General features: G+C 40.4%; 2 protein-coding genes across 2 annotated transcripts; one reads left to right on the top strand and one right to left on the bottom strand.

Annotated features, from left to right (window-relative positions):
• Window positions 1-8535: 8535 nt before the first annotated feature.
• On the bottom strand, window positions 8536-10305 carry LOC124720183 (10 kDa heat shock protein, mitochondrial). Its single transcript, XM_047245508.1, has 3 exons — window positions 10153-10305; window positions 9823-9990; window positions 8536-8954 (listed from the first exon to the last, which is right to left on the bottom strand). Exons 1-3 carry the CDS (start codon window positions 10153-10155, stop codon window positions 8811-8813), a joined length of 315 nt encoding a protein of 104 aa, XP_047101464.1. The 5' UTR covers window positions 10156-10305; the 3' UTR covers window positions 8536-8810.
• Window positions 10306-10787: 482 nt separating this feature from the next.
• Window positions 10788-82065, top strand: LOC124720490 (heat shock protein 60A). Its single transcript, XM_047245851.1, has 11 exons — window positions 10788-10986; window positions 11215-11376; window positions 25315-25567; window positions 33987-34135; window positions 44727-44850; window positions 56891-57059; window positions 60490-60697; window positions 66451-66606; window positions 69358-69514; window positions 77295-77473; window positions 80755-82065. Exons 2-11 carry the CDS (start codon window positions 11215-11217, stop codon window positions 80911-80913), a joined length of 1716 nt encoding a protein of 571 aa, XP_047101807.1. The 5' UTR covers window positions 10788-10986; the 3' UTR covers window positions 80914-82065.
• The last annotated feature ends 43320 nt before the right edge of the window (window positions 82066-125385 follow it).

Raw genomic sequence — 125385 nt, 5'->3', positions numbered from 1 at the left:
CTGGGTTGCCATCTGAGCTCTTAATATTCATACAAGTGGTTCTCTTCTCTCCAAAGGTCTCTTTAATTTTCCTGTAGACAGTATCTATCTTACCCCTAGTGAGACAAGCCTCTACATCCTTACATTTGTCCTCTAGCCATCCCTGCTTAGCCATTTTGCACTTCCTGTCAATCTCATTTTTGCGACGTTTGTATTCCCTTTTCCCTGCTTCATTTACTGCATTTTTATATTTTCTCCTTTCATCAATTAAATTCAATATTTCTTCTGTTACCCAAGGATTTCTACTAGCCCTTGTCTTTTTACTTACTTGATTCTCTGCTGCCTTCACTACCTCATCCCTCAGAGCTACCCATTCTTCTTCTACTGTATTTCTTTCCCCCATTTGTGACAACTGTTCGATTACGCTCTCCCTGAAACTCTGTACAACCACTGGTTTAATCAGTTTGTGCAGGTCCCATCTCCTTAAATTCCCACCTTTTTGCAGTTTCTTCAGTTTTAATCTACAGGTCATAACCATTAGATTGTGGTCAGAGTCCACATCTGCTCCTAGAAATGTCTTACAATTTAAAACCTGGTTCCTAAATCTCTGCGTTACCATTATACAATCTATCTGATACCTTTTAGTATCTCCAGGATTCTTCCATGTATACAACCTTCTTTTATGATTCATGAACCAAGTGTTAGCTAAGATTAACTTATGCTCTGTGCAAAATTCTACCAGGTGATTATAATAATATAACCCTGATACGCGTGGGAGGGATAGTTACATACTATAATGTAAAATGAAGCTGGAAGCTTAAGATAAGTGCTTGAAAATGACCAAAGGTTGAAACTGTCCAATCGCATAGATAATAAAAAGAATACAGTCTACCTGGAGGTTGTTCTAATTCTCAAAAGACATTGAGGCTGAGGACCCCCACAAAAATAAAATTTTCAAATATTAACAATGGGTCTCGATATGCCAGACAGACTGAACTTGGTTTTTTGGCAGTTTTTCACATGCACTTAGATAAACACCGGGCTGCTTCCAAGATTCCATAACAGTTACACGATGTGCAAACAATTTAAAAAATGATGTCACATCTGGCTATGTGATATGCACTAGATACAGGCTGAAAGCACAGGTATCTTCCCTAGGGCAACTTGTGACCCCACTGAAACCTCCTGGCAGATTAAAACTGTGTGCCAGACCAAGACTCGAACTCGGGACCTTTGCCTTTCGCGGGCAAGTGCTCTACCATCTGAGCGGCAACTTTCCTTCTCATAATATAATTTAAATATTACTAAATATTTTCTGAAGGCATTTGTCTGTAAAGCTGCTATGTTGTCCGAACAACACACAGGCAGGGCTAAAGCACCACAGGTGCAAAGATGTGAGGTGGTGTCAGTGTTACAGGAACTTGTGCGAGTTTCACCTGCGCCATAGATGGCGCTGAGGATGAAAATATTGACCTCGCCTCAGCAAATTGCTGGCCGAGTACAATCCGCCAATGACCGGACGACAACAGACAGAAGCCTGCTCGGAAGATAGAAGAGCAGCTCTTGCCCACTTGGTCACAAATCATCATCAGGGCTGACTTAAGACAGGGAATGTCATTTAGCGAACTCTTAGAAGTGAACAAACAGTTGTAAATTGCATTTGCTATGTACTGTGAAGTTTACCTACAATTACTTAGCCATTGAAGGACTTTATTTTGTGTTATATTACAAGTTATGTTGCAAACTTCATTATTCAATACACTACAAAGATCAGTAAACCTTTTTAACTCATTTGTGTGACTTTGTCACTCATTTGCTGGAGTGTTGTACATCCTTCATTCTCCTATCCTTTTACCTGACTCTGGAGCATAGCTGTGTAATAGTGGCAGGAACACATTGTCTTAGCAGTGTACTGCACCAGAAGCCGTTTCATGTACTCACAGACTCGCCTACCATAACAACGGTGGCAACTCGGCCTCCACAGCAGTAGTGACGAAGCCTTTACTAAGCTGGTGACAGGGGTTAACAAAAGTAGCCTTCTACGTGGGTGAAACACGAATGATAAGCACGCAAGACTGGAAGAGATTGGAACCTTTCGAAATGTGGTGCTACAGATGAATGCTGAAGATTAGATTGGTAGATCGGATAACACATGAGGTGGTACTGAATCAAACTGGAGAAAATGTGGTCACAACTTGAATAAAAGAAGAGATACTGAGGCATCAAGGAATTGTCCATTTGTTAATGAAGGGAAATTTGAAAGGGGGAGGGAGGGAGGGAGGGAGGGAGGGAGGGAGGGAAGGAGGGGGCTAAAAATTGTAGAGGAAGCAAGGCATGAAAACAGTACGCAGATTCAAGTAGACATAGGCTGGAGCAGTTATGCAGTCATGATGGGACTTGCAATGAGTACATTGAGATGGAGAGCTGCATCAAACCTGTCTTCAGAGTGAAGACAACAGCAACAACATCAGCCTGTCAGTAGATGGCTGCTACACTTTTTGGCTCCTGAAATTATGTAGTGGTCAGGAATTCCATCTCAATTGATAGTTTTCTGAACTGTATTTTCCGTTGATATAATATAACTCTTTGTGAGACTGAACTGCTTGTTGTGAGATGCACTTGCATCCTGTTTGAACTATTACCTGTGCTGTGTCTGGTAAGGTTGAGTTTGGTCCCCTGATTACATCTACATCTATACTCTGCAAATTGCCGTGAAGTGGTATGTCCCCCACTGTACCAGTTATTGGGGTTTCTTCCCAATCCATTCATGTATGGAGTGTGGGAAGAATGATTGATTGAATGAATGCCTCTGTGCATGTCGTAATTACTCTAACCTTATCCTCACAGTCCCTATATGAGCGATATGCAGGGAACTGTAGGACATTCTCAAGAGTCCTCATAGTTAGTTAGTTGGTTGCGTGTTCCATTCAGAGCCAGTTCTTGAAACTTTGTTAACAGACTTTCTCAGGATAGTTTATGTCTATCTTCAAGTCTTCCAGTTCAATTCCTCTCCCATATATTAAACAAACTTGTGACCATCTGTGCTGCCCGCACACTCGAGCAATATTCTATAACCAATAGCATGAGCGATTTGTAAGCAATCTCCTTTGTAGACTGATTGCACTTCCCCAGCATTCTGCCAATAAACTGAAGTCTGCTGCCTGCTTTACCCATTACTTGAGCCTATGTGATCAGTCCATTTCATATCCTTTCAAAGTGTTACACACAGGTATTTGTGAGTTGGCCAATTCCAACAATGACACATTGATCCAATCTTCCCACCACTTCAAAATCTTCAGATAGTACTTCATTACAGATAACTGCATCGTCTGCAAAAAAGTCTGAGGTTACTATTAATATTGCTTGCAAAGTCATTAATATACAACATGAACAGTAAAGACCCCAAAACACTTCCCTCGAGCACACCTGAAGTTACTTCCACATCTGATGACGAATCCCCATCCAAGATAACATACTGCGTCCTCCCTACCAAAAAGTCCTCAGTCCAGTCATAAATATCTCTTGATACCCATATGTTCATACTTTTGACAGTATGTGTAGGTGTGGTACCGAGTCAAACGTTTTTTTGAAATCAAGATACACTGCATCTACTTGACTGCATTGATCCGAAGCTTTCATCATGTCATCTGAGAGAAGTGCAAGTTGGGTTTTACATGATTGATAATTTTGGAATCAATGGTGGTCGGCATTGAGGAGCTCATTCTGTTCAAGATACCTCATTATGTCTGAACAAATTGATGTTAACGATATTGGATGGTAGTTTTGTGAATCACTTCTTTTAGAAAGGTGTTACCTGCGATTTTTTCACAGAAATGGGCATGGTTTTCTTGATAATAGGGATCTACTACAGATTACAGTTAGAAGAGAGGGACTAGCTCAGCTGCAAATTCAGTACAGAATCTAACAGGGATCCCATCTGACCCTGGAGCTTTGTTCAGTTTTAACGATTTCAGCTAATATTATTTCATCCATTTTTCAGTTGCGCGAGGATTTAATTGGGGCAATTCTTCTGGGTTTTCCTTTGTAAAGGAACATCTGAAAATGGACTTGTGCATTTCAGCTTTCACTTTGCTACTCTCAATTTCAATTCCTGACTCATCTGCTAGGGACTGGACACTAACAAATATCATTTGAAAATATTCTGCTACAGTAGTCATTGAAGGCATCACGTATTGCTCTCCTGGCAGCCAAACACGTGTCATTCAGCATCTCTATCTATAGTCCCATGCTTTGCTTTACACCTGTTATGCAGTAGCCAATGTTTCTTTATAAGTTTCCTTACAGCGACTGTATACCATGGAGGTTCCCTCACATTAAGAACTGTGCCATGGGCAAACATTGTAATTTCTGTAAGAAATTTTAAAATTACTGGATTATTTGTGTGTGATCGAGAAGGTCATTAACATATGAAAATGCAACTGTCCACAGAAGAATGGAGGTAGAGAGGTAAAAATTGACACACATGCCTGAAATGACATTATGTTTTATTGAAACTGAAAGCAAGTGCAGAAACTGGCCAACAGATGCTGCACGAGAATCGTTTATAAAATGAGCTGTAGTGAGGGAAGCATTCAGATCACCTTTGGCCTGACTGTTAAACAACTGCTGGAAGGTAAGACTTTTCTGTGGCACAGTGCTCCTCTCCATAGTTCTAGACATGTGGACGATCTCTTGCGTTTGGTGAGATCACGTGTTGAGCCACCACACCCACCATGCTTGGCCTCCGATGTCACCAGAGCTGAAAAAGTGTGATTATTGGTTGTGGGGTTACCCGAAGTTGCAAGTCTTCTGCGATCACCCGGCCTCATTAGGGATGCTAAAAGACATCTGATGGCAATTTCTCACCATACCTACTGAAATACGGTGCTGCACAACACTGTCCCTACAATATGTGTACTGTTGAATAACGGCCAACATGTTGAGCATTTGTTATAAAGATCATCATCTTTGCTAAAAATCAACCCATTTGTTGGTCATTTTGTACAGTTTTCTTTTCTTTCAATAAAGTCATTTCAAGTAAGTTTGTCAGTTTTTACCTCAGTGCTTAGATTATTCTGTGAAGTATTGAATTCACAGGTGTTAACAGATTTTTTGGTCACTTTGTGCATTAAGAATAACAGCAGTCACAGTACAGATCCTTCTGAGGGCCCTGGAGTTTTGTTCCCCCATACTGAGGTTAGTTTCATTCTTGGGACAGTCTGTCAATAACCCCCTTTTTTTCCTCTTATGAAGGCCCTCCACACAAGAGGGAAGTTGTTAAAGTCATAACGTTTTAGTCTGCCTTGTAGAATTCCATGTGCCCCTCCATAGCTGAGTGGTCTTAGTAGATGGCTGCCACACAATGGACTCGTTACTGCCAAGGATTTTTCCTCAGTGAGATGACTGGTCGGGGTGCACTCAGCCTCGTGACGTCAACTGAGGAGCCATTTGACTGAGGAGTAGCAGCTCTACAGTCTGCACAGTAAGCAAAATGATGGGAAAATGGTGGGCTAATCACATGCACAACCATAATGCATCTGTATGATGCCTCATGACAGAGGATGTCACAGCAGACACCCCTTGCACCTACTTGGTCTGGATGAGGAGTTCGTTTTACGTAGCATTATGTGGTCTGCACAAAGGATTTGGAAAGCTCACAGAATACGTTGTAGCTGCAGTCACCAGCCCAAAGACTAGTCTGATTCAGCTCTCCACACTAGTTACGCTGTGGAAATCCCATCATCTCTGCATGTCTACTGCAATCCACTTATTTATTGAAGCCTCGTCTGTCTACAATTTTTACGCCAACCCGCATGTCCCTCCATTACCAAATTTGTGATTTCCTGGATAACTCAGGATGTGTCCTCTCCACCAACCCCTTCTTTTAGTAAAGTTGTGCCACAAATTACTTTTTCTCCTCCATGACTTAACATTCCCTCTTACAAGGGAACCTCCCCATCGCACCCCACTCAGATTTAGTTATAAGCTGGCACAGTGGATAGGCCTTGAAAAACTAAACACAGATCAATCGAGAAAACAGGAAGAAGTTGTGTGGAACTATGAAAAAAATAAACAAATTATACAAACTCAGTAGTCCATGCGAAGATAGGCAACATCATGGATAGTGTGAGCTCAGCAGCGCCGTGGTCCCGTGAGTAGCTGCGGAACGGGGGGTCCTTGGTTCAAGTCTTCCCTCGACTGAAAATTTTACTTTCTTTATTTTCGCAAAGTTATGATCTCTCCCTTCGTTCATTGACGTCTCTGTTCACTGTAATAAGTTTATTGTCTGTGTTTTGTGACCGCAACGCAAAACCGTGCGATTAGTAGACGAAAGGACGTCTCTCTCCAATGTGAACCGAAAACATCTGATCGCAAGGTCATAGGTCAACCGATTCCTCCACAGGAAAACACATCTGACATATTCTATACGACACTGGTGACGTCATGTGCGTCACATGACAGAAATATGTTGTCGAACCACCTAACTTGCACACTTGGCGAATGGGTAAAAAGATTCTTCTACCTTGCCCGATTTAGGTTTTCTTGTGGATGTGATAATCACTCCCAAGAAAGTGATGAAAACATAAGAGTTTGTCACATAAACTGAAAATACAAAATTAAAGTTTTCACTCGAGGGCAGACTTGAACCTAGGACATCTCGTTCCGTAGCTGCTCCCGCTAACCACATGACCACGGCGCTCCTTGACTCCCATTTTCCTTGATGTTGCCTATGTTCGCATGGACTACTCAGTTTGTATATTTTACTAATTTTTTTTCATAGTTCCACACAACTTCTTCCTGTTTTCTCGATTGATCTGTGTTCAGTTTTTCAAGGCCTATCGACTGTGCCAACTTATAACTGAATCTGAGGGAGGTGCGATGGAGAGGTTCCCTTGTTAGTCTTCAGCCTTATTCTGTAGCACTACATTGCAAAAGTTTCTATTCCTATCTCATCTGCTTATCAACCATGTTTCACTTCAGTATAAGGCTATCCACAAGACAACCACCTTGAAATAAAACTTTCCTAACAATTTTATATTACATTATAACAACTTTCTCTTTTTCAGTGTTGCTTTTTTACAGCTGTCAGTGTTGTGTTCATATTGTGTCTAATTCAGCCACAATCAGTTATTTTGCTCCCCAAATAGTGAAACTCATTTACTACTTTGTCATTTTCTCCATCTAATTCTGTCAGCATCACCTAACTGAATTCAATTTCATTTCATTAACCTTATCTGACTTTAGTTGATGTTTAACTTTTAACCTTTCAAGACGCTGTTTCACTCAGCTGCTCTTCCAAATATTTTGCCATCTCAGATAACTACAATGTTAAAAATACCATTCAAAGATCAGAAAATCACAGTATTCATGAAGACACTACAAACTTTTCTCTGTGATACCCAATGCAAAATACAACCTTAAAATGAGACAACAGTTCGTTTTTATTTAAAGCGCAGTACTAAATCTACAATTTTAGTAGAATATAGTTTCATGTTTGATGACATGCATCATACTCTTCCACCACCCCTGACATTTACGAATTTCACAGCTGCATATATATATATATATATCTATATATATATTATTAAGGCAGGCATACCTAACGAAGTACAAATTAAAGAGCGAATAACTTGTGCTCGCACTCTATGCAAATCTTTCCTTAATGTAACACTAGCAACTTCTAACTCATTAGGTGCATCATTGAATATCACGCGCGGCAAAGGCAATCGTAGTCAACATCTCTTGCACATTACTTGAATTTACTTACGTATGTATTACAACTTGCAAAAACCACTAACCTAATGATTTGATAATCTGATCTTATGAGTCAATTTGCCGCTGCTGGTAGCGCATTACAAGGGTCGTTATTCAGCGCTCCTATACCCCGGTACGTCTAGTCCGCGCGTCTATTATATGCACGCGAAGCGCACCACGATGAAGACGAATTTGTAGGCGAACGATTACAGATAGTGCATAAGAATGACGCCCAGAACTTCACATTCTCACGTCAGCCATCTCATCCGTAAAATGCTGGCCCGACAGTCTATCGATTAGCATCAGCGATGTATGTACGTCGGTACATTCGCTACCTTCAAAGATTACACAGACTCCCGCTGCGAATAGGTGTCACTGAAGCAGTTAACCTGTACACATAGCTAGCAATTTCGGACAAATTTATGTCACAAAGAGTCAGTATTACACTTGTGAGCTGCGTTTCCCAGTTTTAAAGTGTTACTGTAATGGTGGTCCTAGTAGAAACATGTTCTAAGGAAACCCCAAACAAGCTTTTACGGTAATTAGCTCGCAGATGCATCATTCTCCAATACACAGAATCTTATCGACACTCTGCAGTTTGCTTCACGTTCCACGAAATTAAAAAGAGGGTAATCAATCATCAGGAAAATTAGTTGGGGGCAGGTGATGCGTACTTTAAATGCATTCTGAACAAGCTTGATGCCACAGTCCACAGATTATCATGTTTATCGTAAGAATTCGTTGAATTTAACTCCCTAAAAATGGCCATTTGGAGGGTATTATAAGATTAAATCCGTCATCTTTCCAGAAGGCTTTTATTGAAAACTTACTGTAAAACAGATGAACACAGCTTATACTTTATATAACAATTATAGTTATCTAACATTTGGCAAAATCAACTCAATAACAAAGTTAGCTCAGTTTCAGGGCTGTCAGATTTAACATGTGCACACTGCACCAACACAGTTCCTGTAGTCCAACATTCACTTCCAACACAAATCCATGGTTCAGATCGCACAGTTCTAAGATTTACTACATTTGCACATCTGATTTTAGCTTCACAAACTTTTAATACATCAGCCGTCTAGTTTAGCCAAAATGTCTGACTCCTTGAAGAGATGGTACTCTCTATTTTCATCCAAAATTACTTTTGTTCCCCCATATTCTGGTAGCAAGACTTGGTCGCCAACTTTTATTGTTGGGGGAATGTGTTCTCCTTTCTGGAAAAAAAAAAAAAAAAAGAGGCCAGCATTAAGTACAATGAAAACAATTCAACTACTTTTAACAACATTGTAATTTTAACAAGCAACTAAAATGCACAACTGACATTTGGCTCAAACTGGCCAAATACAGAGCGAACATAGCTGGCTAAACTACAGATCAGTCTGCTAGGACAACATATAAGTCATTCACAATCATTGGTTATCACCTCAAACTATCCTAGACCTTAAGCTACACCACATATCGGTCTGTTATCACCAAATCTACCAATTTCGGCTAAACGCCTGTTTTACCATTCTCATTTTCGCGATTAACGTAATTTTTCGTGTCAAATTATCACATGATTACAGATAAACATTGACAGTTCTAGATAGTTTTGCCTTGTACAACCACACAGAAGCTGAGTTTAAGACTGATGCCATTTAGTCTTTCAGGGCGTATATCTGCTGAATTGCCACTTTCCACTGTTATATTATTAATCAACTGGCACAATATTTTTCATTATCTATAATGCATCGAAATGTTTACAGTATTAAAGTTGTGATACAATATCCACCAAATACGACTTCTGCTGAACTACTGGAAAGTGACAGGCCGGTACGAAAGTTTGATCTACCTTTCTCCAACAAGTTCGTGTGGATGCACGAATCGTACACAATCTACCGGTTATGTTTAACTAATTATTTAGGCACACCATAGGCCAATTACCAACACGAAATAAATACTATTTCCCTAGCAACTTCATTAACAGTGAAATTTACGAACATTTCACACGTAACTCCCCGTACACATACGTACTTTTGCGTGTGTTTCGTAATTCTAGCATAAGAAGAAGTAAACAAATTTTTCTTACACGTTACTACCTACATTGTTTCTTACGCCAGGTCCTACAGCTACTACAGTCGCCTTCTGCACTTTCTCCTGCGCCTTTTCAGGGATTACAATTCCTCCTTTCGTCTTCGTTATTGCCTCTGCCCTCTGAACCAACACTCTATCAAACATAGGAAGCAATTTCTTCGCAGCAGCTGCAGCAGCCTGTAAATTAGAATGTAATGCGTAAACACCTTCCTGCTACGCAAATTAAACCATTCAAAAACAAATTCAGCGTAAGTAACATTTCCAATTTTAATCTTTTTGCGCAGCCCAAAAAAGCTGTACACCTCGCATTAACTCCAACCAGTAGAGATTAGTTCTTACCATTTTCTACAATGTGCACCTCTGAGTTAGAACAACACCGGCTTTTCCAGCAGCTTCGTTTCCACCACGCGATAACCCAAAGTTCAAGACCGCTACAGATCCCAGTTGTTTCTCTTTCCAATAGACCGGTAACCTCTAATGACACATCTAGGCCCAACTTGCTAGCGACATCTCTTAAGCAAAGTTTTTAACTATATCGGTTTTCTACCTGATAAAACGATTTATCTTGATTCGTTATACATTTTCAACACTAGATGGCAGGACAAATAGTGAGTAGGACATTTCTGTCTACATGCTACTCTTCAATTTATTCATCAATGATAAGATAAGAATGGTCATTTAACTGTGTAAACAAATATTACCTATCGATATATCAAAATCTGAAAAGTTTTTAGCATTGTAAAATGCTCAAATTGAATAAAAATTTATGAAAGAAGATTAATATCAAAGAGACCGATACTTTACACTGTTACATCATCTTCTGCAGTAGCTTCTAGAATGAGGCCCTGAATCAAGCATTTAACATTTTTTTAACTCATAAATATCTTTCCTTCGAAGAACTACAACTTGTAAATGGCCGTAGCGCTTTCTGTAACCACATTATAACTTTCTGGGACGGATATAAGTTCTCACAGGAAATATTTTTCGTCACATATATGCACACTTTATTAGGTATATCAACAGACATGCTCGATTTGGGTCCTCGCGTGATTTTACACTTCCCATGTGCCACCACTTTCATCTGAAGCTGCGTGCGGCGTGGGAGAAGCATCGAGCCGGCGTTTGGGATACAATAAACGTATAATTCTATTAAGTTTAACAATATTAAGCAAGGTACGTATGAAGTAAACACCCCCATAGCTTAAGCAACGTATACAGTGAAAATATGTTTATTATTTTCACGTATCTCTCGAAAAAGAACGAAAGGATGGTGGCTCGGTTTAGGAGCGGCGATGTTTCATAACTATGTATGAAAACACTTAATATTGGACTTGTATATTTCTTATAGTGTTAAATTACTTGAGGAAGGCATAATACAACATTATTTGTTATTTATTTCAGATGTACCGCCTACCTAGAGTACTTCGATCAAATGCTTTGCAGCAAATTTATCAAGTGCGATCTTTCGCAAAAGATGTTCGGTTTGGTCCAGAAGTAAGAGCATTAATGTTGCAAGGTGTAGATATTCTAGCAGATGCTGTTGCTGTTACCATGGGACCAAAGGTAAGTCTACGGCCAAGTTGCTTAAATTTTAGCCAAATGTTTATGGAGCTCTGGTTAGGCTACTGAATACAAGTAAACGTTTACCAGAATTAAGTCTAGCATAAAAAATAAACAATAATATATATACGTATCAATGCGTAACATACCGTCCTCTTTAAAGGGGAGTTTTTACGTGTTCGTACAGCAAATAACTCGTATTTCTCTATGTATGAAGCTGACAAATTGTACACAGTTATAAAATGATCATTGAATGAATAAATAGCAACGATCTAAGCCAACGCGAAATCTCGTAGTGTACACAGAAGCTAGAGCTTAACTGGTCACTTTCTACAAACAGTGATCATGTGTAAAGGTGTAGAAAATGGTGCTTAGTTGTTCTATAATGCAACAGAGAAACAAATGGATTATGGAATCAATGTTCTTCGTTCATCAGAGTTTTATGTTCCAGAAAATATTACAGATAAGCTCACAATTATTCACAAATTGAAGACATCGTGTGCTGGAATTTTGGAGTAACATGATCATGTAAATCAACTAGAAGCGGTGAGGAATTGAATGCTAATCAATGTGTCCTGTATCAGAGGATGAATACAGAATGATAAAGGAAGCCACTAGTCAGTTTCCAAAACACACAGTTGATCTTGAAGGACATACAGTTTGCTTGGTTGAGCAATTCAGTTGTTTTATTTTATATGTGGCCTTTCCTTACACCTATTGACAAATTTCCTTCATTTGTTTTCAGTTTTATTTTCAGCAGCATTTTAGTAGTAGCCTATTGTTAAGTATGGTGAGTAGAGTGAATCATCGCATGTATGTATCATAACAAGGTCCGGTCTCGGGAAAGAAAGTAAACTTTTAGGGCTTATCTCATACAGAAATGTTGCAATACACAGTAAAATAGCTGCATTGCTAAGTTATCATGAGCTCTGTTTTTGCACAGCTGTAATGATACCTAACATGATTTCACTCAGTCCATGGCAGGAGCAGATAGACATTCATTCACTGTCTAGTATATCTTTAGTGTCGTTCCTGTGTCATTGTATGTTCTCTACACCCTACACATACTTGTTGCGCATCATGGTCTGTGATGTACTAGTTCTTGTTCCTTGCATACTCAAAATGCTAAATTTGTCAATTTTAGGTACGTTTTTAGTGTGAACTGCCCATGATAATGTTATTACATTGTAATGGCTGGTAGAGGAAGGGTTTCTCTCTCTCTCTTGCACTATTTTTATAGATAAGTAGCTTGTATAATTTGTTTTTAAAGAACTTTCTGCAAGGTGTAATAAAAATGTTCAATTATTTCAGTTTTTTAACTTTCTAAAATCTTTAATTTACCATCATTTAAAAAAAATGAAGTTTGTCCAGTTTCTGTAAGATGTTGAAGTTTTACTTTTCTATGATGGTGAGTTCCTGAGGAAAATATACCTTAATGTTAAAATAACAAAATCTCAGGAAACAGGTTTTAAAGTTGAACATAGTTTGTAACTCGCCTCAGAAGATCCCTGCACCATATCCCGAGTCATCTGCATTTTCCTCATCCACCCTGGTCCTCCCAGCATTCTTCGAGTGCATTCTTGCCTTCCTAGCTAGTATAGTAATTTCATAATTTGCTTTCTTCACACAGACAGCATCCAACTCGTAACATATCATCACCATATTTTTCCCAGGTTGTATGTCGTATCTTTTGAAGCATCCTAATACTCCCACGTTGCCATCATTAAATGAAAGAACTGCATCATAAACACCCAGATTCAATGTATCCTTAGGCCTATCTAAAAGTACCGTTTTAGGTATTGTAGATCATATGGCGCTCTTAAATGATTTGTTTGATTTTCGTCTTTTTTTTCCATACAAATACTTACGCAACAGGTTTTGATCAGTCAGACTTCTTAAAACAGCCTTAATTATATTGCACACTCCAGCAGGTAATGAGTCCCTATGACAGTATACTGTTCACCAGCTGCTAGAGCCCTGTTGTAGTTGTAAAACACAGTTGGCACTTTTGGGTAAAAGGATAGACAATGCTCCTCATCAATTGATAGTTTGATAGTAAATTGCCCAGATATCCTCCTTCATTTTCATCATACTGTCACAGTTCCATCTAATTTCCATACCATAATTACTATGCTAACTGTCTCTCCTTAGCTGTGAGATTACCTTTCACAGATAGTGGTTTTCAGTCCAGTAATTTTATACCTTTCATATCTTTCTTCAACTTGCGGATGGGGGTTACCATTCTTTTCTGGACGTGTCCAATACAGTCCAGCGTTTCTGCACTGACAACTCCATACGGCTTTGTTTCTACCACAATCTTGAAGCTCTTGGTGTCTCCGTACCCTAAATATGTTGCAAACCTTAGCTCCAACATATCAGCTGACCTGGAAAAAATATTTACTGCACCTGCGGCTCTAATGTTCCCCCTAAACTCTTCTAAATTTACACCACATTCAGATCTTCCTTGAGAATCAAGTTTTTCTTAACCCTTTATAAATGCATACTTATGACAGTACTTACGCAGTACCTCTACATGTAGCACTTCTGCCAGTACCCATGTGCTTCTTATACACTGAAGAGCCAGAGAAACTGGTATACTTGCCTGATATTGTGTAGGGCCCCCACCAGCACGCAGAAGTGAGCACAACATGATGTGGCATGGACTGAACTAATGTCTGAAGTAGGGAAGGGGGGGGGGGGGGGGGGGAACTGTGCAATGCTGTCCATAAAAACATAAGGGTGCGAAGAGGTGGCGATCTCCTTTGAACAGCACATTGCAAGGCATTCCAGATATGCTCAATAATGTTCATGTCTTGGTAGCAATTCTGGGCATTCAGGGTGTCGCATTGTCCTGCTGGGATTGCCAAGTCCATCAGAATGCACAGTGGATATGAATAGATGCAGGTGATCAGACAGGATGCTTACGTACATGTCACCTGTCAGTCGTATCTAGACATATCAGGGGTCCTGTATCACTCCAACTGCACACGCGGCACACCATTACAGAGCCTCCAACAGCTTGAACAGTCCCCTGATGACATGCAGCGTCCATGGAGTCATAAGGTTCTCTCTCTACCTGTACATGTCCATCTGCTCGATACAATTTAAAATGAGACCTGTCTGACCAGGCAACGTATTTCCAGTCAGTAGTTGTCCAATGACAGTGTTGACGGGCCCAGGCTCTGTGTCAAGCAGACATCAAGGGTACACAAATGGACCTACAGAACTGAAAGCCTGCATCAATGATGTTTTGTTGAATGGTTCACATGCTGACTCTTGTTGATGGCTCAGCATTGAAATCTGCAGCAATTTGTGGAAGGGTTGCACTTCTGTCACGTTGAATGATTCTCTTCAATCGTCGCCAGTCACTTTCTTGCAGGATCTTTTTTCGGCTGAAGCAGTGTTGGAGATTTGATGATTTACCGGGTTCCTTATATCTACAGTACAGTCCTGAAATGGTCATACGGGAAAATCCCCACTTCGTTGCCTCGGAGATGCTTTGTCCCATAGCTCTTGCAGCAGCTATAACACCCTGTTCAAACTAGCTTAAATCTTGATACCCTGCTATTGTAGCAGCAGTAACCGATCTAACAACTGCGCCAGACATTGGTTGTCTTATATAGGCGTTGCTGACTGCAGTGCTGTATTCTGCCTGTTTACATGTCTCTCTATTTGAATATGCATGCCTGTAAGAGTTTCTTTGGTGCTTCAGTGTAGTTACTACACTATTTGGACATGTATGCCCTTTACATTGCCATGCTCCATCAATAGCCACAGCAATATCTGTAGAATTATCGTTAATTTTAGTTGCCTCATTGACAGCCATCTTCATAGAGGCAATTGCAAAATGCTTAGCAGCTTCATATAATGTACCTGTATACTTCTGGAATCTTGTTCGGCCACTTGGGAAATTCATGACTGCACATAGGGTCGTACCAGCTAATTCACCTTTACAAATAGTACCCAATCCATGCACAAACCAAACATTATTTCCATACACACTGTCAATCTTCCTACTGGTAATAGATGGATACTGAGCTTCACAGTTCTTGCCTTTCAGAAATAGTTAGATAGAAAATCCATATCTTGCAGTGGTATCTTTATTTTGTTATGAACTGTCACTAACATGACATACTTTACAAACTGCAAATGAAGATATTGCAACTGACTATACTTTAGTATCAGTGACTACATTGCCACTTGTCTGTTCATTATTATATTTAGTACTTAAAGATTCCACACTTGAATCAATGTTCATATATCTTCTGGAAGCACTGGTACTGTTAATTTTATTGCTAGAAAAATACTAGTAATCACTGAGGAAGTTTCAGGACATGTTGAATTTAACCTAGAACAGCCCACATTTCTTATATACTTTTGCTTTCAATTTGAGCCATCTTGTCCGAAAACATACTTTCCGATTTAAACATGTACAGAAAAAACACCATAAATGCAAGCAATGAGTGAAAGTTGCACGTGAACAGGGGAGCCAGTCATGAGCATGGAATACTATCCTAAATCAACAAACAACGTAAAATAAAGTTAGTTTCAAATTGATAGAAGGCAAAAGGGAGGCATGGCAACTTGTACTGCCCTTCAAGTAAATGAAAATTAAAAGTTTTTAATTATTAGAATGCTATTAAAGAAACATACTTATCTAGTAAAGTACGTTTCAAGGAATGTTTATGAGGAAAAAAAAATTGTTTTACATCCTCTACAAAGGTACAAACTCTCCTTAAACTACCTTGGCAGATTCTCTGTCATCATTCCTGTGACTGGTTTGTTGGCAGCCACCATTTCTTACTTGCTTCAGCAAAGTTTGTGGCTCTACACATCTGAAGTATATTGCCCTACTTAGATATTCTAATTTTTAAGTGTTCACTTAACATTTCCCTGTCTGTTTCTCTTTCCAGTGTCAGGTTACTTATTGCTGGGTGTCCCTCAGTCTCTCTTAAGACTTTTTTGGTAAAAGTGCACTTAACAGTGTATCCAGCTCTTCAGTTGCAAGCTGCAGTTGACAACTGTTGTTGCAATGAATTGCAGTTTTGTACAAAAATGGAAATAAGGCATAGAAGTAGGTTACTGCAGTGACAAATATATATCTTTGGACCTACTACACATCATATTAAAGGAACTGCATTTTTGTGTTGAGATTTGTTTTTCCCCCTGTAATTCTTAAGCAAAATCTCATGCTATGCTACAGGTCAGCGTGTCAGTACATGTAGTTTTTTTACCATCATCAAAGAGATATGAAAATTGATAATCAACCTTAAAATTCATAATAACCATTTCAGCAAAAGTTATTCTGACACCATTTTGAAAACAAATGTAATCATATTTAATTATGAAAGAATTCATTAGATTCAAAGGTTCACATTTACCACTGTGTACTATCGCCCAGTTGGCTACTACTGACAGCTCCGAATTGCCTAAATCTGTGCACAGTACAACACCCTGTGACATTAGTCAATATTCTAGTATCCTCTTCACTTTAGGAATTCTAATGTTCCTTCCTTGATAGTTTCCACTGTCTATGCAGTTGTGTTACTCCTGGACTCGCAGGTAAACAAAGTCGTTATTGTAGAGGAGAAAATGTCATCGCCTCCCTGTTCTTTTGATTTGTTCTTAAGCCATTTGTGCAGTCAGGTGTAAGTAGAGCGTGTGTTTGAAATCTAACAGTACTTTTCAAACAGTGCTGTTCCCATTGCATTTAGAGATTATAAGACTGATTGTAGTTTTTGCAGTTCTTAAACAGAGCTTTAGAGTTGTGAAATTACAAATATGAAGTTGAGCAGATAGAAAAAGTATCGAGTACTTTACCAGCTACAGCAAAATCAGAAAAAGAGGAGTAGCTGACTTTGCTAATTCTAGTACAGACATTATTTCAATCTTCAATTCATCCAAAGGCAGCAAAACACATGCTGCAAGTTATCAAGACAGTATTGGCTGTGAGACGTGAAAATTGCTAATGTCTGCTGTTGAGAGATAATGAAATTGCGCTTCTCCCAACTACTTCTACTCAGAGGTGCCTTCACAGAGAACTCTTCCCTATGGGAACCAAATACATGTGGACTGAAAGTGCTAAGTAGCCCAACGATTTTCAGAGTATCTTACTGTGTCATAACGTAGGAAAACTACACTGGAAACCAGCGTTTTGGCTGTGGTTACAGTGGTCTCCTTCTGGGTCTACTGATATGCTCTGATATGTGCAGTCACCTACATTTCATCATTGGTGTTCACTGAGCATGACATTACGTCATAATTTTAAAAGGTTGTTATGCTTGGTCACTCGAAGCATAAGGAGTGGGAACTTTATAATAATGAAAATAATGCTGTTGGACGAACATCTGCAACTGAGCATTATACCAGAGGTTGAAATACCGCTTCAGTTGTAAAGTTTTTTTATATTATTATTATTATTATTATTATTATTATTATTATCATCACACGTCTGGTTTTGGGCTCTTAGAAGCCCATCTTCCATGCGTCGTAACTTGCTGGCCCCCCTCCCCCAGGTGCTGCGATGGACGTGTACTAGGTGTGGTTTGCAACTTAGGAGTGCAGAACAAGGTACTATGTAAATCTTGCCCATTCCTCTTCAGCGTGCTCTATGGAATTTTTCAGAGGTTCGTAATAGCCTTATCAGTCTTCCGTAGTATACAATAAAATACTAGCACAGATATAACGGACAGAAAGAAAATAAAATCTTAGTTGTTACCAGCCACCATACACACACACATCCACACATGCCCACACGTCTGTGCAGCTAGATTGCTCGCCATACACACATTCATACACAGTTTATTATATATGAGTCTTGGTTGACTACTTGAGACAAGTGAGTCTCTGTAGTGTCCCAGGTGTTTATTTTACTGAGTCGTATGTGTTGAGTGGTCATTTTTGCATGTGTTGTGAGAGTGTTTGCTGTGCAGTTTGGCATCAGAACTGTGAAAGTTAGTTTATACTTTCCTTTTAAAGTATGTGATAAACAAATATGTATTTAATATGAAAAGAGGAAATATTACCAAAAATCTCAGAAAAGTACTTTACTGATTTACTTCAAATTTTGACACATTATTCGAATAAACATTCAGATGGATATAAACTTCCTTCATTGATGTATAAGACACACTTCATTACCAAAAATTTCAAATTTCTTGATATTTTTTCAAATTTTCACACAAAACTCTAATGAATGTCTGAGTGGACGTAGGCTATGTATTTTTTTACTATACAAATACATACACAATATGTAAAGAGGAAACATTGTTACAAAAAAAATCTGTTTGTCAGTCATTTACTTCAGATTGTTACAGAATACGCTAAATACATTCAGACTGATGTAGGCTCTATATTTTTGTAAATTAGCAATGCATACATTTTCTGTTAAACCTCACTGCAAGAGACAAAATGCTGTGGTGCACTTGTTGTCAAAATGTAGGTTTGTTTTCTTTCTCACAGTCAGTTTTAACTACAGTAGCCGAGCATTAAACCATTTGACAAATATTCTCCCATATATATACCTACTTATATAATTTTTTTAAAAAATTGTATACACCGCTATGTGGTATTTTTGTTTTCTTTCTCTGTTGGTTGTAATAGAAAACAGAAAAGTTACAGGCTCATGTACACCCCTACAAAATCTTAAAATTCGAATGACAATAAACAAGGTGCAGGATGAGAGAGAGAAGGAAGGTGGCAGCAAGAGGAGCATGGTGATGGACATAGAGGGAAGGAGGGTTTGGGGTGGGGAGAGGGGGGGTCGAGGAGGAGATTAGGACATGGATATTTAGCAGTTGCAAAGCATTCCTGGGTTTGCTACTAGTTTATTAATTACCAAAGCAGAATTCAGTGGATTTTCTTGTTAAAGTCAGTCTGGCAAATTCTTTACGTCCCTGAGAACTGAAGGAATAGGAAAAGTGTCAGCCAAGCACCCCTCCCCCCCCCCCTCACACACACACACACACACACACACACACACACACCAAAAAAGTCCAATTTTTCAGGGATCCACCCTCAAACTTCACGTCGTGCAGGCAACTAAGAATTCACGGGGTTGATTGAGAATTGAAAATTGGGCATGTTTTCATCTGCATATATGGGAGGCTGACATTTTCCAAGAAATTGAGGAAAGAAGCTTTTACGACTGTCGCTTATGTATCAATAGGAAAATGTAGTTAATTGAAAGCATTGCCGCCGTCAAGCTTTGCAACACATTAAGAGGCATCCATCCACTGTCAGTCTTATTACCTTTAAACACCTTCGTGCCAAAGCCCGTTACGTAATGAAACAGAGCAAACGGGTATGTTGTGAACGCTCTGTTTCTTCCGTCGGTTCTACTGTCCCTATGTCGCGAGTATGGGCTACACTTCGCTCTCTCCAAGGTTGTCATTGGCCGTCAACCCTCCCGGGCCTTGCCCTCCCGGATGACCTTTGCACGGACCCGTTGATTCTCACAGAATATCTTGTGACCCCATTTTGCAACAGCATCAGCATCAACATCAACCTCCTGTCCGGCTGCTTTCCTTCACCAGTAACAGTGGGCTGAAGCTTCTGCCTTATATTTTACCCCATGTCAGCCAGAATCTTACAATGAACCTTTTACTGAAAGGGAACTTCTTTCCGCACTTTCTTCTTATGCTATGGCCATGGCCCAGACTCCATTCGTAACCAATTGCTTCAACATCTCAGTGCTTCACGACATCTTTTCCAGGTATTTGGCTCCAGGGTGACTTCGCTTCTCAGTGGAGGGTTAGCATCGTGTTCCCGTCCTTAAGCCTGTTAAGAACCCCCTGTTCGTCGAAAGCTATCGGACAATTAGTCTGACAAACTTTGTTTGCAAGTTACTTGAACAGATGGTAGCCTGTCAGTTAAATTGGGTCCTCGAATCTCGGGGAACTGTTGTCCCCTTACCAGTGCGGCTTCCGAGAGGGACGGTCTCCAATCATTTACTTCACTTGAAATCTGTGGCACCGCCATTTGGTTGCAGTATTTTTCGGCCTTCGCAAGGCCTATGACACGGCTTGGTGCCATCATATCTTACTTACATTTCCCAATCCCGATTTTTATCTGCCAGTTCCTGTTCCATCAGTCGTTCAGGGTTCAGGTTGGTACTGTTTTTAGTCCTCCATGGACCCAGGAGAATGGCATCCCACAGGGTTCCGTATTGAATGTACTATTTTTCCTCATTGCTATAGATGGACTTGTGGCCTTTGGTCACCCCTGCTCTGTATGTGGAAGATTTCTGCATTTGGGTTAGTTCCTCTTCGATAGCCTCTGCAGAGCGACAGCTCCATGGTGCTATACGGTGTGCCTCTGTATGGACCCTCTCACACGGTTTTCATTTTCTCCTTTAAAATGACGTGTGGTCCACTTCTGTCGCCTTACTACAGTCCACTCCAATCCAGAGATTTACCTCGATGCACGATTACCTGTGGTCCCACAGTTTAGTTTCCTGGGTTTTGTTTTCGACAACAAGCTCACTTGGCTGCCTCATATCAGACTTCTGAAGATAGGATGTTTCTGTAAACTCAATGTCCTTCGCTTCCTTGCCCACACCCCTTGGGGTGCTGATCGTTCCACTCTTCTCTGCCTTTATCGGGCTTTAGTGCTGTCTCGCTTTTACTATGGTTGTCAAGTTTATGGTTTGTCTGCTGCTTCCAAACTGCACCTCTTGGATCTGGTCCACCATTGTGGTATCCCGTTTGGCCACCGGTGTCTTCCCTACTAGCCCTGTAGATAGTCTCCTGGTTGGAGCTGGAATTCCCTCTCTCCCTCCCTCCTTTCTGTTCTGCTGTCTCAGCTTCTGGTTTCTTATGCAATCACTGTCCATTCCTCTCCCACTCGTCCTTCCTATTCTATCCTGTTCCCAGACCAAGGACGTCTCCCACCTGATTCCCGCCCTCGGACGGGTCTTCTGTCTTTGTCCTGACACCCACGTTCCCTCCTCTCCCCCCCCCCCCCCCCCCCCTCGCCCCTTTGGTTAGTTCCTAGGCCTCGGATACGGATCGGATGGATCTCTGCCGAGGTCCGAAAGATTCCGTTCCCCCGATGGTGTTCCGTTTCTCTCTCTCTCTCTCTCTCTCTCTCTCTCTCTCTCTCTCTCTCTCTCTGCTGAATTTTATGGGAGTTTTGGGATGCTGTAGTTTTTTTTTTTTTACTCCGATGGCTCTAAATCTGCTGATTGTATGGGATATGCCTTCATGTCCCCTGTTGGCATGGAAAATCATCTCCTGCCAACTGCATGTGGGGTGTTCACTGTGGAATTGATGACCATTTCACAGGCCCTTACCTTTATTAAACAGTTGTAACTTAACTGCGTTTTGTTATGTACGGGCTCAATTGATGGGTATTTTCCCGCCACCCCTTGGTCTTGGCTGCCCATGACCATCTCACTGATCTTCACCATGCTGCTTGTTCCGTTGACTTCCTTTGGGTCCCTGGTCATGTGGGTATCTCAAGTAATGAGCTTGCTGGTCGATTGGCTGGGTAGCAGTCTCTTACCCCTCCCTCCTTTCTCTGTAATTCCTTCTGCGGAGGATTTATGGCTTCATGTCAAATCCCACTTTGCACAGTCATGGGCCAACTCTTGGGAGGCTACCTCCCTGTCTAAGGAACTTCGTGCGATTAAGGTGACACCTGTCCTGTGGCGTTCTTCCTTACGCCTCTCCCTAAAGGACTTGACCACCCTGTGTCATCTCCGCATCGGCCATACCAGGCTGACCCATGGTTTTCTTTTGCATAATGAGCCACCCCCACTTTGTGGTTGTGGAGCCTTCCAGTCGGTAGCCCGCATTTTTGTGAAATGAAATGCTCCTTCTTTTGGCTCTGCGTACTAACAAGGGGAGGCCGCCAATTGTGAAATTGATTCAATTTATACTGCGCATAATAAAAGCTCATGGCCAGAGGTGTAATGTGCAAAGCACCAAGATGCACTTCTCAGCCGTTGTCGAGAAAATCGACAGTTAAAATAAACCGTTGCGGTGAAATACTCTAAACGATTAACAATTATTGACAGCGTCGTGACGCAGCGGTAAGCGCTCGGGTTCGTAATCCGAAGGTCACCGGGTCGAATCTCGCGCCATGCAATATTTTTTTTTTTTAATTCAAATGTGTCTACACACATATATATTAAAAAAATTCCTGGCAATCAGTTGCAACAGTTATGCATAAAACTGGCGACTTCGAACATCATTATGTTTTCCGCAAACAAAGTTGTATTTCACAAATGTTATTTTCTTCATAATGTTAACCACGTATAGTTAACGGAAGACGTAGAAACGATATTCCGAAACGAATACGTATAGCGTAAGTCAAACGTTCGAATTAGAATAGATACCCCATGAACACAAATTTGCTGTGACAAGTATGAAATATAATCTCCATTACTCGCTCGTTACACTTGAAGGACAGATGTTGAATGGACCGAAACGAGCCGCTGCATAAAAGCGTAGTTGCCTGCTAACTTCGAAAGAAGGTAGATGCGGTCCCTAGTGCAACTTCTAACATCGTCGAAAATCAGTGCGGACGTGAGAACTTTGGTACACCCTGTTAAACAAACGGAAAAATGGAGTCGGTACAATTGGAGAGCGATCCGCCTTCACCAAAATGCATAAGCAATTCATTTGAATTACGAAAAACTAATAATAAAAAGAAATGTTGCATGGTGTGAGATTCGATCCGGCGACCTTTCGATTACAAACCCGAGCGCTTACCGCTGCGCCACGACGCTGTATAAAATAATTAACCGTAGAGTGCATTTCACCGCAACGGTTTATTTTAACTCTCGATTTTCTCGACAACGGCTGAGAAGTGCATCTTGGTGCTTTGCCACATTACACCTCTGGCCATGAGCTTTTATTATGCGCAGTATGAATCGAATATGAATTTCACAATTGGCGGCCTCCCCTTGTAAGTACCGACTTCCCTACACTTTACCTTTAATATTGGCAGATGATTCCCAAATGGTTGAACTGGTTGTCAGTTTCCTCTGTGACAGTGGTTTTTATTTTCAGTTCTAAGGTTTTTAATTTCCCTCTGAAGTAGGGGCAGGACGGTGAGGGTTGGGGTGTCTCCCACTGTAAGCTGTGTTTGGAGATTCCTGATTCCCCACCCTGGCAAAGATCTTCTTTTATTTCTGTTTTACCTTGTTTATATTGCTTTTTGGATTTGGTTAGTCTCCTACAATACGCACTTTTACATTCTAGCAGGTGAACGCTTTTGAATAGCAGGTGGTCTTGCCTGTACTGCATCAGTGGTGGGATATTTCCTGCCTCTAGCATAGCCTTGGGTTTGCCCACCGGCTGACTTCCCTCCTTTTGTTTTCACCATTGGCAACACAGCTGCACTCCCTCCCCCCCCCCCCGCCCCCCCCCCCCCCCCCCCCCGCCCCCTCCCGTTATGACTCTTCTGAGATGTAAATGTCTGAATAGACCACCTTTGAAACAAGGGACTGATGACCTTGCTGTTTGGTCCCTTCAGCCGCCGACCAACCAACCCAGTTATGTCATTCCATACACCATTGCCGCCTAGCATGTTTCTGCTCATTCATCGAAGGTAGTCTGAGAAGTGGGCAACTGTTACATAACCCATGCTGCAATAAATGGTGACAGTCTGTCATCCCTGACAATGTACAATGTATTACATTGTTTCACCATTGTGCCAGAGGCGAGGACGACACAGATCTGTTCTGCCGTAGCATTCGGATCAGGTGTCAAACTCAGGAGGTGGTCTGGGTGGCGCGACTTGACCCGTCTCTTAGTGTTCTGTGGCTGTCTGTGAACCATTTTGCACACACCTGTTGCACTGCCAAAACACTTCTTCCAACACGAGCAGGAATTTCCCTGCATCACATTCTCTCATGGCAAAAGTGCACCCTTCTTCAAACAAGCTGATTTGACGTTACCGTTCGTGCATTCGTCTGTGAGGCATCCTGCGCATTTGTGCATCCATTACCTTCGGGTCATAGCAACAACACGAGCCGCAGGCACATTTTACCAGTAGGTTGTGTTGCACCATGATACCGATGTTGACCTTGAACCCGCAGGCTGACATGACTCAAATGCTAATTATTTCTGCAGAACGTATTAATGTACATATCGTGTGAATATGAACGTCCTATCTCTGGTAAGTCAAGGTGTTCTGTTTTTCCTGAGCAGAAACATATTTTGAAGAATCTTTAAACTCCAATAACATGAGAAGAGAAAATGTTTCCGATTTAATTCCATATAACTCCTATTAGTTACAAGCAAAATTACAGAGTAATTCGCTAATGTCAGTGTTTCAGTTTTTTAATGTTGATTCCTGCTATTGTGGCCTCCACCCATACCCCTCTCGGAGATACTTCAGAATAATTTGACTTGTTCACTTTCCGAAGATAGAAAATTCTACTTTTTATCCCGATGCACCGTAAAAGGATTTTTTTGGATGAAGTAAATGTCCCTCACAGTTTAAATTCCAGTAATTCTTCACTACGGAGAACAATTTTATTGCAGAGTGTTACAGTAACTGCAATGTACAATATCAGATCACATTCGTGAACAGTAGACTCAGCAAGAACATATTGCTACAGAATTCAACATGTTAAAACATCTTTCGTAACCTATTTTGGTAGTTGATATTATAATAATATTCAGTGAAGCTCTTTACAATGCAGGCAGTATCTTCTTCTAGTCACAGGCAATTGGCAGTCATATTGGCCTGTGCTGTGGCATCTGCTGAAAAGCACCAGGCCTCAATGTCACAAGGTCATGTGCTCAAACGAAACAGAAAATCCACAAATTCTTTTTATGTTGACATGTTTAATAAAATTCTTTAGACGAAACTTATAAAGATTCATCTGTCGTCACTCAGCAGGAAAAGCATTAGTGTTACAGGGAATAGTCTGTAACTCTACAATCTTTACTTTTTTGAGTAGTATTTTGACTCAAATCATCGTTATAGGGCCGCAACGTAATATTGGAGCAGTCCTGGGGCAGTCCGAAGATAACCAAAGACGGCGTGACTGTCGCGAAAGGTGTGGAGCTGAAGGACAAGTTCCAGAACATCGGTGCCAAGCTGGTGCAAGATGTCGCCAACAACACTAACGAGGAGGCTGGAGACGGCACGACGACTGCCACCGTGTTGGCACGAGCCATCGCCAAAGAAGGCTTCGAAAAGATCAGCAAGGGTGCCAACCCTATAGAAATTCGCAGAGGTGTGTAGCGTCTCACTTAATTTCCTGTTGGTAAATGTTTGTGTATAAGAAGCCATCTTTCTGATGTAGGTGGTGAATCTGGGTACTGTGTAGGTTTACAGGCTAGGTTTTGTGTTATTGGTAAATAGTTACTGAAACTAGTTTGCCTTCTTATTTAAAGGTGTTATGACCCGTGTTGGGCCTAATCTGTACCTGCAAAAGTTACTGATTGAGGAATTCATCCGAAATATTGAGGTATTTGTATGTGCAACTTTACAGTGGTGGGGCGGGGTTACATGTGAATACAAAATCGTTTGTGTGAGAAACAATTTTACTACAAACTATCAACAAAATATATTAGGGTGCCACTCATCAGAGATCTTTCCAAAACTCATTGCTTTTTGCTTGGTTCAGTTTCCTAAATTGCTGGGAAGTTCTACACCAGTGTATAAAATCTTCATGATTCGAAGGATTGATAAGTTTTGCAGCTCCGAGGGAAAGTACATCGTCACTTAACTTTAAAAAAAGTACTTTTGCCAGCAGTGTAGTGTCTTTTCACCTGGGTAAAAGTGTATTTTTATCTGGGAAATCAGAGAAAAATCCAGGACTTTTTTCCCTGTGTGCGTATATACCTGATATTGTGCGGAGGTTGTCAGAAGTTTGTGTGTTTCTGAAAACATCGTTTCCAGGCCAATTATATAACTGGCTGCATTGTAAGGTGGGGAAAGTAAGGAAGGTATCCCTTGAACTTCATAGCATACAGACTCCACTGTCGCAGCTCGTGTTAGTCCCCAGCCCGGCAGACATCTGAAGTCTTCTGGCTAATAGTATGTTTACATTGTGGTAGTTGGAGCTGCATGTAAGAAGCAGTATTGTTGTACAACCAGTTTCATTGACTGCTATCTGTTGACAGTGACAGTGGGAGGCATTAGGGCTTAGAACAATTGATGTACCATCACCACCACCACCCTCCCCCTTCCCAGTTTCCGGTTTGGCTGTCCTGTATTATACTTAGTGGGTCACTTCATCTGCTTTAACTAGAGACCATCTGTACTTCAAAGTGTAGAAGGCTTAATGGAGTTATTGAATGTGTATAATATGGGGGGTTTTTAACGGAAAACCGACACTTTCTTCTAGCTGCTTAACTAGCAACACTTACTGTGTTTTGCCGTGTGTGTTGGCACCTTTGTTTCTGCAGCAAGTTGACAAATTGGCTTGTATGCTTTTCAAAGAGGTGCGATATGAAAACTGCATTGCATAACTACCACACAGTTCCTTCCCCTGGATGTGTGGATTTAATCATTGCAGACATTTTATGTGAGTGGTTTTAGAAACACACTGTAGGTTACTAAAGTGACAGAACTTCTAAAATCATCAACAAAATGAAGAAAGCAACTGTTCACCTTCAGCTGCTTGATGATGTGCATTACTCATGTAAGAGCACGGAGGTGGTGCTACAGGGTGGAGCAGATAGCTGTAGCCATGTAATTATAAAGGAAATGCAATGAAATTACAGAAATTAAGAGTTGAAATGGACTTATCATTCATTTACAGTGAAAAAAACATTTATAGAAGATGTTGAAAGTGACTCCCTGCCACAGCTGTGCACGTCTAAGCATATTCAGATACATTGGGCGTTAAGTTCAGATATCAGTGGCGACAGCTTCACGGCTGCTGCTGTCTTTCGGTTCCTGTATTGTGTGTGTATTTGTATCATTGGCCGTGCTCTTAGTGTCTCCACTTGAGAAAATAGCATGTTGTTGGATCTGGCAAATGTGGTTGCCATTAATATTTGCTGACACTTCCTTCCTCAGTGAAGACATTGTGGACTAGCTCCAGGGATACTCTGAACCTGGGGCATATTGCCCCATCTTGCTAGTAGAGGCATTATTGTCTTTCATTTTCAGTGAGTTGAGTGCAAAATGTGTTAAATTTCCGTATATGCAACAGTTTTGAGTGTAATGTCAAAATATATCGGTTCAGTGCTGTATGTTCCTGTTACACTGCGACAAATGTTGACTTGTTTTCATTATATAATAGTTACTGACGCACAATGTTAGAATTCTCCATTGCCCAGTACCTTGTGTTCTGTGAATTCACATACCGTATTTACTCGAATCTAAGCCGCACTTTTTTTCCGGTTTTTGTAATCCAAAAAACCGCCTGCGGCTTAGAATCGAGTGCAAAGCAAGCGGAAGTTCTGAAAAACGTTGGTGGGTGCCGCCACAACTAACTTCTGCCGTCCAATATATGTAGCGCTACACAGGCAAGCTCTGTAGGCAGTAGGCACAAAGATAAATACTTGGACCAAATCCTCTGCATCAGTAAATAAATTTAAAAAAAGGTGGAAGACTAGCTTTTTCTTTTTTCTCCGCCCCGAGTTTCGACCACTGCATTTTCATACATTATCCAACGAAGTAAATACAAATTCCATATTGTTCATCTTCGAATGTAGCAGCATTTCAGTGTACTACGAAAATCCGACTGACAAGACTGTTTGGGATGTTTGTCAATATGGCCAACTCTACGTTCTGAGTTTTATCCTACCTGTGAGAAGAGATGGTTGCTAATAGGAACTTCTATGAATTGTGAATCGCATGCAGTATTCTCTTCACCATAAGGATAATACGAATATAAACATTTTGCCATGTATTGTTTCGTGTTTGCTGCTATCTCATTTAAATCCTGTCTGCCTAATAAACTACGAAACTAGAGTGAGACAACACCAATCGCGGAAGAATATACATATGTCATGTATATATTCGTATTATTCTTATGCCTAATAGTGATACAGTCGGAAATGAAGCACAGCAATTGACTAGATTTTTAAATATAAGATGACGCTAATTTCTGTGCAGAATGTAATGTACTAAAGAGGCGTCTGCAAAGATTTTCAAACGGAGAAAAATTGTCGCTAAAATCTCGTTCAGAACATCTTCTATCATACGCAGTGTAAGTAACAACAAATAGCAGTATCTTGCCATTGTTTCGCTATGAGACGCGCACTAAAGCAATCCATGCCGCGAGCGGCGACAGGCCGTAAACACGCACTATCAGAATGCGACAAACAATGCATGACACAGTACAGTAATGCATTTTCAGCTTACAGTGATGTAAACACTTATAACAAAGAAAACGATGCTTTCCAGATCAAAGAAAAATAAGCAATCAATTCAAAATGAAGCACATGAAAAAGGAAGGGTACCTGTATAAATACGGACGGACTGCCTGACGCATAGCAATGGCTACCTGGTAAAGCTTAACTGCTAAGGTTACGACTCGATCCAATACACTGTAGCTGTATCGTCATTCATTCGACCTGAATTGTGTCTCATATTACAATGGACCAACTTTGTTTCAATTTGGAGATGCGGCCTAAAACTTTTCTCTCCCCTTGAATTTCGAATCTCAAATTTCAGATGCGGCTTAGATTCGGGAAAAATTTTTTTCCTTGATTTTTGAGTCTCATTTTTGAGGTGCGGCTTAGATTAGAGTGCGGCTTAGATTCAAGTAAATACGGTAACCAGAAAGATGAAACCATCTTCTTCACTCAAGATGTAATGGAAAGTATCTAACAGACCATCATTAATGTTATTCAAGAGCCACATGAAGTAATCTTTAAAAGTTTTTGTGAGCCTCCCACAAATGCTGTACAACTGTCACATGATATGGCTTCAAATTAAGACTTTTCGATAGCCACTGGCAACTCCTCCCACTTACGTGCACCTGTTGGGCCAATTTACCCGTAGACTTCTTTGTACTCTGAATAATTATTCAGTGAATGTCTGCAATAACTTGCGGTGTGCGAACTAAAGGAAGTCTGTCATTTTACGTTTTGTGCAGATCCGTAGGTGTGCCAATTTTTATAAAGACTCTGAGTTGCTCTCTGTGCTGGTAGTCCTCTATCTGGATAGTTGACCTGAAAATTTTGAGAGTTTCCTTAATCAGACCTGTTTTCACATTTGCTTCCTGAATTTCAATTCTTTCATCTATTGAGGAAGTCGTTTTGCACACGACAAAGAGAAATGTCTAAATTGATTGTTGAAATAAACAGAAATGCCAACAGAAGAATGCTAAAAATGGATAATTGCACAAAACTGTCCATTGCCGTAGCTGTACTCAATTTCAGTGGCTGAAATATTGCATTCGCATTCAAAGGGTATGGGGGACTACTTTTAACTGTGCTACCATATAGCTTCTGAGTTGTCACTGTGTGTGTGTGTGTGTGTGTGTGTGTGTGTGTGTGTGTGTGTGTGTGTGTGTGTGTAGTTGCAGCCGCATTTTTAGGTTTCTAGGGCTAAAAAATGCACGCACGCGCACTTGTTCCTTTGTTTGCCATAGTTACAAAATTGTCTGTATTGCTAATGAAGAACCACATAGAGGACATCGTATAATTGACAATGCAGTTAAAAATGACAAATTGTGCAATTGGGCAGTGAAAACTGCGCAGAATAGTTGACGCTGTAGGCATGTTGAAAGTAAGGGTAAAGTCTGTGTCACATGGAATTAGATTTGCTGTAAGTTTGCTTTGTGACTGGTGTAACTGGTCTCAGGTGGGTGCCACAAACTGCTATGTTGTTTATCCGTTCGCAGCTTTGCATGTTTCCAAATTATTGCATGTGGAGACTCTTTGACAGCAGCAGCAGCCAATCAGGATTCCTGTTGGTGTCTGATGCAACCTGAGGTGTGGCTGCACAAGAAAGGTGTGAAATTGAAATGTAACATCAGAGTTAGTTTTAATTACTGCAAGTGACACCACAGTGCTGTAAAGAAAGTGCTAGTGATTTGATTTGATAAAGGCATCAGTTGTGCTCATATTCAGAGAAAACTGTGTTCCAGCAGCATACGGTGTATGAGCTGAAACTTCGGCTAGAGTTTAAAGTACTAAGTGTCTTGATACCAGCTATAATTTTCACCCGTGACATGGGGTGGTGAAACATGGTAGGGGTGCGCTAAACCCCACTGTCTGCACAACTAGCTGGTTATTTGCGGTGGATTTTTTGTTTGATGGACAAAGTCATTACACACTGAAAGCATATTACCAAAATGTTGAAGATATGGTGAAAATGGGACATGCCTTCCTGCATCGTTTTAAGATAACTGTGTAACTGGATTGTTCCATCAGGTGATACTAATAAAATTTTGAAGTGACACATGGTGATTCTCCATGGAGCCTTCAGTTATCATTCTTACAAACTTCATATACTGTACTCTCTTGATCCAGGCCACTATCCATGACAAACTTGTGAGGCAAAGTGCTACAGATTATTTGGAGACGAGGCACTTAATATTAATATTGGACCTAGGAAACTGGCCATTTGTGCTTTAATTTAAAGTGTTACTTACACATACATAATTGATGTCTCTTCAGGAGTAATAATACTAAAAAGGGCCAAGCTTCAAAATTTATTTTTCATATTTACTGTGGTTCTTTGAGAGAATACAAATTTTAAAAAAAGTACAACAATGCATAATTATGCCCCCAAGAAAAAAAGCACGAGGTGAGTTATTGAGCAGTTTCATCCACTTGAGCTTCTGAAATTTCTTGCTCACACAGCAAATGTGACATATTTGTAGCAGAATTAAAGCAAACTGCAAACACTAACAAATAAACACACAATATTACATTAATGCAATTTCATTGGCTCACCCATTCGCGATGGCCGCTGTCAAATTCGGTAACGTTTCTTTCAATATAATTACAGAAATTTGCAACAGAACGCTGCACCAGTTACGTGGTAGGTAGCGAGATGTCCCTACATTGTTCTCTTATGAAATGAGCCCAGTTGTTGAGCGATACACGGCTCGCGCATCTAAGAAATGTGGCCCAAGCTATACTCAGGTGTGGGCTTTTGAACACAGTTGTGCCCCGAGCTATGCTCAGGCTTGGTCTCCAAAGTGATAAATTGATGCAAAAGTGAACAACGTAGGGTGTGTGTGTGTGTGTGTGTGTGTGTGTGTGTGTGTGTGTGTGTGTGTGCGCGCGCGCGCGTGCGTGTGCGCGCACACACTTCTATAGTTTACTTATAAGAAGCCTCTTTATGTTCGGGAAGTTAGTTTATGTGCAATTTTGGCAAATGGCTTTGTGGATTTCTGTCCTTTCCGTCGGTGTAAGAACAGTAAGGATAGTGATGCAGTAACTGTTAAATCTGTGCCGTATGTTAAAATGATTGTCTAATTTCTCACTCAACAACTTGCCCTTTATCCAGTGAATGACACATCTTTGGCAATAAGATGGAGCTACAAGCAACACCACAGGAATGTTAATGAATGGAAACCTATGACAGATTAAAATTGAGTGTCTAGCTGGGACTCGAACCTGGGACTTTTTGTAGTAGAGTGCTCTACTGATAAAGCTATCTGGGGAACTCAAGAGTATAGACAACAATTTTTGTGATAATTTGATGGTAGGAATGGAAGTGACTCCGTATGGGCAAGTCATGAGTCACGCCTGATGTAACGAGAAATGGTCTATTCAACTGGGCAGCTTATTCACAGTCCATTCTCACTGACCTACATCTACGTGACTACTCTGCAATCCCATGCCCACTGGAGCCATAATTAACAAGGTTGCTGGGTTAATGTGGGAACATGTAAGTGTTATCTGCTGCTGAAACCCCATGTTTGACATGTGCTCAACAGTGTGCAGTGATACACTTCTGCCTGCAGCAGCATTTTACCCTGTCATCGGATCTTCCAAAACTTGTTGCCTAGCCTGCTTAACGGAGAAGATAAGCCTCCAACATCAGTGTTGTATGATGAAGTGTGGACATTTAATACCTCGTCACCTACTCATGGTTTCACCATCCTTCAACTACTTTGCGTAGTTGCTCGCAACAGTAGAACACAAACAGCTGACTAGGTTTGCCGTTTCAGAAATGCTCATTCCCACGTGCCAAACCATTACACTCTGACAAAGAACAGAGTTGCTTATCCCATTACTTGATGCAGAAATACATCCATGGTAGAAGTAGCTGACCATTCAGATTCAACACAACTTAGAAATATGGAATGGTGTTGATTGCACTTGTTTAATACAAACATTACACATTTCAGAAGTTCATTATTAGACTGAAGCAGTGGAAAAAGTGTAGAAGAAAATTAGCTGTAGCATATACGTACATAACACGAGTATATATCTTAGTATTCCGTATACAGAATTTTCAATTACTGTTGTACTTACATTTAAATCCAGCTTTAGTACAAACCTCATGAAAGTGAGCATGTAGACTGAATGTAATACATATATCATCTAATGTAGGCACATTTGACAGTGCCACTGTCTATTCGAAGAGAACCAGTGCTAAACTGTGTTGCGATTAAGCTATCAAAGAACTAAATGAAGGCGACATTAGCATAGAAAGGAATTCAGAGAGTACCTTTACAAACACTTAGCATTGCAATTAATTAAATGTCAGGACCTCAAGAACAACTTGACAATATGAGGCCAATCAAACAATTAAAAATCCAGGATGGAATAAAGACAGTCTTATGAAAAAGGATAGGTTGCTACTCACCATATAGAGGAAGCATTGAGTCACACAGTCCAGCCTCGGAGTCCAGACACATTGGTCATGTGCCTGTGTGTCGTGGGTGTGTCCGTGTGTGGGGTGGGGTCTCTACTTGACTAGAAGGTATTTGTTTTGGCCAAAAACCCAAATGTATAGCAGGTGTCCCCCTCCCCCTCCGTGTGCGACTCAATGTTTCCTTTACCAAACGGGAAAGTGCTGGTAGACAGACACAATAAAACACACACACACACACACACACACACACACACACACACACACACACACACACACACACACACACAGGCAGACATGTGTAAAACTATGATTTATATATGTCTGGATGTGTGCGGATGGCTGTGTGCGTGCGAGTGTATACCTGTTGTGGAATTTTTCCTCTATTATATTCAATGTTTCCTTTATATGACAAGTAGCGGTCTGACCTTATCATAATATTATTATTAAATAATTGAGGCAGCCTTCTGCAAGTGCTACTCAGAGATTAAGAGGTTGATACAGAAGAAAAAGTTGTGAAGGGTGCAGCAAACCTGTCAGAAGACTGAACACCCAACAAAAAACGAAATGCACTGTGACAGTTAAAACCGTTTTTGTTCGTAGTGACTTTTATGCGTTTATCCAGTCTGGAGCTCAAAGGTTTGCTATTTTGGCAGACTCATTTTGTTCTACATATGTGACTGTCATGGAAATGGAGTTTATCTATTTTGTGATACTTATACGTATGTCTGTTCTGTGATACAGTTATTCACTATAATTGCAGATATTTATAGTGAACTTCTGTTGGTGTGACAAAATTGAGAAATGGTGTTCATATGGTTTATGTTAATCTCAAAATGTTGCTTTTATTCAGTGCAGGTGTTAAATGTGTGTATTGTTAAAGTATCTCATTCTTATCGTGTCGCATTTGCCGGCAGGTGTGATGATGGCCGTTGATGCCATTATTGATCATCTGAAGACACTCTCTAAGCCGGTGACCACACCTGAGGAGATTGCGCAGGTGGCAACCATCTCTGCCAATGGAGATGAGAAAGTTGGTCAACTTATCTCGGAGGCCATGAAGAAGGTGAGCGTTTCAGAATTTGACAAATTCATTTCAGGGTAGTGATTTTCTGGAAAATATGGGAATTGAATTTATTGGAAAAATTGGAACCATGTCTATGCATGTTCCCCACAGGCAGCAGTTTACCTTCCTCCGCTCCTACTGTGCTATTTCTCCCCATCCCCACCCCAGCCTCCTCTTTACCCTATCACCGAGATCACTTCTCCCATCAGGCACAGTAGCTCGCAGTCAAGCCTCAAAGGCCAGAGGTGTGTGTGTGGGGGGGGGGGGGGGGGGTCTATTTAAGTAATTTCAATAAGTTTGGCAGTATTTTTGTTGTCTTGTCTGCAATTCAACATTTCCTCTAAATAGTGAGTAGCAGTCTTCCCTTTTCATAATATTGTTGTTATTGCATCATGGATTTTCCATTGTTTGATTTTGCAGCAGTGTGCAAAGAATATGTGAATGCTTTAATGGGCAATATAAATTGAAACTTTGTGTTTCTGACATCTGAAGTAAATGTTGTCACAATAGGATCAATGATACAGCATCAAACAAAATTCACTATATTGTCACTTGGAAGAAGCTGTAATTAGATGAATGACGAACACTTACTTCACGTAACAAAGGTTTATTCAGCACTTGCACATACAAGAGTGCGGAGCAAACTGCATCCGGCCAGAACACATACAGTATATATACAGCTACGAAACATTCCAGTACAATGATTCTTGACATTTGTGGATACTTCTAGAATGTACCCGAACTGAATATAGAAATTAAAATTGTAGAGTCCAGGTGAGTTTTGGACTCGCGACCCTCCATGCAACAGCTCAGTATCATAACCACTACACCACAATGCTACTCAGCTTCTTCTGCAACATTGCTCCCTCCTTAAGAGAACAGCATCTCAGTGGTATGTCATCCTAGTCCAGGAATGAGTCATCAGTCCTGTTTACTCAGACTCCTGATGACTGATTCTCACCCTGGCAGTGATCTTAGAACTTCTTTTCTCGCTAAGCTCTTCGTCACCTTTCCTCTTGTTGCCTGTCGCTGGAGCTTCGTATTTACCCTGGGTTGCAGGATCCTTACAGGGCTTCGTTCGAAGGACGTGGACAGTATCTCTGATCTTTTGTTGTTTTGTGTCTGGGTCAAAGTCAACTTTATAAGTAACATCAGGCAACTGTCTTACAGCCTTATAAGGTCCAAAGTAGCGGCTGAGGAGCTTCTCAGAGAGACCAACCTTCCGAATGGGAGTGAAGATCCAGACGAGGTCACCAGGCTGGTGACAACAGGGTGGTGGCTCGCGTCATACCTCGGGCGATCATTTTCTTGAGCCTGCAGCATGCAGAATCGAGCTAACTGCCGAGCTTCCTCAGCTCTGGTTAACACCTGGACGATGTAGTCGTCGCCCACGTCATCAGGATGTAACGGAAACAGTGTCCATCGTCGTCGTCACCTCACGCACATGCACCAGGAAAAATGGCGTAAATCCTGTGATGTCTTGTTTGGCGGCGTTGTAGGGAAACATCACGAAAGGTAGCACCTCATCCCAGTTGCTCTGCTCAAAATTTACGAACATTGATAGCATGTCGGCCTAGGTCTTATTAAGGCGTTCAGTAAGTCTGTTAGTTTGCGGATAGTAGGCAGTCGTCATGTGATGAGTAATGTTGCACCGACAGTTTATCTCTGTCACAAGATTCGATTGAAAAACTTTCCCTCTATCCGTAATTAACAACCTTGGGGCACTGTGTTTTAATACAATGTCTTCTATGATGAATTTGGCTACCCCACATGCTTCGGCTCTCTTCATGGCTTGTGTAACAGTACAGAATGTCAGAAAATCAGTGCAAACAATAATCCATCTATTGCCACTAGCAGGCATTGGAAATCGTCCGAGGAGGTCAATCCCAACACGCTGGAAAGGCGGTTCGGCTGGTGGAATTGGTATGAGTCGGCCAGGTGGTTTCTGAGGAACTGCCTTTCTCCTGTGGCACTCTCGACAGTGCAACACATAGTGACAGACACTCGTAAATAAATCTGGCCAGAAAAATCTCTTGCAGATCATATCGTATGTCTTAATAAATCCTAAATGTCCGGCCTCAGGCGTGTCATGGAATTTCTGTAGAACACCTAAGTGCATGTGTTTAGGAATAACTGGTAGCCACCTCTTGCCAAACAGATCAAATTTTTTCTTGCAGAGTAATCCATTAACTACCTTAAATTGTCCTTTCACACCCTCTGACCGATTTAAGGTAAACATAATTTGAGATATCTTGGCATCCTTCTGCTTAACAGAGAGATCCTGGAGTGCAGCGAGACAGTCACTATCTTCATCAAAGCCTTGATGGTCTTGCACAGGGTTTCTTGAGAGACAGTCAGCATCTGGGTGTTTTCTTCCACTTTTGTGCACTATGGTAATGTCATACTCTTGACGACGTAGTGCCCACCTGGCGAGTTGTGCTGTTGGATCCTTAAGACCTGTCACCCAACAAAGTGAATGATGGTCTGTAACAACTGTGAATGGCCTTCCATAGACTGTCGAAATTTTCACATGGCTCATTTCACAGCAAGACATTAACTTTCTGTAGTTGAGTAGTTTCTCTTGGCTTTTGTAAGTATCCTGGAAGCATAGGCTATAACCTTCTCTTTTCCATCCAAAATTTGCACCTGAACAGCACCGATCCGATACCTGGTGGCATCTGTGTGTAGTTCTGTAGGTGCTCTCTCATCATGCAGACCAAGTACAGGGTCGGTCAGTCTGAGCTTTTCGCAGAACATCGAAAGAATTTTGTTGAGCACCACCCCAGATAAATTTAGCAGCAGCTTTTAACAACTCTGAGTGGCCTGGCTTTGATACGAAAGTCTTTGACGAAACGATGGTAATAAGATCATCATCCAGGGAAGCGTCTCAAATCTCTAATACTGTTAGGAATAGGAAATTCCATTATAGATCTCACCTTTTCTGGATATGGCCGCACATCTTCATTTGACACGAGACGTCAAAGTATTTTGATTTCTTTGTCTCCAAAGAGACACCCTTCAGACAATCTAGTGTATCGTCAATTCGTGGAAGAGGGTAAACGTCTTTTTAGTTATCTTATTAAGCTTCCTATGCTCTCTGGCTTATTGGTTGATGGTCTCCCGTGCTAATCCGGTGCTTCACCATCGATTTGTGTAATTTGCTCTTCACCTGTTGATTGAAGCATTCAGAGAACTCTTGAAGAACAGCAAGGAGCTGCTTCTGTTGTTCCTTAGGCCGGTATTACACTATCAAATTTCTTTGTCAAAGATTTGATCAAAGATGTGATCCAATATTCCGTCCAATATATTTGACAAAGATCTTTGACGTAGCGCTACAAGGGGCATTACACTGTCATCAAATTTTTCGTCAAAGTTCAACATGGCTGACAACAACTTGCCGCAGCAGTTCTACGTACTCCAATTGCATTGTGTGCACATGCGGAAAAGAAGTTGTTGTTGTTGTTGTGGTCTTCAGTCCTGAGACTGGTTTGATGCAGCTCTCCATGCTACTCTATCCTGTGCAAGCTTTTTCATCTCCCAGTACCTACTGCAACCCACATCCTTCTGAATCTGCTTAGTGTATTCATCTCTTGGTCTCCCTCTACGATTTTTACCCTCCACGCTGCCCTCCAATACTAAATTGGTGATCCCTTGATGCCTCAGAACATGTCCTACCAACCGATCCCTTCTTCTGGTCAAGTTGTGCCACAAACTTCTCTTCTCCCCAATCCTATTCAATACTTCCTCATTAATTATGTGATCTACCCATCTAATCTTCAGCATTCTTCTGTAGCACCACATTTCGAAAGCTTCTATTCTCTTCTTGTCCAAACTATTTATCGTCCATGTTTCACTTCCATACATGGCTACACTCCATATGAATACTTTCAGAAATGACTTCCTGACACTTAAATCAATACAGGATGTTAACAAATTTCTCTTCTTCAGAAACGCTTTCCTTGCCATTGCCAGTCTACATTTTATATCCCCTCTACTTCGACCATCATCAGTTATTTTGCTCCCCAAATAGCAAAACTCCTTTACTACTTTAAGTGCCTCATTTCCTAATCTAATTCCCTCAGCATCACCTGACTTAATTAGACTACATTCCATTATCCTTGTTTTGCTGTTGTTGATGTTCATCTTATATCCTCCTTTCAAGACACTGTCCATTCCATTCAACTGCTCTTCCAAGTCCTTTGCTGTCTCTGACAGAATTACAATGTCATCGGCGAACCTCAAAGTTTTTATTTCTTCTCCATGAATTTTAATACCTACTCCGAATTTTTCTTTTGTTTCCTTTACTGCTTGCTCAATATACAGATTGAACAACATCGGGGAGAGGCTACAACCCTGTCTTACTCCCTTCCCAACCACTGCTTCCCTTTCATGCCCCTCAACTCTTATAACTGCCATCTGGTTTCTGTACAAATTGTAAATAGCCTTTCGCTCCCTGTATTTTACCCCTGCCACCTTTAGAATTTGAAAGAGAGTATTCCAGTCAACATTGTCAAAAGCTTTCTCTAAGTCTACAAATGCTAGAAACGTAGGTTTGCCTTTCCTTAATCTTTCTTCTAAGATAAGTCGTAAGGTCAGTATTGCCTCACGTGTTCCAGTGTTTCTACGGAATCCAAACTGATCTTCCCCGAGGTTGGCTTCTACTAGTTTTTCCATTCGTCTGTAAAGAATTCGCGTTAGTATTTTGCAGCTGTGACTTATTAAACTGATAGTTCGGTAATTTTCACATCTGTCAACACCTGCTTTCTTTGGGATTGGAATTATTATATTCTTCTTGAAGTCTGAGGGTATTTCGCCTGTTTCAGACATCTTGCTCACCAGATGGTAGAGTTTTGTCAGGACTGGCTCTCCCACGGCCGTCAGTAGTTCCAATGGAATATTGTCTACTCCAGGGGCCTTGTTTCGACTCAGGTCTTTCAGTGCTCTGTCAAACTCTTCACGCAGTATCATATCTCCCATTTCATCTTCAAATGGAACCATACATACGAGGTTGACAGTCTTAAAAGTCCTGGGATTACAACTTGATAATAAATTCAGTTGGGAGGAGCACACCACAGAACTGCAGAAACGCCTTAACAAATCTGTATTTTCAATTCGAGTGTTAGCAGACATAGGCAACATAAAAATGAAAAAGCTTGCATACTTTCATTCCATAATGTCATATGGGATAATATTTTGGGGTAAATCTTGAAGTCACACAAGTTTTCAAAGTCCAAAAGCGTGTAATACGTATTATTTGCGGAGTAAATTCACGGACCTCCTGCAGAAACCTCTTCAAAGAACTGGGTATACTAACTACTGCCTCTCAGTATATTTACTTCTTAATAAAATTTGTTGTAAATAATATATCTCTTTTTCCAACAAACAACTCAGTTCATACATACAATACCAGGAACAAAAATGATCTGCACAAGGGACTTAAAAGCACTTACTTTAGTTCAAAAAGGAGTCCACTACTCAGGAACACTCATCTTCAATAATTTGCCAGGAAACATAAAAAATTAGTTAGAAATAAAGATCAGTTTATCAGTTTAAAAGGAGCCTGAAAGACTTACTGCTGGCCAACTCCTTCTACTCCATTGGCGAAATTTTTAATAGAAACAAATGATGTATTGTATTTATTCATACTATTAGTATTTTTATTTCAGCTTAAAAAAAATTGACATGTTCCACATCCACGAGGATCTCCTCAGCACGGATCTATGGAACGAAAAACTTATCTAATCTGGGGGGAGCCATGGGTTTTAAGACGACGCGATAAAAGCATTCAACAAAACTTGTTACGTGAGCTTGCAGTGGACGACGTCAAGTCTTTACATCAATTACTTAAGAATGGATGAACATACATTTCTGTATGTGCTCAATGAAGTGTATCCTCATATCACAAAGCACAATTTTCGCTTAAGAACTGCTACATCTTCAGAAGACAGGCTCACTATAACACTCCGATTCCTTGCTACAGGAGAGGGTTATGTTAGGTTAGGTCAGGTCAGGTTAGGTCTCCAATCTTCTTAATCTATTTTTGTATTCAGGGTGCCTCACGTTGTAAAGCGCCTCATCAGCTTCAGACATCTCTATTAATTCTGTAGTTGTTGGCACACACCAATTGTATGTACCGGCAATGATTATAAAAACACTACAGACGACAGAACGCTGCAGCAATGCTAGCGCTCCGCGTGGTAACATATCGCATTGCAGTGAACAGAAGACAAGCGATTTCTTTGATCAAATATACGGCCTCGGCCTAGATTTGATCAAATATTGGACGACATTTGTCAAAGATCCCTATTACACTATCAAATATCTTTGACAAAGATTTTGGACAAAGATATTGGACAAAGAAATTTGATAGTGTAATACCGGCCTTAGTGAGACCTGGTGATAGTAGAGCTAGAAGATCTTGTCTCATAGTGGTAGTGCTAATTTCGCCACAGATGCGGCATGGAAGGTTTCTATGATACTTAGCTGTTCTGCAATTAACGGCTCATCGTTTGCTATGCACTTGCGTGTTGGAAGGATCTGCGGTTCTCAGTGACAGTTAACTATCCACAATTCACCTAATCTGTTCTTAAATGAGGCAGCAGAGTCTGGAACGACCAAATTATTCTTCAGTGGTATGATTATCTTACATTCCACTACAAGACCCATGGGTTGTTGCATGGCTTGACATGTGACAGTTGCCTTTCTAGTGCTGACTGCAGGTATGATCACTTCTTCCAGCACACAGTCTCCATACATTCAGATGCACATCTTCCTGTCAACAGTATCTCATCTCGTCTAGCATTATCTTCAAGCGAGCACAATCTATAGTTACCTGAGAATCTTTGAGTCCCATCCAAGAATGACATCATGACTACACTCTTGTAAGACAATGAATTCTAAGGGCTGTGTATGACCACTTATACCGACACGAATGCTGTAGGTTTTACATATTTCCCATTACACCTTCAGCAGAGATGTTTTGTTATCGACAAATACGGTTTACTGCTACTGGCGGCGGTACTTCTCTGAAGTGACTGAATATGATGCTCCAGAGTCCACAAGAGCTTGGGCCGGTCAGCCATCCATGAGGATATCAACATAGTTTCCTATCATTTTTGTAATGATGGACAGCGGAGGATTTTTCTCATCGGCGGCCTCACCTTCAAGGAAGGTTGCACCCTTTAGTTTCCCAGGTTGCAGCGGCTCGGTGATCGGCTGGAGCTCCTAATCGGTGATGGAAACAGTGACCAGGATGTTGGGGAGTGTCCTCTCCAGCGGCTAGCTTGCAGTGATGGTGACCTACATCATCCTGCACCCACATGTTCTGTCTTCTGGCGCGGGAGTCATCAAATATCTGCCGCCTTTCTAGACAATAGCACACCACCTGACCCGGTCGTTGGCAGTGGAAACATAATGGTTGGTTATCCTGAGTCCTCCAGACGTCGGTCTTCCTTGGTGCCCAAACAGGTTCCTCGTGCGGCATTGTAGGAACGTGACTTTGCCTGGGTCTCAACTTTTTCACCGTTTTAAAGGAAAATGAAGGACAAGACATTGGGTTCAATGTCTGTTCCACTTCCTCCCTTATGACCTCTTGAAGTGTCTCAGTTGTTTGTTCGCCATGCAATCAGAGTGCCTTCTGAGTTTCCTCTCCCACTTTCTGACGAACACTTGCGAAATCAGTTTCTTCTTCCATCACAGACATCGATATGACGTTTGGAAGCCGTTCAAACTTCTTGTATGTAATTCTCCTTAATGCATTGTCTCAATATACCTGCACCATTTTATGAATTTGTCTTCTGTCGAAACCTTCTTCAGGAGTAGGGCTTGATACATGTCCTCAGCAACACCTTTCATGAGATGTGCAACCTTATCTTCCTCCTTCATTCTGGGATCCACTATTATTACACAGCTCCAAGACTCTTGAGTGTAGGATGCTGTAGTTTCTCCTGGATGCTGTGCCTTGCACTTCTGTCGTGTGTCGCCGAAATACTTGCGCAGTTCTGCCTGGAATACTTCCCAGCTTGTGAACTTCTCATTTTTGTTCTCGTACCATTGCTTGGAAGTGCTCTCCAAGTAGAAAAATACTTTGGCCTAACACATGGTGTCATCCCATTTGTTAAATTTGGCTATACGATCTTATACCTTCAGCCACTTGTTTGGATCTTGGCGATCATCAACAGAGAACCCAGAAGGATGTGTTATGTCGTGGCACACAGTTTCTGTCATCGTAACGTCATCTTCTTCAGCTGTCTCCGATAGATTGCGATCTGTTGAATATGGCTCGAACTCAGGTTTCTCGCCATCTGTCGTGGCCTGATGGGAGCCACTGTGTCGTCGATATGTGCGCTGTCAGAAGTTCCAATACCCAGCATCTCCACCAAAATAATGTCATGTAGAACAAGGTGTAGTTAGATGAATCACGAACACTAACTTTACTTAACGAAGGTTTATTCAGCTCTTAGACATACAAGAGCGTGGAGTAAACTGCCTCCAGCCAGAACACATACAGTATATATACAGCTACAGAACATTCCAGTACAATGATTCTTGGCATTTGTGGATACTTCTAGAATGTACTCGAACCGAATATAGAAATTGTACAGTCCAGGTGAGTTTTGAACTCACGACCCTCGATGCAGCAGTTTAGTATCATAACCACTACACCATGGTGGTACTCAGCTTCTTCTGCGACGATATGTTGAGCATAGGCTGCAGAGAACAGTGTAGGGGAGCTACATTAATTTCTGTTGTGTATCATCTACAATGGAAATTGATAATTGTTTGTGCTCATCGTCAGTTAATTTCTAAATGAGCATTTGCCCACTAAAACAAGTAGAGAGAGTGTGTGTGTGTGTGTGTGTTTTTCTTTTTTCCATAATGCTTCCTTTTCATGTCATTCACTGCCACGGTACATGATACAGTGGCTCCAGTGAAAGCAAGGACTGCTGATTTCCTTTTAGCACTTGACACCAGGGTGCAGGAGTGGTGGGCGATATGTGGCTCATCCGACCACACACAGCTCGCAAGCCTCTACCCCCATTCACTTCTTGCCATGTTGAGTGCTTTAAGGAACATATAAAGTACACTAAAGAATGATGAAGTAGTTCATTGAGTTGTAGCAATGTTTCTTGCTCAATTGTGTCTGCTTCCTGCGTGCTCTGTTGTTGGGATTCTTCATATTTGTCCGTGAGTTCTCAGGCTGAGAGGCCATTTTCAAATACATGATTGTAAGTACAAAAATGTACGTAGCCATGAATTAATCATTCACACAGAAGCAAAACTGGCTTTTTTGATTATGTAAATGTACTCGTTTCATAGATCCGCAGTTAATATTAAAGTTCCAGTTTTTTTCCACTAAATTTCAATCCAAAGTAGTACTTCCCCAGTCATTTCACAGTATCATGCTTAGTCAACATTGGTCATATGGTTAAGTGTGTCCGGTATGACATGTAATGTCATTATGAAAGTATACAGAATTGTTGAGAAAACTGAACTTCTAATAATTGTTAATTCATTTGTGTCTACTGTACTGGTTGTTATGTTACTAGTTTCTTAAATGACTGAAGAATTGTTTATAGAACACTTAAACACCATGTGTTATTGGTTTCCATTCAATGAGCTATTTGAATGGGAATAATATGTCCAGTCCTAGCACAATTTCAGCACGAATTTGTTAGTATTTGCTGAAAGATTACATACCCAATAACGGCAGATCTCGTTTGTCTAGAGGGTTTCATAGTTTCCTTTGTATGCAAAATGATAATTCCAACATGTAGCATGGCCTGCGTTTTCTTCTGTTTAAATAAACTCCACTGGATTGGAAATACTTGTCGCTAAACATTATATTTATTCAAACTTTTTGTTCCACACTACACTTTTTGCAATGTAAGTTTGCACTTCTTAGCATTTTTACTATCAGCATTGATTATTTAACTCCGTTATACGTCACTGATTACAAAAGCACAGCTGTCTTCATCCAAGACTGAAAAAGAAGTGCCGGGCAAGCCAACATGTGTCTGGAAGTTGCAGATATTCTCACTTCTTAGCTTCTTTGGTCTACTGACCTTATACACTCCAAAGATTATTTATATAATCATTTAACATCTTAAACAAGTTCATTATTCATTACAAAAAACATATTCATAATTAAATTAATAAATTAAGCACGTTTTATGGCAGCATAATACGCTCGTGAAATTATTCAACTCTTTACTATGGGTATCACACTCTTCACTTTAGATAAACCTTTTTTCCAGCAGTCGATATTACACTACCAAAACAAGTAACATAAAACTTGCTCTCAGTTACAATAAAAATTGATTCAGGAAAATCTGGAGTTTAAACCTGGGAAATGCCACCCTGCTTCTGCAAGGAATGGGAGGGGGTGGGGGGGAGATAGAGAAATGGTTACTGTTACACACAGTGACAGTGCGGTGTCATCTGTTGTAGGGAAACTTAATTCATATCCTGTGAATGAGTATCAGGGCGCATAGTCTGTAGTGTTCTCCTATTGTAAACCAAATTTTAAAATTGTGAGCAGTAAACATACTTATAACTTAACACTTGGACATAATGTACTCATTTCTTCCAGGTTGGCAAGGAAGGTGTCATCACGGTTAAAGATGGAAAGACTCTTCAAGATGAACTTGAAGTCATTGAAGGAATGAAGTTTGATAGGGGCTACATTTCACCATACTTCATCAACACTGCTAAAGGTAAATAAACTTTGTTGTAAAGAGCTGCAAGTACTGCACATGGTTACACCAAGTGGTGCTGTTGTAATGTAGTAGGAGTTTGTTTTTACTCTTCTCAGCCAAGCCTTATTTAGATTGTAACTTCTCCTTCACTGCTTTTGTAGTTCAGTCATGTCATCCTAAGACTTGCTTTTCCATTACTCAATCCAGCAAACTGTGTCTGGAATAATAATTGTTCTTTCTGGAACTACTCTAGGTCAAACTGCAGTGAGACAAACTAGATGATTGTGTAAACATATCCTGGCCACTCTTCAGATTTTGAATAAAAATAATTAGCAATGACAGCTGAAGACTTTGTTAGAAAGAGACACCTTTTGCTTGCAGCAGCATTACCAAAGTTGGTGAAGGAAGAGATAAGGATTCAGGGCAACATACTGGTCTTGAGGTGAGAAACTTCCACCTAAAGGTGGGAGAACTGGTAATTATCAATGACATGAGGAAGCAGAAGGCAATGGAAACAACTGTGCTGGTGATTGTCTTCAGCCTGAGGACTGGTTTTGATGCAGTTCTTCATGCAAGCTCCATAACTACTTCAACCTTTATCCACTTGAACATGCTTACTGTATTTTAATCTTGGTCTCCCTTTAAAATTTTTGAACCTCCACACTGTCCTCCATTATCAAACTGATGATCCTTCATGCCTCTCAACCAGTCCCTTCTTTTAGTCATGTTTTTTCCATGAATTTCTCTTTGGCTCAGTTTGATGCAGTACCTCTTCATTTGTTCGCTCTACCCACCTAACCTTCAGCATTCTTTCATAGCACCACATTTCAAAAGATTCTATGTTCTTGTCTTAATTGCCTACTGGCCATTTTTTATTTCCATACCATGCTACTTTCAAGATATCTTCAGAAAATGCTTTACAGCAATTAATTTTATTATAGATATTAAAGCAAATTCCACTTTATTAAGAATGCTTTTCTTGCCATTACCAGTCTGAATTTCAAATCTTCTGTACTTTGTTAGTCGTCAGTTATTTTGCTGCCCAAATAACAAAACCCATCTACTACTATTAATGTCTCATTTCCTAATCTAATTCATGTAGCATTGCCAGTTTGCTTTGACTACATTTCATTGGCCATGTTTTACTTTTACTTATGGTCACCTTATAATATCTTTTCGCGAAACGACCCATTCTGTTCAACTGATCTTCAGAGTCATTAGCTGTCTGGCAGAATAGTCATCATCAAACCCCCAAAGTTGTTATTTCTTCTCCCTGAATTTTATTTCCCTTTGCAGATTTCTCCTTGGTTTCATAGACACTTTTCTCGATGTTAATTGTGGCACTGGAGTCACATTACTCTTACCATTTCAGGCTGAAAAAAGTCATAGTGTCAGCATTGCCTTGTGTTTTCCTACATTTCTCTGGAACTCAAACTGATCTTCCCCATTGTTGGACTGCTACCAGTTTTCCATTTCCTGTAGTAAATACTGTGTCAATATTTTGTAGCAGTGATTTATTAAATTGATTGTTCAGTAGTATTCACACCTGTCTTCTTTGGAACTGAAATTACAGCATTCTTACCAGTGCATTAAAGACACACAATTTTTATCCACAACTTTAGGTCTTTAACGTTGCGGTTGTCATTGTTTTCTGCGTTCTCATGCTGTTGTTAAGAAGTATATCTGCAAAAAATAATTCAGGTGGCCCAGGGTATTTCTGCCTTTTCTTACAAAAGCAGAATAATATGTGAAATTATGCTGGATGGCAGGTACTTCGTAGAGCAGCTAAAGTAGTCTGCCAGGAAAAACTGCCGTTCGTATTCTCATACAGGTTCTATAGTGTCTTGTGTAACAAATGGGTGTTGGCTGAGTGGGAAACAGTAGCAGGAAGGGAGAAGCATGATGATGCAGAACGACAACCCGACTGTGGCACATTTCTTTAAAGTCACAAAGGAGGGATGAAGTGGCCAGTCTGCCCACTGGCTTGTTGTACAAAGACCGTTTGGAATACAGTATTTGTAAGCTAACATGAAAGTGAATCATGTTTTATAGTCAGTTTTATATGCTGAGAAGAGAGATGTTTTGCCTTTAGAGAGACTTACCCTAAAACTTTCTCAGTGGCAGGAAAATTGCTGCAGTTATGTGTGGTGTTAGAACTGATGCCCAATATGATCGGACAGAGTTCGTGATGTTCGTCAATGGCTGGTCCATCGTATTAATAGTGCAGTCAACTGTTTGTGTTGTGCAGTGAACTGTTCATCATTACTTTAAATGTGTGGCAGCAATACACCTGGAGATACTGAAGATGTGCAAGATTTTAGTGATTGTGTTTGTAGATACAGTCTTTATTTTTAATTTTAAGTGAGTACTTGGGCTGCTGTATTAAGAACAGGCACTGACAACCATACTGTTTAGCGCTCAAAATTAAATCCACCCGAATGGCCAGGAGTGAAGGGCTGCACGAAACTTGTCGGAACACTTAACCAGTACGACCAGTGAAGTATTTGGCTGATTTTACAAATTCAAAAGGAATGAAATTTTACCTGTAAATAAAGTGAGCTGCAGTAAGACTAAAATCCATTGTTTTCCACTTTTTTTTAAAGTGGTGAGCCTAGGTAGTAGTGTTTTGTTTGGGCGGAAACTATTGCGGCGCTGGAGGCACCATTACTCTTACGATTTAACACTGAAAAAAGTATCATGAAGTGGGGGCTGTTCCAGCTTGAATGCCTATGTATTTACAGGGGTAGTTAGACACTTCACATGTAGACAGCTGAGATGCAGCCTTCAGTCATACGCTGCGAATGAATGCCCATAAATGGGGGTGGGCAAAGGCTCAGTCAAATGGCAGAAGGAAGCAAGAATGTGGTGCAAAAGGGCCACCAGATGGGTATCCTGTCTAGCAAGTGAGTCGCAGGTACCTTTGTGCCGAGGGCTGGGGCGAGGGTAGGGGAGGGGGACGACATTGTTGAACCAGCCTCTTGTAGTATGATGAAAATTACTTAAAGCTATTGACAAGGTGGGTGTGAGATGAGGTGTAGTATATTTGCTGTTATGTATATAGTTCTTCTATTATTTTAGAGCAAAATAGGGACATTTTCAAAATATCACACAAAAGAAAACTGATGATTGGAATGTGATAGTTTTCACATGTGTAGATGTACTATTTATTTGTGGGAAATATAACTTTATTTGGCATACAACTTTGATAAGACAAAAATGAGTAGTAGTCGTAAAGTTTTAATTATCCCCTTGAAAACATAGGTAATTTTGTTGATTTAAAGGTTTGTGTCTGTTGCTATAGTACATATTGAAATACCTGAACTACATTATTGTAGCATGCTGCTCATCACTAGAGGAGCCAAAAGATGCAGGTATTCTCCACTTTGTCAGTGGGCTGTGCCATAATGTTTTGACTCTTTTTCGCGCCGCGTTACGGCACTGTGGTATGGGGACCGGTATTGATGAGAAATGCCTGACAAACAAAAATCTGCACTGTTATTTTTCAAAGTGATAATTAGGAAAGAAACATTCTACATACTGGAAATTTTTCTTTAAATATAAAAGTAATAAGTACGAGACTAAACTGTAATTTATTCTGTTAGTTATTAATGGTTACCGGTTTCTGTAATAGTAACCATTACTAGACTACACAAAGAAATGGTGCTTGGAGCTGTTGTGTACTACTGTGAAGTAGCGTCACTAGCTGCTGATCAAAACTTCAAATTTTTGACTACCCCCTAGTAATAAGTCTACCGAAGGCAAAGCAATAAGTTTGTGATACGAATCATTTATCAAAAATGGAACCACTGAATCATTAGTAATTACTTAAATAAATTGTGCCCTTTTACATTGATAATTATACGTAGCAAACTGGTATCTTCTGATCGAATAGTGGTTTGTGTCAGTTGTGCAATCGGTCAACCTAAAACCGTAGTGGTACGTCCATCAGATATGCAAATGTACCTACTTGTCTATTTGCTCCCTCTGTTTTACCTGTACTGCCTTCAGAATTTCAAAGTGAGTATTCCAGTCAGCATTGTCAAAAGCATTCTCTAAGTCTAGCAATGCTATAAATGTAGGTTTGCACTTCCTTAACCTATCTTCTAAGATAAGTGGTAGTCAGTATTGCCCAGCGTTTTCATATATTTCTCTGAATTCCAAAGTAATCCTCCCCAAAGTTGGTATCTGCCAGTTTTTCCATTCTTCATGTCAGTATTTTACAACAAGAACTTACAAAACTAACAGTTGGGTAATATTCACAACCAGTCAGCAGCTGCTTTCTTTGGAATTGTACTACTACTTTCTTCTTGAAGTCTAATGATATTTCACCTGTCTAGTACATCTTGCTCACCAAGTGGGATAATTTTGTCATGCCCCCCCCCTCTCTCTCTCTCTCTCTCTCTCTCTCTCTCTCTCTCTCTCTCTCTCTCTCTCTCTCTCTCTGCCAAATATCAGTAGTTCTGGCAGAATTTTGCCTACTCTAGAGACATTGTTTTGACTTAGGTCTTTTAGTGCTCAGTTAAATTTGTCTTGCAGTGTCATATTTTCTGCCTCATCTTCACATAAACCCTCACCCCTTTAAGGCAATGTTGTAAAAGTTCATCTTTCTTGTACATCCCCTCCGTATATTCCTTCCGCCTTTTGACTTTCCCTTGTTTGCTCAGTACTTGTTTTCCATTTGAGCTCTTGACATTCATACAGCTTCTACTTTCTCCTCTCCTCAGTCAAATTTAATATCTCCTTTGATATTCAAGTATTTCTACTGGGCTTTCATCATTTTACCTATTTCATACTCTGCTGCCTTCACTATTTAATCTCTCAAAGCTCTCTTGTTATATTCCTTTTCCTTGTTTGTCAATCACTGCATAATGCCCCTGTGGGCCTCTCAACCACCTCTCATTCTTTCAGTTTATGCAGGCTCCATCTCCTTAATTTGCAACCTTTTTGCAATTTTTTCAGTTTTAATCTACAGTTCGTAACCAGTAAATTGTGGTCGGTTTACATCTGCCCCCTGGAAAGGTCTGAACACTTAAAAATCTGGATTCTAAATATGTATTACCAATATGTAATCAATCTGAAACCTTCTGGCATCTCGAGGTCTGTTCCAAGCATACAAACAACTTTCATGATACGTAATCAAAATGTTATTGATTATTAAATTGTCCTGTATTAAATTGTTCTCTGTGCAAAGTTCTACCAGGTGGCTTTCTCTTTCATTCCTTTCCCACAATCCATATCCTTGTATTACTTTTCCTTGCCTTTGTTTTCTACTATTGAATGCCAGAACCCCATCAAAATGTAACTTTTCTCTCCCTCAACTATGTGAATAATTTCTTTTAGGTTATCAAGTATATTCAATCAATCTCTCAATATGTGGAGCTCTAGCATATGAAATTGTACTACCATGGTGGATGTTGGCTTTATGCCTGTTAGTCTGTCGAAATGCAAATTAAAACTGGTCATTAAGGTAGAATGAATTTTTAAAAAATATGCAAGCACTGTTCTAGTTTGATTGACTGAAAAACATTAGGTAGAAGATTTTAGGAAGGCTACCAATGGGAGTCAACATTTCTAGAGCTCTGAAGAATTAGAAACTGTAGACTTAAATATGAGAAATGATGCTGTAACAAATTTACTGGACAGAGTCAGACATATTACAAGAGTGAAAAAGAGGAAAGTTGATTTTTCTGGCTCTCACGCACAGACAGACGGACAGACAGAGAATATAATTATGTTTAATGAGGATAGGACATGTTGTTGGCCATTGTCTTGCTTAAAGGGACCGTCAAGGCATTTCCAGAAATTATTTAGGAAATTGAAATAAATCTGAATGGCCAGAATGAGCAAACTTCATCCACCCGAATTTGAAATCAACGTTTTCCCTGTGTCATTCAGCTTATCCTTATTGTACAGTGTTCTTCTGATCATACACAAATTGCACGAACTATTTTACAAGTTAGGCATTGTGCATCATTGGACATCCCCTCGTGACTTCAGGACACAAACATGCTACTATGCCCCATGCACATCTCTGGATCATCTGTTCAGTCCACCTGATAAACTGAGTCAGCATCCCCCCAAGGTGAGAGAGATGTTGCTCTCGGGAGAAAGAAGAGATATTACTAGCTTGCATTGTAGATCTTGGCAAATGATTTTCTTTTTTAAAAGTTACATTGTGAGCATATATTGTAATGTGGCAGGGTGTTGTAGTTGCCCCTTCTGTCATTAACCTCTACTGTTGAGTTTTGTAAGTAATCTTTGTGTAGAATGCTTTACTTATGCAGTGTGTTCTAGCTGCTCGTTTTAAATAGATTTGTTTTAGTAATCTTACTCACTCCCTTGGGCACTTCTTTCTTCTTTCCTGATAGAAAATGCTGGTTTTGAGGTTGTGGTTGTTTGTTTTTTTGACAAATGCAAGTCTAAAATGGCTTTCCCACCATGATTCTATATAAAAGTATTAGTGAAACACTAACTAATATTTCTCCTGGAAGAGAAGAGGGAAGAATTAAAAGTACTGTCCTCTGCTAAGAAGAGTGAACAGCATGCAGTAGCAAGCCTGTGCTTTGTGAGACTCATTAAAGGTGCTGTTCTGTTGACATTTTTGAAAGTGCAATTATGAGACTAACTGGATGAATTTTGAGTGACATAATATATTAAATCTTCTAACCTCTTCAGAACACTAATATTTTTTGGAGCAATATTTGTCAAATTCACTCTTCTTCAGTAGTGGTGTTGTGACTGTACGGATTAAATTACATTTTGTGAATGTACGTTCTCTTTTTTGCACCTTGTCTCAGCATCAAGTTGTCGAGTGACTTGGCTGCTTTGCGTATGGGTGCAAGAGGAAAAGTGCAGTGCATAACTACCACAAAACTCCTTCACATGGATTGTGGATTTAATCATTGCAAACACTTGATTACATGGCTCTTTTGTGTTTTTTAAATCATTACTGTTCTTGTAATGTGAAGCATGAAGAACCCCCCTCTTTTTATATTTGACTCACTTCATCTCTTCTTTTACAACTTGATGGATGCATGGTGGTTGACTGTTAGTGCCATTTGGGCAGTGAAAACTTGCTGATTTTGTGTCTAACCTGTTGTTGTTTACAGAAATATAATGGCTTTAAGTCCAATAAAGGCGCCTATAGAAAAGGTTCTTTGGGAGATTCCTCTACTGTGGTTCTTTTATATGTAATCCTATTCTAGGGCAGTTTTGGATGTGGTAAATAGCTTTGAGAAATTTTACTGAAACATAAAGATGAACAAATGGATATGACGAAAAGCTCCCAGATTATTAGCCAGGTGGCAGTGTGGAGAAACTGTGGCATTTCGGAAAGTGCTGTGTTAGTCACCTTTTGGCAAAGTTTTGCGATATCACAGGTGTCCTTACATTAATATTTGAAAGCTGCTGTCCCCTCCATCCGACTGTGGGCGACAAGATCACGCTTGGGTGGGACAGAAGGAAGGGGTTGGGCATTCTCAATCCTTCATGGCTACCCATGTCAAACAGATCATAAGAGATACGTAAGAGTTCAAGTTGAGTGTTAAATACATCAGGAATCAAGAGGTCACTGTTAAGTCAGTGCTATACTCACATCCATCCTATCCATTGTAGTTCCAATGAGTATAACAAGTTTGAGAATGGTGGCACTGCGATCAGTTCCTGCTCTTTGACTAACTCCCGCATACTGAATGTACAATCTTGCTGGTGAAGTGCAGCAATAACAAGGTCAAAATGACAAACTTGGACTCACATAGCTCTAACAAAGCTATGTTTTAAGAGACGGTGTAGGGTGTAAGACAGAAATTAAGTGATGTAGTGCAAATATCTGGCAGCTGACCCCATAAGAGGAAGAGTGATGTCTAGAAAATGTTCAGTGCTATAGTAAACACTTCAGATACATAGTTCATCCAGTGTAAAGAAAATGATTCTATTCTTGTTTAATAAATTTACACTGGCCTTCAAAACACATTTTTGCACACGCGTGGGAGGGGGATATTCACTGCTAACAATTAGTCAGTGTACCGATAATTGCCATGCACTGAGCAGTTGTGTATGTAGTGGCAACAGTGAGTGTCCTCGATTGTATCTAAAAGTTCATGTACAGTCATCTTTCTACCTAGTATGGTCCACCTGTACCTGACAACTGGCTAGAGCAATAAGTTTTGAGTTAGTAGCAGAGACAGGTGAATTGTCTTGGTGCATATGGAGGCAGAGTTCAGAGGCAGTGAGGACCTGCTGGTGAGTTAAAGTATTTATACAGACATCATTTCTTATCTCTGTGGCCTCATTTAGTATACTGTGGGCACATTATTGGTTAGCAAGCAATAAAATTGAGAATGGCCGTACAGAGATTTGAGACCACGCATACGAGACTCTGATGCCCACAGCAAAGACGAGAGGATAGTCCTCCCTTGCATAGAAGTATTGGGCCGTCTGCAGAATTTCGACACTTTACCAGAAGATAGCATGTGTGGTGCTTGTCAAAATGTTCTGTACCTCTGTTCTGCCACCTGGCCAGGAGAGACTATAGAGATGATTGCTGTAGAAAAGATTCTCAGCATACTTGCCATGTCAAATTTGAATAAAAACTAAAATATTTGGTGATGACCACCAGCTTCATCCCGACTACTGTTGTCATGCTGCTAGAGATCGTATTGTCTACAGTGCTACTGGTGCCTGCTGGAACATAAAAAGTGCAGCCAATTTCTTTAGTCTCTTTGACGTGGAGATGTGTACGGTACCAGTTTCATCCTGCTCAGTACGTGTCACCTACTGGCCCGTATGGGTCAACCCACAGGCCTAGCCATGTATAATACTGTGCTCTCCGCTTATGTCTTTGCCTGTGCTGAGGCGCGTTTTGCATCTGTCGGCAGTGTCAACTTGCCATGAGGAAACGAGTGTTTGACATCGTATACTACTTGGCATCTATTATGAGTCACAATTTTCAGAGTGCACCCTAAAGGAATGGAAAGCTTTCATTTCCATCAGCATATGCTTAATGTGAACTATATAGGAATTAAGGAGTATAACTAAAACGATCTACAGAACTCAAAATATTTTGTAATATTTATTTCTGACACACACACACACACACACACACACACACACACCTGTAATTATAAAATAAAAAAAGCTAACATGGATACTGTAACTGGGTGGAGGTGGACAGAATAGATACTGGCATTAAAGGGAAACAGGCAAACTTCACCATCTGTTCAGCTGTCGACGTCCCATCGAAAGAAAAGTGAAGGATGATACGGGGATCTTCAGATGGAGGTACTGCGTAATGCAGCGGAGTTGATAGACCAGCTGAGATTACTTGACTTGGCTGGGGGCAGCGAAAGGCAGGTGAGGCACGTGAACTTGGCAGATTGCGCTTTGCTGCTTAGTCTGTCAAAACAGTGTCCCAAGCAGGCCAGTGCACTTAACGTGGATTGGGCGTGCTGAAATGCACTGTGTACCGCTCCAGTTCAGGACCCACTTCTACCCACCACTAGCATTATGCCCCCTGCTAAACATTCTGGTGTGTACTGTAAAGTCCTTTTTTGTTCCGCCAAGCATACTTTTCTGTGGATACAAAACCACAGTTACTAATGTGCCATTGGTGCCTGGGAAATCATAGTGATCAATCGAGCTATTTTAGTTGCTTCTGCTTTGTCAAGGGGTGTTGGAAATTCTTGGTACACTGAGGCAAAGACTGTTCTCAACTTTTTTTATATGTAAAAGGTGTACAACTTTGCTTCAGCCTCCCCCCCTCCCCCCTCCCCAACATATGAGGCTTTAATGAAAAAAATTGGTTACACATGTATCATTCAAAGGCAACGGCCTTGCCACAGTGGGTACACCGGTTCCCGTCAGATCACTGAAGTTAAGTGCTGTCGGGCTTGGCTGGCACTTGGATGGGTGACCATCCAGGCTGCCATGCATTGTTGCCATTTTTCGGGGTGCACTCAGCCTCGTGATGCCAATTGAGGAGCTACTTGACCGATTAGTAGTGGCTTCGGTCAAGAATACCCTTGTAAAGACCGGGAGACAGGTGTGCTGACCACATGCCCCTCCTATCCGCGTCCTCATCTGAGGATGACACAGCGATCGGATGGTCCCGATGGGCCACTTGTGGCCTGCAAAGTGCTGCTTCTTCTCCTTCTTCTTCTTCTTCTCCTCCTCCTCCTCCTCCTCCTCCTCCTCCTCCCCCTCCCCTCACTGGCCACTACTTTCCCCCATCTTTTGGGCAGTGTACGAACCCCGTGTCGAAAAAATTGTTCATCTTTTGAAGCAATCCACGAATTGATCCAATTTGTGACTTCTTCCTGAGATCAGAAATGTTGGTCAGCCAGGCCAAGTGCCATTGATCTAAACAGGTGATAGTCGTCTGGAGAATACGGCAGGTGGGGTAGGATTTCCCATTTTAACGTTTCCAAGTAAGTTTTGACCTTTTTTGCAGTGTGGAGTCGAGCATTGTTGTGCTGCAAAATCACTTTATCGTGCCTCTCGCTGTATTTTTAATGCTCTGTTCAAACACATTAATTGCATTTGACAACTAGCACCTGTGATTGTTTCACTTGGTTTTAACTCCTGATAGTACACGGCTCCGAGCTTGTCCCACCAAATGCAGAGCATGATCTTGGAGCCGTGAATATTTGGTTCGGCTGTCAACGTGGAAGCGTGGCCGGGATATCCCCACAATTTTTTGCGTGTAGGGTTATCGTAATGAACCCATTTTTCGTCCCCGGTCACAATGCGATGCAGAAATCCTTTCCGTTTTTGCCTTTGAAGCAACTGTTCACAAACACAAAAGCGCCGTTCAATGTCTCTCGGTTTCAGCTCACATGGGACCCAAGTTCCTTCTTTCTGAATCATGCCCATAGCCTTGAGACGTTTTCAAATGGCTTGCTGTGTCACTCCCTCTAACCGTGCCAATTCTTCTCGAGTTTGACACGAGTCTTCACTCAGCAATGTCTCCAATTCTACATCTTCGAAAACATTCTCTCTTCCACCACTGTGCCAGTCTGATGTTAAAATCGCCGTTCTTGAAGTGTTGAAACCACTCACAACATGTTCTTCCACTAATAGTGTCCTTACCATATGTACTAGAGAGCATTTGGTGAGACTCAGCCGCTGTTTTCTTCATATTGAAGCAAAGCAGTAACACCTACCGCAAATGACAAGAATTATGCTGACATTTTCAATCAAGAACAACTTTATGGTGCAGACACAAATCGACTAATGTTTGAATGAGGTTATGTTGACAGAGGTCCAAGCTAATTGTCTGACGTGTGTGATCTGCTGTGATCTGTTTCTTTCGACCGCTACTTACTGTTGTTGCCACCTACCGGCAAACGGCAGAAGGAAAGTTGTACACCTTTTATGTTTTGACAGTTGCCACTAGTATTGCAGGTGCAGGTACAGTCTTGTGTTGTGTGAGAGGGGGAGAAAAAAAAACCAGAGGTCAAATTTTGTAAAAACAGTAGCTATTAAAACATTGCATGAGAGTCAGTGATGGGCCACAGATTACAAGAGACACATTCAGTCTTTGGTAATAAGTTTCTTAGAATGATGAAAGGGTGTAATGCACTGAGAACTGATGAGACAGAAGGGCCATACATACCTTGCTGCTTGAATGAAATGGAAGGTGGTAGAAGAAACTGGAATAAATGCACGGTAAGGATGAATAGTGATAGACTACAGTTCAGAGTGTGAGACAGGAGAGAAAATTTTTACTATCAATGAAATTGTTAGGCTCAAAATAGGCTGATGAGCAAAATTGTTCTGCTGTTTGAATTGTGTTCCTATTCTTTTCAGTTTGTCCTTTTGCAGTAATATACTTGAATTATGTAACCCAAATGTATATTCTAGAAGTCTTCATTCAGCGTAATTCTGCATGTGAAGATGGTGGCAGAATGTATTGGAGTTACGTGAATAGTGTTAAAATTTTGGGTGCTAAATGCTTTACTCACTGTTAGCTTTTTGTACTGTATTCTTGTCATATAGGTTGTAACTCTCCCCATTTACCAGTTCAAGATTCATTTTTAATGGCTCTGGTTTTGTTTTCTAGGTGCTAAAGTAGAATTTCAGGATGCGTTGTTGCTACTTAGTGAAAAGAAGATATCCAGTGTTCAGTCAATAATTCCAGCATTAGAACTGGCTAATTCTCAGCGCAAGCCCCTTGTGATAATTGCTGAAGATGTCGACGGAGAGGCACTGAGTACGCTCGTTGTTAACAGGTAAGAATTGTTATCGAGCTCTTGAGTAATAGCTACATGTACTTCTTTTCTTTCTAATGGGGGGGGGGGGGGGGGGGATGATATGCAAGAGAAAATGCTTTACAAAAATGAAATTACTGCAGAATGTTGGTATAGTTATGGAGTGGTCCTTATTGTTAACTTCCTGTTTGCTATAGCAGTAGTTTCACTTTCATAACTTTACTATAAGTTAATGTAAAGTTATTGGTGACGTCCATACTATAATTAATGCTCTCCTCCTCTGCAATTTTTACCACCCACACTTCCCTCCATCATGAAATTAACAGTTTCTTGACGCCTTAGGGGGTGGCCCTATCAACCAATATCTTCTGTTAACGAAGCCATCGTTGTTCCTGCCCCTCTCCCTCCCAATTAAGTACTTCTTTAATTAATGATCTGATATATCCCATCTAATTGTCACCATTCTGTAGAACCACATTTTGAAAGAGTTTTTTAATCAGTACTGTTCATTGACCACATATCACTTCCTGTAAAAGCTACACTTCAAGCAAATAACCTCCAGAAAACACTTCCTAACACTTCAATTTTTATTAAGTTAAAATAATTCCATGTTCAGAAAGAAAAATTAATAAATTTTTCTTTTTCTAAAGCATCTTGCTATTGACAGTCTGCATTTTATTGCCCATTGTTATTTTGCTGCCCATTTACGCTTGTCATCCTTGCATTACTGTTGTTGTTGTTGTTGTTGTTGTTGTACCTTCCTTCAAAACTGTCCATTCTGTTCTACTCCTCTTTAAAGTCCCTTGCAATTTGACAAACTGGAATGATTTGCAAATGTTTCCATTAAGAAGGCTATTATGTCCAATTCAGCATAACTGAAATATTTTGCATTTCAATGGGAAAGTATGGCCTAACATGTCAAACAGGCATTGTAAAGACTTCACTGATAAAATTGCATTGTAAAGGTGAAACATTGGCTCAGAAGTGTAGTATTTTAGTAGCATAAGTGATCAGAATGCAAGAATCCAAGGCTACTGCACAAATATGAGTCATTCACAGAACTACTGAGCTTAACAAACTGGAATTTGTGTTAAGGCACTTGTTCATCAATAGTGACCCGTGTCAAAAGTGAAATCCCACTCTGTGACTAATCGTTCAATGGGGGTGGAATAATACTGAAACATCGCCAACATCTGTTGGTAGAGTCCATGCTTTCAATAACAGAGCAGAGAAATATAGAAAATGAGCATTTTATGAAGACAGATATCATGAAAACAATACGGTACATAGATTACAAAATAAGTAGTAACAAAGATTTTAACTTCTCGCTCTACATCTTATAATGACATTGATTCAATAAATAATGGATATTTGTAGCTTTTTCCCTCACCATTCCATCCACCACCTCGGCGCTGTAGTCTGAATCAGTGCCATAGCAGTCTTCATGGTTGTCTCACAAAGACAAATCAAATAAATGTCTTAGCCCACAATTTTGTACGAGAATACATTTAGAGCCTGGACTTGCATTCGTCTAGTGCTTTGTAATGGAAATCTGTGCTTTTCAGCTCTGTTTTTTAGTGACTTTTCCCACCCTTGAAAAGTTAATTTTCTTTTAATGACACTAGTAACTTTGTTACTGTAGCATACTCTTTCATATTGTAGTAAGCATAACTACGCCTGTGACGTGCACCAGTCTTGAAAGAACCTAAGTCGATGACATGGTGAGGCTGCTTTTTCTTCTTTCCAAGAGTCACTAAAAATATGTTACCTGATCCAGACCGTTTGGAATCATTACGGCCCATGTCTACAGCTTCAACTTTTGCAATAATACATCTGCTTACTACTATTTTGCACTGATTCCAAGAGTGTTTGATGTCTGTTCCATTATTTCATTGGCAGGAACTGATGGCTCTCCGTGAATGCTTGCATATTCTTTCTCCTGCACGTAAAAGTCAAGATTTCTCTGTAGTAACTTAAGTGCCTCGCTGTCTAGCTGCACACGTTGACACAAAGGATTGCAAACAATGTTTTTTTGAGTATCAGAATTTTCTAAACCGCAGTACAGCACAAGCACATGGTAGAAATGATACACAGTGCACATTGTTAATGTACACACAAAACAAAGCCGGCAACACAGGAGCTTTGAAATCACGACCAGCAGCGATTACCACACTGGGATTAGTTCATGCCATCCATACACCTAGTGCCTCGTATTCTTGTTCTTCACTTGTTAACCCTTTAGAAATGAATATGTCAAGTGCAAAGTTTCAGCAGCTTGGGTGTAAAAGGCCAACAGTATAGTAGTCGACAGATTTAGGTGGCTATTATTGACTGTTAGTAAGGGTGTTGATAATGGTATCCCTACAACACCCCGGAAGAGTTACTTGCACATATCTTTTGCGAAATTGGTGCAGTTGGAAAATTTATTTGGAAATTCAAGTGAAAAGAGGGGAAGCAATATGGTACTACCTTCCAGAGTACACTTCAAAGTGGTTTGTGGGGCATATATGTAGATCATGTGAACCAATGCAAAATAAACAAAAAAATCTAGTATAGTGGTCAACATGTAGAAGGCATGTTTGTGGGAAATAAGATTCTTATCTTTTAAACCATCAAGATATATGTTTCCATGCTTTTCTTAGAAGCCAGGAGGTTCTTTTCACCAACCATGCCATGGGCTGTCTCTCTCTCTCTCTCTCTCTCTCTCTCTCTCTCTCTCTTTCCCAAAATTCAGCTACAATATTGGTTTCAAAATTTGACAAATAATTACAAAAAATACCCCAAAGGACTTTGAGGATAAGATCCCGCCCCCAAGTGGAACATTCAACAACAACACATGCATGAACTCAAAGTATGTAAAAACGTGTTAAACATATTGTTAAGGATACTTTGCATACTGTCTACATACCTGAACAGATTAACTGAGAAACCATAATGCCACTGGTAGAATTTAAGTGCATTTTGTCTGGGTTTGGAAATTATCTGTTGGCGTAACTTAGGACCTCTCTTTTCTTGGAAACTGCATTAGTACCACAGCTCTGTAAGGAAACATTTCTGTGTTGGTTGAGGGCAGCATTTGGTTACATGTGTGAGTATTAATGGAATGTTGCCAAAACAGATTTGTTTTGTTAATTTCCATTTGAGAGTTGGAAACATTGTGTGTTCCAGTTTCAAACATTGGAAGTTCTTGTTGCACCATTGTTATAATATTGTAAACATTGGTAAAAGTCAGTGTGAGTCATGTCCTCTCACTGTTCTTTCTTTCCTTCCTTCATTCTTTAATTTGCTTCATTCCTCTCCTTGCCTGACCTTTCTTCATCCCTTTCCTTTTTCTTCCTTTTTTCTTTTCTCTTTTGATAGTAAGACTATCCTCTGCATTCATAGGTTATGATGCTACAATTTGTTGTTGAGTTTCTCCTGGTTTTGTTGAGTAACATAATTACTGTTGTAGGTTGAAGATTGGTCTTCAGGTGGCAGCAGTGAAAGCACCAGGGTTTGGTGACAACCGTAAGGCTACACTGCAGGACATCGCAATCGCGACGGGTGGCATCGTATTCGGCGACGAGGGGAACCCAGTGAAGTTGGAGGACTTGCAGCCGTCCGATCTCGGCCAGGTCGGAGAAATTGTCATCACAAAAGATGATACACTTATGCTCAAGGTATGAGATGGTAACAGAACCTCATTTTGAAATTGCTGAAGTGTGTTATATGCAGTACTGCCATAGTAACAACAGGATAGATTGCTGCGTGACACACGGACCCGGTGTTGACAGACAGGTACCCGTTCCAGGTTTCAGTGTGTCCTAGCGATGTATTTAGGGGAGCAGAATTTTTCGATCATGCAGCTATCAAATGTGTTTTACTGTGCATACCAACACAATTCTTAAGTTGTACAACCAAGGTACAAATGCTCTATCAGAATATTGTCAAGGGAACTACACAGATCCTTTAAGGGTTGAGCACTAGTTTCACAGTCAGCCGATTGTCGAGTTGGTGCCAGTGGTAAAAGCAGTCTTCTACCATCAGATAGAAATGATATTTCGATCTCAACCTCTGTGTGGCCATTCTTTCAAATAGCAACAGAACATGACTACCTTCGTTTGAAACTTGGGCATCTGCAGTGTATAGTTGGAACACTGACAGCAATGTTCCATCTATAACATAACACACAATCATTGGAAATGTAGTTAATGGAATTATACAGTCATCTCTGACAAAGATATTAGAACTGTTAATAACTTCAACACTTGTTAATAGAGCAATGAAGAATACTATCATGTCTGGACAATGATTGTCTAGTGCTTCATACTTTCATTAGAAGTTTGAACATCTTTGTTGACAGTATTGTGATGTGACAAATAAACACGCAGTTCCCCTTAGTTTATATTTCACACTTATGAGCTTTTGTTGTATATATTTAAAAATTGTAGGCTTTTCTTAATAATAATAATAATAATTATTATTATTATTATTTTAAGTTTCTTTGTTTTGGTACCTACTGTATTAGCCCTTTCTTAACCCCGTGGCCTCTCTGCCATGAGTGAGACTCATTGTAAAGTTGGGCTGTAAACAGTAAGCATGAGCCTGCCACACACTTGGTGTGGACCACATGTACACAAGCCAAGCCTGGTCCCTTAGTTCAGTTTCGGGTACTCCTTCATTGTATGAACATGTCAGTTATAAATCCCTAAAGTAACTAAAGAACCCATATTCCCATGTCATGTCAATAAAAAAACATCTAAAATTGATTATAGTAGTGATAAGTGAGTTGTTATATGGACAGTAATTCAGTAGATTCTCCCAATAGTGATATTGGTGGTCGTGGTATTGTATTTCCTGCCCAAAAGTCCAAGGAGATTAATCATTGAAAATGATTCCCAATGAAGACAGTAGCAGTCATGGAAGCAATTGGTTTGGAAAGAAATAACAAGACAAAAATCTGGGAGTGTATGCCAACTCTTGGGGAAAGAACACTAGTTTTAGAGCAGACTTCTTTATATATAATGTCCGACAATGTGTTTTTGGATAATATTGTTGCTGAAATGAACCAGTACACAGAACAAACATTGATCAGTGAAAATATAAGAAAGAAAATTGATAAGAAATGGATCTTTGCCAATTGTAATGAAATTAAAATGTAAGTTGCATTACGTGTAATAATAGCTAGTGTTAAAAAACAGGTGTACTGGTCTAAAAGAGCCATCATAGAAGCATGCCACTTAAAATATTTTTAAATTTTGTAACTAATGATTTGACTAACAAGATGATAAATTATGTAAAGTCATACCTGTGATAAACTATTTTAATAAAAAATTCATAGTAGTACATACAATGAAGAGAACATCACGACTGACGAATTGTTAATGAAATTGAAGACGTGTGTAGTATAAATAATTTCATCTCTTGAACAGTCAGATTTGCAATAAAATTCTGTAAATTGCTGTAATTTTAAAATATATTAAGAAATGATAGAGATCTTGATTACACTGCATCTGAAACTTAATGATGAAGTTACCGAAGTCAATACTAAATAAATGACACACTTTGCATATGGATAAGAGGTAGTCTTTGCAGAAACTGTTTACCGTATTTACTCGAATCTAAGCCGCACTTTTTTTCCGCTTTTTGTAATCCAAAAAACCGCCTGCGGCTTAGAATCGAGTGCAAAGCAAGCGGAAGTTCTGAAAAATGTTGGTAGGCGCCGCTACAACCAACTTCTCCCGTCGAATATATGTAACGCTACACAGGCATGCTTTGTAGGCACAAAGATAAATACTGGCGCCAAAACCTCTGCGTTGGTAAATAAACTAAAAAAAAGGTGGAAGACTAGATTTTTTTCTCCGCCCCGAGTTTCGACCACTGCATATTCATACATTATCCAACGAAGTAAATACAAATTCCGTGTTGTTCATCTTCGAATGTAGCAGAATTTCAGTGTAGTACGAAAATCCGACTGGCAAGACTGGGATATTTGTCAATGTGGCAAACTCTATGTTCTGAATTTTTTCCTACCTGTGAGAAGAGATGGTTGCTAATAGGAACCTGATGAAATGTGAATCACATGAAGTATTCTCTTCACCATAAGAATAATACGAATATAAACATTTTGCCATGTATTCTTTCGTGTTTGCTGCTATCTCATTTAAATCCTGTATACCTAATAAACTACGAAACTAGAGTGAGACACCAGCAAACGCGGAAGAATATACATATCGTGTCATGTTTATATTCGTATTATTCTTATGCCTAATAGCGATACAGTCAGAAATGAAGCACGGCAACTGACTAGATTTTTAAATCTAGGATGACCCTAATTTCTGTGCAGAATTTGATGTACTAAAGAAGCGGCCGCAAAGATTTTCAAACGGAGAAAAATTTTCGCCTAACTCTCGTTCAGATCATGTTCTATCGTACGCAGTCTATTATTTGGTTCTTGTTGATCATTATCAAAGAAAGCAGCTGTGTAAGTAACAACAAATAGCAGTCTATTGCCATTGTTTCGCTAATGAGACGATTCCTCTCTCTCTCTCTCTCTCTCTCTCTCTCTCTCTCTCGCTTTTTTTTTTAAAAAGCGGTGGTAGCGCGCACAAAAGCAAGCCATGCCGCGAGCGGCGACAGGCCGTAAACACGAACTATCAGAATGCGACGAACAATGCATGATGCAGTACAGTAATGCATTTTCAGCTTAGTGACGTAAACACCTACAACAAAGAAAACGGTACTCATCAGATCAAAGCAAAATAAGCAATCGATTCAAACCAGGCGAAGCACGTGAAAAAGGAAGAGTACCTGTATAAATACGGACGGAGCGCCTGGCGCATAGCAATGGCTACCTGGTAAAGCTTAACTGCTAAGCTTAAGACTCCAACCAAACTACTGTAGCAGTATCGTCATTCATTCGACCTAAATTGTGTCTCATATTACAATGGACCAACTTTGTTTCGATTTGGAGGTGCGGCCTAAAACTTTTCTCTCCCCTTGAATTTCGAGTCTCAAATTTCAGGTGCGGCTTAGATTCGGGAATTTTTTTTTTTTTTCCGTGTCTCATTTTTCAGGTGTGGCTTAGATTCGAGTAAATACGGTACTTTAGTTGAAAATGAAACAGATGTTGTTGGGACAGTACATTTTAATAGAAAAAATTGGCAGGAGATATTGTTAAAACAAAATTTAGGCTAGGGGAGTGCATAATGAGAAGCTTCACTGCCATATTAGTGTTGAAGTGGAAGAATAAACGCAACATCCATATTATTTATAAAAAGCATGAAAGTGTAGAAATGACTGAACAAAGTGAGTCAATGAAACTCTACATTCAAACCAAAATGTATTGTTGTACAATGGGTATTGACTGCCAACCTGAGATATTAGAGGGGTTTCCTTGTCATAAGGAAATACTTGAAAGGGTACAGAAATTCTTTTTATTTGTACATCAAACCATGAAAAGTTAAAGATGGAATGTAGCAATATTATGAGAAGGAAAGTTGCTACTCACCATATAGCGGAGATGCTGAGTCGCAGATAGGCACAACAAAAAGACTCTCACAGTTACAGCTTTCGGCCATCAAGGCCATCGTCAACAATCACACACACAGAGGAATTTCATTCTGAAAAGCTAGCAAAGCATAGCTCTGTACCTTCTGTTGTGTATCTGTTGACGCAGTGCTGCTGCCTTGGTGAGTCGTCTCAACTGTAGTTATTGTTTTCCAGTTTAAATGCCATAGATTGTATCCTATAGATAGCTGTATGGATTAATAATTAATTATATTTATCAAATTATATATGTTGTAGCCATATGAGGGTGAATCAAATATAAGTGGGACATTTAAAAAAAAAAAAAAAAAAAAAAAAAAAAGGCATTTATCGAAATACTAAAGGCAGTATGTTTATTTTACCAGTTTCCCATTTTAGAAATACATTCCTCCCCTGTGAGAAGGAAGGTAGTTTTATCGCAGAATCACAGAAATAAGCTGGTTGTGCCAGGAGGCAAGTATGCACAAATTCCTCTGTGCCCTCGTCATCTTCAAATCGGTGTCCTCCCAGGTCTTTAAGTGGTTCAGACAAAAGGAAATCGCACAGCGACAGGTCAGGGCTGTAATGAGGATGATAAAGTTGAGTCCAGTGCATTTTCTCTATATTTTATCGCAGCATTTGTGATGACCATTACAGCCACGGCATGGGACCTGGCATTTTGTGGAGGGGGATGACCTATTGAATGGTTGGTGGCATCTTTTGCGGCCACTTGCATCTCTTCACCTTTTTTGATAGCTTGTGGTAGCACAGCGTTGATTATGTGTGACTCCCTAAAAAAATCAGTGAGCAAGACGTCTCACTGATGATTAAATAAAAAAGAGTGAGAGAGTTAAAAGCATCTAGCCAACGCAGTTGAGTCTTGGGTTTCATTGGGGCTTCATCACCGTTCCTCTGCCACCCCTTACTGGTGTGTTTGTATTCGGGAGTGTAGTGGTGGATCCAGTCACAGGTGACATTCTGTCTCATAAATGCATCTCCTTCTTTAGCAAACCTTGCTGTAAGACAGACTACTGACAGACTGACAAACGTCTCAACTTCTGATTTTCAGTGAACAGAAGGATCAATCTGGAACACCGTATGGAACTGTAAGTCATTTGTGATGATAGCTTAACAGCTCCCATAAATCATTCCAATCTGTTCTGCTGTTTCTGATAAACTTGCCCGTCAGTTGCCTTGAAGAATGTCTCAAACCGCACAGATGTTTTCGTCTGTAACGCTGGTCCAAGGGTGATGATCGTATTGCTTATTTTAAACTTTCTCATCCACCCTTGAACTCTTTATGCCAGGCACATACACGTCCTTGACAGTGTTGGATAACTGAATGCTGCATTCAATCTCTGGAAAATATCCGACGATTGAACTCGTTCATGAGCAAGAAATTTTATAATTATGCGTTGTGCAGTGGAGGGGTGCATCTGTTTCCCAGACATAGTGTTACTGGCAAAGCCATTGAAAATATGTAATAGCTGGCTCTCCCCCCACCCAACAATACTGGAAGTGTAGGTCCGGTGCTACCAACCGCTCAGGAACAAAAATCCCATTAATATTTGATTCGCCCTTGTACATAGGTTCCAGCATCCTTGTGCCTGTAGATGAAGCCACATTGTTTTTAAATTGATAGCATGTTAACTAGAAACCAATAAATACAGCTGAGTGGATAGTGGAATTAAAAATATTTTGTTGCCTCTGTGGAGTTCTTAACAATATATCCCCATTCTGTTCCAGCCCTCTGTAAGTAGTTACGTAGGTGAGCAGTGCGTCACCTTTCCCCATTTAAATTGCTTCCTAGTGTGAATTGGGAGTTATATTTCAATTTGAGCACATGTTAAATGGATAAACATTGCACCTAACAATTGACTGTCAATATTCTTTGCCACATTAACAGGGCAAGGGCAAGAAGTCGGACATCGACAGGCGTGCTGACCAGCTCCGCGACCAGATAGATTCGACAACGTCGGAGTATGAGAAGGAGAAACTGCAGGAGCGGCTGGCCAGACTCGCTTCTGGAGTCGCAGTCCTGAAGGTCGGCGGATCCAGCGAGGTCAGTAATTGCAGTGTGTGGTCCCGAGCAAAAGTTTTAATGTCCTGTGATGGAGTAATCAGTGTTATTCTGCAGTGCATAATGCAGATATTCAGACAAAAAGCAGTTGCTCGGCTTTAAAACATAAAATACTAATTTTAAACAGAGTAGGAAGTCAGTAGCTCAATGAGACAAGAATGCAGAAAGGTTAGATCTCAAAATAAGCAAGAGGCCCAGGAGAAATCTTCAGATAAGACTGAAGCATTCGGGGAGGGGTTCTGTTTGAGAGAAGAATGCTAGCAGCTTTTTGTATTTGGAGGGGGTGGGGGACTTGTCCTCATATCAGGAAATGTGAACACCATATTTCCAGTTCTACAAGATTTATTGAGCAGTTGAATTCTGTGACTTGGTCCCTTGGATTTGTTTGTGAGCTTTGATGTATTGTCTCTTTCTACTGTGGTTGTTCCTCGTAAAGAATCCTTGATTCTAATTTGTGAAAATCAGAATATGGAACTGACAAAGCTTGGCCATCATGTGATGTCTACATAACTTCTATTTAATGACAAATACACTCATGATCAGAAAAATGGACACCTCGAACAATTAGAGATAGGAAATTTCTGTAGAAATGATTAGCATTTGAACCATGAAAGCCTCTTCGTCGCTATAAACCAAAGGTAATGAATCGGAATGACTTGAGCAGATGTGCAGTATGTCACACAGATGTTACACGAACCATACTGTCAAATCAGTGGGTTTGAAAGAGAGCACATTATTGGCATGAGAGAATGTGATACATCCATCTGGGAAATTTCTGCTCAAGTTGGACGAAGTGTTCCGGCAGTGCAAATGGTGTGTGCAAAATGTTCATAGAACGTGACGAGGTAGGTCACGTCACGCCGCCCAGACCACTGCCGCCCCTGCTGCTGCCACCACCACCATCACCCCACACACACACACCCAAGAAGATCGACACCTCATCCAAAAGGCATTGCTGGATAGATCTGCATCTTCCTTGGCTCTGGTGGCTACAGTGGAACACCATAACACATTGTACACTATCAGGGGTGACAGTCTGTCGCCGTTTATTACAGCTCAGGTTATGTGCACATCGTCCATTTCTCTGCCTACTTTTGACGAATGTGCAGTGCCATGCTAGATGGCAGTGGCATGTGGAACAATGTCACTGGGGACAGGAATGGCATCAGATAGTGTTTTCGGACTAATCCAGGTTCTGTTTGTTCGAAAATTACAGTATCATTTTGGTTTGCCACAGACTGGAAGCGGCATCGCAGTGACTGTAGTCACACAAGACATACAGTGCCAGCTCTAGGCCTTATAGTGTGGGGTGTTATTGAGTACAACCACAAATCAGTCGGTGTGTGTTCAGGGCACTGTGAGCAGTGTAACCTACGTGAATGACATCGTGTGACTTGTAGCTATATCCTTCATACGCAACACCCCAGACACCATTTTTTGGCAAGACAATACATGGCAACATGTTGCTGCTCGAACATGTCTTTTTTGTGTCACGGGATGTCAGCCTTTTGCCCTGGCCCACCAGATGCCAGACTTGCCTCCAGTCAAAAATGTGTGGGATGTGGTGAAATGATGGGTGCAGCACTGTGAGCCAGTGCCGACTACCACAGATGAACTTTGAAATCAGGTGAATGCAGCATGGATGGCTATACCACAGGACACCAATTAGTGCCTTAACGTGTGTTGATGCCATCACACATGGAACAATTTAATCTTGGCTCATGGTGGACCCTGTGCCTACTAGGCAACTGGACATAATGTGTGTTTTTCTGAACATGAGTGTGTATGGATAAACTGATGGAGTGGCTAGAGAGACTCCATTACCCCACTGTCACAAACTTATTTATGGAAGATTTTGAAGACAGTATACTTTGAATCGTGGCTTTAAAACATACCTGTTTTTGGAAGAATATTGATGTTTTTGATGTGGCCTTATGGAATTCACAAAGGGCAGAACACTGTGTAATTGTGCTCCAGTTTTATGTTTTTCTAGTAAGCTTGCTTTTCCTCTCTGCATACTGTCAACCCCCTCCCCACAACCATTACCATGGGAGAAATGTTACCAGTCTGTCTAGTGACCTCTACAGCTTGGCAGTTGTGTTGCCCCTTCTCACCCTACCCAACCAGACGGCATGAAATGTCATCGGGATCTGGACTGTGACTAATTAGCCAGAAGTTATAACTAAGAGAAGTCAGTGGCATTCCTCTCTGTCACCACCTTCATGTGCCATGGGGTGCTAAGGCATGTCTTACTCCCCACTTCCCCTGTTGCCCCATACAGTGATACGTGGATCACACTGTATCGCTTAACTGAGTTTATTTTGTATTATGATAGGAAAGAAGCAGCCTGTTCATTAATAGATCCGTCCCTAAATTTTGTGATGAGGAAAGATTATTTGTTTTGTGTGGCATTGACCAACATAAACTGTTAAGTACATTTAAGTGTGTGCAAAGGATGGCCAGCATACCCAGTTACTGGCCAACCCCAATGTCCAGGCTCACTCTTCTTTCACCATTCCTGTATTTTCATTTTAATAGTGCATCATAAAAACCTTAATGTAGTTTGTTTTACTGATGTGTTCTGTCACGAGCATGGGAAAGAGCAAGTGTGATTTTACATACCTTTTGACATGTCGGCATTTTATAAATTTCATCTACATTAATCTGGTAAAGTATTTATAAAGGAACTGGAACTCTTCAAGAGTTAAATTAACTGCATTGACTTGGTTGCAGGTGGAGGTGAACGAGAAGAAGGACCGCGTGAATGACGCGTTGAACGCAACACGAGCGGCGGTGGAGGAGGGTATAGTGCCCGGGGGTGGCACAGCACTGCTCCGCTGCAGCCCGGTACTCGAAAAACTAAAACCAACCAATGCTGACCAGGCAACAGGTGAGTGTGTACATTTCTAATCTGGCCTTTATCTGCCACCACTTCCCCACCCCTGGAGTTTGGTCTCGTGGAAAGAGACCTCCGGTCAGCCCTACATCGCAAGGTCCGCGATGTCTGGAGCTCTGAATGGTCTGTCTTGAACACGCCAAATAAGCTCCGCGTGGTAAAGTCGTCCACGGCCGTATGGAACTCATCCTTGAGGAGCACGCGTAGGGACTCAATTGTTCTCTGCCGTCTCTGAATTAGACATAGGCGGTTGATCCACAGCTATCTCCTTCGCTGTGAGAACCCGCCCAAGTGTCACTGTGCTGCAGGGCTGACAGTGGTCAATCTTCTGATGGACTGCCCCCTTGCGGCAGTCCTTTAATTTACCAGCTGCACTTCCTTTAATTCTCACTGACGATGCCTCTATAGCTGACTGAGTTTTACGTTTAATCTGTGCAGCTGGGTTTTATCACTTGCTCTAGTGTGGGTGCTCTCGCATGTTTTCTCAGGCTACATCCACTCCAGTGACGTTTGTGACATGGATACCAAAATAGTGTCCTTCATGGTAACAAGTTGTGTTGGTACCTGTATCAACACTTTCCAGTTGGAGGTTCTTCATTTGTAGTCAAGTGGTTGACCTTTTACCTGATCCATCAACCATTGTAGTCTGTTTTACTCTAGTCAACTATTTGCTCTGCTCCTTTTAAGTGTCCTCTATTTTGTGTTACTGCGGTGTTCATTTTAGCTCTGTACCCCTTGGTGTTCCCTCCCTCTGGGTGCAGAGGTTACGCTTTTACTGTATAGGCCTTTTACTAGTATGTCTGTTTGGAACTGGGGACTGATGACCACGATGTTTAGCCCCCATCAAAACCAACCAACCAACCCGGTCCATTTTGACCTTCCGCCCGAGGTCGGCATTCCATCTCGTGGGGGAGTCGTGCTGCTCATAAAGAATGATGTTCATAGCAAACCCATCTCCCTGACTACCCATCAAGCTGTTGCAGTTTGCCTTTTCCTTCATCACTTGACCTTTTCCCTTTGTACCATTTACATCCCTCCGTCATTCGTTGTCTCCATGGCCGACTTCCTCCAGCTTATTGGGCAGCTACCTCACGTGTTTCTGCTGCCCACTGTCCCATTTGAGCTTCTCCCAGAACTTGTCAGAGAGGTGCCCTCTTGGCTGACCTCCTTTAATCAACTAAATTTTTTCTGCCTTAACACAGGAGTACCCACATTCCTTTCAGACTCCTCGCACACCTATTCCCATGTGGACCTAACCTTCTGCACTGCCCCCTCATCTTGAGTGGTCTGTTCTGTCACCTACTCGAATGACTATTTCCCGTGTCATGTAAATTTGCTGACTCCTACCCCACCTCTGCCCACCCAAATCGAAGCTTACTAAGGCTGACTGGAGGCTTTACTCCTATCTGGCGACCTTCTACAAACACGGCTACCCCAGTTCTGATGACCAGGCGGAATATCTTACAAACATTATCTTTACCACCGCACAATGTTCCATTCCTAGCACTTCCTCTTTACCACACCATGTCGCAGTCCCGTGGTGGACTGAGGCGTCCCGCAACGCAATTAGTGCACGGAGACGTGCTCTCCACATTTTTAACAGTCATCCTATGGTGGCAAACTGCATTCATTATAAACAAAAGTGTGCAGTGTCCATCACTTTCTCCGGAATAACAGAAAAAGCTAGCTGGATTTCATTCACTAGTTCCTTTAACGGTTCCATTCCCTTTTCTGTCATGTGGGCTAACCTCCAATGGCTCTCTGGGATCAGAGATCCATTCCCTGGTTTCCGGCCTGACTGTAGCAGATGATATCATAATGGACCTTAGTGTTATCTCCAACACCTTAGGTTGCCATTTTGCGGAAATTTCGAGTTCCTCCCACTATCACGCTGCCTTCCTCCATTGGAAGCTAGTGGAGGAGGCTCGGGCGATACCATTCTCTTCCCAGAATTGTGAGTGTTACAGTGCCACATTTACTGTGAGGGAGCTAGATCGTGCTCTCACTTCATCCAGATCCTTTGCCCCAGGGACAGATGCCATTACCATTCAAATGTTGTAGTACCTTTCTCTTGTGGGCAAGCACTTTCTGCTTAATACGTACAACCGCATCTGGGCAGAGGGCAAGTTTCCCAGACGCTGGTGTGAAGCCAACCAAGCCCGGTAAGGACAAACAGTTTCTTCTAGCTACTACTCCATCTCTCTCACCAGCGGTTTTAGCAAGGCGATGGAACATACGAGTCATACCCAGCTGGTACGGTGGCTCGAGTCTCGCAATTTACTAATCACTGCACGGTGTGGATTTTGAGCTCACCGTTCAGCAGTTGACCATCTTGTCACTTTGTCCACCCATGTCACGAATGGTTTTCTGCGGAAATCCCAGACTGGACATGTTTTTAAATTTGGAGAAAGCGTGTGACACCTGCTAGAGGACTTGTATCCTCGATACTCTCTACACGTGGGGCTTTCGTGGGCACTTTCCCATTTCCTTGCCGAGTTTTTAAAAGACCGAGGTTTGAAAGTACGTGTGGTTCTGCCTTGTCAGACACCTTTATCCAGGAAAACGGTGTGCCTCAGGGTTCATTCCTGAGTGTCTTCTTCTTTGCTACCGCCATTAACTCTATAATGGCTTGTCTCCCGCCGGACGTCTCCGGCTCCCTTTTTGTTGACGATTTTGCCCACTATTGCAGTTATTCATACACCTGTCTGATTGAGTGGAGTCTTCAGCAATGTCTCGAATGTCTTTACTCGTGGACATTAACAGTGGCTTTTGTTTTTCCACTGGCAAAACTGTTTGTATGAACTTCTGGCAGCACAATTGATTTCTCCCACCATCTCTCTATCTTGGGCCTGTTGCTCTTCCATTCGTTGAAACTACAAAATTCCTGGGGCTCCTGCTCGATAGGAAACACTCTTGGTCCTCCCACATGCCTTACCTGGCAGCCCACTGTATGCCCTGTGTGTCCACAACAGTACTTCCTGGATTGTACATCGAACCACCGTCCACATCTTGTACCGGTCCCTTGTCCTTTGGAAACTAGACTATGGGTGCTTTGTTTATGCATCTGCACGTCCGTCCCTCTTATGTCTTCTCAATATTATCCATCGTCATGGCATTCGTTTGGCCACTGGCACCTTTTACACTAACCCAGTTGAGAGTCTGTGTGCAGAAACTGCCAAACTAAACTACTGCTGTCCTACAGCCATGACTTCCGGTTCAGCAGGTATGCCGTTTGTCTGCCATGCATGGCCACCTATCCTACACCACCTCCTTCAGTGACTCCTTTGATCGCCAGTATGGGGTGTGTCCCTCTTCTCTGTTACTTCCTGGAGTTTGCTTTCAGCTCTTGCTTCTGCAACTTCCTGGTGGGTGTGGAACCTTCACCACCTTGGCTTTGTGCTACAGCCTGTGTTCACTTTGGCCTTTGTTCGCTTCCTATCACCTTCAGTTTCACAGCCTTCACATGGAATTTCGCAATAGTGCCTTTTAATACACTGATGGCTCTGATTGTGGTGTCTGATGTGCTATTGTCGTTGGTGCCGACGTTTTTTGGTATCGGCTTCCCGCACACTGCTCAGTATTTATGGCAGAGCTCTTTGCTCTGTGTCAAGCCACGGAGTACATCCGGTGACACAAGTTACTCAGTTGTCATCTGCTCAGACACTCAGCACCCTTCAAAGTCACTGTGCACTTTACACCATCTGTTAGTGCAATGGGTCCAGCAAGCTTCTTGATGGAGCCACTGTGATGTTTGTGGGTTCCTGGTCATGCCGCTCTGACAGGAAACATGGCTGCTCGCGCTGCTGCCAAGGCTGCAGTCCTCGTACTTCAGCCCACTAGTTCTTACACTCCCTTTGATGATCTCTGTGTTGCAATTTGTCAAAAGGTGGTCCTCCCTTCATGGGAATAAGGCCCGGGTTATTAAGCTTCTCCCAGCAGCTGTGATGACCGCCTCTCGCCCCCTCCCTCAATGTGAGGTCATCTTAACTAGGTTGCGTATGGGGCTCTGCCTTTTTAGCCGTCGCCATTTAAGTGGTGCTCCCCAGGCACTTTGTGCGCTTTGCTCCCCAGGCACTTTGTGCGCTTTGCTCCCAAATTTTAACTTTCCACCATTTCCTGGTAGAATGCTCTTTTTTTCACCAGTTACGTTCACGTTTGAGAGTGCTGTCTGAGTTATCGGCCGTTTTAGCGAACGCATAAGCTGTTGACCGCATTTCTCTTTACCCATTGTAGCAATAGGGTGAAGGCCATTTAATTTTTAGTCTGGACTTCCATTTCTCTATGGTCTATTTTATAGACCTTTCTCTCTGTTGTCCTTGTTTCTAGCTGTCTTCACTTCGACAAACTGCCTATTGGCTTCTGTCTCGGGTTCTTCGGCCGACGTTCATGTAATGATTTTTCTGACGTTTCGCCAGCATGAGTGGCAGCCACTCGTGCTGGTGAAACGTCAAAAAAATCATTAGATGAACGTCGGCCGAAGAACCCGAGACAGAAGCCAATAGGCAGTTTGTCAATAAGTGGCCATGAAAGCCTTAACAATTTTGTGTCTTCTCTTCCATTATTGGGGTTTGACATGTAGTAGTTTTGAACTCCTCTCTTTTTCTTCATGTTTCAGTTTTGGCATGGGTGTGTATGACCCTAGTTGTTTTTGTACCACAAAAGAAAATAGGAGATTAATATGGAAGTCCTTACCTTACCCATTTACTTTTTTTTTCCCTTGATCTCAAAATTTTTCAGGGGAAAAATACTAAAAGTTGTCTGGAAATCGGGGAAATATCTGGGAATTTCACTTGGGGAAACTTGTGGCAACTCTGCTAATATGCCTTGTTTAGTTTATTCATGTTTCTGGATCACAGTTTTCAGATATGATCGTGAATGCAGGTGGTGTTTCAGTTCTTTGTCTAAAAAAATCTTACAGTGCACATGTGGTTCATTGCTTTACTTTTGTGTTCATTGTTTCTGTCCTGAAATATTTAGGAACCCATTAAACACTGGCCTCCATCACCATGGATGGGGCAGCTGGACCACTGTTTTTAAGATTTTCAAAATCCATTGCTTCATAATTGTGAACACAATAAATTTGTGTGGTGTTTTGTGAGTCTTATTACAAGAGATAAAAATTCGCAGATATACAAAAAGTTTTAGTGAATTGCGTTTTTATTCCAAATTTAAAAAAGGCACACATTTCATACACATAATTTGTAAGTGTGTTATTTTTGGGAGCACTCAAGCATACAGAGAGCTAAATCACAATTTGGATACCATCAAGACATATTTTCAGTTTGTTTTTCCCCCTCTGATATTGAATCCGTTTGCAAATGTGTATTGGGTGCAGTAATATGTATTAGAGTAGGTGGTATATTTTCAGTAAAGTGTCAACCCCTTGGTATGTTCATTCCAAGAAACTGAGAAGAATGCATGTTGCCTTGTGCCACAAGAGAATTCTCTAATTAATGAAAGAACAGTTTTGTTCAGCATTCTCCCAGAGCGTTAAAAACATCACTCTCATCAAAATTTGCCATCTCATAACTACGTAGAGCATGAGCAATGGGCCAACAAAGATACAGGTAGCAGACAGAAGAGGTACAGGACTAGCCTCGTGGCAACATACGGAGTGCTGTGGAGTACACATATTTCAGAATTGAAATGCTATGTGGTATTACACTGTGGAGACCCTTCCTTGTGTAGTCCTCTTAGTTACCAGCAGAGGGCAGGAAGTGTAACTGCCACCCGTAGTCCTTTTTGGGCTACACCTACAATGTGTTCGTAATGAAGGATAGTTCAGACCAATGAAATTAAAAAATCTGAAGCTTTGTGCTTCTATAATTTGTGCATATCAGAACACTCGAGACAATTCATGAACTTCCTTAGAAATATTTATTCCAGGAGACACTGTGCAGTTGTGTAATTTTTTACATAATTATATTTTATTTTCATTCAGGGTTTTAAAAAAAGTTTGTGATTTTAGTATAGCTTCCATTACTGTTAAAGAAAAATTGGTTTGTAATTTCAGTTAGTGTTTAGAAACCAAATTAAATCTTCTGTTAATTTTTGCCACAGGGAATAGAAGTTTAATAAGTTACTTTACACTTACTCTTCCAACTTGTGCTGCGGTAAAATAGCCTGGTTAGGGGACCATTGTGTAAGACTCTGCTCATTACCGATTCATGGAGTTGTCAGGTGTAAGATACTGTGAATGCATGTTTCATGGGTGAAACATAGGATTAAAGGTTAAATTATTCATTGCTTCAATACCAGCATTTCTTAGCTGCTTGTATTTAACTGAAAAAAGATTATACAGTATACTTCCTCGGGCACTATCATCCCTGAGAAATTTTGTCGAGCTTCAGTTTACAGTGAAACCTCGCTAATGGGGGCAAGTCCCAGTGCAGATTATGGAAATAATTTCTATAAGAATTATCTTGGACTATAAATAAGAATATATAACAGGATATGTATTGGTTAAATGAAATATATATATAAACTAGAGGTCAGCAGAATATAGTACTAAACTGCCTGAAAAGAATTTAGAGTTGTATCATATTATATGTTGACTAAAGTCTTCCTTGAACCAGTCAGAATGTACAGTCTGAGTCTGCCACAGTGATGATAGGTGGTGCCAGGTAGAGCAGCCTCTGTTCTTCCATTTTCTCTCACCAGTTCCTTTCCTTTTCTGCACTGCATCCTATAGGTCGCTGCTCATCTACCTGTTTCCTACAAAGAGAAATGTACCACAGTGGACTAGGGACCTCAAAGTTGAACAGTCGAGGGCTGAGGGCTTCTGGTTACTGAATAACTGTTCGGTAACCTGAGCTTTTCTGGTAGATTTGTAGATGACTGGGAGATGCTTCATAATATTTTAGGTTGTCCCAGAGTTACAGATTTCCCAATTAAGTGATTTTAAACTGTGTGTGTCATCAGTACTAGTGCACAAGACAAGATTCATTGCTTACTTTACATCTAGGTGCTGAATTGTCTTTCCTGTCACCCTATGAGTTGCAGAGGTGAAAACGAGCCAGTTTTATGTGTTGTAAATCTGTGCCAAAGAAAAATCTCTCTCTTCTTAAATAGGTTTCACTTATTTACTGTGTGTCCTTACTCACTTTTATCTCGGACACTGAACCGATTACAGCATTTGAACAGGTGTCCAATAGTAGCCTTGAAAACTGTTTGGCCTAATTTATCTGCAAATCTTTTTGCCACAGCCTACAGTTAGACTCCTCTTACAGAACGTTGTTTGTACCAACTATACACGGCATCATGTATGGTGTCAGTTTGTCCATCTTCATTTTCTAGCTAGTTTGTCTTATTTCAGCTCAAACTCCAAAGTTTAGTGAGATTTTGTTAATGTTGTAAAAAGTCAACATGGCAATTGAAACAACTTTCATATCAGGAGAACTGGCTCAGATATTATCAAGCATTCCTATTGTATCATATAAATGAAATGGTTTATATTTGTTCTTGACATTCATCGTGGTTACTGTATTGTACTGTAAAAAACTTTAATCCCATTTTAAGCAGCCACAGAGACAAAATTTGGTACAACATGTCCTGAGAGCTTCAGCAAGCAAACAAAATGGACTTCGACCTTGTTGCATGCTTGTGACCAACAAGATTTGTATGCTATTTATCAGTCACAGGTAATGTGCATGGGAAGGGAAAGGGTGCTTTCAGCATTTTGCAATGGAAAATCTGCCCAAATTATTGAGGTTTTACTGTAATCATGGAAAGTGACATAACCAGGCATCTTAATGAGTGTTATTGTTTTCAACAGGAATTGAAATAGTGAAGAAAGCCCTGCGTATGCCGTGCATGCAAATTGCAAAGAATGCTGGAGTGGATGCTTCGGTCGTCGTCTCGAAAGTGGAAGATGCCACGGGAGACATGGGTTATGATGCTTTGAACAATGAGTACGTTAACTTGATTGACAGAGGCATTATTGATCCCACAAAGGTGAGTGATACATTCTCTCTTTCATTTGTCTGTGCAATTTCCTTCTTTGTGTACTAACAGATTGTAGTGTTGTGCTGCACATGGTAGTTTTGTATTTACTATGGTAAATTTACATAACATTTTTCATGTCAGTCGTGGAATGTTTCACTCTAATGGAATCCAGTGCAGTTTGCAGTTACCTATTGTTACTAATCTGTCTGTCTGTGAATAGAGGGAAATATTCGATAATGAATTTGTCATTAGCGCACCGTGGGTACAGCTGTCAGTTTGAGCTGCTGGACAGTTACCCTCAGTTTTCATTCCAGGTGCGAGATGAAGTGAACAGCACTGTAGGATAGACTACTGCAGTCTCGGCAAGTGAAGGAGTGCAGCTTTAAGTCCTACACACAAATTTATTGTACGAGTGAATGTGTCTCAACTAATTGATGGTGCAGGAGGAGAGTGGGGCACAGACGAGCTCCCATCTGCAGCTACAGTACTACTATTAACCCTTTCGCTGCTGTGGGCGTGTATACACGTCTTGCTCCGCCATTCCCCACCATATATGCTCTTTATGACCATGTAATTTCAGATTTGCAGATATGGAAATGGGTGTATCGGGTGTGACCATTGGTCAGATATAAAAATCAATTACTTGAGAATGAAAGGAGATACTGTTCTGCTCTGTTTTAAATAAAATTTGGATATCTTTCTACATCTCACATGTTTCAGTGTGAGAGCTACAATCAACCATATGCAAAGTTTACACAATGCCTTTTTACCTCTGAAAACTCTTTAAAATAATGTGCAGTGTTTTACGTAATTTAAAGCAGCATAGTAACTTTGACAAATAGTAAAAAGAAATTGCCCTTTTCTTAGGCGAAGATACTAGACTGTAAAATGTGCAAAAGTGGAGCGCCAAAACTAAAACTTATTTGGGTGGTATAACATTTTGGAGATACCGAATTCCCTTGCCAAACTCCAAAGACACTGTAAATGATAAAACTAGTTTGTCAAACTTAGTGTTTCCTGTCAACAGGTTTGTCAAACAAGTGTACAGGTGTACCAACAAAGTTTGTCAGATTTAACCTCTCTTTTGAAGCAGCTGTGGATATTGTATCGTTAAATACTCGTATTTTGAAACTTGTGGTAATGACTACCAATGCAGACAAGCATATCTAGCATTGACTCTTAGCACTGTGTATGAAGAAGAAAAAGGAAAAAAAATGCCGGTGCAATGATACATCAACTTTTATTTTTTAGTTTATTGCACTCCCACTTATATGTTGTGTATCAAATTGGGGTTTCTTCTTATAGTATTCCGTTGTAATTTATGGCCATAAAAAACACCACCACTACTATTTTAGTAATTGCCAGTGTTTTTTGTTTATTAATATAACCTTTTGAATGTAGTTACAATTTTCACAATTCTGGAAATTCGCGATACAGTGAAATAAATTCAATAAAAACTCTTTCTCGCCAAAAGTGCATTGTGGAAATTTGACAAACATCAGACATTTTGTTAACATGGGGCAGTCAATCAGAATTTATATTTCACCCTCCAAAGCTGCCCACTCCCAAATCACAGCTCTGAATTTCTCTGTCCTGAAAAAGAACAGTGGAAACTGTAACATTAATGTTTAAAGTCTACAGTATACCAACACAAGTTGAATCAATGGCCTATTTCTCAAGTACTGTTAATAAAGATATTGATACATTCAAAGGTTTTCTTAAAAATGTGAATCACAGCCAGTGTGGTAATTTTTATTCATTCCTCCAGTATATTTCATTCACGATTTATATTCAGCGTTGTTTATATGCAGTTCATGATAATTTGTTAGTGTATGAAGATTGATCCAAAAGTAAGGTTCGCAAAGTGGAATTTATTGGTGTAAGAGAGTTGGTTTAAAAGGGTCTGCAAGGGAGTTGCAAAGCAGAATTTGGCAACATTCCCATGCACAGCAGCTGCCCCATTCTAAATCCTAACCTTCCCCACTTCTCTCAGATGTTGCAATGTTCACATATCAGCTATCTGCATAGGAAGTTGTGATTGCCGCTACCATCAGGTTTGAAACCTGTGCAGTTATTTGGTTTTTAAACACGGTTGATGGTCCACATAGCCAATCGTCATCAATTGTGCGAAATTTGACTAAAGTGTGTAGCTCTTAAACATGTCTGCAAATGGTGTAGGGAGTTATCTGCTGCTTGCATTCATAATGAAGGCTGGAGCTGAAGACCTTCCACTTCAGACAAGACTGTCAAAAAGGTTGAGAGACTAATGATCAAAGGATCACCATCCGAGAAATAGCTCTTCGGGTTACCGAGATTTCAAATAGCTCAGTTGAGCCAATTTTATGTGAAAAATTGACGATATCACAAGATGTGTGCGTGGTGAGTCCCACAAATGCTTCCAGAAGACCACAAGCAGCAGTGGGTTGATTGTGCCCACCAATTTTTTTCCACAGTGTCTGAAAGATTACTCTGCAGTTGTGCTTAAGTGTTTGGCAGGGTGTACATACAACCACTTTTATTTCTCTACTGCTTCAGTATGTGGAGAAAAAATGAACCTCTAAATCTTTCCATGAAAGCTCTGATTTGTCGTATTGTATCACAAAGGTCACGTCTCCCTGCAGAGGAGGTGGAGAAAGTTGGCAAATGTAACTTTATGCACAACAATAGAACGCTTTTATATTAATGATTGCCATCCCCATTCACTTACCAAATCTGACGATGTCCCCAGTTTTCCTATAATACAGAACAAACTGCCTTTCTTTGAACTTCTTGATGTCCTCTATTAATCCTATCTGGTAAGGATATCATACCATGCCATGCAGCAGTAATCCAGAAGAGGATGGACCAAGCAGTGTAGCAGCATCTTTAGTAGGATAGTTGCGTTTTCTGCCAATAAAGTGCAGTCATTTAGTCAACATTCCCCCTAAAATTGTGAGTGATGGTTCCAGTTTAAGTTGTTCATAATTCAAATTACCGAGTGTTTGCTTGAATCGAGAACCTTTAATTTTGTGTGCTTTAGTGTCTCATCAAAATGTGACAAAAAAATTTTAGCCCCTTTTTTTGTCAAGGGTACTTTTTAACTATGCAGATGTCTTGCCTAAATAGTTTTGTATTGAGTTTTTATGTTTTGATTTTATTTGGCAGTAAAACATGGCATCATTTGCAAACAAGTGTTTTAAGATTAATGAATATCTTGTTCATTACAGAGAAATAAAGGCTATTATGTCTGTAGTCATTTATGTATTTGTAGGGATATAATTTTAGTGAGGGCTCAATTTCCGTACGTGCAGGTGGTGCGAACGGCCTTGACAGACGCTGCAGGGGTCGCGTCGCTGTTAACGACAGCGGAGGCCGTAGTGACGGAGATCCCCAAGGAGGAGACGGCGCCAGCTGGCATGGGCGGTATGGGAGGAATGGGTGGCATGGGCGGTATGGGTGGCATGATGTAAAAGGGCAGTGACCCTGGTGCTCCACGACACCGCCTTTGGATCTGTGCCAATCGTCTCATCCATTCCAGTGTAACGCCTGTTTCTGTCATCGCAGGAGGTGCAAATGTTCTACTGTGACAGTTTTACAGAGCTGCAAAATTACTTGTGTTTGTGTGACTTGTGTTATATTTAGTGTTTCTAATGTGCATGTCTCGCCATTTGTGTGAAGAAAATTGTACCACCCTGTAATTAGTGATATATTCAGATAAGTCAGAATCTCCTTGGCGGACTTCGGAAATCGGAGCATCTAAGGTTTGGACATTTGGTTTCCAAGAAAAGTTGTGGGTACAGTGGAATCTTGTGAACATTGTTTTACATAGATCTCTGTTGGGCATAAATGTGCTGAAGCATGTAGAGATCTTGCCCAGATCGTTATGAGAAACTGAGCATCTCTGTGTCTTACCTGCACAGTGGCGAGACTGCTAACATTTAGAAACTGATGATAAGTGGGCTGATCTTACCGTAGCCTGTGAACTGTTGGGAGAACTACTTGGTGCCTTCTGTGGTGACAATAGTTAAGCAGCTCGTTTCCAAGTTTCTGTGACAATTGCAGCCCCTGCACTAAGTTTTTCTCGAGGAGTGAGCTTATGGGAACTGCATCGGTGACAGAAATGGGGAACAGTGCGTTGTTTCTGGAAGTTCTCCTACTGTAGTAATACCAGACTAGCTTTCTGTAGTGTCCACCGCGCGCAGATTCGGGCAGAGTTGTGGCTGCCGTGCAAAGACTGTATGTGTGTGATTGTTGAGCTGTTCGTAGGCATTTGTTTGCTGTCATTCCAGAGTTTTATAGTGCATTGTTTCCCACGGGGCACGTGCACTGGATCAGCAATGAAGAGGAGGGTGCATCTTCATTCAGTCCCAGCTGACTGGTTCATCTCATTTCCATAATCATAAACTGCAGCTTTAAATAAAATCTGAGGAAGATCGTTTCCGTACTGTTTTTCTTATCGACTGTCCCAACTTGTTTATAAAGACGGTTGCTAAGAAGGTGTCTCTTCCCTGTTTGTGTTCAACACTAGTTTTTGTCTTTCTCGTTTGTTACTTTTCATCACAGCACAAAATTTGTAGTTAACATGTTTTTGTTATAAAAATAAAGTTTATATGTGTATTACAGTCATTGTTTTATTTTTCCCATCTGCACCTGCAATTTGATCCTGTACACCATTCTCGACTGGATATCCTTAATGCTCCCTTAGTCTACCATGTTAGGCTCTCAGCTGCCAGGTAGTAAATAATTTCTTCATGTACTCACCACTTACATTATTATTATTATTGTTATTATTGTGTTGTTGGGCTCTGGCTGGTAGTTGGAGTGTGAAAAGTGTTTACTTACACTATTTACTGCAGTGTATAACAGTACAATCTTTCAGCAACTCATTGGTTAGATTTATGCCAAACTAAAAAAAGTTTTTTCACAGTTCCATCAAAAGCATCCACACTGAACCGACTACAAGAACATTTATTTATACTGAAACACTATCAGACAAGTTTAGAACAAACTGTGTACTGAAAGTCTACCAGTACTTCAACACCACAGTTGGTATTGTATTTCACCATAACTAAATGTACATCTCGGAATTTTTACAGAAATTGGCTGCACTATGGACAGGTCAGCACGAAACTCCATTTGTTGCTAATTCACAGTTTAACAAAATGACAGGATTTTGGCTCCAGTTTGGGTCCTCACTTAAGGTGCTAGTAAACGCAGAATTACTGTTATGGGGATGATTACATACATATACAATTTTCTTGTCTTGACAGGTAATCTAACTCCCAGGCTAACTTTCCCCTCAAGTCAGTTCATCTCAATACCACTTACTAGATCAGTTGCCAGTCTCTGAGAAGGAAAAGAAATGAATGTATCCATAATACCACAGTGCAATGAACCACATTGGGACCATTCACACAACAGGTTTACCCTTGTCCATTTATAGAAATCGCCATAGTGTCCCAAAATATTCATTGCCATTTTAGTCTTATTCTATGTCTGCATATGTGTGACATCCTGTTTTCTGTAATGCTCCGAATAAAACATGTACACAGTAGGATTATAATAGTGGAAGACCCCATTAATTCTGTTTATTACTGTTATTGGCTTGCAAAAGCATCTTTAAGCCCTTTTTTTCCCCCTCCAATGTTGATGGCTTATTGCTAGTTGAAATTGTAATACCACCAATACTAAAATTTACTTTACAACTTTAGACTTAAATAACTTTTAAAAGAGCTGATGGAAAGATATTGGCCTTGGTGCACTTCGTCACATTAGCATAGTAGTACCAGGGCTGAACGGCAGCTATTAGTGGTTGGTGGGCCGAAATCTACACATTCTCACATAGTTGCCATTTCTGCTGCACTAAATTTAAGTAGCTGTTTCTGGACCTTTTTATATATCAGCGACTTGCTTGAAAATACACATATTCAGTTATTCAAGGGTACATGCGAAAATTTAAAATGAGTATGTCCCAAAATCTTATCACTCACTCTCTCACAAATTAAAAGTGGAATCTTCTCTTTCGAGCAAGAGCAGCATTTTCAATGGGAACTGTCATTTTTCCATGGTTGTATACAAAGTCATTGGGAATGCATATTTAAAGTTCCTTGTCAGATTGCACTGAAGAGATGCAAACCTTACAATTTTTTAAAAAAAGTTCCTTCTTTACAGCATAACTATATACATGCACCAGTTCAAGTTTATACTTCCCAGTGTCTGATGTTTCAAAATTATTCCTTAACACCACAGTGTATTTATAAACATCCACCTATTTATCAAATGTACCTAACAAGTACACTTGAGTCCTCAGGGGCACTATTTTAATTCAAAGAATTAAGTTGCACCATATCTTCGAATTGTAATACCTTTTCTTTTCCACTTATATTTACACATAGTTGGTGGTAGCAACTAATCTACTTTCCATATTTGTCATTCTAAAACTTAACTCAGAAATATGTAATCTGTAATGTTAAAATACATATTGAATCAAAACTAAGAATGCATCAAGGGTGTTGAAAGGTCTGAGAGTGTTAAGACTGGAGGCTGTTGCTTGATATCAATATTGCAATTGTTTGTTACACCGTGGGAAAGTTTATTCTGAAATGCTCTTTTTTTCTGATGAAACATGGCTCCATTAATCGGGGTATGTAAAGTCGCAGAACAGTTGGCATTGAAATTTGAAAATTCTCATAAGTTACATCTAGTCTCTGGATGATGAGAAAACAGGAGTGTGGTGTGCAATTAGTGAAAGATGAATTATTGGATCAGTCTTTTTTCATGAAACAATAACTTTTGATTGGTATGTGAACCGTATACTGTGTCTTCTTCTTCTTCTTCTTCTTCACACCACCTACGGTTATTTCATGCAGGACAATACAAGACCACACACTGACACTTCTGACAGTAATATACAGTGTTTTTGATGATGAGATAGTTGGCTGATCTCCTCATTCTCCAGATTTAAATCTGTGTATCTTCAGGAATGTTAAAAGAAAAGGTGTATGCGAACAATCTCCATACAAGTGAAGGGTAAGTAAAGGTAAGCTTAATTTAGTCAGACTGCATAATTGTTTACGCTCTACTTGGGAAGCACGCACAGCCATCTTGGCAGGAGGCAACAGCCATTTAATCTGCTGTGCCAGCTGTGGGCTTTTCCCCAGGGTTTGTACACGAAGCACCCCTATTTACTTTAATAGGTTGCCTGTATTGTTATTTAATCTTTCAGTCATAAGCACCTCTTACATTCACAGGGTGCCAGCAGTTATAAATGATTTGCATAAAGAAGCGAAGATGTTGAATGCAGCTGCAGTTCTTTCACTAAAAACCTTTTGTGCTAGGTTGACATTTTTGCTTGCCAATATTTGAAGAAACAAGGGCCTTAGATACAGCAAATAAAAATTTTGCTGAGAGCTCCTTTTCTTTCTTGTACACGAGTTCTCAATGCTCAAAAGCTGCAGTAACTGTAAGATCAAAATTGAGAAACATTCTGTTTCAGCAACCCAGTTGTTATGAGCACATTTAAGTACATGTTCAGTGTCAAAACTCAGGAATGACTTTCTAGTACCGTCGACAGGGATACACAATATGTATAAGGCTGCAATACACCACTGTATGTAAGTAGCTTGTAAGCTTTTAAATTTACTGTACTATTATCCAATACTGAAGCTAACACAGTAAATCTGACTTCCTCTGCCTCATTAATTACAACCAATCTGCAGCACAGAGTCCCAATTCAAGTTTTGGTCTGCCACAAAGTTTCAATCTGCCAGGAAATTTCAGATCGGCACGCACTCTGCTGCAGAGTGAAAATTTCATTCTGGAAACAAACCCCAGTCTGAGACTAAGCCATGTCTTTACGTACCCTTTCTTCCAGGAATGCTAGTCCCCCCCCCCCCCCCTTTCCGAAAAAAAAAAGTATTTAGTAGGTAGGAGATTAGGTGCTGACGCAAGTAAAATGGTGAGGGCAGTAAGCGTATCGGGCTTGGAGAGCATAGTTCATAGAGCAGTTGTCTGCATAAGGCGAAAGTCCCAGGTTCGGGTCGTGGTCAGGCACACAGCTTTAATCTGCCAAAAAGTTTCAAATTGGTGCACATTTTGCAGTGCTGTGAAAATTTGTGCTGGGAATAATGTTTTGAAAAGAATTCCTACGGTGAAAATTGCGAAAAGTAAAACCAGGATAATGGAATGCCGTCGATGCTGAAAAAATTAGTTTAGGAAATGTAGATCACTTTCGCTAAAAGTACAGCAAAATAACTGATGACGGCAGAACTAGTGATGACACAAAATGCAGATGCAATGGTGCGAAAAGCATTTCTGAAAAAAGAGTAATTTGTTCATCATTGTTCTGCCAAAAGGCAGGTTTTCACATGGTAGTTCTCCAGGCTGTCTGGTCTTCTGCCATCCTCTTCAGGTCTGCATAATTTCCTCTTCCCTTTATGTCGTCTATCATCTTGTATCTCCTTATTCCTCTCTGTCTTTGCCCACAAACCAATCCTTCCAAAGCATCTTCTAGCAAGCACTCCCTTCTCAATGAATGTCCCAACCAGTTTTTCTCTTACAACCTTCAGCAGACATCATCTCCCACCAACCTTTTCCAATAATCTTTCTTTACTCTCTTTCCATCCAGCTTATTCTCTCCATTTTCCTCCTCATCACAAATGCTTCTAACTTTTTTTCATCTTATCTCAGCATCCATGTTCCTGCCTCATGTAGTGCCACACTCCAGACAAAACATCTGCCAAGTCTTTTCCTTAGACCCTTATCTAATTTTCCACATAAGAGCCTCCTCTTTCTGTTGAACGCCTCCTTCGCTATGGCAATTCGAGTTTTCACCTCCTGATGACATCTCAAGTCTTCAGTTATTGTGCTTCCAAGATATTTAAATGCACTTACTTGGCTAATGGTAGATTGTCCTATTTTAATATTGGACAGTTTGCGTCTTGTACTGATGACTATACTCTTTGTTTTTGCTGTGTTTATTTGCATCCCATATTCCACACAAGCTCCATTCAGATCTTTCAGCATGTTATTCACTGTCCGCTCACTTTCTGCCACTAATACCACGTCATCAGCAAATCTTATACACTATTCTCTATACACCAATACATTTTCCTCTTTTTCCCATCTAAGCCTTTTGCAATAATCTCTTCAAGGTATGCGTTAAACAGTGGGGACGGGCAACGACCTTCTCTAACACCTCATCCAACGCTGCTTCCTTGGGACATTTCATCTCCAATCCTTATCCTTACTTTCTGGTGTAAATATGATTCTGTGTCAGTCGTCTCTCTTTCCAATCTACTCCTTCCCTCTTCAAAATATCCGTCAGCTTGTTCCACTGAACTCTGACAAAAGCCTTTTCTAAATTTTTAAAAACAGCAAAGATTTCTCTACGGTTTTCCATATATCTTTCCCCTACAGTTCTTAACATGCCAATAGCATCTTTTGTTCCTTTTCCTCTTCTAAATCCGAACTGCTCCTCTGCAATCCCCCTATCCAGCTTGCCATATAGCCTTCTATTCAATACTCTCAGCAAGACTTTAGCTGCATGAGAAATTAGACTGATGGTCCTATTGCTCTTCCCATTTTTTAGTGTTCCTCTTTTACTCTATCAGTATCATAACTGTTGCAAGGAAGTCCTCAGGCCATTCCCTTTCGTTATATATCTCGTTACTGAGGTAGACTATTTCATTTCTTGCCTTGTTTCCCAGACTCTTCAACACTTTTGCTGGAAAATAATCAGTTCCACATGTCTTCCTATTCTTCATCTCCTTCAGCACCCTTTCTACTTCTGCTTCCAAGATGGTGAATTCCTTTCCATCTTATGCCGCATATTGCTTCTCTTCAACCTTAATTTTGCTCTGTATTTCATCCTCGATATACAGACATTCAATATATTCTTGCTTTCTGTTCAAAACCACCTGTGGTTCTTCTGCTTGAGTACCATCCGCTCTTTCTATTTCCATGTTATTCCTCTTTCTTTCTCGCATTCGGGAGGACGACGGTTCAATCCCGCGTCCGGCCATCCTGATTTAGGTTTTCCGTGATTTCCCTAAATCGCTCCAGGCAAATGCCGGGATGGTCCCTTTCAAAGGGCATGGCAGACTTCCTTCCCCGTCCTTCCCTAATCCGATGAGACCGATGACCTCGCTGTCTGGTCTCCTTCCCCCAAAAAACCAACCAACCAACCTCTTTCTTTTACATTCAAAAACTCTCTCACTAGCCAGTCCATACATCATTTCATACTTTCCCTCTTTCTCTATTTTATCGCATTTCTGTTTCATCCATTTTTCCCTTGTTTCTTCAGTTTCTCTCCTTAATTCATTATTCAGTTTCCTGTATCTCTTTTTGCCTTCTTCATTTTCTATATTTTCCACTTTCTCCGCTCTTCCATCTTTTCCAACATGTTTTCTGTTATCCATTATTTCCTGGTACTTTGGGATATTCTAATTCCTAGTACTTCTTTGGCAGAGTCCATGAATCCTTCCCTCATTTTTATCCATTTGTCATTAACACTTTCATCAACACTGCCTCTTTCCCATTTTTCCATAAATCTGTTTTCCAAATCTGAAGCCTTTCCTACCTCTTTGTGTCTTTGTATGTTTAGTCTTTCTTTTGCTTTACCTTTCCAGACTTTTTTCAACTTCACTTGTATTACTCCCACTGCTAACTTGTGGTCTGAATTTATATCTGCTCATCGATAAGCTTTGGCATTCTTCAAACTGCTCCTAAACCTTTGTTGTATCAGGATGTAGTCCAACTGATATCTTTCCCCTATTCAAATTTGATATCCATATGTAATGTCTCCTTTTGTGGTGTTCAAATAATGTGTTAACCAATGTTAATGAATTTTCTTTACAGAAACTAATAACACTACTGGCCATTAAAATTGCTACACCACGAAGGTGACGTGCTACAGACGTCAAATTTAACCGACAGGAAGAAGATGCTGTGATATGCAAATGATTAGCTGTTCAGAGCATTCACGCAAGGTTGGCGCCAGTGGAGACACTTAGAATGTGCTGACATGAGGAAAGTTTCCAAGCGATTTCTTGTACACAAGCAGCAGTTGACGGGCATTGCCTGGTGAAACGTTGTTGTGATGCCTCCTGTAAGGAGGAGAAATGCGTACCATCACGTTTCCGACTTTGATAAAGGTCGGATCGTAGCCTGCTGCTCGCACTGATCAAGATTCAATGACTGTTAGCAGAATATGGAATCGGAGGGTTCAGGAGGCTAATACGGAACGCCGTGCTGGATCTCAATGGCCTCGTATCACTAGCACTCGAGATGACAGGCATCTTATCTGCATGGCTGTAACGGATCGTGCAGCCACGTCTTGATCCCTGAGTCAACAGATGAGGACATTTGCAAGACGACAACCATCCGCACGAACAGTTAGACGACGTTTGCAGCAGCACGGACTATCAGCTCGGAGACCATGGCTGCGGTTACCCTTGACGCTGCATCACAGACAGGAACGCCTGCGATGGTGTACTCGACGACGAACCTGGGTGCACGAATGGCAAAATGTCATTTTTTCGGATGAATCCACGTTCTGTTTACAGCATCATGATGGTCACGTCCTTGTTTGGCGACATCACGGTGAACGCAAATTTGACGCGTGTGTTCGTCATTGCCATACTGGCGTATCACTCGGCGTGATGGTATTGGGTGCCATTGGTTACATGTCTCGGTCACCTCTTGTTCGCATTGACGGCACTTTGAACAGTGGACGTTAACATTTCAGATGTGTTACGACCCGTGGCTCTACCCTTCATTCGATCCCTGTGAAACCCTACATTTCAGCAGGATAATGCACAACCGCATGTTGCAGGTCCTGTACGGGCCTTTCTGCATACAGAAAATGTTAGACTGCTGCCCTGGCCAGCACATTCTCCAGCTCTCTCAGCAACTGAAAACATCTGGTCAATGGTGGCTGAGCTACTGGCTTGTCACAATACGCCAGTCACTACTCTTGATGAACTGTGGCATCGTGTTGTAGCTGCATGGGCAGCTGTACCTGTACACGCCATCCATTCTCTGTTTGACTCAATGCCCAGGCATATCAAGGCCGTTATTATGGTCAGTGGTGGTTGTTTATCATCTGCATTTCTTCTTGGTGTAACAATTTTAATGGCCAGTAGTTTAGTTGTTCACCTCTCTCATTTCTTATTCCTATTCCAAATTTTCCTACTGTATCTTCACCTCTTCCTTCACCCACCATTGCTTTCCAGTCCCCCATGATGACAAGACAGGCATTTCTATTTTCTTTCTCGATGAGATCTTGTATTTTCTCATAATATTCTTTAACTGCATCATCTCTATGCTGGCTGGGTGGCATATATACCTGTTTTAACACCAGATCTTTTGAACTACCCTTCAGTCATATCATAGTCAGTTTTCCATCAATATATTGTATCTTCATTACCTTATTTTTGTTACCTTATATTTGTTAACATCAGATATAAATTTAAATGTTCGGAAGTCTTTCATGAAGGCACTGGTGTAGAGTATAGCCTTGTATGGAAGGGAAAATGGACGAAACAGCTGAGACAAAAAGAAAATAGCTTCTGAGATCTGGTGCTACAAAAGAATGCTGAAGATTAGACGGGTAGAGTAAATAACTGGTGATAAGGTACTTAACCGAACTGGGGAAAATGAATTTTATGGTGCAACTGTACAAAACGAATGGATAGAGTGGTGGGACACAATGTGAGGCACCAAGAAATCATCAGTTTGCTAATGGAGGGACCGGTCACAAAAACCCAATGGCAGGGAAAGTGGTGTGCTGACCACATGCACCTTCGAATCCACACCTAGTAACACCTAAGGGCTGACATTGAACCAGTGGCCTGTTGGGCCCTCAAGGCCTGTTCAGATGGTGTGGTTTTTTTTTTTTTTTTTTTTTTTGTTTTTGTTTTCTCCTTGAGGGGAGAGAGGTGGTTGGGGCAAAATATTGTAGAGGATGACCAAGGCTTGACTATAGTAAGCAGCTTCAAATGAATGTAGCTTGGGATAGTTAGGCACAGATGAAGGAGCTTGCACAGAATAGATTAGTGTGAAGAGTTGCATCAAACCAATGTTAACTGCCATTTCCCTTCTGCACCGGTGGCTGTCAACGTGTTACGCCTGAAGATCACATCCTTCACATACTAGATGCCTATTGTACAGGGTGTCTGAGCTAGAGATACATAAAAACATTTGTTTATATTTCAGTACCTATTAAGCTTTGTAAGTCTAACATTGTACACAGAAACTCAAACATTTTTATTCACGGTGGTACAATGGGCACCATTTGTAGCTCGACATTATCGAAACTGTACTCAACTTCTCCCCATATGTTCATGTGCACGACAGGTGTTATGGCCTGTATTGTGGTGTAGATCCGTTGTCTCAGATCTGAGAGATCTCAAATCCTTGTCCTGTAAACAGTGTCCTGGATAAACCCCCAAGCACTGAAATCAACCGGAGTCAGATCGATGTCGAATGGCAACTGTGGAACATCGTGGTAGGTGTGACCTGTCACTGGCGTGCGCGTGCCACATGTCTCAGTGCTGTTTGTGAAACGGTGAGGATCACAACTTGGAGAGTGTGTCTATTGATTGCATATTTTCATTTTGAGTACTTTTGTTATAAGGATTTGGTGGGTATACCTCTAGCCCAGACACCACGTATGAGAAGTGTCTGTAATGAATGGTTTCAGTCATATCTATCAAAGGGCAGCTAGGAAAAATAACACCACATGATGGAAGAACAAGCTATTCAGATATGTTAGGAGTCCCGCAGGGCTCAAGCTTAGGTCCCTTCATCTTTCTTCTCTTTATTAATGACCTCTCAAGAATACCTACCCACAACAATACCTGTGTTAGTTGCCAGTGATACAAACCACCTCTCTTACATTCCTCCACGGCAAATGTGAGCCAACTTAGTTGACAGCAGCAAAAGGCTTGGTTCTGTGTTAACAAACTAAACTCCATCCGAACAGGCCTTAGAAGGCCCGACAGTACCGACACCACTGTCTCGTACTCTGCTCTCCCGTCCGTTGTCAGTTTTTGTGACCGGAGCCGCTATTTCTCGGTCAAGTAGCTCCTCGACTGGCCTCACAGGGGTTGCGTTCACCCCACCTGCTAACAGCGCTCGGCAGACCCGAACAGTCACCATCTAAGTCCGTCTATGTTAACAACCGCTTACTTAATACGCTAAAAGTAGCACATGTAATATTCTGCCCATCAAAGATCCATACAAGGCATACAAAACTGTTAGTCATAGATAAGAAAGTTATCAAACGGGTCAGTGAGACTAAATTCTTGTGACTCTGGATAGACAACACACTCCAGTGGAATATCCACAGAGACAGACTACTGTGTAAAATGAGTAGCCTCTTCTAAGCCTTTAGAGTTCTCAGTCAAAGGTGTGATGTGACTACCACTAAAACTGTGCACTTGCACTAGTTGAACTCAGTCCTCTCATATGGCATTCCTTTATGTGGGTCAATAAATTAGAAAATATTTGCTAAACAAAAACAAATTGTCAAGATCATGATTAAAGCATCACTACACACACCTACCAAGCCGATCTCTAAAGAACTGCGAATATTACCTGTCCCACACATACATCCTAGAGACTGTTCCATTTGTAAATAAGAATGGCCATCTCTTTAAAAAAAATAATGGTGTACATGTTCTTCACACCTGTGGTGATAGTAACATTAATCTGGAAAATCAGACTGAGTAAATGCCATGAAAGTGTGAGGCACACAGGGAGCATACTGTGTAATAAGTTATCTGACTGTCAAAAATGATAACTCCTTCAGGAAGAATGTTACCAATATAATGCTCCAGCATTCCTTTTGTTCTGTTACTGAATTTACAGAGGTCAACTTATGTCCCATGTAACTAACTTTGTCCAAAATGTATTAACCATGAATGCGAAGGTTTACGCTTCTTCAACTATGTACTGCTCGAACATGATTTCGTGGACAAATAAACAGATAAAAATCAACAAATATGTGAGGAAAATATTAAGGATGAGATTCCATAAAAGTGATTGTTTGGATAGGGTTTTCAGACATCTCATCTCTAACTACTGCTATGACATACTGATTACTGACTGCTTGGGCCATATTGTATATTGTTACTGTATAACTTTTTTCTCGAATCTTAACAAGAAATGGCTGTATCATTACCATTCACATCAAATATTAATGTATGGAATCGTGCAGTAATTTTGTGTGCTCATATGTTTATATCCATTATACACTGTATATGCTGTGGCATTTTTTGTAATGTTACTAATTTAAATGTATGGCTTTTCTGCATAGTGTCATACAGTGTTTACTTACAGGTTGTACCAAAAGTCCCTTTATCCCACACCTAACTGTGAACTAATTCCTGTTTCTTGTTGTGAATGACTGATGAATCCAATTACACCCTGGAACAGTGAATCATCATGAGTACCTGGGTTCATTAATAATCTCACACTATAGAAATTCTTCCAATCCATACGTGGCATACAGCAAAACAGTGCCTTATTTAGGCATCTACAGGTTGATCTTTATTTGGTATTTCTTAGAACAGTCTTTTATACAGTGTAGCCAAAGGGCATCATCGTATACATCAGGTCAACATCGCCTTCGTTAAATTCAGTAAAAACTTTTCTAGATGGACGCGAGTGACTCCAAGACCTGCATAACACGTTCCCGTTCACAGGAGCGAGTAACAGAATAAGATGGAGCTCAGGTAGTGAGTTTAACGAAGGCGATGTTGGCCTGATGTATTCAACGATGCCCTTTGGCTACACTGTATAAAGGATCATTCTAAGAAATAGCAAATTAAGATGCCTAAATAAAGTGAAATACGTAGTTGAAAAATAAAAAAAACTAAAATTGCAACCAAGACTGTTTTTAATCAATTTCACACTGGTAAAACACCAAGAGAGATTCAAAATGATTTCACGATTAGATTAAATATGGCTGCACCACTGAAACAAACAATATTACGTTGGGAGAAGAAGTTCCGTAAAAGACAGACCATGTTCTGGAAGACCGAGAAAAAGAGCAGACAGATGTGCAGAAGTTGCAGGAATGGTGGAACATCCTCTACAAAAGTTACTTAGCAAATGATCAAGGGAAATGAACATCCCATTAACGAATCTACAGCAGCATTTGCGAGCAGACTTAAACCTAAAACCGTTCGGACCCTCCTCAGGGAATGAATTGAGTGACAAAGACTTGGAGAATCAACGTAACACCTGCGCGTGGTTGCTGGAGGCATTGGCACAATTCCCAAACATGGAAAAGTTATGTTCTCAGACAGATGTGCTGTGTGCCATAGAGCAAAAGATACACATGTTTATTGCTGGAATCAGGAGAACCTGCACTTCTTTGAGGTATTGGAAATGAACCTGCCCCATGTCACGATACGGGCTGCAATTTGTGCCACGCATATGATTGGTTCATATTTCTTTGAAAATTCCGAAACACATACTGCCATGCCAGTGAATCAGGGAATGTATCTCTCCATGCTAGATGACTGGTTTGTACCAGAATTGGAACATTTGGAATTTCTTTGTCATATCTGGTTCCAACAAGGTGGAGCACCGGTGCATTTTGTAATATATGTAAGGAATACCTAACCAATGTATCCAGAGACAGATGGATTGGAAGAGGATCACCAATGTTGCTGACACCTCTGAAATTCCCCCCCTCCCCCTCCCCCAAGATCCCAACCTGACATGTGCTAATGCATTTTGGAAACACATCAAACAGAAAGTCATCCACAAGTATTGTCAGACAATGAGGATCTCAAAGACACTGTTTGGACTGGATTTTCTTGGTTGATTTATTTAGGAGAGGAAACCAAACAGCGAGGGTATCGGTCATACCAGATTAGGGAAGGAAGTTGGCTGTGCCCTTTCAGAGGAACTGTCCTGGCAGTTGCCTGAAGCGATTTAGGGAAGTCACAGAAAACCTAAATCAGGATGGCCGGACATGGGTTTGAACTGTCGTCCTCCCGAATGGGGGTCCAGTGTGCTAACCAGTGTGCCACCTCACTCGGTGCATTTCCTTGTACCACACCAACAATACTGCAGCGAATTTCACATCGCACCTGGAGGCGAATAATTTTGTGCCATGAAAATGACAGACTGTGCACAAAAAATGGTGGTGATCCGATGGTACACCCTCCTCTCCTCAGATCCATGCTGTTGGAAGAACATTTCACACCAATGTATGCCTTGTAGAGGGGGTGATAAGACTTTTGGAACAGCCTGTCCTGTACACACTGATATATGCCTAAATTTTCATTGCATTCTGCATTCTTTATTGTATCTAACTGTGTGTTGTAAAAACATCCATATGACATTGCATTATATCTGGACAAATAAACGATACTCATTTTTGACACAGAAGTATAGTCACAGAGCATCAATTGTTTTAAGGCTCAACAAGCTCATAACAGAAGCCAAAACTGACAGAAAAAACTTTGTAAAAAATTTTAAATTAATCTTGTAAACCCACTAAGCCACAATAATCATGTTAATGCTCAATATGAACCTTTCACAAACAAAAGAAGGTACAGTGAAAAATATTTTAATTTTGGAAAAAGCTGTCATTAGGTGAAGATGGTGGCAGGGGTATTGAGGTCTTTAATAACACTTGTTTTCCATTATGTATTTTGCTCCTTAATCCTGTAAGCACAAAGGTCAATTGAAGCATGTCTTCACTGTGAGAACTGTCTTATGACAGGTAATAAGTTGAAAGGTTTCTTTGTGGCACAATCCTATTCTGTACAGGAGTTCCTCATAGTAGTCCAGAACTTTTTTCTCATAATTTTATTTATTCATACACACTCAGACAATTTGTTTAGTGTTTTATTAATTATTTTGTTTTGTTTATAAATTTTCCAATCAGTATTCTGTAAACTATACACCGACTTATTTCATGACCAAGTAGTTTGCGTATGGTCCCACAGAAAGTGATATATAATGGAAAAGCAACAGCAATTCTTTGTACATGGGTGGGTCAACCTTTCTCACCTAAATGATCCCATATGTCAAAGACGAAGTTGTTTGATGTACTTATGTAAAATAAGAGTCACTATCTGCTGGGGGCTTGTCCTGTCAATTGGACATCCTTGCAGTGACGGAATATTGGTGAATTGTCTTCAGAGACTTGCAGTTAAAAATTTTCTTTATTGGTGATCTTTAATCAAAAGATGCTTTCTTTTTGCTTCAATTCAGTGTCCCCTCATTAATTACTCAATTTACCCATCTATTCAAATAATAATAATAATCAGCTGCAGTATACTGTAGCACCACACTTCGAAAGCTTCTATTTCCCTCTTGTCTGTATGATCGACTGTCCATGTTCCACTTGTATGTATGGCTGCATTCCAGACAAGTCTTCCTAACACCTAAATTTATATTAGACTAGCTGACTACCTAGTGTTGCCCAGGTATGTATTTACTCCAATTCTATTAGTCCATCTCCTCCCCCTCTCCTCTTCCTGTCCATTTCCTCATTCTCCTTCTCTGTCTGTCCCTCTCTTCCTCTTCTCTGTTCATGTTAATTAGCAGGAGGTTGTTGGCTCCTATCCCCACAATGTGTCTTTCCAGAGAAAGTAATATACCAAGAGATTATAATTAAAGGTAGACACCCACAGAGGTCCAGTGTGGGCTGTAAATATCATGTGTCAGCAAAACTTGACAAACATGCTAATGCATTAATGCAGAACTGATTTACTCTGGGGAAAAAAATCCAATTTTGGCCACCAGGTGCAAATCTTGTGCAGTACAGCATCTTGTTGATGTCTGTGGTGCCCACACTGAACAAATTGTGTAAGTGGCAATTAATAATAAAATCCACATCATGCCTTTCTTGTTTGTTTGACCTTTTCCACCCACCATCCTAATCCTAGTCCATTAATATGGAAACATTTCTGTAGGGCTTTCTTCCATTCACAGCACTAAATTTGCACCTGGTGGCCAAAATTTGAACTAATTTTGTTACAGGATAAATCGGTTCCATATTAACGCATTGGAATGTCTACGTTGTTTCGCTGCCATGTGGTAATTACAGCCCACATTGGACCACTGTAACTGCACTTTAATTATAACCACCCAATATTACCAAGTTAGATTTAAATCGATCCAGGGAGTTAGAGGGTGCTTTTACCCATGGCTTTGCCCAAATACGCACAACATATATATTTAACAAAATTTACATACAGAGTGTACCTAAAGTCTGGGAACACTTTCAATTATTTATTGCACAAGAACTAAACATTGTGCAGGTGTCATTCATACTGAATTTTGAAGAGAAACTCTGAAAGTTTTTTTTATAAAAATTCGATATGTGAACCACGAGTGACCCGGCAGACGTCAATACTATAATAGAATTCTTACCATACCCGTCCCAGTACGGCATCGTCGACTGTGGCAGTCGCTTCCCGTATTCTCTCCCGGAGCTCTGCTACATCACGTGGTAGAGGCAGTACATACACCAGATCTTTAATGTGTCCCCAACGAAAAAAGTCACACGTAGTGAAATCTGGTGATGAAGGAGGTCATTTCATGAAACAGCTGTCCCCTTCTGTAGCATGGCCGGTCCATCGATGCGGCAGCTCCATGTTCAGGTACCCATAAACTTCACGATGAAAATAGGGTGGAGCCCCATTGTGCTGCAAGATGAACAGAGAGTCAGATTGCATTTGAGGCATCAGCCATTGCTGCAACATGTCTAAGTAGGAATATTCAGTGACACTGCTCTCGGCAAAAAAGAATGGTACCAAAAAAACATTTATCCTTGGGGAATCGCACTCAAATTCAATGCATTCGTGTGGATGTTTTGTGCCCCAGATTCGACAATTATGCCTGTTTACTTTCACATTAGTGTGAAAAGTGGCTCTGTCTCTGAAAATTAAGCTAACAACAATGCCATCCCCACCCTCATCCAATTGTTGCAACTGCGAACAAAACTCAAAATGCTTGTCTTTGTCGTCATCATTGAGCTTCTGCACTAGCTCCAATTTGAATGGTTTCATTGACGGCTTCTGCCGCAGGACTTTCCACATTGTTATTGGAGTCATTTCGAGTTCAAAGGATGCACGATGCACCGAATGTCTGTTGTACGCGCTCCATATTCACTTCACTCACACTGGGATGTCCGCTTCTCTTTGCCGGGCACAAGCAACCCATCGTAACGAATTTGTTGTGCCAGTGGTAAATGGCCTTCCTTTTTGGTGGCTTATTACCATACTTGGTTCTAAGCATCCATTGAGCAGCTGTAGCACACTTGTTTTTGTTGAACTCCAACACACAGAAAGCTCTCTCCACACCTGAACTCGCCATGTTTGCGACTAGTGCTGACTATCGGCAAATTACCAAACTATGCTGTGGTGGTACACATGAAGAAAAACTTTCAGTGTTTCTTTTCAAAATGACATATGTATGATATCTGTACAATGTTTGGTTCTTGTGCAATAAATAATTGAAAGTGTTCCTGGACTTTATGTACACCCTGTATCTTTCACCTGCCTCTCTAACGAATTTTGCCCCTGCAGTTTCATTTTTTTTCACACAGCTCATTGTTTATGATGTCATATCTCTTGAAATGTGTATTGTACAATAATACATTTTTGCAGATACATTCAGCAGTACATGCATTTACTGTCTGCAAAATGGGTCATGAATGGAGGTATTAGTAAAGGAATAAGAAATTAAAAGATCATGTCTCATGTGGCAGTTTTATTGCATGAACAGTGAAAATGCAGTAAGCAATAAACTTTTTCTTTCCTTTCATCGTGGCATTGTAGCTGCAAAACAGTCAAATTACTGTCGTAACAAATTAATTACTACCTTAATTCAGCAAATATAAAATGACCAACAAAATACTATTGCCAATGATGTTATATGTGTGTTGACACACCTAGACAATATGTATCACTCAATAATGGCAATTTAGCAAAGCCAAAACTGTTATGAAAGGGAAAGAAATAAAAATTAATATCACTCAGCAGTACGTCTGGACACTACATATGTCACTTGCTAATACTACGCTGCAGGCCCTGTGGAACATAAAAACTCACTCACTTCTTTTAGTGTCTCATTTCATAATCTAATTCCCTCAGCATTACCTGATTTAATTCCACTACACTCCATCACCCTTGCTCTACATTTGTTGAGGTTTATTTTATAACCTCTTCTCCAGACACTACTTGTTCCATTCAACAGCTCTTCCAAGTCTCTGACAGGAATTCTGTGACTGGCAAACCTCAAAGTTTTAATTTATTCTCACTGAACTTGAATTTGCTTCCCAAATCTCTCCTTGGTTTACTTTGCTACTGGTCATTGTACCTACATCTATACTCTGCAAACCACTGAAGTGCACGTAAGAGGGTATTTGCCACTGTGCCAGTAACTAGAGCTCCTCCCTGTTCCATTCACATACAGAGTGTGAAAAGTATGATTGCTTAAGTGCCTCAGTATGTGCCATAAGTAGTTCAATCTTGTCTTTGTGCTTTATAGATTAAATAACACCAGTTATAAGCTACAACTCTGTTTCATTCCCTTCTCAAATGCTGCTTCACCTTCATGTCCTTCAACTCATAACTGCAATCTGATTTTTGTACAAATTATAAATAATCTAACAATATTTGTATTTTATCCCTCCTAACCATTTTGTTTGTTTGTATCATAACTATTTATGTAGTCATACATACTTAAAACAGGCACTGGTGATTTATTATTTATATATTTCATAGCCACTGTCATATTGTTCTAATATGTGTGTGTCGTATACATTTACTAGCTGCTTAATACTTTCCTGCCAGTGCTAAGAATCGGGTTTCTTGTTGTGGGTCAACAGTTATAGTCAAACGCACTAGAATATTGTTTTAATATATTGACCTTTTATTTTGAAAGAGGCATCAGAACATTCATTTACAACAACAAGAGTGACATAAAATAATTTTCCACTAAATTAATCACAAATTATGTGATCTCTCATTTGTTCAAAAAGCTGTCTTGTTGACAGGTCAAACAAAATTGTAATCACAGCCATTCATTGCACCCAGCCGATACGTAATACATCATACATCATACATTACTGCAGTGCTGGTAGCATAATTGGTAGAGTCAAACATGAGTCCCTGGTGGTACATACCGTGCAATGGGAGGGCTCTAGCGTCAGCCACCAGTGTGGGTGTGTTAAGCCAGATGGTACTTTTCTTGTTTTGCAAAATACCTGTACTGTATACTACATATTTTAGTTGTTGCAAGTGCCACATCTATATTTAGTTTTACAGCCCCCTTTTTTGAAAACACAAAATATGATTGCTACCCGCTCTCTATGTCCTGCAACAATGTAACAGGTGTTTCATACACAAGTCCCTTCACATACCCCCACTGCAAGAAACTGATTGTGTGATCACAGTGGCTATGCGACTAGTCCACTGTGACCAATCTGGTGGTTCGGAAGGATTGCCTGCAGATGTGCCCTCACCTTGCTGAAATAAGCAGGGACTCCGTCGTGCTGAAATCGAATGCAGCAACGAACAGGCATGGGAACATCATTTGGCAGAACCTCTTGCAATAATATGAGATACGTGCTACCATCAAGTCAGTCCGGGGGAATGTACAGCCAATTTGAACAGAGTCTGACGATGCCAGCCCACACGTTAAGGGCAAGTTTGCGTTGTGAGGCATGCGTATGTGTAGGACACGGGTTCACATCTGCCCACATGGGCAGGTTGTGAGCATTCACCACACCCTCGAGTGAGTATGCAGTGTCAACAGTGAAGATGACACTCACAGCAAAGCTTCGGTGGCATTTGCGACCCCCAATTCCTTTGTGATTACTGATCCTTGTTGTATGCCTGATGTGCCATGTCAGTTAGTAAACATATTCCTGATCACCCCATATATACACATCTAAGCCAGGTTCTTCAGGATACTTAAAACGAATATGAGGCAGTACTTTCCCTATGACTTAACGTAGAACATAGGTTAAAGAACAGCAAACCTACATTTGCAACATTGGTAGATCTAGAGAAAGCTTTTAGCAATGTTGACTGGCATACATTCTTTAAAAATCTGAAGCTAGCAGGAACAAAATACAGCAAGTGAAAGATTATCTACAACTTATATAGAAACCAGATTGGAATCAAAGGAGTCAGAGGACATGAAAGGGAAGTGGTGGTTGAGAAGAGAGTGAGACAGGGTTGTAACCTATCACCTACATTATTCAGTCTGCATACTGAGCAAGCAAGCTATGAGAGAAACCAAGGAGAAATTTGGAAAGAAAATTAAAGCTCATGGAGAAAACTTTCAGGCTCTTTCAGGCTTTGCTGATAACTTTGTAATTCTATTTGGGACTGCAAAGGGTTTGGAAGTTTAATGGAATGGAATGGTTAGTGCCTTGGAAGGATGTTATAAGACGTGACAAAAGTAAAAATGGTAGTACAGTTAATTTCTGTGCAGCAAAATAATTGATGGTCAGAGTAGAACAGGATATAAAATGCAGACTGGCTATAGGAAGAAAAGATTATCTGTTAAGGAATAAAAGGTTAATAGTGTGTATGAACTGAAGTGTTAGGAAGTCTTTTGTCAAAGTATTTGTCTGGAGTGTAGCATTACATGTTTGTCACAGAGTTGTTTTTCCACATGCAGAACCTAATCCCATTTCAATTAGTTGAAATTGCTCTGCAGTTGTTTTGTTGCTACCAGTTATGACTAGTGCTAATCTACTCACATTGAAAAGTATGGGATTTTATTTATGCACACATATATAAAGAGAAAACCAGTCATGTTGCTAAAAGCTGCAGTACCTCGTCCTATACTATTCAGCAGCCGTTTTCTTATAATAAAGCACATATGTAACTTTCCGTAGAACACTATCAGCCTGACAAAATCAGGATTTGTTTAATGTTAACTAAAGATTTATGCAGAATTTACATCATTGATTCAAAATCAGTATAAGTATATCAAAATTTAGTGTTTGTGGGTGGTGCTGACGAAACCTCTAACCACTGAGTGCCGATCACTGGTTTTCAAGTATGGCAATACTCTAGAGTTCACTGTTGTGCACTCTGGTGGCTGCTTTTGTGGCTGTGGAGAACTGAGTGTTTGAAGTGGTCACCATCACATTGTGGTGATCGCTTGGACATCTTCTGTCTCTTTCGCATCAATACACTTTAAATGGAAAAAATTGAGATTGTTTCACAATGTTCTAGAGCTTTTACAAATATTCTCAAACTTTGACAAATGTTTTCTAATGCTGTAGCATGTATCTAGGAAATGACACGTACTGTACTTCTCTGCACTCTGACAAAATAACCATTACTGCTTAGTCACGAGATGTAGTAAAGAGAGAAGCAACCAATCAAGAAAGTGTTGCTGGTTATGGAGGGAAATTATGTTAACAAAGACTGGTGGAGTAAGTGAATAACTTTAGCAGCAAAAAATGATGTTGTTCAATAAACAAATCAGTAAATGCAGCATATGACACTGGGGGAAGAAAAACTATTTTAATCCATTGATAAAATGGTAAACTACGACAAAAGCAAAAACTTCCCTTCAGAATTCCTAAATTTGCTCAATGTTTCTGGCATGCCTTGGAAAAAAGCTTCTAAACAACATCATAGAAGTAAAAGTATAACTGGAAAAGAAAAAAGGCAAGTCACTTTTCAGACCATGAGTTCCACTTATTTCAACTAACTAACTGTTTATCTTTAAGAAGCTCCAATTTTACATAAAATTAACATTTACTGTCTATAAGGCAAAAGGGACAAACATTCCAATGTTGCAAAGCAAATTTAAAAGAGTCATGTTTTTTGCACACTAATACCAAATGTAGTTTACACTAATGTACTAAGAATAAATGAAATGCTATAGAAATGAGATGACTAATTGCAAAAATTTTTCCAGCTCAGAATGAAAATTTATCAGTCAAATAATGGATTATGTTTTATATCTGCATCTACATCTATATTCTACAAACCACCTTGAGGTACAAGGCAGAGGGTGCATCCATTGTACCAGTTCTTAGGGTTTCTTCTCATGTAAGGGGCATGGGAAGAATGAATGTTTGAATGCCTCTGTGTATGCAGCAATTATTCTAATCTTATCCTCACGATCCCTATGTGAGCGATTTGTAGGTGATTGTAATATATTCCTAGAGTCATCATTTAAAGCCAATTCTTGAAACTCGATTAATAGACCTTGTCGGGATAGTTTACTTCTATCTTCAAGAGTCTCCCACTTCAGTTCCCTCAGTAGTATGTCTGTGGCACTCGACCATGAAACAAACAATCCTGTGGCCATTTTTGCTGCCCTTCTCTGCATACATTTAATATCTGCTTTTAATACTATTTGCTACAGGTCCCACACACTTGTGAAATATTCAACAATGGACCATAGGAGTGATCTGTAAGCAATCTTCTTTGTAGACTGATTGCATTTCCCTAGTAGTCCACCAATAAGCTGAAGTCTAGCACCTGCTCTATCCATGACTGACCCTATGTTGTAATTCCATTTCATGTCTCTACAAATGTATGAGATGACAAATTCCAGCATTTACTCACTAATATGACAGTCATAGGATACTATGTTTTTTTTGTTTTGTGAAGTGAACAATTTTATGTTTCTGAACATTTAAAGCACTTGCCAATCGTATCATTTTGAAATCTTGTCAAGATCTAACCTAATATTTATGTGGCTTCTTTCAGACAGTACTTCATCATAGATAACTACATCATCTGCAAAAAGTCTGAGGTTACTATTAATACTGTCTGCAGGGCCATTAACATACAACACGAACAGTGAGGGCCCCAACACACTGGCCGGGCACACCTGAAGTTATTTCTACATCTGACGACAACTCTCCATGCAAGATAACATGCTCCTCTCTATCAAAAAGTCCATAATCTAGTCACAAATTTCACTTGATACTCCATATGATCATACTTTTGACAATAAGCTTAGGTTTGGCATTGGATCAAATGCTTTTCGGAAGTCAAGAAATACTGCATCTACCCGATTACCTCGATCCGAAGCCTGCAGTATGTCGTGAGAAAAGTGCGAGTTGGGTATCACACGCTCTATGTTTTCAGAATTCGTGCTGGCTGCCATTCAGGAGGTCATTCTGTTCAAGATACCTCATTATGTTTGAGCTCAGGACATGTTCTAAGATTCTGCAACAAATCGATATTAAGGATATTGGACAGTAGTTTTGGGGATAACTTCTACTACCATTCTTGTAAATGGGTGTGACCTGAGGTTTTTTTTCCAAGAACTGGGCACAGTTTTTTGTTTGAGGGATCTATGTTAGATCATAGTTAGAAGCAGGGCTAACTCAGACGCAAATTCGATATAGAATCTGACAGAGATTCCACTGGGCCCTGGAGCTACGTTCACTTTTAACGAATTCAGCTGTTTCTCAACACAACTGACACTAATACTTATTTCATTCATCTTTTGAGTGATATGAGGATTAAATTGGGGCAATTTTCCTGTGTTTTCCTTTATAAAGGAACTTTTGTATATGGAATTATGCATTTCAGCTTTTCTTTGCTACCTTCTGATATATCGGTAGCTAGATACCGGTGCACAGGTCAGAAAAACAGGAGACCAAATGATGATGGTGCAAGGCAGGAAGACTGCCTGCGGATGGGACTCCAACCACGCCGGTGTCGAGCAACAGGATGACTGATCAGCGGGCCTGACACAGCAAGAGCAAGTCAACGGCAACCTATGCAACAATAAAGAGCAATGAACAACACTGTCAACAGGTCAAGTATGAGCCACGATCCAAATTGAGATCTGGAGGAACACCCATACCAAAGCAAAGTCATCAACGACTGGTCAGTAGTACGCTGGAGACTGTAACAAATGCCAGATGGGGTTGCACTCACCCGCACTGCCCTCTGTTGTCTATCAAGGTCCATTTGCTCTGGATGGGCATTCAACTTCTGCACAGCCTGATACCGGGCCATCAATTTCAGTTCCTGTCTCATTAACTAGGGACAGGACACTAGCTTTGGTGCCACTAATATCCTTTACATACAACCAGAATTTCTTTGCGTTTTGTGAAAGACCATTTGACAATATTCTGCTATGACAGTCATTGAAGGTATCACGCATGACTCTCTTGACAGATAAACGCATTTCATTCAGCATCTATCTGAGCCCTACACCTTATTCTCCACCCACTACAGAGTAACTCTGTTTCTTTAGAAGTTTCTTTATAGTGACTGTATACCATGGAGGTTCCCTCCGCTTATGAACTGTTCTACTGGATACATATCTATCCAGTACATGGTCAACTATTCTTTTGAACTTGAGCCATAGTTCCTCTACATGCTCCTTCCCTGTTCGGGAAGTTTCAGGTTCCTCATTGAGGTATGACACACTGATTTTTTATGTAGTTTACTGAAAATATGTATCTTTATGCTTGTTTTAGTTGTCCTTTGTACTTTGGTAATCATTGTTGGCAACCACGTCAAGGTCACTGATACCAGTTCCAACGTGCACATTCTCAAAGAGGCCAGGTTGATTTGTTGCTGTTAGATCCACTATATTTTCATCATGACTGGGGTTCCTAACTATCTGTTCTACACAGGTTTCATATAAGGCATTTAGTAATGTATCACAGAATGTCTTACCACACCCACCACTAACAAAACTGTAATTTTCTCAGCTGACTGTTGGATAATTATAGTCTCCACCGATGATTACAGTATGATTGAACATGCAACCAAGTGAACTGAGGTTTCCTCTAAAATTTTTGATTCCATCAGGAGATGAGTCTGGTGGGCAATAGGAAAATCCAATTATCATTTTATGCCCACATTTGATACTGCGTCTTGCCCAAATAACCTCACATGCAGCTCGAATTTCTATCTCCGTGAATTTGAGTTTCTTGTCTACTGCGACAAGTACACCACCTCCATTTCCTCTTTGCCTGTCCTTTCGGTATACATTTAAATTTTCCCCAAAAATATCACTGGTAACAACATCAGGTTTCAACCATCTTTCTGTACCTGGTACCATGTTTTGAGCTTCACTGCTTTTCAGGAGCGCTTGAAACTCTTAACACTTTGTTGTGAATGCTTCGGTAGTTAACTACTAGAATTTTAATACTCTCACCTGTGGGAGGCATTTCTTTCGGTCCCACACTGATACTTCTAGGTGTCCTACAGTTATCATACAATCCTATACGATCATAATTTTGCTGATAAGTGTTGGCGTGATACTGATTCAAATTCTTTTTGGAAGTAAAGAAATACTGCTTCCATCTGACTGCTTTGATCCAGGGCTTACCTGATGTCACATGAGAAAAGTGCAAGTTGGGTTTGGTACGAGCAGTGTTTATGGAATCCATTCTGTTTGAGATACACCATTACATCTGAACTCGTATAATGTTCTGTGATCCTGCAACAGATGGATTTCGATTATATTGGACAGCAGTTTTATGTACCACTGGTATGACCTGTGCTTTCTTCGTACTTCTCAATACTGGTTTTTGTCTGATAAATCTGTTGTATATTAACGTTTATAAGAGGGACTAATTCAGGCACAAATTCTGTATAGAATTTGACAGTGACTTCTTTGGACCCTGGGTCCTTGTTCAATTTTAGTACTTCAGCTGTTTCTTACCACCACTGACACTAATATCTAATGACTAATGTTTTCACTGCATGCTGTCATCTAAGAATCTAACTGGATAACGCTATTTACAAAGTACAGTAAATGGCCGGATGTTCCTGAACATGTTATACGCCTCTGTCAACAATACCTGAGTATTTAGACTTAAGAATTGGAAAGTTTTTTTAACTACTCAGCAAGTGGCAGTGTTTGTTGTAATTCTGCATGACAACAAGCAATGTATATTTACTGGAGCATTGCTGTTAGGAAACAGTGATCTACATCTACATAGATGCTCTGGAAGCTAACATACGGTACGTAGTGGAGGGTACACAGTACCGGTACTAGGCATTTCCTTTCCTGTTCCACTCGCAATTAGAGAGAGGGAAAAAGATTGCCCATTTGCCTCCGTATGAGCCCTAATTTCCTGTATCTTATCTTCATGGTCTTTACGCGCAATGTATATTGGCGGCAGCAGAATCGTTCAGCGTCAGCTTCAGATGCTGTTTCTCTCAATTTTCTTAATAGTGTTTCTTTAAAACAATGTTGCCCTCCCTCCAGGGATACTGGATTGTCAATTGAGTTCCCAAAGCATCTCCATAACACATATGCATTGTTCAAACCTATCGGTATCAAATCTAGCAGCCCACCTCTGAACTGCCTCAGTGTCTTCCCTCAAGTTGACCTGGTACAGATACCAAACACTCAAGCAGTACCCAAGAACAGATCACACCAGCATAATAATAATAATAATAATAATAATGTTTGTTTGTCCATGTTAACTTTACAGTCTTAGACATCGTCATTTTTTGTACAATTATATCAATATTATGTCATTCCAAGAATGAATATATGCATCAAGTAGCACATTGTATAATAATAATAAAGATTTTATTGTCTTTAGGCCATTACAGCAATTGACAACGTCAAATGAAGCTACAATTTACAATACAGTGTGATAAGGTATTGACTACTGAAATATTTTAGCTTATATTACAATAAATGTACAGTGGGTCATCTGTTGGATTACTGCATTTTACAGTTGAAGAATTCATTGATATCATAGAATGGGTGGGCAATAAACCATTCATGCAGTCTTTCTTTGAATGTATGCTCAGGAAGATCCTGTATGGCATGTGGCAGCTTATTAAATAGTTTGTGCCCTGTGACTTCATAGCTATTTATTGAATTTGATAGTCTGTGGTAAGGCGTGTATATGTGTTTGATGCTTCTTGTGTTGTAACAATGTACATTTTCTCTACGTTTCACATCTTGTAGGTTCTTCTTTGTAAAGATTAAGACATTGTATATATAGAGGTTTATTACAGTCATAATTTTTTGTCTAGTAAATAAGGGTTTGCAGTGAGCCTTATGTGAAGAATTTGTAATTATCCTAATGGCTTTCTTCTGCAATAATTGGATGTCATGTATATGACTACAGTTACCCCACAAGATAATGCCATAGGATATTATACTTTGAAAAATGCAAAATATGATGATCTGATGTATGTTTCAGGTACACAATTTCTGAATTGTCTTAATAAATAAATTACTCTAGATAGCTTACTACTAATATAGTTCACATGTTGGCCCCAGGATAACTTTTCGTCTAAATAAACTCCCAGGAATTTAACAGAACTAGGGTCATCAGATAGTGGCTTGTCTCTTAGAGTGAAGATTATCTGCTGAGTTTTATTTTCATTTAGCAGGAAACCATCAATATGCTGCATGAGTGAGTGTATTTTCAGCACAGGTTTTAAGATCATTAAGATTGTTACTGCTATGAAGAAAAGTCGTATCGTCTGCATACAATACAGTGGTGGATCTAATAAACGAGGGGAGGTCATTGATCATTATCAGAAACAGGAAGGGCCCCAGTACAGATCCCTGAGGCACACCTGCTTTAACATTATCTATGTTTGACATTTCCTTACCAACAGAAACTACCTGTTTACGGTTGTTGAGATAAGCTTCTAATAGTCTGAGACTGTTTCCTTTGATGCCGTAGAATTCTAGTTTCTCTAGTAGTGGCGTGTGCTCAACACAGTCGAAGGCCTTGCTTAGGTCACAGAATGAGACCTGAGCAAAGCCTTTGTTCTCAAAAACTTTCAGGATGTAACTGACTACCGTGTCGATTGCATCAATGGTCGACAGATTCTTCCTAAACCCGTATTGTGTAGCATTAATTATTCCTAGATTCTCAAAGTGAGATGATAATTGTTGGTACATGATGCATTCTATTACCTTTGAGAATGCGGGTACTATTGAAATAGGCCTGTAACTACTAGATGGAGAGTCTTTATCCCCCTTTTTGTATACTGGGACGATCCTGACAGTTTTAACTCATCAGGAAAATATCCCTCAAGTAAGCACTTGTTTATGCAATGGGTTAAAGGGTAGAGAATGCAATCACACACTTTTTTTAGCAGGTTGCATGATATGCCATATATATCTAAGCTATCAGATGATTTCAGTTGTTTGTATATCATTCCATGCAATACTGTTATAAACACATTAGCATATTATATATCACTCCATACATATAATGATTATATACATCAATTAGCCAATTATAACAATACCACCACTAATATACTGCAGTATATAAAAGATAAACTAACAGTACTGCAGCTCAGAATTTTTTTAATGAGTATAAATATCTTTCTATTAACAAATTTTTCAACTTGCCCTTGAAAAGATTGCCTTGGAGTGGCTTTATATTTTTTGGCAACTTATTATAGAATTGTCTCCCAGTTACATATGGACTGTGGTCGGTAGCTTTCTTTTTAGTCCTTACCCTATGATAGTCACTTTTCGCTCAAATATTGTAATTATGGGTGTTTTATTATTATTGTAATTATGTGGGTTCTTTACACTATTTTCCTCGTTCTCTTTTACAAACATTATGGCCTTAAATACATACAATGAGTAAACAGTCAGTAATTTATAATTTTTGAAATAGTCCCTACAGGACTGGTGTTTGCTTATATTAGCAATTATCCTAACTGCTCTCTTTTGAAGCCTGAAAATGCGATCCATATTGACAGTGGGTGCCACAACCCAGACCTCGATCCCATGTTGCAGATGTGAGTGTATTAACCCATAGTACACTTTTTTAAGGATGATAAGCTCTTTCCAAGTGAAATATTCATCAATCAACATGCCTAAAAATTTATGTTTGTCAGATGTTTCAACTGAAGAAAGTGATTATGAGTATTATTAAAATGTAGCAAGAACCTTATCACTACAGTCTTGTCCTTATTCAGTGAGAGCTTATTCACTGTTAGATATTCTGTGATCATTTCAAAGTTCTCTTTGTTGCTTTGGAATGCTGCCCGCTCTGTACAGGCCCAGCTAATAAAAGATGTATCATCAGCATAGTTCACTATTTTGGAGTTTTGTGGCTGTGTTATATCCTTAATATATACTATAAACAAGAATGGCCCAAGTATACTTCCTTGGGGAACTCCACAATTGAGAGTTCTGTATGCTGACTTTACTGTTTGGATCTTATTTTCATTCTTATAATTTAGTTTTGTGCACTGTCTTCTATCACGGAGATAAGAACTTGGTAATTTTAGAGCTACTCCTCTTATCCCATAATTTTCTAACTTGGACAGCAGTACTGCACGATTCACAGAATCGAATGCTTTAGACAGATCTAGGAAAGTCCCTATAACTCCTACATACAGGTGAACCACTCTTTCCTAAAATTCTCTCAGTAAACTGAAGTCAACCATTCGCCTTCCCTACCACAGTTATCACACGCTTGTTCCAGCTCGTACTGCTTTACAGCATTACGCCCAGATATTTAAACAACTTGCCTGTGTCAAGCATGACACTAGTAATACTGTATCTGAACATCACAGGTTTGATCTTCCTACTCATCCCCACTAACTTAAATTTTTCCACACTTAGGGCTAGCTGGCATTCATCATGCCAACTGGAAATTTTGTCCAAATCATCTTGTATCTTGCTACACTCAACTTCAACACCTTACTGTACACCATGGCATCATCAGCAAACAACTGCAGATTGCTGGCCACCCTGTCTGCCAAATCATTTATGTATGTAGAGAACAACAGTGATCCTATCACACTCTCCTTGGGTACTCCAGATGACACCCTTGTCTCTGATGAAAACTCGCCGTCGAGAACAACATACTGGATTCTATTATTTAAGAAGTCTTCGAGCCACTCGCATACCTGTGAACTTATTCCACAGCCTCGAACCTTCATTAACAGCCTGCAATGGGACACCGTGTCAAATGCTTTCCGGAAATCTAGAAATATGGAATCTGCCTGTTGCCCTTCATCCATAGTTCACAGTGTATCACATGAGAACAGGGGAAGCTGAGTTTTGCAAGAGTGAAGCTTTCTAATAACATGCTGATTCGTGGACACAAGCTTCTCAGTCTCAAGGAAGTTTGTAATATTTGAACTGAGAATATGTTCAAGGATTCTGCAGCAAAAAGAAGTTAGAGATCTTGGTCTGCAATTTTGTGGCTCCATTCTTTTACCCTTCTTATATACTGGAGTCGCTTGAGACTTTGTGTTGGCAAGAGATTCACAATAAATTCAAGCTAAGTAAGGAGCCAATGCCGTAGAGTATTCTTCGTAAAATGGAACTGGCATTCTATCTGGACCTGGTGATTTATTTGCTTTCAACTCTTTCAGTTGTTTCTTTACGTCGGGGATGCTTTTAGTATGTCATCTACACAGGAGTCTGTCCGATGGTAGAATGGCGGTACATTTGTATGACTCTCCTATGTGAATGATTTCTTGAACGTGAAATTTAAAACTTCAGCTTTCATTTTGCTGTCTTCTACTGCCACACCAGACTATCGAGAAGGGACTGAATGGAAGCCTTAGCGATTTTACCTAAGACCAGAATTTTCTCGGATTCTCTGCCAGATCTTTTGCTCAGGTGTAATGGTGGTAGTTGTATGTTTCATACCTAGAACTTTTCACAAATGCACAAATCTCTAATAACCTTCGGTCTTCAACATTTGTGCGTTCCCTTTTGAACCGAGAGTGCAACAGCCACTGCATCCTCAGCATTCTCTGAATTTTGCTATTAAACCAATGTAGATCTTTTCCACCCTTTATCCACTTACTAGGCACACAACTCTCTAGACCACAATTTACAATCTGCTTAAATTTTGCCCATAATTGATCTACATCCATCTTACTGGAACTAAGTGACACCAATTCACTGCCCGAGTGAGATACTAGTAACTTTTTACCTCCTCTATCTAACAGAAACACTCTCCTAGCCTTCTTGACTTCCGTATTCATAGTCGCTATAATGATATGATCACTAATCCCCATTTCTGTACTGATACTGTCTATAAGGTCTGGCCTATTTGAAGCTACAAGATCTAAGATGTTTTCATTGTGTGTTGGCAATCTCAGGCGTATCAATAAAATTTGCTAAAATCAGTCTCAATTGTACAAATATTTTATTTAAACTGGTGACCAGTTTTGATCTACTGCACTTAGATCATCTACAGACCTAGTACTCCATGATAGTGACAGCAGCTGGGCTGGCTGACCCGGCTGCTCTAGAGAGCAGTCGATCACATCTCTCTAGAGCAGCCTGCTCAGCCAGCCCAGCTGCCATCACTGTTATGGAGTACCAGGTCTGAAGATGATCCAAGTACTGTAGATCAAAACCGGTCACCTGTTTGAATAAAATATTTATGCGATCAAGACTGTTTCTACCAAATTTTATTGAGTAACAGTGTACTGTAGGCCCTAAATATGGCCCATATTTGCAGATGCAGATAACTATTCTCTCTAAAAAAAAAAAAATACTGTTGCAAGGAAGCAAGTTTCATGTACCAATAGCAGATAAAGGGCTCTACCTAATCAAATTTTTTCAGAGCAGCAGCTTGCTTTCTAATTTATTTGGTTAAATTAACTGGCATATACATGAACAGCACTAAGCAGTATTCATTAATGCAGTAAGCAGATTACATTTTTTACAATTTTGTTGGTTTCTCTCATTGTATACCTAGACCCATTTCGCATCCCTGATACTTCTCCTCCTCGATAGGCCTGCGGAACACGATGATTGAATCAACAGTTGAATCTGTCTTGCTAGCTACTCATACACTTTACAGGAATGTGGAATTTTTATCCAGCAACACTGCATCACCTCCATTCTCCAGATATGACACTTACGGTTGTACAACTTTGGGGCCTGTAACGGATGTCATATATCATAGAAAACCTGCCTGCCATACTTGCTACAGGTATGGGAGTTAATCAAGACAGCATTTCGCTCCTTAACCTGTGCTACTTCGTAATACAAAAATCCAGCTTTTCACAACAGAGGAAATTATTGTAAACATCTTTTGTTAATGACCTAGATTAAACATTTGTGATATTTGTTACAAACTGATAGAGTAGTAAAATTAATACAATAATGTGTTCGGACCCTTACTGTTCATGTTGTATATTAATGACCTCTCATACAACACTGATAGTAAAATCAGGCTTTTTGCAGATGATGCAGTTATCTATAAACAGTACTATCTGAGAGAAGCTGCATAAATATTCGGTCCGATCTTGATAAGATTTCAAAATGGTGCAGAGATTGGCAACTTGCTCTAAATGTTCAGAAATGTAAAATTTTGCACTTCACAAAATGAGAAAACCTAGTACCCTATGACTGCAATATCAATGAGTCACTGCTGGAATCGGCCAACTCATACATGTATCTGGTATATGAAATGGAATGATCACATAGGTTCAGTCATGGGTAAAGCAGGTGGTAGACTTCGGTTTATTGTAGAATTCTAGAGAAGTGCAATCAGTCTGCAAAAGAGACTGCTTACAAAACACTTGTGCAACCCATCCTAGAATACTGCACAATTGTGTGGGACCCATACCAGATAGGACCAACAGGGGATATCAAACGTATACAGAGAGGGCCATCACGAATGGTCACAGGTTTGTCTAATCTGTTGGAGTGTGTCAGAGAGATACTGAAGGAACTCAAATGAGAGACTCTTGAAAACAGATGTAAACTATCCCAAGAAAGTCTATTAGGAAAGTTTTAAAAATTGGCTTTAAATGATTATCTTAAGGATATAGTACAACCTGCACGTATCACCCACACAGGGATTGTGAGGATAAGATTAGAATAATTACAGCACACACAAAGGAATTCCAACAATCATACTTCCTGCACTCCAAGCGTGACTGGAACAGAAACAAACCCTAATAACTGGTACAATGAGACATACCCTCCGCCATGCACCCCACGGCGATTTGCAGAGTATAGATATAGATGACTGATAGTGTTTATTCATAATACTTCTCCTTTGAATAAGGATCTGTATAATATACAGATTTACACAGTACCACATTGAAACAGATTTTCCCTCAGAATTTTTCATTCGTGCTTTATGAGGTATCACTAGGATGATGCAGATCACTTCTCTGCAGCTTTTCATACCAGCAATGCAAAATGACAAAAATGTGATTTACATGCCATCACATATTAAGAAGCAATTTGTTGCAATCACAAGAGAAACACTGCACAAGCAGTCTGCTCTTATCACTATGTCTTGCACATGATTCCAAAGAGGTACACACTAGGATGTATCAAGCAAGGAATCATCTTTCCCGCATCCATTCTGTGAACGGAATCGGAAGGAACCTTAACAGCGGGTACAATGAAACATACTTTCTGCCTGATACTTTACAGTGATTCACAGAGCATATATGCAGATACTTAGCACTCCTCCTATATGAAGGCTCAACTCACAGATTAATGTAGTTTGTACAGCCATGTACAATAGCTATTATTCTCTGCTATTATACTCAAAGGTCAATCCAAACCCAAGAAGATTCACGTCCATGACAGATTTAGACATCACCACTTTCTGTGCATAATAAGATAACATTAAATACAAAAAAATGGAAGAGAAGATTATATTGGGAGATTGGAAACAATATTACAGAACAATGTCACAAACATTTACACAAAATCGAGATGACCAATACAAAGTGAAGTGTCTATTTTCCCATTTAATGCAACAAAACACGAGTATGATGTGCAATCTGTAGAAAAGACATGTATGATGGGTCAGCTTGCAAGAACATTTGTGTTAATACATAATTTACCAAACAATAAAATGCAGGAAAAGTGTTTGGTACAAGATTATTTCAGCCTCCTCATAACCCAAAAATTTCCAAATTGGTTCTATGGCTTGTTGACATTTTTAAACGGGTGACAGAATATTCTGAAAAGGGATGAAAAATTGCTGCTTATTTTTTAAAACTTTTATTTTGTTGAATGTGTTGATATAGCAAAAATCTCTTTATATAAATTTCCATGCAATTTTCTCAACACATTTTGCTACTATTTCTATGACTTGTTTCTATGACACAACTTGCAAATTCACATTAACAACCAACCAGATGGAAGCATGCAGTGTTTATCGGCATACAGGGTATTAAAAAAAAGTGTCAAATATTTTGAGAGGTGGTTGTACCCACAAAAACAAGGGGGAAAACTCCAATACACCTAGTCCATAAATACACATTTCCTGAGATCTGTACACATGCTTGTAGTGGCTGAAAACAAAAGTGTCCAATATTGTGAGATGTGATAGTACACATCACATCATAGAGAGAGAGAGAGAGAGAGAGAGAGAGAGAGAGAGAGAGAGAGAGAGAGGAGGGGGGTGGGGAACGGGGGGAGATGGGGGGAGGGACGATACATATGGATCTGGAAATGTACATTTCTGAAACCTGTACACTTATTCATTCACGATACTTGTTATAAAAAGTTGAAATACATCTGGTTGTTGTTGTGAGTGTGTGCGCTGAAGATGCAGTTCTGTAGTGTCTGGACATCTTTGTCTGGGGTAGCGTAGACTAATGCCTGCAAGTGTCTTCATAACCATAAATCTACAGGATTGAAGTCTGGGGAAGGGGGAGACCAAGGTGTGGGGCCTCCCCATCCAATCCAGTCAGATGCTGAAATAGTCAGATGCTCAAGCACAATGCAGAGGAAATGCACTGGTGCACCATCAAGCATAAACTATATCTGTAGCAAAGTGAAAACTAAAGCTAAAATTTATGGGTTGTTGGGACACATGTTTCGACCCCTTACGCTGGGATCTCCTTCAAATTATTTCAGTGTCCACTATTGCTAGACTTACATGTATCTAAAGTCTTTGTTGCCAACAAAGTAGACAATATGTTAACAATAAATTGATGATAATGAGCCCCACTTAATCTTTGTAGTAGGATGTATGACCCTAGCAATTTATCATTAAGAACATCTGCCCATACAGTGATGGAGAAGTGAAGTTGATACCCTCTTTTTGCAACTGTATAGGAATTTTCATCAGTCCACACACGCTGCTTATAAAAGCTGATAATGCCATCTCTCACGAACCCCACTTTGTGAGTAAATAAAACCTTTGATGAAAACAGTGAATCTGCAGCACATTTCTGCAAAAGCTATTGACTGAATTGCAGTCTGCTCCAGTGGTCTTCTGCTCTTAGTGCCTGGATGCGCTGTAGTTAGTAAGGATGCAGCAATTGTTCATGTAGCAGCGCCCAGACACGACAGTGACTCACACCATCTGCTGCTACCGACTGTCACACACTGGTTCCAGGTCTTTCATCCAGTAAATGTTGGACATGCTCCTCCATCTGAGGTGTACCGATTGACCGATGCCTTCCACCATTCACCTTGTGAAGCAGAATGAGATTTTCACTCTGCAGCGGAGTGTGCGCTGATAAGAAACTTCCTGGCAGATTAAAACTGTGTGCCCGACCGAGACTCGAACTCGGGAACCTTTGCCTTTCGCGGGCAAGTGCTCTACCAACTGAGCTACCGAAGCACGACTCACGCCCAGTACTCACAGCTTTACTTCTGCCAATACCTCGTCTCCTACCTTCCAAACTTTACAGAAGCTCTCCTGCGAACCTTGCAGAACTGGCACTTCTGAAAGAAAGGATATTGCGGAGAGATGGCTTAGCCACAGCCTGGGGAATGTTTCCAGAATGAGATTTTCACTCCGCAGCGGAGTGTGCGCTGATATGAAATTTCCTGGCAGATTAAAACTGTGTGCCCGACCGAGACTCGAACTCGGGCCTTTGCCTTTCGCGGGCAAGTGCTCTACCAACTGAGCTACCGAAGCACGACTCACACCCGGTACTCACAGCTTTACTTCTGCCAATACCTCGTCTCCTACCTTCCAAACTTTACAGAAGCTCTCCTGCGAACCTTGCAGAACTAGCACTCCTGAAAGAAAGGATATTGCGGAGACATGGCTTAGCCACAGCTGTAAAGTTTGGAAGGTAGGAGACGAGGTATTGGCAGAAGTAAGGCTGTGAGGACCGGTCGTGAGTCGTGCTTCGGTAGCTCAGATGGTAGAGCACTTGCCCGCGAAAGGCAAAGGTCCCGAGTTCGAGTCTCGGTCGGGCACACAGTTTTAATCTGCCAGGAAGTTTCACCTTGTGAAGCACTAGAAAACCTGTGCCCTTAAGATGCTGAAAAAGCTGGCTGCATAGCTTACGAGAGGGTACTCTGCGAGAGCTTATTTCTCCACACAGAGGGCGTTGGCTCGCAGGCCACTTCCATATGCTAACCTGTGGCAGAAAATCATATCCGCCATCTCACATGTGAAGTACTATGCTTCCACCACTAACATGTGGAGGAGAAAAGAAAGTGTACTGAACCATTCATGTACAGGACTGTACAAATATCACAACAAACAGAACAATTAAGCCATTTTTGTAAGTAGATACTACACAATAACACATACCCAGAGTTGCAAGTAATTTACTGCACAATAACATACACTAACAGGAGTGAAATTACAGTACCTACAACACAACTGCATGTAGACTACCAAACACTAAGACTGATGTGTACACTAGAGTACTTCGGCACTAAGACACATACAGTAGTGAACCCTGCTGATGGATCACCCAGATAATGACTGTGCCCACACAATAATTGTTTCCTCAATGTTTACCTTTTGTGTCACCGAGAGAATATACCTATTCACAACCAAATGTCTTCAGAACGGGTTGATCATTCTTAAGGGCCAGAAGGACGTAGGCCCAACAGGAACTTCGTGACATAATTTTGTCTGTGTCTTTTTTCAGTATTATAACAAACAGCTTGGTATGAAATGATTTTGGTGTAGTACTAGTAACAGAAATAAAAGGTAATCAGATCTGGCTTCCACTCCTCTGTTGCATAAACACCACCGTGTTACTCAGACCTGTCACGTCTTGCTGCTGCTCCTTCCTCATCCATCCTCTCAGCACATCCGTCCAGTGACAAATTCGTGTTCCTTTCCCATCAAATTCAGCCAATGCTGAGGGCCAGCGTTAGGTGGCCCGTACTCCATTAAAACCCTGGCTCCAAAAACAGTAGTCTTAGTGACGTGGCCAAACTGTTTTCCTTCTCCACCTTGTCATACCATCTCTTGTGGCTACCTCGAGCTGACCCAATGGATGAACCAGCTCAGATATACACCTCTATCACCGCACCCCAACAAAAACTGTGGTATCTGTCACATTACTCTCTCACACCTGTCTTCACCCCTGCACAATGTTTGGGGCCACCCAGCTTGAGCTCATAGAGCAAACTTTCACCTGCATCACTTAACACACCTACCTGTAGCCGCTGTCATGTGCCTTGCTCCAATCCTCCCCAATTGCCATTTGTCAATGGGAAATGTCGCAAAGAGCTCAAATGGCTCTGAGCACTATGGGACTTAACATCTGTGGTCATCAGTCGTCGCAAAGAGCGAACGGGACAATCTCTCTGCAGTGTTTTGTATTCTGGAACAAGCAAGTGTTCAGATCACAGGAAATGTGTGTTTCTGGACCAGGTGTATAGGAGTTTTTCCCTGTTTTTGTGAGTATGACCACCTCTCAAAATATTTGACACATTTTTTTAAATACCAAGTATGCTGGTAAACACTGCAAGCTTCCATCCAATTGGTTGTTAATGTGAATTTGCAAGCTGTGTCAAAGAACCAAGTCATAGAAATAGTAGCAAAATGTGTTGAGAAATTTGCATGGAAGTGTATAAAGAGATTTTTGTTATATCGACACACTCAGCAAAATATAGTTTCAAAAATATGCAGTAATCTTTCATCCCTTTTCAGAATATTCTGTCACCCGTTTAAAAATGTCAACAAACCACAGAACCAATTTGGAAATGTTTGGGTTATGAGGAGGTAGAAATAATCGTCTTAGTTCAAACTCAAGTGTTTCTATGACGATTTTAAATTAATAACGTATATTGTCTGCTAGAAGTGCCCTTTTATGGTTATCAAGTATGGAAGAGAAGCCAGAAATCAAGTGGTTTGACTCACGCCAATGAAAAGATGTATTGTGATTGGTAGCAGATTATTCTACACCCTATAAAGGAACATTCACAGAGTTCAACTGTATCCATTATGATAAAATAGATTTCTTAATGTCTTAACTGAATGAAAAGAACAGAACTTTCTCCAGTACATGGTTCTGCAAAAAGTCGTGGGTGAAGTGAAATGATAGTTATTCTGTTTCTAATGTGTATTATTTGGTGGCAAATGATTGTGAACAACAATCGGCTGTAAGGATGTAAAGCATTTATTTGATCAAATTAAGACACACAAGGAAAGTGGGCTAAATTTAGAATATGCTTGTGTATGGTAAATGTTTGGCACTATTAACATTGCTGCTCTGATTGATGCAGAGTGTGAAATGTCAATTCAGAAACATTATCGATTAATTACAAAGCATAGACACACATTAAACAGAGTAGTACAGTGCTTAAGGTTTTGTGTAAGTCGTGAGTTCGCACTACAGGCTTCCAACGAATTACGGGAGTCAGCTGACTGTGGCAATTTCTCTGATCTGTTCTCTACTACGAAATCTTGAGTGTGTTAGGTGGCTACTTAAAACAGACCTAGTACTTACATCTGTAAATACACGTCATACACTAGACAAAATCACTGTATGCATCAAGTTTACATTGAAGAACTGATTAAAGACATTAATGCTGCCACTTTTGTTTCTGTGGCTGATAGAAAACCAGTTATTACGTGCGATACACATAAGAAACCTGTTGAGATTACTTTGCATTGACGTAAATGAGATAATAAGAACAATTCCGGTTTACACTTTACTGACATTTTATCTACGTCTCACCAACGAAAATAAGCAAGAGCAGCCACTATGGACACGTGTAAACATCTTAGAAAGTATGCATTTCCAGATCCATGTTTAATGAATTTTTTTTCTTGTTTCGACGGCTACTACCACCTCTCAAATCTCAATATAGTCGACACTTTTAATACCCTGTATGTTTATTCCAAAGGATATTTACTGCTGGTGTCATTACACACCACAGTTGTTGATCGTAATTTTGAAACACTGTCTTCGGGTAACGTTTAGATATACGTAACAATTTCCGGGTGATTAACCCAATATACCGGTCCTGAAACAATTGTAATTAGCCACAATTTAAACTGCTGAAGTTCGGCGGGATTATCGAAAGTGTGTGTACATTTCAAATAAAAATAAGTGTTCGTGGCCGTTATACGCCACGGAGTAAAATATGAATAGTTTGACCGGTGAAGCTAACTGTTTATACATTTTCTATATACAGGAATATTAATCGTATCAACACAACCGATTCCGTATCAATTGCATAGTTGCACTTGCAACCAGTCAGCTCTTTGCTTTTGGCAGCGCGTTTCGCAAAATGGCGACGTGCACAAATGCGGGAAATTTAAACATTTGTAGATATTTGCGTTTGGGTCTTCGATGGATACTTTGACAGTTTTCATTTTGTGAAAGGAAGTACAAAATATTGATTGAAAGTTTACTTATTTTGTGCTCAACACTGGTACATAAAAAGCACGCATTTAGAAATGACTTAAGAAATTGAAGCAAAGCCGGTAAAAAAGCATCAATGCCACCATACTCGAAATATACCTACTTATTGATTGATTGCCAACTTGCGAACATAGGAAATAAGCTCATTTGACACTTACATTTAGTTCGTTACTGTAGGCTCCTATATTTCAAATGAGCAATAACACTGATATTAGCTGCAACAATTAACCACATTATTTGAAATTGTAATTTTCAGTACATTCTATCTTGAAATCTGTTAAGTTTAAAAACATCCCATACCTCATTAATATAAGGTTGCAGTTTTACTGGAATAAAGTGATGAATAATTTTAATTTTTCCAATTGTGATTACTGGAGCATTGCTTTGTTGATATCGCAAATTGCCTGTGTGCTTTTCTTAGACTCAAAACGTATACTAAACATGTAAACAGTACTGGTTGACAATGGTGTGATCTCATTTTGTAAAGGATATTACACCATAGGAATCCGCCGCCCATTGGAAAAAGGTGACTCACAAGCTTGTGCATAGAGGATTGATTTCTCCCCCACCCCCCACTTGCTCACTGTAATACACAGTTCCCCTTTGTATATACTCATGATGGATGCTTTTCTGCATCTCGACAGTTGATTCATGCAGATCTGAAAACAATGCTACCATAGAGTAGATATGACTGAACTATGTTTTTTTTTTAATTATGCCATAGGACCTATACACTTCTTCAGTATAACCACGGAAGATGTTTCAAAGACCAGAATGTCATTGCCTGAGACTCTTTCAGATATGACAATGAAGTGAATTTCTCACAAAAAATTAGCACCAAGACCAGTGTACCTATATCATGTACAGTGGCAGTAGTGACATGGTTGGTGAGAAAGATTAAAAATGTTGTTTGTCATGTCTTGGAAAGAGAAACACTATCTTTTGACTCTTCCAGCTTCCAAAGAGATCTTTTTTGTTCATCCACATACTGTAATTTGTAAATACTATCATAAAGCAGAGTCTTCAGAGATGCGGAATGAGTCAGGTTATACATTAACAGGCAGACGGAACCACTGCTGGCTATTTCTGTAAAGTACCAACAACAATCTATGAGCAGTGCTAATCTACTTACTACTTATGTTGATAATTACTGGAATTATTTTCAGATTACTCTCTAATTTGAAAAATAGAAAAGAAAAGCCACAGATGCTGTACTTATCTTCTCCTTCGTACAGAAAATTATTGAAATTTTATTGATTTCAGAGCTCACTGTAATCTTACTGCCAGTTATAAAAGCAAAAAACGTATGTAATATAATCTGGAAATTAGATCCCAAAGCAAATGTCAATAAATTTTGCTACTTTATTTTTGAGTATATGGGAATTTCAGGTTTCCTGTCTAATGTCTAATGGTAACATGTTAAAGACTTTTGCAGCAGAACACAAAACTCAATTCTGAACTCTGTACATGGAGGCATAGTCTATAACAAAATTATTTTATGTCCACCATTGCGGTTATGAATTACCGTGTTCAGCCTAAATTCACCATTGTTATATTATTAACGACAAATACCATCAGGCAGTATGTGTCGTGGCATGTAACTGTAAAATTCCCCAGGTCACTGACAAGGTTTCCACAAGTTGTTTCATTATCAACTTTGCAAAATATCCTTACTGAACAGTTCTGAAGAAAGAATATTTTCTTCGGTTTAGCTGCTTTGCCCCATATGCCATATGACAGAACTGAGCGGATGTGTGTAAAATAAGATAGGTCAACACATACAGACAGATTTCTGAAAGCAAAGCAGGCAGAAATGAGTTTTTTGGTTAACTTATCCACAAGTTGGTGCCACCTCAGTTTATCATCCATCTGGATATCCAGTAACTTCACACATGGAGCCTCATCCAGATTATGCGAACTGATATCTACTTCTGTCACCTAAAAGTCAATTTTATTTGTTTGGTGTTATGTAACATGCAAGATTAAGTGTTAATCTGTTGGCTGTGAACCAGCTGTAAGCCTGTCCCATTATTCTTCTGGGTGAGTGAACACATCAATTCCAAGCAGAATATAGGATTTTATCTTTTAATGGGTCTAAAAGGACGCATAATGGTCAATCAATAATAAGTGCCTACTACGTATGTCTTAATGTGCATCTGAAATATGACTTGTATTCTGGGGAAATTCTCCAGCCACTCTGGAGACCTTCAGTATCCACAAGCAAGCAATTAGGTTTATTACAGAGAACAGCACTAGATAGTCATGTAAATCATTGTTCAAAACAATAAAAATGCTACCATTACCATGCTTTTCTGGACATGCTAATACACTACTGGCCATTAAAATTGCTACACCAAGAAGAAATGCAGATGATAAACGGGTATTCATTGGACAAATATATTATACTAAAACTGACATGTGATTACATTTTCACGCAATTTGGGTGCATAGATCCTGAGAAATCGGTACCCAGAACAACCACCTCTGGCCGTAATAACGGCCTTGATACGCCTGTGCATTGAGTCAAACAGAGCTCAGATGGCGTGTACAGGTACAGCTACCCATGCAGCCTCAACACGATACCACAGTTCATCAAGAGTAGTGACTGGCGTATTGTGACGAGCCAGTTGCTTGGACACCATTGACCAGACGTTTTCAATTGGTGAGAGATCTGGAGAATGTGCTGGCAAGGGCAGCAGTCGAACATTTTCTGTATCCCGAAAGGTCTGTACAGGCGGTCATGCATTATCCTGCTGAAATGTAGGGATTGAATGAAGGGTAGAGCCACGGGTCGTAACACATCTGAAATGTAACGTCCACTGTTCAAAGTGCCATCAATGCAAACAAGAGGTGACCGAGACATGTAACTAATGGCACCCCATACCATCACGCCGGGTGATATGCCAGTATGGCGATGACAAATACACGCTTCCAAACATGGATGCGACCATCATGATGTTGCAAACAGAACCTCGATTCATCCGAAAAAATGACGTTTTGCCATTCGTGCACCCAGGTTCATCATCGAGTACGCCACTGCATGCGCTCCTGTCTGTGATGCAGCATCAAGGGTAACTGCAGCCGTGGTCTCCAAGCTGATAGTCCGTGCTGTGGCAAACATCGTCAAACTGTTTGTGCAGATGGTTGTTGTCTTGCAAATGTCCCAATCTGTTGACTTGGGTATCGAGATGCGGCTGCATGATCCGTTACAGCCATACGGATAAGATGCCTGTCATATCGACTGCTAGTGATACGAGGCCGTTGGGATCCAGCACAGTGTTCCATATTACCCTCCTGAACCCACAGATTCCATATTGTGCTAACAGTCATTGGATCTCGACCAACGCGAGCAGCAATGTCGTGATGCGATAAACCACAATTGCGATAGGCTATGAGCCGACCTTTATCAAAGTCGGAAACGTGATGGCACGCATTTCTCCTTCTTACACGAGGCATCACAACACCGTTTCACCAGGCAACGCCAGTTAACTGCTGTTTGTGTAAGAGAAATCAGTTGGAAACTTTCCTCATGTCAGCATATTGTAGGTGTCGCCACTGGTGCCAACCTTGAGTGAATGCTCTGAAAAGCTAATATTTGCATATCACAGCATCTTCTTCCTGTCAGTTAAATTTCGCGTCTGTAGCACGTCATATTCATGGTGTAGCAATTTTAATGGCCAGTAGTGTATACATTAAAAATATATATTTGGCAGTGATACTAGAGAGAGAAAAAATTGTGACATAAATAATCGCAATCATCATCATCAGCGTAATCGCCATTTCTGAGCCTTGGCCTTCTGTAGTAGATTATTCCATTCTTCATTGTTTAGTACCGAACTCCCTCAATTTTGAATTCCAATTTTCATTATGTTCTCCCTAACACCTTCCTCCCACCTTAGCCTAGTCATTTCAATGCCAGTCCCAAACCCAGCCCCGTTTCCACAAGGATCATATCCGTGTGGAAGACCCAGGTGCAAAATCTGCCCAATCAACCAACCCAGCACTCTCTATTCCAGTCTTGTTACAGGTTAACCTACCCCATCAGGGGCCGAGCAACCTGTGAAAGCAGCCATGTCATTTACCAGCTCTGCTGCAATCACTGCACAGCTTTTTATATTGGTGTGTCTACCGACCAGGATGAACAGCCACTGCCAAACTGTGCCCGAGAGCAATGTAGCCCACCCTGTGGCGCAACATGCAGACGAGCGCAACACACTCGATTTCAGTGGCTGCTTCACTATCCGAGCCATCTGGATCCTTACCTTACCTCCACCACCAGCTTTTCTGAACTATACAGATGGGAGTTATCCTTACAACACATTCTCCGCTGCCATAACTATCCTGGCCTCAACCTATGGTAACATACTGTCCCCACACCCTCCAACCGACAGTTTCCACCCTCTCTGTCCTATCATCTCCTCCCCATTCTCATCTCCCACCCTGTTTATTTGCAGCCCTCTGCCACTGCATCCACCCGTGTTTTGCCACTCCTCTCCTTTTTTGTTCCATTTTTCACCACCTCCCTGCCCCACAACCTCCTGACACTGCACCTGTTGGCATTCTAGTCCCTGCACACTCCACCAGACAGGGTTCATCTCTCTCCCCATCCGTACACTATTATCCATTCCCCTTTCCCACCCCATCCAGATTGCTGATTGCATCCCACATGATGTTGCATTTTGTTCTGAGATGCTTGAGTTGGCAGTCATGTGTGCATGAGTAATGCTTGTGTGTGTGTGTGTGTGTGTGTGTGTGTGTGTGTGTGTGAGGGGGGGGGGGGGGGGGGGGGGGAGGGTCTTTTACTGATGAAGGCTGTGGCCAAAAGCTACATGTGACTGTCTTTTGTGCTTGTCTGCAAGTTGACATGTCTTCTTTATGGCAAGTAGCTATCCGTCTCTCCCAAATTGTTGATACTCCTACCTGGAGTTTCCATTGTTTGATTATACAATTCTTAGTTGAATCTCCTCCTCCAGACACCATTTTCTTCCACTGGCCTAAGAATTTGTCTGAATATCTTTCTTCCAAATATGCCCAGTTTCCCGTTATCAAATTTTGTTAATGTCCATGTTTCAGCCCCATGTGTTAAGCACCAGCCTTACTAAAACATTATACAATATAACTTTAGTTTTCCTGAAGAGCATCTTAGACTCCGAATGTTTTCTGAGGCCATGGTAGCACTTGTTGGAAGACAATATTCGTTTTTGGACTTCAGAGCTGACATTGTTCTTACTGTTTACTTCTAATCCAAGGTAAGTGAAAGTACACACAACATCAAATTTACATGAACCAATTTCCATGGATGGGGGTTCATTTGGATAATCTTTCCTAGTTGCAGGTGTATATTTAGTTTTCCTTTCATTTATCTGCACGTTCATCTTTCCAGCAGCTCTGTCAAGGCTTGTAAAGGCTTCTTTCATTGCTCTTGGTCCT

Source organism: Schistocerca piceifrons, chromosome 11, assembly GCF_021461385.2.
Source record: "Schistocerca piceifrons isolate TAMUIC-IGC-003096 chromosome 11, iqSchPice1.1, whole genome shotgun sequence".
Taxonomy (NCBI): Eukaryota; Metazoa; Arthropoda; class Insecta; order Orthoptera; family Acrididae; genus Schistocerca; species Schistocerca piceifrons.
Note: the sequence above shows the minus strand (reverse complement) of the source record. Positions and strands in the feature narration are given on the sequence as shown.

Coding starts and splice junctions, on each gene's coding strand:
- LOC124720183 (XM_047245508.1), bottom strand. Junction 8,955..9,822: donor GACCTGGCGTAAGAAACAAT/GTAGGTAGTAAC, acceptor TTTTTTTTCCAG/AAAGGAGAACACATTCCCCC.
- LOC124720490 (XM_047245851.1), top strand. CDS start 11,215: ATGTACCGCCTACCTAGAGTACTTCGATCAAATGCTTTGCAGCAAATT. Junction 11,377..25,314: donor CTGTTACCATGGGACCAAAG/GTAAGTCTACGG, acceptor TCATCGTTATAG/GGCCGCAACGTAATATTGGA. Junction 57,060..60,489: donor AGTACGCTCGTTGTTAACAG/GTAAGAATTGTT, acceptor TTACTGTTGTAG/GTTGAAGATTGGTCTTCAGG.